Source organism: Chrysemys picta, chromosome 13 (genome assembly GCF_011386835.1).
Source record: "Chrysemys picta bellii isolate R12L10 chromosome 13, ASM1138683v2, whole genome shotgun sequence".
NCBI lineage: Eukaryota > Metazoa > Chordata > Testudines > Emydidae > Chrysemys > Chrysemys picta.
In genome coordinates, this window is record NC_088803.1 from 25,327,090 (window position 1) to 25,468,326 (window position 141,237).

The following is a 141,237-nucleotide window of genomic DNA, read 5'->3' on the forward strand; positions in this document are numbered from 1 at the left end:
CTTCACAACATCCCCTGGCAACGAGTTCCACAGGTTGACTTTGCGTTGTGTGAAGTACTTCCTTTTGTTTGTTTTAAACCTGCTGTCTATTAATTTCATTGGCTGACCCCTAATTCTTGTGAAGGGGTAAATAACACTTCCTTATTCACTTTCTCCACACCATTCATGATTTTATAAATCTCTATCATATCTCACCTTAGTCATCTCTTTTCCAAGCTGAAAAGTCCTGGTCTTTTGAATCTCTCCTCATATGGAAGCTGTTCCATCTCCTTAATCGTTTTTGTTGACCTTCTCTATCCCTTTTCCAATTCCAATATATCTTTTTTGAGATGGGATGTCCACATCTGCATGCAGTATTCAAGATGTGAGCGTACCATGGATTTATATAGTGGCATTATGATATTTTCTGTCTTATTATCTATCCCTTTCCTAATGGTTCCTAATATTCTGTTCGCTTTTTTGACTTCTGTTGCACGTTGAGCAGATGTTTTCAGAGAACTATCCACAATGACTCCAAGATCTTTCTTGAGTGGTAACAGCTAATTTAGACCCTATCATTTTATATGTATAGTTGGGATTATGTTTTCCAATGTGCATTATTTTGCATTTATCAACACTGAATTTCATCTGCCATGTTGTTGCCCCGTCACTCAGATTAGTGAGATCTTTTTGTAACTCTTTTCAGTCTGCTTTGGACTTAACTATCGTGAAAAATTTTGTATCATCTACAGATTTTACCACCTCACTGTTTACCCCTTTTCCCAGATCATTTATGAATATGCTGAACAGCACTGGTCCCAGTATGGATCCTTGGGGGACCCCGCTATTTACCTCTCTCCATTCTAAAAACCTACCATTTAGTCCACCCTTTGTTTCCTGTCTTTCAACCAGTTATTGAGCCATGAGAAGACCTCTCTTATCACATGACTGCTTACTTTGCTTAAGAGTCTTTGGTGTGGGACCTTGTCAAAGGCTTTCTGAAAGTCCAAGTCAACTATATCCACTGGATTACCCTTGTCCACATGCTTGTTGACCCCCTCAGAAAATTCTAGTAGATTGATGAGGCATGATTTTTCTTTACAACAGCCATGTTGACTCTTCCCCAACAAATCGTGTTCATTTATCTGTCTGATAATTCTGTACTTTACTATAGTTTCAACCAATTTACCTGGTACTGAAGTTAGGCTTACTGGTCTGTAATTACCAAGGTTGCTTCTGGTGTCTTTTTTTCAAAATTGGTGTCACATTAGCTATTCTCCAGTCATCTGGTACTGATGTTGATTTAAATGATAGGTTACATACCACAGTTAGTAGTTTTGCAATTTCACATTTGAGTTCCTTCAGAACGCTTGAGTGAATACCATTTGGTCCTGGTGACGTCTTACTGCTTAATTTATCGATTTGTTCCAAAACCTCCTTTAGTGACATCTCAGTCTGGGACAGTTCCTCAGATTTGTCACCTAAAAAGAATGGCTCAGGTGCTGGAATTTTTCTCACATCCTCTGCACTGAAGATGGATGGGAAGAATTCATTTAGTTTCTCTGCAATGGCTTTGTCTTCCTTGAGTGCTCCTTTAGTACCTCGATCATCCAGTGGCCCCACAGATTGTTTGGCAGGCTTCCTGCTTCAGATATACTTAATTTTTTTTTTGGTTGTTATTTTGAGTTACTTTTACTAGTCGCTCTTCAAATTCTTTTTTGGTCTGCCTAATTATACTCTTACACTTAACTTGCCAGAGTCTATGCTGCTTTCTATTTTCCTCCATAGAATTTGACTTCCAATTGTTAAAAGATGCCTTTTTGCCACTAGGCACTTCTTTTACTCTGTTTAGCCATGGTGGCATTTTTTTTTTTTGGTCTTCTTATTGTTCTTTTTAATTTGGGGCATGCACGTAATTTGAGCCTCTATTATGGTGTTTAAAAAAAGTCTCCCTGCAGCTTGCAGACATTTCACTCTCGTGCTTGTTCCTTTTAATGTCTGTTTAGTTAGATTCCTTGGGTGTGTAGTTCCCCTTTTGGAAGTTATATATGACTCTGGTGGGCTTCCTTGGTATTCTCCCCCCACAACAATGCACCTCATGCTGGGGCTGTTGTGTGCTGGGCTGCACCCCTGGTCTGGTCTCTCTAATTAAACCAGGTGACCATGGCCCAAGGCAAGGCTATCATTGCTGGCCCTGAGGTCATGAAAGCGCTACTATGCCAATGGAAGATTCCCTTGTGTTGTGTCTAACTATGCCAGGTGTCGGGCTGCTCTGGAGTTCTGGATGGCACAGTGCCGCCCTCGCTCCGGTCTCTGCAGTGTTCACCTTGCATCCTTGTGTCCTGATGAAGTCAGTGGTATCGAACCCTTCACAGGATTGGGCCCTGCACCATTGGGACCTGTTTGTCCTGCCTTGCACTGGTGTGTAAAAGGAGTAACTCCATGGAAGTCAGTGGCACTGGTGTCACACTTGTGCCAGTGGGGTGGAAACTGGGCCTTTGCTGTTCAGCTTTCTGTGGCCCTCCTAAATCAGAGAGGCTGGGAGTGTTGGGGGCATGCTGGCCAAGCCCCCCAGCCTCTTCTAAGCCCTGGCAGTGGGAGGAATCCATCTCTCTCTATGGTCCGTCCTCTTGCAACTTATCCAGCAAGGAGACTGACTCGTGTAAATTTGCAGCATCTGCCTCTGTGGCTTCACAGGGACTGGCTGGATTTGCTGGAGAAGGCTCTGCCTGGAGCTGCTCATGTTGTTGTTTCGCTGCTCACCCTGCAATCTGTGTTAGGAGCTTGTTATTTTCTTAATCCAAAGTGCATCTGACAGCCTCAGATGAGGAACAGACACCTGCTGCAGCCTTGGCTCTCTCCCACCATGGCTCTGTACACCACAAGCTGCACAGAATCTAGTGCTGAACTAGTGTCCCATGCCCATGCCCTTCCCAGGTCTGGGCCAGGCTCTCCTCTGTCCCCTGTGTGGCAAAATCAGAGCAACACCCCTGTTCATCACAATGGGATGTTAACTCTGGCACCTAATAATAACTATTTAAAGCCCAACATGGTTAACTCTTTCACACCTGATAATTCTAGCAGCAGTTTTCAGCTGTTTTGGGGTAGTGGGTGGGTGCCAACTGCAGATGTGTAAAAACTGAATCAGGTACCAAAAATCATGAAGCTGGCTTAAAAAAATCATGTTTTGTTTTGTTTTTTTAAAATCACAAATGTTGGACTCTCTTTCTTTGCCTTCTGGTCTCTGAGCCTGCAGGGTGCACTCAGGCCATGTTTCCCAGCTTTTCTCCACAACCAGCAGGGCAAGACACTTACTTGTTAATAACGAAAGCTACCCACGTGCCCCCTTCCAGCTCTACCAGCTGCCCGCGTGCCCCCTTCCAGCTCTACCAGCTGCTCATGTGCCCCCTTCCAGCTCTACCAGCTGCCCACATGCCCCCTTCCAGCTCTACCAGCTGCTCACATGCCCCCTTCCAGCTCTAACAGCTGCCAGCGTCCCCCCTTCCAGCTCCGCCGCTGCCTGCGTCCCCGTCCCAGCTCCGCCGGCTGCCTGCATCCCCCTCCTAGCTCCACCGGCTGCCTGTGTCCCCCCTCCCAGCTCTGCCAGCTGCCCATGTGCCCCCTTCCAGCTCTACCAGCTGCCTGCGTCCCCCTTCCAGCTCTACCAGCTGCCCATGTGCCCCCTTCCAGCTCTACCAGCTGCCCATGTGCCCCCTTCCAGCTCTACTGGCTGCTCACGTGCCCCCTTCCAGCTCTACCGGCTGCCAATGTACGGTACCCTCTGTGACACTGCACCCCATATTCTTCATAGTGATATTAATATGATATAGTTAAATCACATTTATGATGTATTTTATGCAAGATAAGGCATGTGAGGTGTCATTGAAAAGGTTATGATTTGCTGAATATGATTATCCTATTTGTATGCATGTATCTTTTTTTATCCGAAATTATGAATATTGACTATGTATCTATTTCAAATGTAGCTATTCCTGGGCAACGCCCATTAGACAAAATGCTCTCAGATTAGAAGGCTGGCTGGGAAGGGACCATTGAGGTTAATGAACCATTAGGGGAAACAACAGGCCTTAGAAGAAGCTTATCTCCCACCTGGCGAGCCTTCCTGTGAATGCTCCAAACAGCAGGTGGGGGGATGGCCGCTGTGACTTTACAGGGTCATGTGACCAGGTCACCTGGTGCTGGACTCCATCTTGGGATGTCAGTATTCTTCCACTGGCTGGTGTGAGAATCAAGCTTTGAAACAAAGGGTTCCTGCGATATGCAAACGCTATATAAGGCAGTGGTTCTTCACTGACTCCCCACCTAAGAAGATTCCTGGAAACACCTGAGGAACAAAGGCTGAACTGGGGGGAAGTGCTGGACCCAGGCTAAAGGGATTTTTGGCCTGTGAATGGAAAACCTGGGGATTCCAAGCTGTAAAGCAAGTGCAGCTTGCCCCTTAAGAATCTGCAGCCTGCTTGTATCATCACTTAGGGTGAGAATCAGCTATTCATATGCAATCTCTTTAGTTATTAAGCTTAGTTTGCGTTTTTGTTTATTTGCTAGATAATCTGCTTTGATCCGTTTGCTATCCCTTATAATCACTTAAATCTATCTTTTGTAGTTAATAAACATATTTTTGCTTTGTCTAAACCAGTGCGTAGAAGTCATAACTTGGGGCAGAAAACTGTTGTATATTCCTCTCCACACTGAGAGAGGGGGAGAATTTTATGAGCTTATGCTGTACAGTACCCTATGCAGCGCAAGATGGTATAATTTGGGTTTACACTCCAGAGGGGGTGCATGCCTGAGGAGCTGGGAGGTGCCCTAGCTGAAGCCTTCCCAGGCAGGGGCTGGTCAGAGAGCCTGCCTGCATGTAACTGCAGCTGGGTGTGTCCCTACCTGTATGTATGCTGGTGAAAGTGCAGGCTGAAGCCTGGAGGTCCTGGCAGCTTGTCACAGCAATACAGTATAAGAGACAGCCCAGGCTAGTGGGTCATGGGAGCTCAGTGGTACCCCAGTTTCAGGTGGAACCCTGGGGGGAACCCATCACATCCCCTTCCAGCTCTACCGGCTGCCCGTGTTCCCCCCCTTCCAGCTCTACCAGCTGCCCAAGTATGGTCCCCCCACTTCCAGCTCTACTGGCTGACCGCATACCTATCTCATTACTGATACTTTGTGTGTAAGACTGGACAGTTGCTGAGCAACTGAATCCGCGCTGTACGGTGATTGGAGGGAGGGCTCTGTACATAAGCATCTTTGTGTATCTGTGTTCTCATTGGTACATCGTGAAGTAAATTAACTACCGTACTTTATATAACAAATTCCCTCAGAGTTTTAAAGCTTCATCTGAGTAGCCTATTATGAAAATGCAATAAATAAAATAATAAATAAATAAACGCCACCATTACACAATTTCTCCCTCATCCCTCCCAGAGATGTCGCGTGTGCTCCCGTACATGTATCACAGTTTGGGAACCCCTGGGCTAGCTTATGCTTTGCATCCCATGGGCCCTGGCCTTTCTGGGGCAGGCATCCCCCTCTATTGCTGTCCCTGCTGTGTGCGGCACTACACAAGCTGAATGGGGCCTGCCCTCGGATGGGTAAGCCTCTCTTCCCACGAGGCGTGGAAGGATTCGATTTGTATCCATGAATGTTGCTGAACGTTGATTTTCCGTACATGCGCACAGCGATGGAAACACTTTCCATTGCTGATCATCCCAATGTACAGAGAGGCAAAGTAAGAAACATGCTGCTTGAGAATGTATTGGAGTTTGATTTAAGGGTAGTTCCCCTGGGGACCTTTTGACATGATGGTGACAAAGTGTGTTGAATGGCTGAACCTCAGGGCATGGAGCTGGTGACAGCAGTCATCCCACTAAGTCTGGAGCCAACACACGGTGCGCGGTGCTGCAGGAGGGGCCATGTTTTGGATGCAACCAAGGGTCACATAGGGTGGAATTGCACGGGTGAGTCTGGCTGTAGAAGGGCAGAAGTTGGCTGGGGAGGGGGCAGCCCCTCGCAGCGCTTGTCACTCTGGAGCTCAGGCTGACAGTGCCCCTCTACCACAAGGAGACAAATTTCTAGGGCTCTGGGGTACCTGGGGCATGGCTGGCCCACATGATCCTGCTTGGAGATGGTTGGCCAAGGCATGCTAGGGAAGAGCCAAGGATTAGCGCTAGGAGCTTGGTATTTATGGGCCCAGCCAGTTTCTCCCAGGCAGCCTGTTCACTGCCATGGAGGGTATCTCTGCAGTGGCTGGGACCTTCTGTGAGTTCCCCTTCCCCCTGCACCTCCCCCCACAGATACAGCTGACAGCAGTAGGAGTTGGGACCATTTCCTCTTAGCAACTGTGGCTAAAGGTATAGGGTGCCCACAGCAGGCCTGTCTCTGCCAAGCTGCAGCCAGGGTTGCTGGCAGGAGGCTGAGGGGGCAGCCCCAGGCCATTCTGTTACCAGGAGCTTTATAATAAGGAGAGTCCCAAGTCCAGTCTCATCAGCCCTCCCCCTGCTGCTGGCACCCTGCCCCGTGTGCCCAAGGGGCTCTCCTCAGGCCTTGGCATGGAGCCCTGGCAGGACCCACCCCTCTGCATGCCAGCCTGGAAGCAGCTGCCCTCCTGTGGCGAGATGGGGACAGGGTTCCCCCCTCTGTTGTTGGTTTGCTTTTGGGTCCTCGCTCTGCCTGAGCACAGCTAATCTGGTTAGCCATAATCCTGTGTACTGGAGCTAGCCCTGGAGCCAGAGCCGTGCTGGGCTATCCTGGGCAGTGGATTAGCTTTGATCCCCCTCCTTAATTGGGGCCACGCTGCATGTGAATATAAATAGTGCATTGGCTCTAGGGTTACCATCCGTCCGTATTTCCCCGGACATGTCCGGCTTTTGCGTCTCTAAATAGCCGTCCGGGAGGAATTGGTAACAAGGTTAAAATGTCCGGGGTTTTTTTCTCCCTCGCCTCCCTCCCTCCCTTCCATGCAGAGTGTGGCTGCTGATTGGGCGGCTAGGCTGATTGACCCACTCCCATTGGCCTCCAGCAGCCAGAGCCCTCCCCTGCTCCCCCCTCCCTCTCTCTGTAGTCCTGTGTAACACACAAACCGACCCACGTGGAGCCAGAATGGTAAGAGGAGTGGGGGGGGGCAGTCAGGGAGTGGGGGAGTGTTGGATGGGTCCCCAGCCTCCACCTGCCACCCCCCCTCCGTGCATCCCCCCCTCGGTGGGTCCCCCCCTCCCTGTCTGCCTCTCCCTTGTCTGCATGTGCTGGCTCTGGCAGTACACGCAGACAACTGCTGTCTGCTGCCCCCGGGTCCTAGTGCCCCCATCCACTAATGGGAAGACAGGCTGCCCTTACCCTGCCCTTCCACCCTAGCCCTGAGCCTCTCCAACACCCCAAACCCCCCAGCCTTCATCCCCACACACCCTAATCCTCTGCTCCATCCCTGAGCCCCCTCCTGCATCATGAACCCCTCATCCCCAGACCCACAGCCCTCACCCCTGCATCCCCTCCTATCCCCAAACTCCCTCCCAATCCCCCTCCCTCTTCCCACACACCCCCTCCTGCCCTCAAACTTCCTCCTAAAGCCTGCACCCCCTCCCTTTGCACCGCCTCTCACCCCCCAAACTCCATCCCAGAGCCTGCACCCCTCACCCCCTCCTGCACACCCACCCCCTGCCCCAGCCCGGAGCCTGCACCCAGCACTCAAACTCTATCCCAGAACCTGCACCCCTCCTGCACCCTAATCCCCAGCCCAGGACCTGCACCCCAGACCTCCTCCCCCCACCCAACCCCCCTCCCAGAGCCTTAGGCAGGTGGGGTGGGGGGTTCTGGGCACCACCAAAATTCCTACAACCCTGCCATCCATGCGAGTGGATAAGGGTCAGGGCAGTCAGGGGACAGGTAGGGTCCTGGGGGGGGGGGGCAGTTAGGGTAGGGGGTTCTCAGCAGGGGACAGTCAGGGGACAAGAAGCAGGGGGATTGGGGTTCTGAGGGGAGCAGGCAGGGGGTGGGAAGTGGGAGGGAGTGGATGGGGCGGGGCGGGGCTAGGGCGGGGCTTCCCCCCCCCCCCCAGTGTCCTCTTTTTTGTTTGTGGAAATATGGTAACCCTAATTGGCTCCTCACTGCCAGGCAGAGGGCTCACTGCAGAGCCCCACCGACCCCCACGCCGCGTCATGCTTGTCACACCACGTAGTGGGGCCAGAAGGCATCTTGTGGGATCCCCTTAAATGCTGGATCTCTCAGCTCAACTCAGCTTTTCCTGGGGCAGCTACAGTGTCACGTCACAGCTTCAAACCAGCGAGAGCCCCCAGAGACGGAGGGAGGGGAAGGAACCCTGTAGGTTACCAGGTGGTTCAAGTGACTCCGGCTGCACCCACTGTAATACATGCACCCAAAGGGATTCCAGCCCCTCCCCCATCCCTGGGTACAGGGGGCAGTGGCCTTTCCGTGAAGTGGCTGCATCCCTGCGAGCTGAGAATGTGCCTGCCAGCCGTGGAGGCCTTGCTGTGCATATGGGCCCAGACACCCCAACAGCTGGGCTACTCTGCCCCACAGGAGGCCCAAGCCTTGGGGGTGCTCAGATCTGGGGGTGGGGGTGGCCCATTGCAGAGTATGGAGCTGCCTGTCAAAGCCAGGGGACGTTGTGTCCGGGATTTTGATTCAGGTCTGTCTGGAATTGAACAGGAATTGGCCAAACATGAACCCAGGCCCAGCCTGTCTGCTCTGCTCCGGTCCAAGCCAGTGCGGATAATCCCCACATTCCCCAGCTGGGTCTCATCACTAACCCTGCAACTCAGCAGCTCTGGCTCAGCCCAGGAGAACCTGAGGGGACTGCAGTGTCCACGCTTGATGGAGGAAGGAACGATTCAGTGAAGATTTCTGCTAAGGCTGCAGAGTACCAAAAACATCACAAAGCAATTCTCTGGCAATTCCCATCCTCGCCAAGGGGCACCAGCTTTGTCACCCCCACATTACACATGGGGAAACTGAGGCACCGGGAGGGGAAAGGACTTGTCACAATGCCAGCAATAGCAGGTGTCTGAGCAGGGACACAAGCAGCCACCCTTCGGGCTAATGGGATGGGAACCCAGCCTACAAATGACCCGAACCTGCTTCCGGACCTCAGACCAAATTGCACACATTTGTCTAAGGACCTCCATGCTCCCTGCTGCTGTGGGAAGCCCCTTGCTGCATCCCTTCAGGCCTCCTCTGCCATCCCCCAGCTGGCTGCACTGGGCCACATGATGCCATTTGGGCCAAGTAGTGCTCAGCAAGTGGGAGTTCTGCATTGGGGGCCCAGCAGGGCATGTGGAGATGGCCTGCTGGTGGTGTAAGCGCACAGCCACCCCTGCGAGAAGAAGGGGCTGCCACATGTGGGCACACACAAAGCTGGGGCAGGCATACTGGTGTGCCCCTGGCCCCAAGAAGCAGGTGCAATGAAAACACAGCCCTTGCTTACAAATGAGGCAAGGACTCTGAGTACATAGTATGTGCCCACATGGCACCCCCAGCTCCAGTAACATGGCACGGGACACAGAAACCCCTGGCTGCAGCCTGGGTGCTGCGACAGGTACGCTCTGGCGAGAGCTGGAGGCAGGCTGACGGCTGCACAGGCCTTAAGCACAGAGCCCCGGCACGCAGGCACACATCCACCCTGACTGAATTGGCCTTGTCAACACTGGTTCTCCACTTGTGAGGTAACTCCCTTCTCTTCATGTGTCAGTATATTTATGCCTGTATCTGTAATTTTCACTCCATGCATCCGAAGAAGTGAGGTTTTTACCCACGAAAGCTTATGCCCAAATAAATCTGTTAGTCTTTGAGGTGCCACTGGACTCCTCGTTGTTTTAATGCTGAGTTGCTGACTCCATCACAGCCGCCCGGTTCGTTTCTGTCAAGCGCTGGTGGGAGCAGCATCCGGGGGAGGCTCAGTGTAGTGAGGGGGCTGAGGGCCAGTTCGGGGGGGGGGGGGGGGCAGGTGCCCCATCAGCATTCCCTGCAATAATGCCAGCAGCCCCACAATGTGCAACACCCCCATGTCAAAGGGTTTCCTGCTACAGTCAGGCCCTGTTGAGCCTCTGGTGGTTTCCATGGCAATGGCAGTCTGCCCAGTACTAAGGAGCGAGCAGGGATTCAGCGCCCAGGTTTGTGTCATTGTCCAGGCAATGGGATTCGGGCAGCCTGCTGCATCGCCCAGCGGAGGGGGGAGGCGATCAGATAACACTGGTCACCCCATCACCCCCTCCCCCAAGTGATTAGAGGCAGCAGCAGAGAAAGACAATTGTCTGGAGTCTGACGCTGTGGCCATCCGGAAAGGCCTCCAGCATGACACACAATGGTGAGGGGAAGGGGCTAACAGGAACTGGCGGCATTGGGGAGCACAGCTGGGGGGCATGGGGAGTGAGACACACCTCCCCATGCTGCTGGCACCTGGTCTGGTGCTCCAGTGCCAAGCGCCCATTGCAGCCACCAGCCAGAGCCTCAAGGGATGTGTCTGGGTCAGAGCCAGCCCAGAATCTACCAGGAGAAGAGGTTCCCTGGAAATCCATGTTCCTAACACCCACAGTGACAGCCTCTGCAAACCCAGGCTGGGGCATGAGACCCTGCCCATGACAGGGTCCCAATGGAAAGCCACGCCCCAAAGGCAGTGTTTAAAGTGCTGCCAGAGGGATTTAGCTCTGGGTCAATGGTGGTACTGTGGAGAGGATGTGTAAGCTTGATCCCGACGCCCTCCCTTTGAGTCTGGACAGGGAGGGAGGCAACGGGCCTAATTAATGGACAGATGCAGGGGAAGCTGTTCAAGTGTCTCCTGATACTGCTGTGACTTTTGCCCCTCACCTGTGATCTGAAAGCCATGGGCAGCCATTCTCTGATTATCTCCAACCCTCCTTCTGTCGTCCCATTATGATCCCTATTCTGCAGGCTGGCATAAGTGACTTGTCCAAGTCATTGACAAAGTCCAGCATAGAACCCAGGAGTCCTGGTGCCAGCACCCTGCTCTAACGAGTAGATCACACAAACTCTTACTCGGAAAGTGACATGAAGTGCAACAGGTCCCAAGAAGTTGCTTTCGTTTCACAAGGCCATTGGGTTGGTACCACAAGGTGTGTGTGGATGTGTGTACACGTTTTGTGGGAGAGGAAGGTCACAGTTCTCCCCAGACCAGCCGTTGCTCCAGGCCCGTTCACTCTCACCCCAGAATGCAGGCTCCCTGGGACAAGGGGACAGGGAAAAGGAGGACGACAGGGCACCAGCATGCTTGACCCTTTGGCAAAGGCTCTTCTGAGTGTCTGATGTGGGACAAAGAGTCCCTTTGCAGCAGTGTCCCTTCCTGACATCTCACCTCCTTCCCCTGTCCCCTGGGACCCCTGCCAGGCTCCCTTAACCTTAATGACCCTGTGTGACCCCCCTCTCTGGCCCTGAGCCTGCGGTTGGGCAGCACAGGCTCTTATGGCCATGCTGGGCCAGCGGCAATCTGGCCAGTCCTTGGGCAGCAGGGACAGCGGGACGAGTGTTCTGCAGCCGATTTGTCCATGGCAGAGCAGCTACCGAGCCTGGCCTGTCGCTCTGCACAGGGAAGCTCAAGCGGCCACCCACAACCAGACATGTCTAACCCAGGCTCTAGGCTGGCTGTTTTCCAGGCCTGCTGAAGACCCAGGGGGCTGGTTAAGCTCATTGCTTTTCATTTTGAGTCTTCAGAAAGTCAGCTGCCTGCGGTTAATTCAGATTTATTGAATAATTCTCTTGGGAGCAGCTAGTTCAAGGCTAGACAGTAAAATAGACAATCAATGAACCAGGCTGACATGGCCCCAGTGCTGCCTGCTGCAGAGGGGGGCCCCTCTGTGTCTCGCATTAGCCGGGCTCTCCAGGCTGCCTTGCCACAGCAAATCACCTGCACCTTGCCAAAGGTGGGGAGGAATATAAAGCTACCTGATGCTGTGGCGGAGGCAACCCCTTCCCAGGCCCACAATCCTGGTGCTGTCTGAGCGCTCCCAAGGGGAATGTTGATCCTGTCTCTCACTGTGGCACACTAGGGTTTTCCCCAGCTCAGGTGGATTCTTGGTGGCTCAGAAATGGTTCATGCAGGAACCTGGCTCCGTCCCTTTCTCTCTTCCAGCGGCCATGAATGCAGCCACCAGCCTCAGTCTGGGAGCAAGGTTTGCTGGCACGCTCCCAGCAGGCATTTAAGTGAGACTCAGTAAGACTGTGATTGCCTTGCTCTTAATCAAGCGCTGCACCCCACTGGAAGAGGGTGGAACCTGCCCAGCAGGGTATTGGGGGGATTCCAGCTACTTGGTACTGAAAAATGGGCTCAGCTCTCGCAGCAGTGCCTGACCCTTCCCCTCCACCGGCACTGGTCCAGTCACCTGCCACAGGTCCCTACGCCCCTCCCAAGGCCACACGGACACTGTGCACCTTGATGAAAGTCTCCCAGCCGCCCCCATTGCTGATTGTGCTCTTGGCCTGGTGCCAGAGGTGGCTGCCTCTGCCATGGAGCTGGAGTGCTGATCTGAATGTCCCATCCCCAAAGTCTGGTGGGATGGGAGCTGAGGTTTGGCCCATTCCAGAACAGGGTTGGGCCCAGCTGCAATATTCGGCTCTGGTGACCAACGCTCCCTCCCCAAAGTGTGGGGGAGGAGATGGGGGGTTGGATCCAGTGTTTTGCTTTCAGTCCATCTTTAGTTAAAATAAAAACAGCCCAAAATGCCTGGAGAGGCCACCACCAGCAGCAGCATTATTATATTTGCCAGCGAGCATGCTGGGTGTCAGCCAGCCTCCGAGGGACTGGGGTCGGAGGAAGGAGAACTCACCCCAGGCCTGCATTGCAAAGCTGCCCAGGGACATTTTGGTGAGTAGCTGTGCTGTGCTGGTGCAGGGAAGGCTCTGTCCCCTCTGTACAAGCAGCCTGAGCTCTCATTTGCTATTCAAAGCCTGTTTCCCTTTCACTACACAAGAAGCTTCCTGGAGGGTAATTGGCTCCTGGGTGAAGGGAATTAATGAGCCTCCCCAGAGGGTGAATGGCATAGCCGTGCCCCGGCGCAATGGCACTTGCTGCATAAGGCTCTGCCCTGTACTCCCTAGATGGTTGCAATGGGTCCTCCCCCACTTCTGAATGACCAGGTGACAGGCCGACAGCCCTGAGAGACGGGATCTGCTAGAAAAGCTGCCCAGAGGGAAAGGCTACCCTGGAGACAGAGGAGCCACTCAGGGCACCAGGGGATGCTTTTATCCAAGAGTCCTTTTCTCCTCTGGTCCCCCCTGCCATCGCCTGCTTCCACACCAATGGCCCACGTGCAGAGCCCAGTGCTGATGGGACGTCCCAGAGCCAGCCCCAGGCAGCCCAGCGGGACCCCCATTCACGGAGTGGGAGCCTCCCTTTCTCCTCGCTGCTTTCCTCAGGCCGTGCAGGTGATGACACTTCTTCAACCACATGGACATTCACTGCTCACTGCTGAGTGTGCGACTGTCCCATGGGAAGAGAGCTGCCCACGCACACACACTGCAGCCGCAGCCCCCAGCAGGCGGGCTCACCCTCTGTGCAGGAGTGGCAGCCGGTCAGAGCCAAGCACAGAGCCAAACCCTGAATCCCGGGGTACAGAGCTTACCATGGAGTTCACGCAGGAGAGGGGGACAGCAGTGAGCACAGGCACCGAGCAGGCAGTGCGTGGCATCCAGTAGCACCTGTGCAGGCACAACAGTGTCCAGGATACTGTGCAGAGTACAGCGGTGCATGGGACAGCACCAGGCAGCTCACTAGCCCTGGGTGAGCTAGGAGTGCACAGCAACAGAGTGCAGGCGAGTCCACACAGACAATGGCCAGGGCTAGGGCCACACAGAAGGCGAAGGCTGTGCAGCACTGAGAATCTTAACTATCTATCTATCTGTAGTGGTCCCTCGGTCTCAAGTGGGGAGGGATGCCATTCCGCCTCACTACACTATCTAATCTATCTATCTCATCCTGTGCTAGTCACTGGGAGTGACTTTGCTCTGGTCTCTCGGCCCTTCCGCAGGTGACACACTTTCACAAGAGTTATCTGTGCCAAAGTCTATCTTCTACCACCCACATGCCGATTTCCTTCCTCCTCAGGTCTCATCTATGAAGACCTGTCTGGGTGATGCAAGAGGTTGTTGCGGTGCCTGAGAAGGGCAAGCAGCTGGGGCCCATGTGTCTCACCAGCTCTAATGCTCCTTGATGGCCTTTTCTCTGGGCACATTTTGGATTGTATGGGCCAGACCCTGTGCATTGCTGTGTGGAGATCAGTATAACTACTCTTCCCTGCCCCAGCTGAGCCATTGGCCCTATAGTGTCCAGGGGCTCCTGGGAACAGACCATGGTGATGGGAGAGTCTTGCTTGGAGGAAGAGAAGGATTATGACCTTGCCTTGGGGGAGGCAGTGGCAGCTGTGTCCACATCCTGTCTGAAGATCAGGGCAACGGGCGGCCGGGGAGGGAGGGGGGGAAGCAGTCCCGATCATATAAGAGAGACCTAAGGCTGTTACAAAAACACCTTCTAACTCCACAGCCGAGGGAATAGGCCAGCGTTTTGTTAGTGGGCTCAAGGGCAGCAAACCACTGAATTTCACCTTCACTAGGTTGCCTTCAGCTTTAGGTTTGTGTTAGTTCTTTTAGGAATCAACTAGGAATACGGAGGCTCCTCCAGTCATGTGACAAGGGCAGGAAGAATACTACCCCTCTAGCCAAGCTGGGGAGGACAAATCCCCAGGGCCCTTTCTGTGGTTACTGGGGGCGCCCGAACCTTCAGGGGTTGACTCATTTCCAGCCAGCACAAATCAACCCCCAGGAAACATTCCAGCCTCGCCCGTCACATGTGGGGCTAGAAGGATGTAGTGCAGCTCGGGACACACAGCACAGGCCTGTAGCAGGAGCAGGGGCACCTGCAGCCCAGCAGGTGGCTGGGGGCGGGCACGCAGTGCAGAACTGCCAGGGCTCATGCTGCACTGAGCTGGCTGCTACTTCACATTTACATTAATGCAAAGCAACGGGGAAGTGAGGTTCTGCAAGGACGAGTGCCCGGGTCTGCCTCCATGCTGCTACCCTGCAGCTGTGATGGGAAAGGGCCCTGTCTATCATCATATAAACCCCGTGGAGACAAACACCACAGGATGCACGGCCTTGGAAGGCCAGACCGGCAGCTTCCCTGTGGCTCCTACTCAGTCCAGACACCCAATTTAAGCCCAGGAGGAGCTCCAGGAAGCATCTGTGCAACAAGGTGGAATCCCTTGTCAGTGGCAGTGATGGACCTGCTTCTTGGACCTCTGACTCCTGGTTCCTGACCCTTGGTTTTGACTCCGGCTCTGGCTCTGACCCTGGGTGCCATTCCTGGGCTCTGACTGCCACTGCTCCGCCTGCTAGGCCTAATTGCCCAAGCCTGGTCATGACAGGGGGTCACAATTATAGGTGCCAACTACATGGGTGCTCCGTGGCTGGAGCACCCACGGGAAAAAAATGGTGGGTTCTGAGCACCCACCAACAGCCCCCCTATCAGCTCTGCTCTTATCCTGCAGTGTTTGCCGCCCGCCAGTAGGCCCCGCTGATCAGCGCCTCCCCTTCCCTCCCTGCACCTCCCGCCCACTGCGATTAGCTGTTTTGCGGTGTGCAGGAGGCTTTGGGAGGGAGGGGGAAAAGCGAGGGTGCGGCGTGCTGGGGGAAGAGGAAGGGCAGGGGTGGGGCAGGGGCAGAAGGGGTGGGGTGGGGAGGCCTTGGAAGAAGAGGCAGAGTGGGGGCAGGGCCTGGGGCAGAGCTGGGGCTCGAGTACCCCCTGGCACATTAGAAAGTCGGCGCCTGTGATCACAATCAATTCTGCACTGCACGTGGGCAGACAAAACCCAGCACGGGCACTATGAGTGCTGCAATACCTCAGTCTAATGCATTCTTTATTTTCCATCCACTCTCCCACTGCTCTTGTTCCTCAGCTGACAGAGCTGGGATGGGCAGCGAACAGCTGCAGGTCCTGGGATTGCTGCTCTCATGGCAGCCAAGATCTCTGCTGACGGTAAAACACTCAGTGTATCTGCTCTGTCTCGGAAGGGAATTCCCATCTGCAGACAGTGAAATGAACACTGCGAAGGCATGTGCAGCTCCTAGTGCCCTGAGAGCTGCCACAGACCCTACAAGTCCTTCGATTGGAGCATAGATCCCTTCAGTCTCTTTATAGCTCTCCCAAGGTTTGGAATTAAGAGGGAAACATTAGGCCTGAGCCACTGGGTCTGCTCTAAATTGCCCATAAACCCATTTGGGAACCTAGGTGGCTATGTGGCTTATGTAGGCACACACTTGCTTCTGTAAGCCAGAGGGCCATGGCTTTGAGCCCCACTGCAGCAGGCTGTACAAGAGGTCAGGGTCCTGCATGCGAGGAGGGATGGTACAGCAAGGTCCTGTCCCTCCTGCCTGCATTGGTGGGAGGTCAGTGTATTGGCACTTCTCAGAGGGCACATGGGAGACTGTCAGCATGGCTTGGCGTTCTGGAGGCTGGGTCTGCCTTACTCTTTGCATTACAGTAACCCAGGGTGGGACCCACTGTGTGAGGCACTGGAGACGCACCCTGCCCCACAGAGCTGATGACAAATAGTCCAAGAGGTAACAGGTGGCTCAGGCAAAGCAGTCGGGGAGGGGGGAGTAGCATGGGGCTGCTCTCCATAGTCCAGCTGTGAGCACAATGGGCAGGTGCAGGGAAGATTTGGTCATTTACTCTGGCTAATGGAGACACTAAGCAGAGCAGTGTCCTAGCTGGTTACCTGCCTTGCTGTTATCAGCTGGCTCCGCTCGTATCCCAGTGAGGGGAGTGGGAGGAGGAGGGTAGCAGGGCCAGAGATTCTTGGGGAGGGTGCTCCCTGGGTAAGAAATGGGGCAGGGAGCGGCATGGGGAGCGAAGGGCATGGCTGGTGACCTGATGATAGAGCAGATAGGAACTGAACTGTGACAGGCTGCTCAGCAACACCTGGCACAAAGACTTACACAGGCTGGGGGCGAGTGTGCAATGGCTGCCTAGGACTGTGCACCTTGGGCCCAGGGGGTTGGGAGAGGTTGACTGTGAAAGCCGTATTTCTCTGGTCTAATGTGTGGGGGCGTCCCTTGGCCTTAGCTTTGGAGTAGTGCGGCACGTGGCCAGGAGCTGGCAGTGGCCTGGAAATGAGCATCAGCGATGAACAGTGCTGTAATTGCCAGCCACGAGCATTCAAAAATCACGAGACTGACTTAGAAATCATGAGATTTCAAAATGGAACGGTGGGGCTGCTGCTGCGTTCTAAGCCTTCAGCGTCACACCCGGTCGTGTTTCCACGCTTTCCTTCACACCCCCAATGGCTGTTTAAAAAACGCAAGCGGAGCTTCTTCCTGAATCCCATCCCTCGGAGTTGGGGCCTTGAGGAAAACCCCACCTATCGCAAGACTCAGGTTCAAATCTGTCAACGCTGCATGTGAGCCCCGTCTAGGGCAGAGCTCACAGCACTGAGTGACTGAGGAAGTTTGAGGGTTGTACTATGGAACAAGGGTGGATTAACGAGACAGACACAAAAGCAGCAGCAGCATCGTAATGCCTGGCTCATATCTAGCACTTTTCATCAGCAGAGCTCAAAGCGCATTATAAAGGAGGGCAGCAGTATCATTATTTCCATTCTACAGATGGAGAAAGTGAAGCACAGAGAGGGAACGTGACTAGCACTAGGTCACCCAGCAGGCTAATGGCAGAGCTGGGAATTGTACTGGCTCGACCATGCAGCACTCCCCCTCTGATACAGTACGGCAGCATCAGGTCCAGTCCAGAGCTCTATTGACTAGGCCACACTGCAACCTATAGCAGCAGCATTGCTACCCAAAGCACACAGTACTGGGGAGTATTTCTACAACTCTTATAGCTCTCAACCCCTAAACTCCCTCTACAAGCCCAGCTTATTTCTCTCCCCCCCACCCCCCTTGCCTGGGAGAGGATTCGCTAGGCTGCTGCAGACACTCTTGCTGAGAGGGGGATACGGCTTCTGGCAGAGTTTTTCTGCCTCACTTTCCCTTTTCGTTGTGGCCATTGGAGCAATGATTGCTTGTTCAAGTTTGTTGGGCAGCCAATTAGTTGTGCTTGGGAACTGATGCTGAACCCTGTGAACGTTAGGAACCATGAGGAAAGGGATAGATAATAAGACAGAAAATATCATAACGCCAGTATATAAATCCATAGCCCCCCTGGAATGCTGCCTGCAGTTCTGGTCACCCCAGCTCAAAAAAGATATATTAGAATTGGAAAAAGTACAGAGAAGGGCAACAAAAATGACTAAGGGTATAGGACAGCTTCCATAGGAGGAGAGATTAAAAAGACTGGGACTGTTCAGCTTGGAAAAGTGATAACTAAGGGGGGATATGATAGAGGTCTATAAAATCATGACTGGTGTGGAGAAAGTAAATAAGGAAGTGTTATTTACCCTTTCACATAACACAAGAACCAGGGATCACCTGATGAAATAGGCAGCATGTTAAAACAAACAAAAGGAAGTTCTTTACACAACAAACAGTCAATCTGTGGAACTCATTGCCAGGGGACGTTGTGAAGGCCAAAAGTATAACTGGGTTCAAAAAAGAACAGAGACAAGTTAATGGAGGATAGATCTGTCAATGGCTATTAGCCAGGATAGTCAGGGACCCACCCCATGCTCCCAGTGTCCCTAAACCTCTGAGTGTGAGAAGCTGGAACTGGACAACTGGGGAAGGGTCACTCGATAATTGCCCTGTTCTGTTCATTGCCTCTGAAGCATCTGGCACAAGACTCTGTCAAAAGATAGGATACTGGGCTAGATGGACCATTGGTCTGACCCAGCAAGGCTGTTCTTATGTTCTTAAACTGTCAGAGCTGCTGGTGCCTGTCTCCACCATTTGGGAGGAGGCACTCCTAATCCTCTGCCCTGGGCATCTCCCCTTGCCTCCACGTGTCCAGAGGAAGCGAAAGCTTGTGTCAGGGTGGGTCACCTGTGGAGGCAGCACAGCACTGGGTTCTACCTGGGTGCCGGATGACAAACACCTCAGCACACCGCATGTCAATGGAAAGTTTGAGCACCCGAAGGAGAGGCATGACCTTATCTTACCTGGCACTTCCCTCCAGACCACCCCAGAGGTTTATGGATGAGTAGGATTGAGCCATATCCAGGAACTTTGCGGAACGACACCTGTTGCGATGCTGTTACCCATGGTCACTCTGGCTGGTGCAACGTCCTTCAACACCCAGCGCTGACACTTCAGGCGTCTGTGGTGGGTTCTTTAGGCTGTTGCTGTCACTGTCTGCTCCCTACCAGCCTTCTGCATCGCACCCTGCAACCGAGCATGAGCGACTGTTAGACTGGGGATCCGAGCAGGGCAAACTCCATGGTGGGTTAGAACAAATACAACTGACTGAGAGCTCGGTATGAGTGTGGTGGTGGGGGGAAGGGCACTGGCTGGTACAGCTGAGGTCTTCGTTTAACAGATCGGTACCGTTCCCAAGGCAGGCTGGGCCAGGCCTGCCGAACAGAGAGAATCTCAGAGCCTGTAATTCTCACTGTTTATCACTAGCAAATGAGGGTGAATTTGTTTGCACTAAGGAAAAAGTCTCTTTAAGTTTTTAAGAAAGGATGATGTTAGCAGGTCCAATTCTTCTCCCTCTGACACCAGTGTGAACCGGGAGTAAGTTTGCTGAAGTCATTGGCATGCCTGAGTGTAAAGTTAGGGTGAGAGGAGAATCAGGCTGGTTGCATTAATTTCCTGCATGATTTATAACCTTTATCCCTGGAGCTTTCATTTATTCTCCATCCGTTTGTCAGGCTCCGCTGCAAGGACAACAGTTGTCCCCAGGCCGGGTACTAAAGGGTGCTGTTGGCCCTTCTCTAAACTCCAGCAGGAAAGTCACAAACACCAGGACTGGGCCCAGGGACACAGCAACAGGCCCAGGTCCCTGCCGTGGTTCTCGACAGCATCTTGGAAAGGAGGCTTCCTCTCTGAATGCTGATCCGGGCCCCACACAGGGAGGGAGTCTCACAGGGAGATGCTGGGTTGACTCACAGAAATTTGATTCCTCTTTGTACATTACGTATTTTCCCTCAGCATTGGCTGAGTCAGATGAGGGCCAGAGACATAGGATGCCTGTGTGGTGCAATTAACTGCTGCTTGAGTGAGAAATCTTCTTCATTAATAAAGGAGGGAGCCATGGGTCAGGGGCCTGCCTAGGGACATGTGCAGTCATGCAGGGGTATTGAATCACAGCTCCTTTAGTAGACTGTGTAAATCTCTGAACTTGGGACTCCAGCACATAGTGGCCGGACACCCCCTTGCTCTCTCTTCCATCCTCCAACCCCTTCACTGGCTTCCTACCTGCCTCTGAACCCAGCTCCATACTGCCCTGCAGCTTCTCAAAGCACTCTGCAAACTCTGCCCTGCCCCCGACTGTGCCTCTCAGAACCCTGCCCGTTCATCCCACCTTGCCCAGCCCAGCCCACCTCTCTGGCCTTGTGCCATTGACTCACTGTGGTGCTCCAATTGCACTTCGGAAGGGAAGGTCTTTTTGCTGATAACGTCACAGTGCATCACACACACCCCATGCCTAGGACGCTGGGCTTAGCTCCCTCCACTCAGCACACACGGAGTGCTCAGCAGCAGCCCTTGTGGGAGAGAGAGCCATGCATTATACCAACAACTCCTGTGAGATGAGACTCACTGGTAAACCGAGCAACACCCCCATGAGTGACCCCTGCCTCAGTGTGAGAGTCTGTATCCTTAGTTCACCCTTTTTACAATACTAGGATAAATGCTGTACAAAGTACGCCTTGTGAGGTATCACCTGAAAACTCGTAATTTGTTGATCATTATTGTCCTGATAAAATACATGTGGCAACGTCGTATGTAAAGTTATAAAATTCTACTGTATGACCTTGCTGTGACACCTTCCAAGTTTAGAAAAGTAGGCACAAACCAGTCCCCCAGAGACAAAAGGCAAACTGATACCTCAGCCAGGTGTCAAGAAAATCAAATGGACTATCACCTGGTTAAGCGGCCATTTTTTGGCAGGTAAAAGGGTGTGAGATAGAAAAATCTACATTTTGGCAAAGAAACAGCTGGAGGTTCCCATTCCCACAGACTTGCTGTCTCCTGAACCTTAACTGGAGATGATTTTCAAAGAAAAAGAGAATTTATAAGAAAGGGGAACAGACACCTCAAAATACTTCTCCCTTTCTCTCTGCCCATGGCATCAACAACACCCGAAGGACAAGGAAATTAACATTGAACTTGGGGAGGCATCCTTGAAAAAAGGAAGCTAGCCAGTAAGACTGCTAAAGTATGTGGTGAGAGAAACCTTTGGTTTGAATTCATGTAGCTTGTTAACTTAGATATTAATTGCATTTTACCTTTTATTTTCTTGTAACCAATTCTGACTTATGCCTCATTACTTGTAATCACTTAAAATCTACCTTTCTGTAGTTAATAAACTTGTTTTATTGCAATGGTCGAAAAGGCTAATAAAATGTTATGAACTATTAGTAAAGACATAAAAAATAAGACACAAAATATCATAATGACACTATAAAATCCATGGTGCATCCACACCTTGAATTCAGTATCCATTTCTGGTCACCCCAGCTCAAAAAAGATGCAGTGGAACTGGAAAAGGTTCAGAGAATAGTAACAAAGATGACCAAGGGTATGGAACAGCTTCTATACGAGGAGAGACTAAAAAGATTAGGGCTGTTCACTTAGAAAAGAGACAACTATGGGAGGATATGACAGAGGTCTGTACAATCATGAATGTTGTGGAAAAAGTGAACAGAAAGTGACATTTATCCTTAACAATACAAAAACCAGGGGTCACCCAATGAAAATTAATAGGCAGCAGGTTTAATACAAAAGAGGAAATACTTTTTCACACAACACATAATTGACCTATGGAACTAATTGCCATGGGATGTTGTGATGGCCAGAAGTATAACTGGGTTCAAAAAAGAACTAGATAAGCTCATGGAAGACAGGTCCATCAATGGCTATTGGCCAAGATGGTCAGGGATGCAACCCCATGCTCCGGAAAACCCTAAATCTCTGATTACCAGAAGCCAGGAGATATGCAGTGTCATATCCTTGTTGGTCACAGGATATTAGAGAGACAAGGTGGGCAAGGTAATATCTTCTATTGGACCAGCTTCAGTTTGGGAGAGAGACAAGCTTTCCTGTTTACACAGAGCTCTTCTTCATGTCTGGGAAAGATACTCAGAGAGGCTAAATACAAGCTGGAACGGACAGTTTAGCATAAAGTAGTTAGCACACAATCTAAGGGACCATTCAAGGAGTTAACATGCCTGTTAACACCTCTGCAGGCATAGGACAAAAAGGGGGGTTAATGGTCTACAAATTGTTGTAATGAGCCATAAATCCAGTGCTCTGTTCAGTCCATGATTTAAAGGCCTGGTCCACACTAACCCCCCACTTCGATCTAAGGTACGCAAATTCAGCTACGTTAATAACATAGCTGAATTCGAAGTACCTTAGTTCAAACTTACCGTGGGTCCAGACGCGGCAGGCAGGCTCCCCCGTCGATGCCGCATACTCCTCTCGCCGAGCTGGAGTACCGGCGTCGACGGCGAGCACTTCCGGGATCGATCCAGGATCGATTTATCGTGTCTAGAAAAGACGCGATAAATCGATCCCAGGAGATCGATTGCTTACCGCCGGACCCGGAGGTAAGTGTAGACCTACCCTTAGTGTCTAGCAGAGTTATGCATTTAAGCTCCCAGGCTCCTCTTTTGAAAGGGTTGTGCAGGTTTCCTTGGAGGATGAGGACTGAAGGTCAGACACAGAGTGAAGCCCAGAGGGGAGACAGGGTGGATCACTCTGTTCTGCATGCTTCCCTGAAGCGCTGTTACTGGCTACTGTCAGAGACAGGATACTGGGCTAGATAGACCACTGGTCTGACCCTGTATGGCCGTTCTTACACATTAGTTTGTGGGTATCTTGGATGTGAAAAGATGGGTTCAAACCCACACTAACCAGCAAATCTTGCAAATCAGTTCCACTGGCTTCAGTGCACTCTGCAGTCTGTCTGGATTTGGATTGCATGCTTCAGCATCATCTAACTTCCCATTAAACATTCCTCATTTCTTTTCTCAATGCTTCATCTCTAGTAAATAACTCCCCTCCAACTCCAGGGCTGTGTGACTGGGTTTTGTTCTTCAGATCAATTACAAACCTTCCTGGTGCTCCCACTGGGGTGCCATTACGTGCTGACAGCACAACTCCGAGAAGGCACATGTTTTCTGGGCACACAGTACACATCCAAATCCAAAGTTTCCTCTTTATCTGTCTGTAGTTGAAAACAAATTCTGTAGTTCAAGTGCTTCCTTGCTTGCGACTGCAAGAAATAAAGCTGTCCTCTGATCACTTGGCTTCATCATGGTTCCAGCAGCTTTCATGTTAGACATGAATCCCTCTATACCTCTTCTCAGCTGTCTATGATCTTTGGCTCTAGTAGAGATTTCAGCTGGTTTCAATCCCTAGGAAGATGATGCCAGCAATATCCCACCTCTTGGGATTCCGCTGCCGTTCTTCCTTTTGACCTTCACACTGTTCAAATCTAGAGCAATAAAATGCCTGTGTCTTTGCTTAGGAGTTTCTGGGCTGGAATTCAGGCGCTGTCCAGGAACGACAGGAACTGATCAGAGCGTGGCTGCTACCAGCTTGTGCTTATCTCATAAACAGGGGGGTGAAGACAGGCTCTTCATTATTGGCCATTCAGAACACATCTGTCTCTAACTGATGCGTCTTGCTCAGTGCACTTAGCACACATTGGCTCTGTCTACAACTACAACCAGGTCAGTGGACCCAGCCGCAACACCACTGCCTCCTGATTCATTTGCACTGTGGCAATAAGCTGTAGCGTAGATAGGCTCTAGCCATTCCTTGTAACCTGTTAAAACCCTGGGCAGTTTGGTGTTTGAACTTGCCCACACAGACATGGTTAGGTTCCCTTTAAAGGACAATTTTAACCATGTTTTAATCGGGTCAGGAGACAACCATGTTGCAACCAAGTCCCCTGGCTCAGTGACAACAGTACTGTGATGGGGCCATTGATTGCTTAGCATCCTTTGCCTGCAGCTGCTGTGTGTGTCACAGGACTTCCTGAGTACAGCCAAATACCCCTTTTAATTTACACTCTGGTAATGTAATATTTTACGAGACATCCGCATACAAATGATACAGCTGCAGAGCAGACTGACCTACAACCTATTTTCCCCAAACATCAATTTGAATTTGTAGATGAATTTGGTCTGATTGTATTTATGTCCCTTTGGCTTTCTGGGAATATGTGGTTTACTGGCAAAAAATTAGCATGAACAGGGATTTTGGAAATGGACATTGGTGAATATTTGCAGAAATCAAATGAGCATTCACCTCGGAAACCTGGTTCTGTGAGTTACACTGCCATGACAGGGAACTGATACAGACCATGTCATCTCTGTCCAGTCAGGATTGGACAAGAGAGAGGAAACAAAATGTACAAATAGCCAGTTTGCAGGAGTGGGGTGTCCCAAGAATCCACGCTAGGAACAGGGGTATTTAATATATTTCTTAAAGATCTGGAAGATGGAATGAACAAGGAGTTGGCAAAATACATGGATAGCACAAAATGATTTAGACTGCTCACATCTAGGGAGTATTCTGTGGAACTTCAGAATTATTTAACAAAGCTAGGCAACTAGGCAAGACAATGGCCAATGAAAGTCAATGTGGACGAGTGCACGGTAGTGTCCATTGGAGGAAACAGTATGAACTGCTCATAGACAGTCATGGGCTCTAAACTAACAGCAACCATGCAGGGAAGGACCAGGCCATTGTTGTGTACAGCTCAATGAAAATACACCTCTACCCCGATATAACGCTGTCCTAGGGAGCCAAAAAAATCTTACTGTGTTATAGGTGAAACCGCATTATATCGAACTTGCTTTGATTTGTCGGAGCGCGCAACCCCGCCCCTCCGGAACGCTGCTTTACCACGTTAGATCCGAATTCGTGTTATATTGGGTTGCGTTATATCGGGGTAGAGGTGTACCTGCTCAGTGGTCAAACACACAAACAAGACACAATGCTGGATGGAGAGATACTAGACATGGCTTACACCACTATATACACAACCTTAGCTTGAATATTGTGGTTTAGTTTTCACCTCCCATCACCAAAATTATTAGATGCATGGAAATAACTCCAGCCCAGGAGAGAAGGAGTAGGACTGGTTAGTGTAGGGAAGAGGTGAAAGAGAGGAGACGGGACAGAGGTATAAAATAATGAATGCTAGAAACCTTCCTGCTTTAGCACGTGAACCAGTTGCTAAGGCCTGATCCAAAGCCCATTGAAGTCAGTGGGAGTCTTTCCATTGACTTCTGTGGGCTCTGGATCAGGCTGTACCTACCTGGGTTAGGAAAAAAACATAGTCCATAGTCATGTTTATTGCATGTCCTTTATGAGAGGTTTGTATCTTCCTTTGAAGCATCTGGTCCAGGTCACTGTTGGAGACAAGGATTCCAGTCTAACTGGATCTCTAGACAGGCAATTCCTGCCTTCCTATTCTATTCCTGTTCCTTTCCCAGACCTGCAGAAGAGCTCTGTGTCTCTCTCACCAACAGAAGTTAGTGCAATAAAAGATATTACCTCATCCACCTCGTCTTCCTATTCTCCTGTGAGAATAAATAATATTCTTGAAACCAGGGATTATCAATGCCTGAAATTCATCCTAGGAAGGAAAAGAGGATGCACACAGCACAGCAAACGTAATGTGGTGAGACAAGCCCACATCGGTCACTGAATGGTTCTTACATCTCCCTCTGATACTGACCACTGTCAGAGACAGGACACTAGGGTACCATAGACCTTGGGTCTGATCCATGCTGGTAATTCCCACGGTCCGGTGTACAAAGAGATTAGACTCCAGAAAGCAAGTGTTGAGGAATTCAATGTAGTGAGTGTGGCTCTGTTAACGTTGACACATACGAGTTATGAATTAGGTTTGTTAATTCTTGTATGGAAAGTTCGTGTGTGTTAATGATGAAATAAAATGGGTTTTAAAAAATCTGGTGAGTGAAGTCTGAAGGGAAGACGTGCTAAGGTCCAGGGGTTGTTGCTCTGTCTGGTTTAGGATTGTCACCTGCTGCTAGCAATTGATAAAGTCCTCAGACACCCCGCTCTGGCCACACACTGGCTGAGGAATAGTAAAAGAAACCACAATGAAAGTACAACGGTTGGCACCTCCTGTGACAAGGGAGAGTGCTAGGAACAAGAAACGGCTCAGTAACCGGCTGCTCCAAGGCCGGAGGTTAAGGAATTCTGTCCTGGCAAGGGAGAAGGCAGAGGCACCAAAAAAGAGTGCCCAGTTCTGTTAAGAATTCCAGGACAAGGTTAAGGCGGTAATAAAGTGGAATGAGGTGACAGGAGAGCCAGAAAGGCTTCTATAAACACATTGAAGGAAAGCAGGTCCACGAAACTAGGCTGCTCACAATTCATTTTAATCTGCTTGGGTATAAACACTGCCACATGGACTAAACATTGGCAGCAGGGCCTAGGCAAGGAGTGATGGGAAAGTAGTGAGCTGTGAGGAGGCATCTGGCCCTGGTACCTGAGGGATCTCTGTTAGGCCTGGTCTTGTTTAACAGCTTTGCTAACAGTCTGGAAGAGGGAGCAAGCAGCATGTTCATGGCATTCACAGCTGGTCCTAAATTGGAATGAGAACACCAAGCAGGGCCGTGCAATAGCAGCAAGGGGTCTGGAGAGATCAGAGATGGGGGGAGGAAATAACAGTCATCTCCAAGAAAAGGAGATCGTGCATCTGGGGAAGATAAACTCAAAGCAGAGTCACTAGTGAGAGGAGGAGACATGGGAATCGGTGAGGGGTCCCTGGGGTGAGAGTGAATTTAAACTGGAACAGGTGCAGAGAAGGCTACTAGGATGATCAGAGGAATGGAGAGCCTCTCTTACCAGAGGACACTAAAAGAGTGTGGCTCGTTTAGCCTAGCAAAATGAAGGCTGAGGGAGGATCTAATGCTCTCTATAAATACAAACTGCTCTCTATAAAGGTAGAACAGTTATTGAAGCTGAAGGACAACATTGGTACAAGAACTAATAGGTATAAACTGGCCATGAATAAACATAGGCTGGAAAACAGAAGATGGTTTCTAAATAGCAGAGGAGTGAGGTTCTGGAACAGGTTCCCAAGAGGAAGTGTGGGGGGCAAGAAACCTGACTAGGCTTAGAATGGAGTTTGGGAAATGGATTAATGGGATGATATGATGGCATTGCCTATAATAGCAGGGGACTGGATTTGATGACCCAGGAGGTTCCTTACAGTCCTATGGTCATATGTTTGCAAATTCTGATTTCATTTGCTATCTGAGTCAGTAAAATGCTGGGGTGCACTGGCCCTTCTGGCCCAGAGAATCCATCCAGGTTGAAAACACTGCATCCCAAGCTCTGGGGAGAGAAAAGGTCTTGGTGACAACATCAGCTTTACAAAGGGGAAAAAAACGACTTCATCCTTATGTACTTAGTGCATCTCTTTATTGGAGGGTCTGTGACTAGCAATGAGGCTTCAGTGAGGTGTCCTCAAATTATCCATTGGTGTGTTGACAGTGGGCTCTGTGGCTCTTTGAAGGTATTATTGCAGGCTTTGAACTAATCTTTGAATGAGGGTCTCTTGGGCTTGTCATGAAATGATGTTTTTTCTTGGGCTTAGCTTGATGCAAAGCTGCTTTATGAAGACCAGGAGGCATAGTCACGTTGACCTAGTCACCCATGGCAGCTTCCTAGGTGGAGTCCTGTCACCTGAGGCTGCAGGGGAGGCTCTCGTGGCCCTCCCTCTCTCATTCTGGATAAGTCCAGAGTGACTGCTCCATTCGTGGGAGTCTTAGCAGCAGCCTTTGGCACTAAAGAAAGCAAAGGAGGAGTGTGGAGATGGCTTTTCTTGTACTTCTGGGTTACAATAAAGTCTGGGGTACTGTAAAGTAGGGATCCCCAAACATTATGTCTGTGAGGAGGCCACATAGGTGACTTGCCAGGAATCTAGGAACCAACTCTATTGTGCATAGACCTCTATTTAAAATTAAAGATGAATGCAGCTTGCTAGAGTACTTGCCTGGATTTGTATTTTCCTCCAGAGAGAAAAGGGAATAGCTTGGGCGCTGTGTTCTCTGGCATTACAAACCTGAAGCTAATCAGGGCTTAAAGGCTATGGTGCAAAGTTCTGTATAAATGACACTAGCTAGACAGCTTTGCCTTCACCCTGCAGTTAGATGGGCTCAGGCTACAGGGACCTTTTCAATAAGGCATTTTCCAAAGCAGACTCTGAGTGGTGCCTGCCATTTTTCTGCACACAGAAAATGTGGATTTGTGTGTGTAAAGCTGTGTCTGTGCATTCACTCTGGACACTTAGAGGCCTACTAACTGCATGCATGCAAATGTAGTTTGCACATCCAAATCTGAGTTTTTGTACACACACGCCTTTGCAAGAGCAATTTTAGAGGCTGCGTTCAAAAACATGGCTGTAAGAAGAGTGTGTGTATGAACCGTGTGAGACAAAGTTTATGCTCCCATAGTACGCTCCACTTTTTGGATTAATCTGAACATTTTAAATAACAATTTGGGATTTATGACAGGGTATATTGGTACCTGTCTTATAAAAGGAGACTCAAAGACCTTGGCTTGTTTAGCCTAAACAAAAGAAGGCTGAGGAGAGATATGATTGCTCTCTATAAATATATCAGAGGGATAAATACCGGGTGGGGGGAGAGAAATTATTTAAACTCATACCAATGTGGACACAAGAACAAATGGATATAAACTGGCCATCAGGAAGTTTAGACTTTAAATTAGATGAAGGTTTCTAACCATCAGAGGAGTGAAGTTCTGGAACAGCCTTCCAAGGGGAGCAGTGGGGGCAAAAGACATATCTGGCTTCAAGACTAAGCTTGATAAGTTTATGTAGGAGATGGTATAGCCTAATTTTGGCAATTAATTGATCTTTGACTATTAGCGGTAAATATGCCCAATGACCTGTGATAGGGTGGGATCTGAGTTACTACAGAGAATTCTTTCCTGGGTGTCTAGCTGGTGAGTCTTGCCCACATGCTCAGGGTTTAGCTGATCACCATATTTGGGGTTGGGAAGGAATTTTCTTCCAGGGCTGATTGGCAGAAGCCCTGGGGGGGTTTTCACCTTCCTCTGCAGCTTGGGGCACGGGTCACTTGCTGGAGGATTCTCTGCACCTTGAAGTCTTTAAACAATGATGTAAACGTCAATAGCTCAGACATAGATTAGGGGTTTATTACAGGAGTGGGTGGGTGAGATTCTGTGGCCTGCGTTGTGCAGGAGGTCAGACTAGACGATCATCATGGTCCCTTCTGACCTTAAAGTCTATGAATCTATGAATCTATAAGAGCAGGGCCTGAGGCTCTGAAACCATACCCCTCCCCCAGGCTTTCCCCTAGTTATCAACGTATTGACATTTTTCCTAAGGACAATTCTCCCACTGAGCCAAAGACCCGCTGGGGCCCAGCCACCAGAAGGTTGTGCATGCATTAGGTGAATGTTAGGTTCATATTAAGGTAAAGGGCTCAAAATGGATTTCACCATCCTCCCAGTGAACAGATTTCCATGATGATTAGCAAGATGTTGGAGGGGCTCCAGGCGTGGGGAAAGGTTTAAGTGAGGGCTCAGAGAGTTATTCATGAAAGTACTTTGGAGGCTTTATAGCAGGGATCTCAAACTCAAATTACCTCAAGGGCCACATGAGGACTAGTACATTGGCTTGAGGGCCACATGATTGAAACCTTTTCATACAACGATACAAAAGAATAGTCAAAAATGAACAACTACAGCTAAGTGAGACCTGTGGGGGCCTGCTGAACATAGCATGGCTCGCCTGCCCCGTCAGCTACTCTGGAGGCACCAAGAGGGATTTGATCTGAAAGGGAAAATGGAGAGCCTGGGCAAGACACTTGGCTTTCACCTCCTGAATCTAGGATTTAAAGCCAAACTGATGTTACATGATATGAGTTTGCTGGTCTCAGCTTAGGCTCTGGTGGTCTAGTCTCTTGTGACTCCTGTCTGTTGATTTAAAGGTAGTCTAAGGCTCTGGGGTCAGAGGTATGGCAACATGTGCAGGATGCTGTCCCTGAGACTCCCCCAGCTCTGAGCACCTGGGCTGGGGTTAAAGGCAAAGAGGACACTAGCTTCCACAAGGTGATGTTCTGTTGTAACCGTTCCTGTGGGGGAAGAGCCGCCTAGTTCATGTTGTACACAAAAGAATGACAATGCTGAAGGGGAAGGCAGCAGCCAGCTGCAGTTTGTAGGCGGGGAGCATGTGCAGTGTGTGAGCACACGTCTTGTAACAGGAGGCAGGAGGTGCTGTCCTGAAAGTGTGCGGGATAGAGGCACGTTGATCTGATTCAAGTAAACAAAACCACCCAACCGCCACCCTGAAGAGAACTTCCCACCCAAATCGCTCATCCCACAGCACTGCAACCTTCCACCTTCAGCAGACAGCAGCTAAAGCAGAATGCCAAACCACCTCACTCAAACAGCAAAACACGCCCCCTTCCTGCCCCTATTCCAACCCCTTCCCCAAATCCCCGCCCCAGCCCCACCTCCTCCCCTGAGTGCGCCACATTCCGGCTTCCCCCACCCCTTCGGAGCATGCAAACAGCTGTTTGGCAGCAGGAAGCGCTGGGAGATAAGTGGAGGAGCGGGGATGTGGTGTGCTCAGGGGGGAGGAGGAGGAGGAGGTGAGGCGGGTGGAGGAGGGGAGCTTGGCTGCTGGTGGGTGCAGAGCACCCACTAATTTTTCCCCGTGGGTGCTCCAGCTCCAGAGCACCCAGAGTCGGCACCTATGGCAGGCCACAGGAAATAACTCAGCAGGCCGCATGTTTGAGACCCCTGCTTTATAGGAAGGGTCTTTACTCTTTTGTGTCTTCTTTGCTGTATTTCTGCAGGCCCCTCACATGCCCCGAGTCCTACCATGTTTACGATGTTTTGTAAATGTTTGCAATGTGGGTATAACTTGTATAGCAGCAGCTACATCAAAGACAGTGTTTCTCTTAGAGAGACTGAAGAACAGACTTTAGTGGTGATATGGTCAGTATCGCAAAAAGAATTGCACCACAGCTGACAATAAGCGTTTCACAAAAAACTTACATGGGGTGGGAAGTTAGGGTACCTACTGAAGATCTGGGGAAGAGTGAGCGCAAGCCCATCCTGCTCTAAAGGCCCCTCCCAAGCCTAAGGGGAGGAGCCACTGAACCAAGTTCTCAACTGAAGTTGGGGGACAACTAATGAACAGGGGACAGGAGTGAGGGTCATAGGGTCAAAAGTAGGGAGCTGGAAGGGAATACCAAGCAGAGAATCCCAGACAGCGCCCACTGCTCCTCGAAGGCTTCCAGTGACCAGTGGATGCAGCCCAGAGGAACTCTGCCCAGATACATGATCTGACGGAGGAGCAGAAATAGGTCCCACAGTCGCAAAGGACCTTCCTCCTCCTGGTATGGTGGATGGCGACCTTGGCCAGTGCCAGGAGGAGGTTGATGAGGAGGTCTCATGACTTTGTGGGGCCATGGATGGGGTGAGCGTAGATCAGGAGGTGCGGGGAAAAGTGCAACCAGAACCTGAGGAGAAGGTTCTGGAGGAGCCGGAAAAGGGGCTGCAGTCTGGTAAACTCCAGGTAGACGTGCACCAGGGTCTCCCTCATGCCGCAGAAGGGACAGGTGTCGGGGAGGGGGTGAAGAACCGTTCAAGGTACATGCCCCTGCTCTTGGCTCCATGAAGGAGCTGCCAGCTGATATCCCGGGCAGACTGTGGCACCAAGGTGGAATACCAGACTGGCCCAGCGAGGTTGGGGCAGCTGAGCAGGAAGGATGGGGTGGTGGAGCCACAAGACAGACGGGGCTCTAAGATGTTTTTCCTTGGGGTGTCTGGAAGGTCCCAACCCCTATGGTACCTTGCAGGGAGCCCTAATTTTCTTCCTGGCTGTTGCTGAGGCCAGTAGAGGGAGGCTGCTCCCCAGCCCCCGAGCTACCGTCTTGCCCGCTCAGTGCCCGCACAGCGCGGCGCGCGGCTCTGACTGCCGGGAGGAAATTCCCCCTCGCAGCCCAGCCAGAGAAGGGGTCGCTGTTGCCTTGAGGATCCCACTGCCCCTCTGGCTCCCGTCTCCGCCTTTTGTTCCCAGACCGTGCGCGTCACCGTCTCGGCGGCTGCTGGGCGGAGACATCCAGACGGAGCAGCGCTGCCGCCGGCGCAGGAAGCATCCCCGTGGCGTGGCAAAGGGACGCGCTTAGGGCCACCGGGCGCTGATTACAGCCCAGCACGCAGCCGGTTCCCGGGCGCAGCAGGGACCAGCGCGCCGATCCCAAGCGTCCGGCTAGCGGGGCGCGCCGCAGCTCCCGGAGCAAGCCGCGGAGCTCCCGGGCCGGCGCTGCGATCCCTGGCGCGCCCAGAGGGATGCGCGCCTTCAGCCCGAGGCTCCGGGGCCGGTGAGCAGCGCGCAGCCGGCATGGAAGCGGCCGAGGCGGAGCCGAGTCAGCCCGTCAGCCCGGCCCCAGCGCCGCCGCCTGAGAAGAAGAAGCTGCAGCGGGCGCCATCCCCGGCCAGACCCAAGGATGTGCCCGGTTGGTCCCTGGCCAAGAGCCGGCGCGGCAGCCACCCCGGCTCGCCGGCCTCGCTCTGCGGGAAGCAGGGCGCGGGACCCGGGAACTCGCGGCGGCCGGGTGGGGGCAAAGACGGGCGGCCCGAGAAGAAGGGGAAGCAGCCGCAGCCCGCCGGGGGCCGGGGCTCCGGGAAGGGGGCTCCGGGCCGGGCCGGGGCCAAGGCGAAGGGGCGGTGCCGGGGGCCAGCCGGGGAGGAGCCGCCGCCCCCCCTGAGCCTGACGGACAGCAGCTCGGAGGGCTCGGACTGCAGCGCCTCGGAGGAGGCCAAGCTGCTCTCGCTGGAGCTGGGGCTCAGCGGCAGCGACCCCGAGTCCCCGGCCCTGCTCTCCGGCCAGGGCATCTCGCCGCCGCCCGACGAGCCTTCCGCCGCCTCCATGGCCAGCAGCCGCCTGCAGCTCAGCACCTCGCTGGCCTTCTCCGACCTCACCGAGGAGCTGCTGGACGCGGGGCAGGAGGGCCTGGCGCGGGAGCTGGAGGAGTTGCGCTCCGAGAACGACTATCTCAAGGTGCGGGGCTGGCCGGGCGCGGGGCAGGGGGCACGCAGGGCCACGGGGCGTGGCAGGGCTCGGAGCGGACCTGGCGCAGGGAGTTGCTGGAGCGGTATCGGGGCCGGACGGCAGGCGGGCGGGGGGTTTGGGTCACTGTCCGGGGCAGGAGGACCGGGCACGTCGGGGGTTGTTAGGTGCTGGGGAGGGTGGGTGTCACTCGGGCTCCAGCTGTGTTGTGCCCCGGCCTCTCGCTTCTCCCGCCCCCAAAGGCCAGCTGTGCCGGGGCGGGGCACGGCCCTGGGCGGGGAGCGGCTGCGGAGCCGTTAGATTTGTGTTTGGGTGATGTGAGGTTCATCGCTTGTCAGCCGCAGCCCTGGCTCGGAGGGCGGCCGGGCCGGGCTGTGTCCAGGCCCCCTGCCGAGCAGCGGGCTAGTGCTCCAGGAGGAGGCTGGTCTGAGAGCAGCGGGCACGGCTCGGTGGCTGTGGAAGCCCGGCTCAGGGGCTGCCTGGAGCTCGGTGTTGTAGGAAAGTCCATAAAGAGGCTGCCAGGTACAGCTGCTAGAGGGAGCAGCAGGGTCTGTACAGATCACTGTGGGGTGCTGGCCTGGGGGACAGGCTCCGGGTCTGGTTCACTAGCCCCATACTGTCCCCCTGCCTTACTGCTCACTATATGCATTGCCTCTGGCCTTGCCCCATTTGCAGAGGTGCAGTTTGCCCCAGCCTGGTTTAAAAGCTGTGGATTACTGGTTTAGACTCAGTTCATGCAAAGCCAAATAAAGTAGTAGGGTGGCTTTTTTTTTTTTTTTTTTTTTTTTTGAAAGTACATTGGCAGGAAGTCAGGGCTTCAGGCAGACAGGCCCTTTCAGTATTCTGATACAGAACTGCTGCAGATATTCAAAGTTGTCATGGCAATGTAACAACATTTCCTAGACCTTAGAAACAAACAATGACATGTTAAAAATTCTGCTCAAAGCTCATTAGACCTGTGACTTGGGAGATTTCTCAGCTCTGGAAAAGGATCACCATCCTTAACCAAATGTGGCTCTGCCCACTTGCCTGTGTGGTGGAGGTGTAATGCTTAACAGCTGATGTAGAAATGGGGTTGGGGCTGGTCAGTATGGAATAAGGTCTGCCAGATGTTCTGGCTCACGCTGCCACTCTGCCATCCCTGTCTGCTCACAGGAACAGAGCAAAGCAAGTGTGATGCTCTTGCAGTACACCCATTGCCACCGTGAAACACAATGACTGGTTCACCTAGCACGTGTTGATGCTGTTGGCCTCATTTTGGGGAACAGATTTTCCAAATCATTTACTTTTCCATTAGTTCTTTCTCATGTGTGCTGTCAGCATGGCGCCCGCGTGTGCCTCGGGGCCATTTTCCAGGCCTGTGGCTTTGCTATCTAATTCATTAACACGTGAAACAGGATGGAGGGCTTGGTGTTTGGGAATGGGATAAAGGAGCTTTTACCTGTAGGGAACTGGTCTGAATCCAGGCTGGGACAATGAGCAAAGTTCTCTGTGATGCACAGGTTGAGTATTGCTGGAGAGTACAGGAAAATCTGTAGCTGTGACTGTACTTTAAAGAAAAGTACAGGAAAATGGGACTAAGTGGGCTGCAGGTACCTTCCACCCCCCAAATGTGCCTAGGCGATGTGGTGTTGGATGAGATATACATAGTCATCTCTGTAATCTGGAGAGCCACGTCACAGCAGGAGTGGGTTCAGAAAGGTGATTTTTATTCTTTGACACCTGCTGGTGCTGAGGATTCAGGTTGGAAGACAGGGCAGTTCTCAGATGCGGAGGCCAAAAGATTGCAAGTGTGTTGGGATTTCAGCTCTGAGATGAGCACTGTGCAGAAGTAACACACTTGGGGATGCTTCCCGAGGCCTTTTGTCCATTAGCAAAGCTCTTGTTCACAGCTGGAGCCCAAACTCCTACCAGGATTAGTAGGAGGAGCTTTAGGGCTTTGATTTACTGTCTGTTAGAAAATACAGATGAGAATCCTCCAGTTTCCCAGGAATGTATTTGAAAACTATTCTGTCTATCCAGCTTAAATAATTACACATCCCTGTGATCCCTTTCTGGTGACAATGTGCATATGTAGCATGGTTACACATCTTACTAGACGCTGGCAGGATTCAATCCTACTGGTTATAAAATGAGAAACGGGGATTCAACTTGAGGCCCATGGCAATGCCAGGGTGACAATTACAGCACCCTATCCCCTTTGCCACCCCTGCTGCTGGGAAGGAAGAGGGGCTGGGTTTCTACTGGGGTGAATTTCTCCCGGCTGGAGACTTCATCTTTTATATTCATACTCTAGAGCCCAGCTATGCTGCTGCTCATACCTTTCCAAAGTGCAGTAGAGTGAGACTGATCTAATTCTGCAGAGGCATTGCTGTCTGCAGACTCAGGAAGTCAGCGCCGTGTTGATTTCAGGTGGGTCACCTTTGGAAGGTTTGCTTTGCAACCATGGGGACGAGACACTTTTTTGTTTAAAATGGGAGAGCTGAAATTCTGAAGAAGTTGTTAAGTTAGGCACTCACCAAGCAGAACTTTCATCTTGGGACTGGTGGATGGATTTTTTCAAGCCCTCGTGTATAGTACGATTCCTGCATTTCTGTAGCTGAATACATAGTAGGCTGTATAATAGTACAGCAATATTTCCTGACGTTAGGGAAGAGCTCCCAAGTGGATGAGTGATGCTCTGCTACAGTACTACACGTGGAGTGTGGCAAAGTGTCAGTAGTTCTGATCACACCAGTTATAAGCAGCTTATTTCAGGTTCCTTTCCTGAACCCTCAACCTGGGGCTGCGGAGTAGTACACTGTGCTCCAGCTGGTTAGAAATCACAGACAGACATGCCCTCCTGTGCACTGCAAAAGAAAACAAGTTGCTGTGTGAATTCTGCACAGTTTTCACATGGGGGTACGTGAATAACGATGTGGTGGAGTGCGACCCTGGGAACCACTTGATAAAATTGGCTCCAAATTGAAAGAAGCGTTCATAGATTGCTAGGTTTTAAGGCCAGAAAGGATCATTATGATCATCGAGTGAGTCTGAGCTTCTGAATAAGACAGTCCAAAGAATCTCTCCCAGTGTTTTTTGCAGCTAGCCTACAATGTCTGGTTGAGCTAGAGCTTCTCCTGACTCAAGTTCATCCTTCTTGGTTATTGATAAATCAGTATTTTCATGAGGCCTAGAAAATAAGTGAAGTCCAAATGCTTTGTCTTCGGCATGCTGTGTGTTTCCACCAAAAGCAGGTATTAAAGAAAGAGATTCCTGAGGAGGAGGTCCTTCCTTGTCCCATTTCTGACTGCCCAAGTAGAGCATGTCTATGTGAGCATTATGCACAGTATATTTATGAGCATCAAAGTATAAACACTTCCAGCAAAGTGCAGCTTCATATAAGTTAGCCAGTTGGTGTTGCCTCCCACCTTGGCTATGATTATAAAAAGTGCCTGTTTAAATGGAAAACAAATAAACCAATTCCAACCCTCACCCTTTCCTCTCTGCTGCACATGTATCCTTGGGACACAGGGTTTTTCAAAGACTAAGAGGGCAAATTTTTGTGGGAGTTCCTTGCTAAAATATTGGCAGCGCTGGAAGGGATCTCTGTGCTGCGCCGAAGCTGCTGGCTCTTGGGGTCTGGGATGTTGTCTAATCTTTAGTAAGATAGGTTAAAACCAGAATCGCTTAGATTCCCAACCACATCCAAACGTTCAGGGTTTGGCTAAAGTGAGATCCAGAAGCAAAGTGCCACTAAGGCCTTGGCTACACTCGCGGATTCACAGCGCTGCTGCGGCAGCGCTGTGAAGCGCGAGTGTAGTTGCGCCGCCAGCGCTGCGAGAGCTCTCTCACAGCGCTGCAAGTACTCCACCTCTCCGAGGGGAATAGCTTGCAGCGCTGCGAGCGTGCGTGCAGCGCTGCAGGCGCTAATTACACTGGCACTTTACAGCGCTGCACTCGCTGCGCTCAGGGGGGGGTGTTTTTTCACACCCCTGAGCGCAGCAAGTGCAGTGCTGTGAATTGCCAGTGTAGCCAAGGCCTAAGGTTTGGTTTTGCACAAACACATCAGTTCTGCTCAGCTCTGTGCTTGTGACTGGATAGATAATAATTCGTATCTTGTATGGGGGAGGACCAGGAACATGCACAAGGTCTTTAAAATGACCCTATTTGAAGTTGTGTGCGTCCCGGTCTGTGCTGTATTATCCCAGAAGTGCAGTGCGATTTGTACAATTGGACAGAAGCTAGTCACTGAAACCTCTAAACCCGACTGCTGATACCTCTTCCTCTCTCAGATCAGGAATATTGGAGGGAGAGGTCTGCTCCCCTCTGGCTTCTACTGTAGATATGTGTGGGAGCTCTGTTGTGTGCACTTGCCCTGACCCTCCTCAGCCATCGGGATTCTATTAAAAGCATTTCCCCTAAGAGACAACAGAATTCATGTTCAGATTGTGAGCTCTTCAACTGGAGGAGCTGTGCCTTTAAGAGCCCCACCAGCTGCCTTGTTGTCACCCAGCAGTGTGGTGAGCAGGACCCCCGAATCCCTGCTAAGCAAAATGGAAAATGTGAGATGTGATACGGCAGCAGCTGCGGAGGGATGTGAAGACAAAGAATGGGGACTGGAGATCTAGTTTGGAATGAGGGAAGGGCAAAGCCTTCAGACCAATCCCTGTTCAGACAGAAAAGGGTCATGCTACAAACATTAACAGATGGACTGAGACCTGCTACAGCCCAGGGCTCTAAACCTGACTCTGCTCATCCCAGAATTAGGCTTGTTAGCGCCCCTCCCCCCCTCCAATAACCTTGGCCAGTTGGTTTGTATTGTCATGCGCCGCCCCCCCCCTTTTTTTTTGTACGTGAACAGTTCGTGCTGGGCTCTGGTTGATGATGTTTTGTGTTCTCACCTAATGGAACGGGCCAGGAGGGAACAGGAGATGCCAACAAAATGTGTTGATGAGCTTCTGCCAATAGGCCCCTCTCCTGCAGAAGTGCCCAGGCTTTGTTGGCAACATGACAGGACCCCCAAGGCTGCTGCTAGTTTTTGTTAATGGGATCAGATTGCTACCGCTCCCATCTTAAAACATGGCCTTGTGGCCCCAGGAGACTATAGGTCCCAGCATGTCTCTGCTCGCATCAAGGTGGAGGGTTGCATTCTGGGACCTGTCACCTCTGCAGGCTACTCACTTGCCATCCTGCAGAGGAGAGTGCCTGCTGCTCTGCTGTAGAACACCGGGTGCATGTGGCCACCCCAGTCATCAGTGCTCTCTGTAGCTAGTGCTTTGTGGAATATCCTGCTAGTTGTGTGTGATCTGAATGCGGAGTGTGAGGAAAGAGACTTTGCGGCCCCTTTTTATTTTTGAAATGTTGCATGTTTGAGTTAGCATTGATCGAAGCTCTCAGCTGTTTGGCTGTTAATTTATGGGGGCAAGCGTAAAGCTGTGAATTGTTTGTTTTTTTTCCCCTTAACACATTTTAATCTCTGCTGAGCTGTCTGCTGGCTGCTGGCAAGATGCAGTGGGGAGTGGGGTGTTGCAGCACTTGAGAATCTCTTCTTCCAGGTTGCCGTGTGCAGAAGACACAGTCCAGCCTTTCATTATTGCACATCAGTGTAAAACAGATGTGCTGTATCTGGTTATTTGCCCAGCGCAGTGGAGGAGGAGCCTGGGTTTACAGACTCTCTGGTTTCCAGAGCTAGATCAGAATAGCTACTGCTTTTCAAAAATACTTATTGTGTTTTCACAGCACAGGAATACATACCGCACCTGAACAACAATCCCAGCAGAGATGTGGCTAGGTTACATCATACCATTCTCCCCCCCCCCCCCCCCACCTGCCCCATCTTGTATTACAGGGCTGAAATGAATGGTGCCAACCTGGCACCAATCTATTGCTTTTGTATTGCAAAAACCAATACGTTGCCATCACTATTAAGGGGCAGAAAAGGGGAACACTCTGGAGGATCTGGCCAAGATTTTCAAGAGCAATTAGTGATTTTGAGGTCCCAACTTGAGCGGGTTTAAAGGGGCCTGATTTTCAGAGGTTGGGTGTCAGCACTTAGAAACTCAGGACCTTTTGAGGCCCTTATTTCTTCTGAAAATCTTGGCCTTAGATCCCGGGGGGGAAATCCTGCCCCATTGAAGTCAATGGCAAATTGTGCCTTGACTTGCCTGGAGCCAGGATTTGGCCCTAGACTTGTGAGGAGCCCAGAACTGATCAGTCTGGGGAGGAGCTGGGGAGAGAATGAGAGCAGGCAGAGGAGAGGGCGGGGATAGGGGCTGATCTTCCTTATCATCACTCTTCCAGGTATGTCTCAGAACCACCAGCATAAATAACAGCCGTTCTCCTGCAGCACACTGCTGTGCCCCACCATTTGCTCTGTGGGCAGAAGACTACAGGTCCTTCCTGGAGCAATGGCAGTTGGCTAGCAGCCTGGCTTGTGTTGGCGTTGAAAGCTTGTGCCCTCTGTGGTAAGCCAGGCTTCATTCACCCTAGGGTGACCAGATAGCAAGTGTGAAAAATTGGGATGGGGGTGGAGGGGTAATAGGAGCCCATATATATATAAAAAAAAAGCCCCAAATATCGGGACTGTCTCTATAAAATCGGGACATCTGGTCACCCTAATTCCCCCACTCAGGCAGCCTCGGGGATTCTGGGGCACAATCCCTGGGTGGTTGCTCTTAGGGTGACCAGATGTCCTGATTTTATAGGGACAGTCCTGATTTTTGGGTCTTTTTCTTACATAAGTTCCTATTACCCCCCACCCCCGTCCCGATTTTTCACATTTGCTGTCTGGTCACCCTAGTTGCTCTTGGCTCTCCTGTCTGTGCAGCCCCCTGGTGAAAGCCGGCTTCACTCACTGCTGCTGCTGGTTGGCTGCCACAGCTCAGACTGACTTGGTGAAATACATCAATCGTTGCACCCTTTGGGTGGGGCTGAGGATTCTGAGTTTTTGTCTGAGCCTGTGCTTTGTAGCCGATCTTATCCCAGCCTCCGGCTGGTGGAGGTGTCCTTGTGCTGTGCGGGGACCCAGAGCTCAGGCCTGTTCCAGCAGAGTAGGATGCTGTGCTGGGGCTGGAGGTCAGCTGTGTCTGCTGGGGTCAGGGGCCCCAGGAGTTTGGGATACAGCATGGCATGGGGTCTGGAAGCCTCGGCAGCTTCCTTCTTACTAATTCCCAGTGGAAATCCCCATCTCATTTTCTCTGGTAAGTTATAGCGTGATCCCCTCCTCTGGCACTAATTGAAAGCTGCTGCTTTTGTTCTTTAATCTCAGAGGAAATGTCGCCTTGTCATTCCTGGCTAGTAATCCCCATTTTACAAGGAGAGATCACAGTGACACAGCACTGCCATCCTGCTTCAGATCCGTGGGGCTTCTAGCCTAAGACCCAGCTCTGACTGGGGCTGGTACCAGACGCTTTGGGGGAAAGTGTGAATGGACCTAGTGCACACTTAGCTAAACATATACACAAGCTTCTGCTCCTATTATTGTTGCCATCTCTTGTTTTCTCTCCCTTCCCCCCTCCCCATTGTGTCTTGTCCTTATTTAGACTGCAAGCTCCTTAGTGCAAAGACTGTCTTCTATTGTATGTTGTCCAGCATCCAGTGAGACTGGGCCTCAGTCCTGCCTGGAGGGTCTGCATCCTACTGTCATCAGTAGTAATAAATTATATTGTAACAGGCTCATGAGAGAGTTTTTCCCCTAATTCCAGGCAGGTAATAGTTAGCTTATGCCTTGAAGCAGGAGGTTTGATATCCTTTATGTATTTTCATCCTAACTAGCATAACAGCAGGTGATATTCTCATTATCCATACAACGGTCTGATGTCTTTTGACTCCTACTAAGCTCTCTGTCTCAATATTTTGTGCCAGTAAGTCTCACACATTAATTATGCATTGTATTAAAAAATTCCTTTTACCAGTTTTAAGTTTGCTCTGTACTTGCAAATACCTAAGCATATGTATAACCACTGGTTATGAGTAGTTCCATTAAATTCAATGGTCAAAATCCTGTTGACTTCTGCAGAGCCGAGATTTCATGCGGTGGGTCTATTCACAAGAGTAAAGTCATGCACATGCGTAAGTGTTTGCAGGGTTGGAACCTAAGTCTTTCTATGCCTGTCATCAGTTTTGTTGCTGTTCTCTGGACCTTTGCCACTTGTGCGCCTTCCTGAGACAGGGTGACCAGAACTGGAATGCAGTAGATACAGCAAGGCTGCAGCATTGCTTTTATAGAGGGATGTAGTATGTCCAATGTGATCCCTAACCCTTTCTCAGATACTTCGTTTGTTCATTGAGTTGCCCAAAGGGATGCCAAGGGACTTTTCCTGAGTGGTGGTACTTAATGTGCAGCCCATCCCTGGAGATGATCATGCAGCTCTCCCTGCTATCACCTTGAGTTTCATCTGCTGTTGTATTTTTCAGTTTTTAGGGCTTTCTGAATTTCCTCCCAATCTCTTCTCTACTCTTGACACAAAATTATTTGTCATCTGCAAATTTTACCTCGCCATTCAACTCTTTTTGCATATAATCAATACATCAATTAGAGAACAGATTGTGGGGACCACTGTTAACCTCCTTCCAGTCTAAAAATGAACAGTTGGTTTCTGTTGTTTTTCTCTTAACCAATTTCTAATTCATCACAGAACTTTAGCTTCATCCCATGGCTACTCTGGGCTTGTCTATGCTATCACAGCCCAGCTGTGCCTCTGTAGTGTTTCATTGTGGACACGCCCTGTGCTGACAGGAGGGGTTCTCCCATCGGGGTAGGTAATCCCCCTTCCCAAGAGGGGGTAGCTAGGTCGACCTAGCACTTTCTACATCCGGGGTTAGGTCGGCAGGGGGGTGGATTTTTCACACCTCTGAGCAATGTATCTGGGTTGACCTAACTTTTCAGGCCTTAATTTCCTGAATTCTCTGGGGTTCTCTGTAAAGCTTATTGGAGGTCTAAGTAGTATGTCGTCTGGTTCTCCTTTAGCCACCTTTTTGGCTGACTCCCACAAGAATTCTAGCAGGTTGGATTTTCCTCTGCAGAAACAGCTCATTTTCCCTTTGGATCTTGGTCCCTTAGGTGTTTTAAATAAGGCTCCTGGGACTTCCCAGGTTCACCTCAGCACTTTTTCCAAAGGCAAGTGACTTTACTGATAGAATTCATACTTCCTTGGGTAGCTCAGCTATTTCAGTCGTAAGTTTCTCTAGACCTCTTGGGTATGTTGGGCTGGGAGACTTCTTGCTCTCTAGTTATCTTGTTCCAGCATCTCTTGACAGCTGATGGTACTTCACATTAGTTACCTGAAGAGTAGTTTTGGGGGAGGTATCTACCCAATATGTGTTGAGGTGAATACTGAGGCAAAGGAGTCATTTAGCTTTTTTATTATCCTCACCCTTCTGGATGGGTGCCTGAGGTCCCGCTGACTCAGGCTTCCTGCTTCTGATATGCTTGTCATTTGTATTCATGTCTCTGCTTATCTGCTCTTCCGATTGATTCCCTCTTTGCCCTCCTATTTTCCAGCTGCATCTCACTTGTCCTAGTTTATGGCACTTTGTGTTGGTGATACTTGACCTGAAGTCTCAATTTTTGAAGGATCTCTTCCAGCTGTTGTTCCCTGCCATTCACCCAGCCTCTGGTTTTGGTTGATTTGTTTTTTTTAGTTTTGTCTCCCTTCTTACTTTAGGGCTGTGCTGTGCTTAGCCCTGGCCCCTCCTAAAACACACAAATGAAAAAAAGCGGCAAGCACCATTTGCCTTTGCAGACTGCTGTTCAAGTGAACACTTCAGCTCTGCAGGAATGTCTGGCTTGGCCCCGTGCACAGTCGCCGTGGTTTGCCCGGCCCTCCCTTTGACCATCTCCTCATTGGGAAGTCGTTCCTTACATTCAGGCTAAAACCTCCCGTTTGTAATGTCTCCCCATAGCTCCTTATTAAAAGCCTGTTGTGTCACTGCAAATAACTGCTCTCCCTCCAGGGCGTGGGCAGCCTTCACTAACTGGAGGTGGTCAGCATGTTCCCCTCCCCCATCATTGGCACTTAGCCAAGCTGTGCTGCACCCAGTGAACCCCTCCATTCATGGGAATCAATTCCTCCAGCCCCCGGGGAGACTTGTGTGGCTTTTCTCTGAACTCTCTTCAATTTGTCAGCATTTTTCTGGCCTCTAATTCTAATCCATTTATTATGGTTTAGAGCAGTGGTTCTCAACCTGTTTACCATTGTGGGCTGCATAAGCATAAGTGTTATGTGGGCCGCATCCACACACACTCTCTCTCTCTCTCTCTATATATAGATAGATAGATATACACATACATACATACATGCTACCTATATGGCCCTGAAGATGTCACATGGGTTGTCGCTGTGTGCTGATTGAGCTGCGAGTGGAGAACCACTGGTTTAGAGGAACAGTTTGCCGCGAAGGGAATGAGCCATCCATGTAACATGCAGAGCCACAACTTGGAATTACGTGGCCTTGCTGCTGTGGTTGCAGAACAGCCGATGGATTTGTTAGCATCAGGAACACAGGCTGATTCCAAGTGCAGCCTGTCTGTTTCCCCTCCCGCTCCCTCCTTGCCCCCAACCAACCCTGGAGCTCAAGACCAGGACAAGGCAGGGTCCTTGGTTGCCTTGTGCAAACATATCTGCTGGGTCAGCTGTGCTGTCTGGTAGGGTAGCCTGAATAAGAAGGGCTTGGGACTTGGTGGCTGTGTTTCGTCCAGGCAGCTCTTTAGAGCTCTGATGAGGAGATGGCCACGTTTTCTTGGTACAGTTGATGTCATCCTGGAGGTAAATATGTAAACATGAGTATTTTTTAAAGCACAGAGTTTCTGACAGTTTCTGCTGAATTAAAAAACCCACAAAAATTTGAGCCCTTGATTTGGTGTGAACCTTCCAGTGGTAAAGTCAATGCTGCCTACCTGAGTCTGCAGAAAGCCTGACACACTAATGCTGAGAGGTGGGAACTGTACAGCATTCACCTGTTCATCGCTACTGGGGCAGAGCTGCAGGGTGTGTGTATGTGTGTGTGTGTGGGGGGTGTTTGAAGGGAAGTTAGGTGGAATAAAATCAGCCTGTTTCCTAAATCTGCTGATTTTTCTGCACTTCACCTCCAGGGGCCATTGTGTGCATGGGGAGGAGGAGGAGCTCCCCATGTCAGCAGCTGCATGGGATGCAAACAGCCTCTCTGGCTTGTCCTAGTGAGGCATACAATGAAGACTAGCCGCTGTGATGCGATTGAAGTTGTTTTACATAGTTAACATTCAGTAAACCAGCATTACCCTGCTTCAGCCCCCAATTCACTCCCCTTCCATCCGGATTTTATATGCTGATAGTCTCAGTAGCCCCGGCAGTTACAGATTGGTGCTTACCCCTGGTTGGAAACTGGATGAGTTTGAAGCGCACAGAGTGAGAGCCAACCCGATATGCTAACTAACAGTGCTCAGCGGCCACTAAAATCAGGTCAGAATTGAAGTAGGTGGCGTGTGGGAAAGTCAGGCTGGTGATCCGAATGATTGTGGCTGGGGCTGTAATACGCCATGACTTTCTGGGGTTATAAATGAACACTAGGCACCACTGGGAATCGGAGAGCTTTCCTTTCTAGCCCTGGACTGCACAAGACTCTGGTCCTTAAATGGTCCCTCAGGCTAGCAGTTCTATTTTGGCACTGGTCCAGGACTTAATATATAAAGTCCAGGCTCTTGGACCAGTGTAATTTTCTCTCGCTGGACGCCTCTCTCGAATTCGATATATCTCCATTTGCTCGGAGTCCCTGAGCCAGTCTGCGTGGCTGTGCTCGTTCATAGCGAAATCAGTCTGAATTAATTTGTTGATAAAAGGTTTCCGGAGATGCTAGATTGAATGCTCCACTGAAATCCAGATTGAATATGCCTGCTTTCCTCGCTGCTTCCAAGCAGTTTGTCATTTTTATTTTTAAACCAATCAAATTTCCTGGGCAAGATCTGTCCTTTATAAGCTCGGGGTTGGCTGCACATGGGTGTGTTATGCCCTAGAGGTGAAACCTTGGCTCCATTGGGTCTGTTTATACTGCAATTAAAAACCCGCCTGTGCCAGCTGACTTGGGCTCGTGGGGCTCTGGCTAAGGGGCTGTTTAATTGCAGTGGAGATGTTTGGGGTCAGGCAGGAGCCAGGGCTGTAGGACCCTGCAGGGTGGGAGGGTCGCAGGGCTCAGGCTCCAGCCTGAGCTTGTACTTCTACACTGCAGTTAAACAGCCCCTTAGTCCGAGTCAGCTGGCATGGCGTTTTAATTGCAGTATAGACATAACCATCGAGGCCAGTGGCCAAACTCCCACTGAGTGTGGTAGAGTCTGGATTTCATTCTAGATAGTTAATGTTTTCTAGTATTTTGTCTTCACGCGTTTAAAAAAAAAAAAAGACAATACCAATAATTCCACCAAAACCTGGTGAGATGGTTTCCGCTGGAAGGTTTTGATCATGGTAGCTCAAACAGAAGTTGTGGGCTGGATGCAGGAATTGCTGGGCGAGGTTATACGGGAGGTCAATCCCAATGGTCCCTTCTGGCCTTGGAATCTCTGACTTTGTGAGCAGGAGGAGGAAGGCTGGTCCGTACAGAAGTCATTCTCCAGACTGCTGGCACTGGTGATGCAGCTGTCTGCTCAGAGGGAAGGACTGTTACATTTTCAAATGTGTGTTTGCGCCCTTCTCATGCACGTGCAAAGCTCAGCTGTGCAGTCATGAATCCCCGGCGTGAGCGCTGTGGGCACACGTGTCAGGTGTACGTTTGTTCACTCACTTCCAAAAGCTGAGCTTCTGAGGAAGCAGATGGCTTTATTTACCATTTGGTACCTTTCTTACTAAAACCATTCCAGTGAGGATTTGGGAACGCTGCAAGCCAAGTTGGCCCAGAGGTGGGCCATGCAATTTCCTGCTCTGAGCTGCTGCTCTCTTCCCTTCAGTCAGAGCAACAATCATGTGCATTTATAGATAAGTTTAGACTTTCTAGCCACTTCACAAGAATTAACCAGTGGGGATGTGAGGCCCAGAATGCAATGCTGGTCCTGAGCTGAGGTGCCTGGCTGCATTGCAAGCTGGGGCTTGTTGTCCCTCTATTAAAGAGCATCTGCTCCATTTTATGCCACCTGGTGCAGCTCTTAAGAGTCCTTGCAAGCTCTCAGTGTGGCCCTTAGTTGGGCAAATTTGGGGCACCTCTGTCTTAAAGGGGCAGTGCAGACTTAGGCAAGGCTCCAGCTTAGAACTGGCTGCTTCCCTGGTTGGTCTGCTGAGTTGTCCCTCCTCCAGCCCATCATGTTAGTTCTTGAGACATGAGGACTCCCTTCTGCTGCCTGCCCTCAAGAGTGGAGCAGCAGGACAGAGTGATGCCCGCACCACTCACTGTGCAGACCCCTAGTGTCCTGGGTTTGTTGCTGCCTAGCTGTGATGCTGCAGGTGTGCGAGAAAGAGACTGTTTTGCATCAGGCCATCTGAAGAGCTAGTGGTTACATTTTGGGCTGGTGTTCTCTAATTTGACATGTTTGAGACTTGTTTGGTTTCTGAAGCTGATCACATGTGTACATGAAGTTCTTGGGAGTAACAATTTCCGTCCCTTGGTTTTATATTGGAGGCATTTTCATCTAGAGCAGGGGTAGGCAACCTATGGCACGCATGCCGAAGGTGGCATGCGAGATGATTTTCAGTGGCATTCACACTGCCCAGGTACTGGCCACCAGTCCGGGGGGCTCTGCATTTTAATTTAATTTTAAATGAAGCTTCTTAAACATTTTAAAAACCTTATTTACTTTACATACAACAGTAGTTTAGTTATATATTATAGACTTATAGAAAGAGACCGTCTAAAAACGTTAAAATGTATTACTGGCACGCGAAACCTTAAATTAGAGTGAATAAATGAAGACTTGGCACACCACTTCTGAAAGGTTGCCGACCCCTGATCTAGAGAAATACCTGCGTGCTGTACTTGGATGCTGGGGAGGTTGGGGGGGGTGGGTGGGTTGGACTGCTGTACTCTGTACTGCACGGTTCCAGCCCCTGCCCTTTATTATACTCCTAATAATAATAATAGCTATATAGGGCTTTCCAAAGGTGGGTAAGCATCCCTGTGATACAGCCTTTCATTACATGATTGGGCTGCTCAATCCGCACTGCTCCCCAGGGCTGTTTGCTGAGTTTAATTGGATGCAATCGCAGCCCCAGCGACTCCTAACAATGCAGGTCTCTTGCTAAAAGGCAGCTTCATTGCTAAGGATCCTTTCTCCAAACACGTCTCCCATGAGGCCGCTCTGCCCCCTGGAACTCGCTGTTCCAAAGAGCTCACTGTGTGTTCTTCCTTTCCAAACAGCGATGGTATTTCTGCCCTGGTGCTCTGATCCAGAATAGCCCCTGGGAACAGTCAAAACCCAGCGAGTTGTACGGGGCGTGTTGGTACAAAGATTTTCTTTTCAGTTTTTAATGCCAGTGTGTACCTGCAGTGGTATGCGTCTTGCCCCGATGGCCTGGCCTGGTGCTCTGTGGGCCACGTTCGTTCACCCAGTGCCTTGTTCTGTTGTTACTGTGGTGAAGTTCCCCGCATGAAGGAGGCGGTGTGGCCAGGGCTCTGGTCTGGGAGGCAGGAGGTGGGCTTGCTCTGTTAGTCACCCTGGGTAAATCGATGGCCTGGCCTGGTGCTTTCTCCGATTGCTGCTTCTCAAAAGTGGCATGATTAGCTGGCACAAAATGGCACCTGGAATCGTGAACTGGGTTGGATTTCTCCCCTTTGGCATTTCAGGAGTTCTCATTCATCTGGTTGTTTGTTCTCCCTGCATTCTGAGGAGCAGCTAGGTTAGCCTTGCTGGAAGGTAATCCTTGATTGCCTGACTGATAGTCTCTATTTGCTAACAACAGAGACTGGTCCCCATAGCCACCCAGCCTCGGGACTCTGCCTGAGTCTCAGCCTTCTGAGTGTTCCTGGGCCAGGCTTTTGGCAGGCTGGGAGCCACAGGTGCCAGGCTTGTCGGTGTGGGAGGGAGGTGGGTCCTGACTGAGCAGGTCACAAAGAAGGCTCTTGGGGAGTCTTCCTGTTGGCCAGATTCATGCCACGTTTCACTGGCAATGAGCATGAAATGGAGCAAATTTGTGGCTGGCCTCATATTTAATATGCACCCTGGACACCACAAGTCTCAGGAATGCAAGTAGCCTCTGCCCAGGGAGATGGAGCATGGCATGCTAGGACCTGTAGTCTGCAGAGCACACCTGTATCATTACGTATGTACTTAGCACCAGCAATGTGCTGCCCAGCACATAGACACCCCTTGCCTCAGGGCTCTTCCCATCAGGGCAGCCATGGGACGTGGAGCAGAACTCTGTGGGCCACGTTCGTTCACCCAGTGCCTTGTTCTGTTGTTACTGTGGTGAAGTTCCCCGCATGAAGGAGGCGGTGTGGCCAGGGCTCTGGTCTGGGAGGCAGGAGGTGGGCTCGCTCTGTTAGTCACCCTGGGTAAATCGTGTGCTTTGGTGACCCTGCCTTGCCCCTTGTGTTGTCCTTTACACCTTTGTAAAATGCCATCAGAGCAGGAGTCTCCACTCACCCCCTTTGCCTAGCTGAAAATGGCTTCAGAAGGTGGGAGGCAGGGAAGACTTGGGATCTGCTTCCTGGGCCTCTGTTTCCCCATCTGTGAATGGGGTTCCGAGCCCAGCTCCGGAATGCCTGGTGGAAGGGCTGTGTACATGCTATGGGTCTCTGGGGTGGCGGCCGAGGAGTTTGCATCGCATAACTTAGCAAATTCAGCAACTGAAGTGAGGGGGAGAGTGCTGTGCGAGTGCTTCCCGATAGCAGATCGAGCTGGTGCCCTGGGAGATGATGCCTCGTTTTATCATCTGAGTTGACATGCTGGCTGAGACAGGCCTGCTAAGCCATTGTTCGTGTCCCCTTTTCATGCTGGCTCAATCAAAAGGCTTTCTAATGGGTGCTGTCCCATGACTGGCTTTCTGGGGCTGATCACAGCAAGTGACTCATTGGCCTGAAAAAACAAGGGACTTTATATCCCTGCTCCCACCCCCAGAATCCACTCAGTAAAAGCCTGAGGGTTTCAGGGAAGGCAGCAAAGAGTGGGACCTGCAGAGGAATGGCAGAGACCTGCTGTCTGCGGTGGAGTCCTGCAGCTGGGGCAGCCAGGAGTGCCAGCTGGTGCAAGCGCTCTCTAGAGCGGGCGATGGGTAACGACTGGAGGAAGCCCAAAGGGAGGAGTTCCCCCTCTCACCTAGGGTTGTGTGCTGCCATCTGGATGGGAATTGTGGAACCTGTGGGGGGAGGGACGCTGTATTACCATCTCTCCGCCCTCGGACCTGTCAGTCTGGGGAGGGACTTCGCCCCTCTCAGCTAGCCCAGGCTTTCCTGCCACATCCCGCACTGGAGCCCTTGCCTGCTTGGTTGTTCCTGTGGCACCAGACAGTGATGTTCCCAGTGCAGGGTTCTGAGTGTCCAGTGGGATGAGGCAGGAGAAGCTGGGCTCGGGACCCAGGGCACTGTGGAAGAATAGGGATGGGAAGAGCTGCTGTATTAGCCGTCTCTCTCCCTCCCTTTCCTCTCACGTGGGAATCCTGCCGTGCTGGGGATGGCTGGTGTCTGTGTTCTGTGCACAATAAGGCCTTTTCTCTCGCCTGGCCGCGTGGGAATCCCTAGCACTGTACATGTTAAAAGCATTTCTTACGTATGTGGAAGGGAGGGAGCTGACTAAGGACTAGCCCACTCCTGGGGAGAAAGGGGCTCAGTGGCAGGACTTGCCCCAGGCCATGCAGCCAGCCAGGTTCCTAAGGAATCTAAATGTGTGATTGCGCACCCCTGCAGTGCCCTATGCTTGTGTCAAGCCAGCCATTTGCAGATGCAGTCACTCGCCTGGTGTGCAGCCCTGGACTCTGCATGCGTCAGGAGTTCCGTGGATCTCTGAGCCATGAACCAAACCGCCTCTTGGGAGCTCCTGGCTCCCTGTCCTGAGCTCAGCCTGCTAGGCAGTACTGCCCCTGAGCTTTTCCTTAGCAAAGGAGGCCCCATTGCTTGAGGGCTTCGAAGGAGATGTCTGGTGCTGCCTTGCCAGGGGCAGAGTGGAGCTGCGGGAGCACTCCTGAGACATAGGGGAGTCAGACACGCTGTACTGGCCGCTAAAGGATTAACCGAGGTCTCTGCTTAGCAGAGATCCCTCCCTGGGACGCGCACACAATCTGCTCTTTAACCTTTCATTTTGGCGTTAATGTTGCTTAGTGTTGGCTCCTTTGCCATAGGGTGCCAGGCCTCCTGCAAAGCTATCGCCTCCTGGAGAGCTTCAGGGCCGCGAGTTCACCTGAGACTGGCTGACTCTGTCCAAAGGGACAGCCCAGCGCCGTGGCCTGATTTGTTTTCCAGCTTGGGGGAAATAAAGGGGGGGGGGCTGGTAAATGTCCCACTATCCTCCCCAGGTGCGGGTGTGCCTCTCTGCATGGCAATGAAACCCCAGAAACTGAATGGGATTGCAGACTGTGACAGGTCCTGCTGCCGCTGTCACCCCCCTCTGACTGGGGCAGGGAGAGCAGAGCGTCCCCTTTGTGCTGGGGTGTGTTCCAAGAACACTCATAGGCAGCAGGGCTGGGCTGAGGACCCTTCGCTGGGCTGGGTCAGAGGTTGGAGCGCAGTGCAGTCTCTCTGTGAATCGCTCCAGCACGAATGGTCCCCAGGGCCGTCTGCTGCATTGACAAAAGATCTCTTCCTTGTCAACCTGCATTGCTCTTGTTTTAGCTGCTGCTTCTGTCTGTGCTTTGCCTGTCCACACCCCCTCCTTCCTTTTTATTTCACTGTAAATATTTACGGCCCCGTGCTGCACCTCCCCCTCTTGTTGCCCTTGCTGGAGTCTCTCAGGTTTGATTTGTTTCTGCGGGATGTCAGGGTTACTCAGCATGCTGTCATTGCAGGGGGAGTTGGGTGTTCTGGAATTACCGCCAGCTCTCTGTGAGCAGGAGTGTGTGTGTGTGTGTGTGTGTGTGTGTGTGTGTGTACCCCCAGAGAGTCAGTGCCATGTTCTTTCACAGGCTGTCAACATGGGCAGCAGTGCACCACTGGTACAGTGGGGTGAGTTGGGAATGCTAACGAAAAAGCAGGAGCCCTTTATTATTCACACGTTGCTCTTGTGTAGCCCTAAAGAGACCTTGGCTAATTCAGCATGTGCCTGAGGCAGGGAAGGTTTTATTAGCTCCATTATAAAGAAAGGGAAACTGAGGCACTGAGCAGTTATGTGAATTGCCCAGGGCTACACAGCGAGGCAGCAGGAGAGCCCAGAATAGAACCCAGGTGTCCTGGCTCATAGCAGCTGACTGTGCCCTCTGCTAACAGCTGGTGGGGGCCTGAGCACTGAACTAAAGCCTGTGGTTAGCAGGCTGCAGACTGCTCTAGCAAGTCCTGTGTTCTCTGTGTGTCTGTTCGGGACAGACTCCAGAGCCCATGTACTGGAAGCACGTGCACCGGGAGGACATCTGAGATCTCCCAGACTGATGGCACAGGGCTGTGCTGCCCATGTCCCTAGCCCAGGCTGCCTGCCCGCCCCTTCCAGAGCCTGGGCACAGCGACACGTACGCTCAGCGCTGGAACTGGCAGGAGATGCCCCACAGCTTGCAGAACCCTAAGCAGTTCTTGCCGCTGCTTTGGGGCTGACAGCCCCCTTGATAGACAGCGTGGGGACCAAGCCCCACCCCCACATAGGAGGTGTTCTCTCCTGGGCCCTTCTCTCGGAAATGGCATAGAAAGGTTCTGTCCTCTGCGGGAGCACAGCCGAAGGATTGGCCCATCCAGTGCTGCTGGGGCCCAGGTGGGGATGTGCTTAGGGAATGAATCACACAAAGTTGAGCCTCCTGGCCCCTTGGCTTGGGCTGGGTCAGCCTAGTGCCTGCTGCAGGTCAGCTGGGGATGGTAGGGAGAGGAGCAGGAGTTTGCACATGGCCAGCCATTGTCTAGTGCATCGTGGACCGTGGCAGAGAACTGCCATTGTCCTTTCGCCCTTGGCACCTAATGTGCTGTGCAAAACGATGGTGAGAGTCTGAGTCCAGGGCGTGTGTCCCAGGCTGGTGAGAGCATTGCAGGGCAGGGCACCCAGGCTGGGCCCCAGAGGGGGAGGCTGGAGCTATCCCTGGGCGGTGCGCTCGCTCCCGACATGTGAGATGGTCTCTATTACTCCCTGTGGCGACAGCAGCCTCTTGGGGGCTCAGGCTGCAATCCCTCGCCCACCCCTATGGGAAGCACCTGCTGGCATGGGGCTGGGGTCAGGCTGGCTCACTCTTGCAGGGCTGGGCAATTTCACGTTCCTTTGGGGAGGGATCTGTGTAAGTGGGACATTGATTTTGCCAGCAGGTATAACGGCAAAACCGTAGGGGAGGCTGAGCGCAGGGCCTTGGTAATGCTGCTGTGTGGATCTTTCCCTGCTGCATAGGAACCCCTGCCCACTTTTATCTCCGCATTGGACACGGTGTGTGGGTCATAATCACCCAGGTCTAAATAGCCGTGTCAGTGTAGGGAGGCAGGTCGGTGATGGGAGTCACAGCGTGGGGTGGTCGAGCGGCCAACTGGACTCATGTAGCTGTGATTCTCTCCCATCCCTTGGCCTGTGTGGAGCTACCGGTGCAGGGAGAGAATGGAGCCAGCGTGCTGGGGCAGGGCTGGGGCTGCGTGTCACAGGGGTCCATATGGCTGCTGCAAGGGATGAGCATGAAACGAAGCAAATGGGCTCCTCATCTTTCATGTGGATGGGCTAGTGGTAAAAGCACAGCAGTGGGTGGGAGGAGACCTGGGTTTTATTCTAGCTCTGCCCCTGGCCTTAGACAAGTCATGGAATGAGACTGTGCCCTGGTTTCCCTGTCTCTAAAAGGGGATAATATTGCCGTACCTCAAAGGGGGGGTCGTGAGGCTCAGGGGTGACCTGGGAGGAGGGTTTGTGCCTTTGGGGGGGTCTAGAAGGGCTGGGAGGTTTGTTTTGGGTTTGGTTTCTTCACCTCAGAAAGCTGAGGGTCGTGGAGCTGCGGGACTCTTTGGAGAAATCCTGCGAGTTGGGAGCTATCTCAGCCCTATTCGAAAGGGGCCACCGGGGAAATGAATCTTTAACAAGGAGAGATTCTCCCTCTCCTGTTTCCCAAGAGTTTGAGTTAAACACAAACAAAAATTGAAAGAGCATTCCCAGCCATGTGATCAAACCCACTCCCCTGTCATTGGTGGGTCAAAGGTCTCCCTCGGTATGGCCCTGCCAGTTCTCTAGGCTCTGCTGGCGCAGAGGAGATGCAGCCTCAGGATTTCAGATGTAAAAAACAAGGAGGAAACACAAAGCCTTGTTAAAACCTTGAATCCTCAAGCCCTGTATCCAGTCTAGGGAAAGCAAATGGGGGAGGGGCCTGCCTGCGTTCCTCACCATTGCTTGCTTGCCAAGGGATTTGGAAGAAAGAGTGTGGGTGGGCGGTGCTAGCAGAGGGCAAGTCCTATTCTCACTGGTGGTGGCCAGTGAAGACTGCGGGTGTGGCTTGTAATAGGCTCAGTGGTCTCTGCAAACCCCTCCAGGCTCCTAGGCAGCCTCGTAGATCTATCTGGGCTGCACGTGTCGCCCTTTCAGCAGTTCCCCCTAACTTGTCTCTAAGCCATCCTGAGGTCCTGTACAGTTCGGCCCAAGTCCCCTGGGTGTCAGCAGCCACCACCCTAGTGGCTGCAGGGGAGGGGAATTGTCCCCCTCCTGGGTTTGGCTGGCGCAGAGCTCTCTCTGCAGCAGTATTATGCTTTCTCTGATCCCAACAGCAAAGCCTTTGCCTCTTCCACTGCCACACAGTTGGGTGCCCCAAGCCAGTTAGCTTAGCTGGTTAAAGCCTGGTGCTGATAATACCAAGGGTATGGGTTTGATCCTAGTGTGGGCCCAAGAGGCAGTGTGGGCTAGTGGATTGCCTTTGCGGTTAGGAGCGAGGTGGTTATGAGTTCTAATCCTGGCTTTTCCTCTGCCTCTGGTAAATCACAGAATTATCTGGTGCACCCCAGACAATGGAGTAGGTAAGCCCTGACCCAGGCTGAGGCTGCTGTGCTGGGGGGTGGCTTGCTGTCAGCAATGACTTGTTTGCTTATGAATCTACAGACATATTCAGACTGGGAATAGGGTGTACATTTTGAACAGTGAGGGTAATTCATCATTGGAACAATTTACTGAGGGTAAATGGGTCCTCATCTTCCTCATCTGGCCATTTGTCCGTCAAGATGGGCTGTTTCTCTAGCAGATCTACCCTAGGAATGGTTGTGGGGCTGGTCTCTGGCCTGTGTTGTACCGGAGGTCAGGCTAGGGTATCAGTGGGCCCTTCTGGCCTGGGAAGCTGTGGATTCATAGATTCATAGACTCTAGGACTGGAAGGGACTTTGAGAGGTCACCGAGTCCAGTCCCCTGCCCACATGGCAGGACCAAATACTGTCTAGACCATCCCTGATAGACATTTATCTAACCTACTCTTAAATATCTCCAGAGATGGAGATTCCACAACCTCCCTGGGCAATTTATTCCAGTGTTTAACCACCCTGACAGTTAGGAACTTTTTCCTAATGTCCAACCTAAACCTCCCTTGCTGCAGTTTAAGCCCATTACTTCTTGTTCTAGCCTTAGAGGCTAAGATGAACAAGTCTTCTCCCACCTCCTTATGACACCCTTTTAGATACCTGAAGACTGCTATCATGTCCCCTCTCAGTTTTCTCTTTTCCAAACTAAACAACCCAATTCTTTAGCCTTCCTTCATGGGTCATGTTCTCTAGACCTTTAATCATTCTTGTTGCTCTTCTCTGGACCCTCTCCAATTTCTCCACGTCTTTCTTGAAATGCGGTGCCCAGAACTGGACACAATACTCCAGTTAAGGCCTAACCAGCGCAGAGTAGAGCGGAAGAATGACTTCTCGTGTCTTGCTCACAACACACCTGTTAATGCATGTTAATGGATCTATGAATAAATTTATTCATGGGCCTTGAGAGGCAGGTGGGACCATAGCTCCTTCTTCCTGGAGCTGCAGGCTACCCCTGGGGACTGTGAGGACACTGTCCCGCCTATGGGATCACAGTGGCACCAGTGTTTGTGGTCTGGTGCTAGCTGGACCTGTGGCAAACTGAATTGGCATCACCCTCCCAGGGGAGTGGAGCCCAGTGACTTGCCTTTCATCTGTGGGGAGGCGTCTCTCTCAGGCACAATGGCCCTGTCGCCACCAGGCTCTGCCACTGCAGCACACTGCTGCATGCCCCCCTCCCTCGGCCCCTTGTCTCCTTCCCCATTATGCTGTCGGCTTGCCCCGTCCCTGGTTATGGAATCCAGCGGGGCTGGCAGGCAGTGTGCACTCATTTTGCGCCCCCAGCGCAGGACCCCCGACCGCTCTGCTCTGCTCCTGTAGTCAGGGTGCAGTGACGCAGCAAGTGTCTGCGTGAGGGCAGCTGGGTGCACGTGAGGGGCTCTGAGTGAGGTGGGACTGGAGCTCACAGGCAGTGCCGGCTACATCCAGCCGTACTCCGTTCCTTTTTCCAAGCTACTCCTGACGACCACCCCGGCTAGACAGCGTTATGGCTTGGAAGGGAACGCTGAGATTGAGCGACAAGGAGCGTGCTCTGGAGCTCCGGATTTGCAGAATACACAGTCCTGCCAACAGCACCCGGAGCACTGTCTGTGCCTCACCACTAGTTAATGCAGCCTGCCGGGGGAGCATGAGCACCCCCAAAACTGCTTCAGGCTGATGAACCTGGTGCATGGCGTGGACAGTACTAGGGGGAAAGGAGCTTCTTTCTGTGGGACGTCTGCCCTGCAGGCTGAGGCCTGGTGTTCCCGGGGGGCAGCTCAGGGCAGCAGATGAGAAGGACTGGGTGGGTGATCTGTGGTGGGGGCTTTTCCTGTCAAGAGTGGGCCTCTCTTATGCACGTGTCCCTCTCTCTCAGGATGAGATCGAAGAGCTGCGTGCAGAGATGCTGGAGATGAGAGACGTCTACATGGAGGAGGATGTCTACCAGCTGCAAGAGCTCCGGCAGCAACTGGACCAGGCCAGCAAGACCTGTCGCATCCTGCAGTATCGGCTGCGCAAGGCGGAGCGCCGCAGCCTGCGCGTGGCACAGACTGGGCAGGTGGACGGCGAGCTCATCCACAGCCTGGAGCAAGACGTCAAGGTAAGACGGGCCCAAGCCACATCTGCTCTGGCTTCTGCTCTCAGAGGACAGAAAGCTGTTAGTTGTGGGAGCTCAGATGCTGCAGGGATGGGAACCTTGCCAGAGAGATCTCTGGGGTCACGCTGCCAGGTGAGCTGATGGTGTGTGCAGGGCCCCAGAGTTGGACAGGACTGACGTGTGGTCCTGTCTGAATGGTGATTATTTCTTATTAACCATGTTTATTGTGGCAGTGCCTAAGGATCGGCCAAGACTGGGGCCCCGTCGTGCCAGGGACTTTGTACTGCAGATGCACCCACGGGCTCCAGCCAGGCCCAGGCCCTGCTGCGCTAGGTGCTGTCCAGACACATAGGGAGAGACAGCTCCTGCCCCAGGCATTTCCAATCCTAGTTAATAGGGGCAAGACCCAACCAGTGGTTGAGACAAACCAGTGTGGGGAGGGTGGGTGACAGTACTAGGAGCCCAGGCCAGCCATGGATGGCCCAGGACTGGAGGAGTGGCTCAGGCACTGTCATCACCAGGCCGTGGGGCCAGGGCTCTGTTTCTGCAGCCAGGAGCATTCCCAGGAGTCAGGGAAGGGTTCTGGCTCCTCCCCGGCCCCTCTTGGCTCGGGTGTGCAGACCCTGCGCCAGGAGGCGTGATCCCAGCGCACGGAGCGGTGCCCCGGTGTGCTTAGAGTGAGCTGGATCAGCACTAGCTCGGGTGCCTGCATGTGCTGTGTCGCACCATATGACCGCAGTGTAGGTGTAACCATAGTGACCATAATGGTGCCAGTGCAGCTGAATGCCCTGGGCTGCGTTCGCCATCAGGCACCATAGGCCCATGCGTGGAGTCTGGCTCTGGGGCGGGTGGTACCACTTGCAGCCAGAGGTGTACGCTAGGGCAGGCTGCCCCAGGCGAGGGCCCGAGGGCCCACTGCTGCTCTTTTGGTGGCTGGGGGTGGGGACCCTGCTGCTGTGGCTCTGAAGGCAGCTGGGTGTGGAGGTGCCCCCCCACACACTGTCGGGGTGACAGGGAGGCCCTGTGGCAGTTACTGGCCTGTGGAGGCTGCTGTCCTACTTTCCCTGGGGTGGAGCAGAGGAGTGGGTCCTTTGGAGGGGTGGGCTTCTCTCTGGCCCAAGCAATGTGAGGGGAGGGGCAGGGTGGGGGTCGGCTGTGCCCTCTCCACGCTGGCTGGCTGTGTGGGGTTGAACTGGCCAGTCCCAGGGACCGCTGGGCTCATCTCACGTTGCAGGTAGCCTGTAAGGTCCTGCCCCTCCCCCTTGCCAGAGGGGGTCCGGCACTGTGACCCCATAGCCCTGCATCTCCCTTCCCTCTTCTGCACAGTGGAGCCTTGGGTTGAGATTTCTGGGCTCCCCTCTCCCATGGCAGCATCTTTCTCCTTGGGATGGGGGGGTACGGAGGAGTACAACTGCAGCAGGAGCCACGCTTTCCTCTGTCGTTCCCCTCGAATGCCCCTTCGCTTGTGCCGCCCCAGTCTGATGTGTGGCTGCCCACACGGCGAGTCCAGGGCTCCTGGCCTCTCGGGCAGCGATTTGCTTTCCCACCAGTGCTGCTTCGACTCCCGGAGCTGAGCAGCTGAAGGGACCAGCGAGGGCGAGCTGTACCTGGGAGCTGGCTGAGGGTCTGGGCTAGCTAACTGTCCCAGACAGCTGGGAAAGGGGGCTGCGTGGCTCCGCTGCTGCCCCAGGGATGGTGCGGGCTCGGCACTGCAGCACCCACGCTGCCGGATGGACGGCTGTGTCATCTTGTGCCCTCTGCGGCATGATCCCAGCCTCAGGACCTCTGCTAGAGCACTGGGAATAGCACAAGCAGCAAGGGGGCAAGGGACAGATGTGGGGAAGAGGTCAGGGAAAGGAGCTGGGGGGGAGGGAGAAAGGAAAACAGGAAGGAGGGGGCGGAGAGAGGATGGGATGGAGAGGGAGGAGAGAGGGCTGGTTTGGTACAGCTGGGCAGGCCATGAAGCTGCAACTTTTTCTGACCCTCTCGGACTGTGTGGGAATTGTTCCAGCTGCAGAGTTGTAGCCTGCAGGTCTCCGACGGGAGTGTCGCTCCGAGATGCAGCTCGCCCCATTGTGGTGGTGCTGGCTGTGCTCAGTGACCTGGAGCCTGGCTAGGACAGAGGCTTGAGCCTTCCTGACAACAGGGAATGGCTCCCCTTTTCCCCAGCCCTAGGTGAAGCCCTTGTGGAGCCACAGCTGGTGTGTGTGTGTGTGTGTGTGTGTGTCCTGGCTCCTACCACATGTCTCTGCCATGCTGGCAGAGCTGAGCCCTTGTTGGTTGTAGCTGGTGTCGCTGAAGACTGGTTTACAGAGTAGAGCAGAAGTGATCTGAATTTTGTGGGGCTTTAATTCCTAGCACCCCTCAACTGGTTGCTCCCCACTCCTCAGTAACTATCATTGCATCCAAGACCAACAGACAGGCACATTTACCAGGTGTTCCTGCTGAAGTGATCAGCAGTAAAACAGAGAAGTGTTGGCACTTGAACTGCCATCCTTAGGGTTCACTGTTAACATCTATTGAGTTCACAGCTTTTTACGAGTTTCAAGACCACTGGGGAGGTGACGATGGATCAGCCAAATGCTGTTCCCCATTGGAAGGTGACCTTTACAACCATTACACGTAGAAACTTAAAAAACCTAAGGCCTGGTCTATAGGTAAATATTACATTGGCCTGGCTATATCGCTCAGGGATGGGGGAAAATTCTGCACCCTGTGCTACGTAGCTAGGTCATCCTAACCCCCGGTGTAGATGCAGCTACGTCAGTGGTTCTCAAATGTTTGTACTAGTGACCCCTTTCACATAGCAAGCCTCTGATTGTGCCCCCCCCCTTATAAATTAAAAACACGTTTTAATATATTTAACACCATTATAAATGCTGGAGGCAAAGCGGGGTTTGGGATGGAGGTTGGTAGCTTGCGACCCCCCACGTATAAGCTCGCAACCCCCTGAGGGGTCCCAACCCCAGTTTGAGAACTCCTGAGCTATGTCAACAGATGGATTCTTGCCGACCTAGCTACCTCCTCTCTGGGGATGGGGGTGGATTAACTACAGGGATGGAAAAACCCTTTTGATATAGGAAGCAGCAGTGCCGTAGCAGTGCAGCTGGAGGCGCTGGAGTGTAGCTATACCCTTCAGCTGTAGTTTGCCCACCCCTGACCTTTTTAAGTTGACCCCTGCTCTGGCGCTCCGGCCGGCGCTGGGTCAGGGCCGCACCATGCGGCTCCCGGAAGCCGCGGCACGGCCCCGCTCTGGCTCCTACGTGCTCCAATGGGAGCTGCAGGGGCAGTGCCTGCGGATGAGACAGCTTGCACAGCCGCCTGGCTGCGCCTCCATGTAGGAGCTGGAGAAGGGACATGCTGCTGCTTCCAGGAGCCACTTGAGGTAAGCGCTGCTTGGAGCCTGCACCCCCTGAGCCCTGCCATGCCCCAACCCCGTATCCCAGCCCTGATCCCCCTCCCACCTTCTAACCCCTCGATCCCAGCCTGGAACACCCTCCTGCACTCCAAACCTCTCATCACCACCCCAGAGCCCGCACCCCCAGCTGGAATCTGCACCCCTTCCCTGCCTTCTGAACCCCTCGGTCCTAGCCCAGAGCACCCTCCTACACTCCAAACTCCTCAGCCCCACCCCAGAGCCCGCACCCCAACCCCAATTCTGTGAGCATTCATGGTCCACAATACAATTCCTATTCCCCAGTGTGGTCCTTGGGCCAAAAAGTTTGCCCATGCCTGCCTTAGGTTCTGCAGCAGGAGCATGGGGGTCTCTAAAGCCACTGGGTTACAGATAACAAGGGGAGCAGGCAGCTGCTGGGGTGCAGGAAGAGCCGGCTTGTTAAGTCTTTACTGACTCTCACCTGACAGTCCTCGCCCCTGCTCCCAGCTTCAGATCCCCTGCAAACCGTCGCCCAGAGAACCCAGGCCTCCAAATCAGCAACCCTGCGAAGAGCTGGAGCTGAACCAGGCCCCTCCCCCCAGCTTGGCCCTGACCCCTTCCTTTCTGCGGTGTCTGCTGATCCCCATAGGGCCGTATCACTCCCCTCTCTGGAGTCGGAGATGCTGTGGTCCCCCTGTTGTCTTTGTGCAGCTCAGTGCAGCTTGGCAAGGTTAGTGGGCAAGGCCCTAGCCTGCCTTTGCCAGTATGCGGTCTTCACTGCTGACCGTGACAGCGGGGATCCTGCTTCTGGAAGCTTGCAGGGCACCGTTGCCCCTCCCTTTCTCTTCTCTGGGCCCATTGCAGTGCTGTCTGCTCCCCAGGCAGAGTGCCTGGCCTGGCCCAGGGCTCCCTCCCAGGGCCAATCAGCAGACATGGGACTAAGGCGGGGGGCTGGGGGGAGCCAGTTGTGTCTCTCCCAAATGGCTCCTAGAGTTCACACTGCGGAGTCACTGAGGGGCAGAAGTAGAAGGTAGCTGCAGCAGCTGGGCAGGGCCTGGCTTCCCCTCCCTGCCTTGCTGTGCATAGGGAGGAGGAAGTCTCCATGTCCCGGCTCTGTAATCTCTCTTGCACAGCCAGAGCCCAGGCGGCACCTTCCCCTCCCCCCCGCTGGCTCTCCCAAGAGCAGGCAGCGCTGCTTAGATTAGCACTTGGCTGTCTGTGGTCATGAAGCGCCTTTCCATCCTCGCGTTAGGAAGCTGAGCAAAGTCTGAATTTGAGCCAAACAAGGGCCCTTACACAAAGGAGGGGTTGGGTTGCCAAGTGCTCCAGGCACCAGAAAGCGGCTGATCCTGGAAAAGAAACATACCACAAGTGAGTGATGGCGGCTCCTCCCCAGCATCCGGCGCTAACTGGCCTGTAATTATGAGGCGAAGTCTGAGTGTGTATTTAAAAGCGAGTCTCTTGCTGCCCACACCTGCTGGGGACAAACCCTGTTAGAGCCAATAGAGCAGAACTCTGCTCTCTGCAACCAGTGCACCCAAACATATGGGTTTATTTCCCTGCTGCTCTCGTGCTGTTCCTCTTCTGGGCCCCCTGCACTGCTCCACCGACGCACAGCAACCCTGGCTTCATGCTCCCAGATCCCTTGTGCAGTGCTGTCAGATAGTGTAGCAGCAGTCAGTCGCCTTCCCACATCCCCTGTGCAGTGGACTGAGTGCTGGGTTGAGTGCTGGGTTGAGTGCCCTGGAGAGAGCCTGAGCCCCTGTGGATCTGCATGACATGCCCTGGCCTCTGTCTTGAGACCAGGGTTAGAAAATGGGACCAATGCCACGGAATTAGGGGAATTTGATCTCTTGTCCCACAATTCCCTGGACTCCTGGAAGCCCTTTCAAAATCTCCCAGAAGCCATGGCTTCTGGAAGTTGCCCCAGGGGACTGGGGGACAGGCACCCACAGGCAATGTGACTAGTGGTGCTGTCTAGTGTTACTATGGGTGTTGGTCAGACTGCAGCCCCCAGAGCAGCAGGTCTGAGGCCCGGTTCTGCAGCTGTCCAAGGAAGGCCTGGGTGTTCGGGCCTGCCAAATCAGCTTGTTGTACCTCAGGGCCGTGAGCAGGGGCCCTGTCTCCCCAGGGTTCTGCACACCCCAACCGGCACAGTTTGTTTGCTCTGCCTTGGAAATGAGTCCGGATGCTGACACTTGTGTTCTGAGGGTGGAAGGCTTGGCTTAGCTTTGGAGGTCGGGGTCCAAGAGTGGGGATCAGTGTGTCAGGCATTGGCTGCATCTTCCTGTTCCCTTGCCGTGAGCCTCGCAGCAGGAAGGTGAATGGTGAGGCAGGGTGCCTGGCTTCACGGGCTGGCTCTGTCCTGGGAGCAGGAGCTGGGAGCGATTGCTCCAATATGTGTGTCAGTCTGTATTGTCCCTACACCACCCGCCCCCGACTCCCAGCAGCTGCCTCTTGGCCATGTTCCCATGCACAGGAATTAAGCACTTTGCTCATCAAAGCCGCCTTCCCCATGGAGACCCACAGCCATGTCCGCATTCCTAGGGCGCTGTTTGCCATGCAGCGGTGCCCCCTCAGCTCGCTTACCGGTTCCCAGAGACCAGTGTACGCTGGGGCGTTGCACAGATATCTGCAGAAGGTTAAACAAGGGACATCTCCTTCCCCTGGCCTCTCAGCTGTGCACTGGACAGTTGTGTGTCTTTTCACACACACACCCACTCTCCTGCCCAGCCTGTCAGTCAGGGCTGCCTTGGGACCTCCCCTCCCCCCAGCTTTTGCAGCTGCTGTGTTGCAGGTTCCCATGCTGGCCTGGTCTGGCATGGAGATGACACCCATTGGTTCCCTCTCTGCACTGCAGCTGTAAGCCACCCCCATTTCAGACACAGCCGCTGGCAGAGGGTGGTGCCCCGGGATCGAGGGAAAAGGCTTTTCCAGCCTTTGGGGCTGTGCAGGCCTGACTCAGAGTGGAGGTGAGACGAGAGCTCCTGGCTGGGGAACGAGCTGGCCCAAGGAAGAGCCAGAAGCAAATCAAAATGGTGGTATAGGAATGCGTGGTGGTTCTCTGGCGTCCCCCGCTGCCTGTGTCCATGGGTGACCTGGAGAAAAGGGCCTGGCTGCCCAGCACAGGAAGGACCCCCAGTGTAAATTTCCTTCTCTGGTGCTCTCAGCCACCCTGCACCCTCCAGCAGAGAGACAAGCATGCGGCGCTCATCTGGGTTATTAGTGTGCGTGTTGCCATCTGAGCCTTGTCTGTCTCTCTCCGATCTGCTGGAATCTGGGAGGCGCTCGCCACGTGGTGGGCATGGCTTCCCCCTCATTGGCTTAGTGTGATGCCAGCGTGTGGCTATGCCAATGTGTGTCTGTGCCAGCTGTCCCCACCTGGGATTAAGTGTGCTGATCTCTGGCAGATTGCACAGGGGCGGTGGTGTTATCCTGGCCCAGAGATAACCTCCTCCTAACTGCTGAGGAGCACACAGCCTGGTGCTACCCGGTTGCAGCATCCCTTCCCAGGGCCCAGGTGGTATGCCAGGAGACAGAACCCATCACTGGGATTGGCAGGTGTGGGTTTGTGAGCAGTGGGTGATTAGGGTCACAGATGCAGACACCCAGCCCTGGGCGACTAGCAGGAACCCGGCAAAGGAGACTCTGAGCCCATCTGGTGTGACAGATACATTTGTGTTTAAAACCCATGGTCAGTTGATTTAAATCCATTCAACTGGCCTTCCTCCTTGCCTGGGGCTCGGGTCTGCCTTTGCCTTGGGCCCTTCTGGCAGCCCAAGCACTCTGTCTGGCTAGGCAGACCCGTTGCCGGAATGTGACCTGTTTGCAGAGCTCTCTGTAGTTGTCAGATATCAGGGGGTAGCCGTGTTAATCTATATCCACAAAAACAACAAGGAGTCCGGTGGCACCTTAAAGACTAACATATTTATTTGGGCATAAGCTTTTGTGGGTAAAAACCCACTTCTTCAGATGTAGTTGTCAGAGTGTCTTGCTGAGTCACCCACTGTCACTTTAGTGACTCTTCTCCCTCCAGGAGCTGTGGCCAGTACAGTGGAGCTGTGCCAGTTGTCCCCTGGCTGTGTCAGCAGTTGCAGGCTCCCCCATGGCCATTTTCACTCTGGCCATGACGCGCTCTGTCCCTGAGTCTGAGTTTTCCACTTGTTTGGACCAGCGTTTCCACTGAATGATCAGTGCTGGCTCCTGCTCCGTGCCGCCCAGGGGATCCAGCCTGGGGACTGGGGCTATCGGCTGCTACACTTCAGGCCCCTGTAATTTGCACTCCCTGCTGTGCACAACTGACAATAAATGTCTCTTGCCTGTGTCAGTTGTTCCCTCCTCCATTCTCAGTGGAGCTGGGGTTTGAAGCAACGTAGTGGTTCAAATAGCAATCCTGTACTAGCTCCCGTTCCCTGGGGCTGCCACCAGCACTGCCAGGCCCCTGGCACAGTACAGCAGGGCAGCTAACGTGCTGCTGGAGACAGCACCCTGCAAAGACGGTTCGTCCTTTCGGGAGGCTGGGCCAGCGGCTGTCCCCATACAGGAGAGAACGAGGGGTTCAGTGAGAGCAGCAAACCCCTAGCTCAGAGAGGGCTCAGAGGGCAGACTTCCCACACGCTTAGGGGTGGGCATATCGGCCCAGCTCTGAGAACTGCTGCTCCCTGGCTAATTACTACTGCTCATCACAAATTGTAGGCCCTAGATAAACTGTGGCTACTGTTTGCATGTTGTTTTTTAAATCCCCAGTCTACATGGATGGAAAAGCTGTTCCCAGCCATGAGGAAATGTTAGAGCCCTCTAGCCTGGTCTGCCCTTTGTGGCAGTGTCCGGGTCCTTGTGTGCATGTAGAGCACCCCCGCGTGATGGGCCCCAGTCCTGCCTGCCCCACTGAGCACTGCTTTCATATGGGCCTTAGAGGCGCTGCACCCGCCCTTCTGATGAGCCTCAGCCTGAGCGTGGCTCTGCTCTGTTTGCAGGTGGCCAAGGATGTCTCTGTGCGGCTCCACAACGAGCTGGAGGTGGTGGAGAAGAAGAGGATCAAGCTGGAGGAGGAGAATGAAGACCTGCGCCAGAGGCTGATCGAGACAGAGCTGGCCAAGCAGGTGCTGCAGAACGAGATGGACAAACTGCGTGAGGTGAGAGGGTCGGGCTGCACGGGGGAGCGAGTGTGTGTGCACCCTGCTGTGTGGGGGTGAGGGGTATTTTGTGTCCCTGGGGTACCAGGGAGCCAGCCCAGCTGTTAGTGGCTACAGGCTCTCTGCCTGTAGAAGGCTTCCTGTCTCCTTGCACCTTGGGAATCCACGAGCCTCTCTGCTCTCCTCATTTAAATGGAAGCTGCTTTGCCATCAAAATATTTGTAACCTTCCCCCCCAGTTTGTAAGCCCTGGGCAGTGCCTATCTCCTCTCTGTGAGCCTCAATGGCTTAGGGCCTCAGCCAAATCGCTTGTGAGATCTCTGTTCCATCCCCACCAGACACTACCCTGCTGGGATTTACTTGGCTAAGGTTCAGGGAGGCCCTAGCGGCAGGGGCTGACCCACGTGCCTCCAGCTCTCTGATTCGACAGCAGCGGCTTTGGCTGCCCATGTGGACACTCTCCATAGACATAGACTAATACATGCTGTTCCACCCTCCTGTGACAGTTGGTGAGTGGGGCCAGGATGGGAGGCCCAGGAGCTGCAGCAGATGTCCCTCAGGGGGTGCGTTTGTTTGCTGGTGGAAGGGACTGTGACGCTGTCCCAACATATGAATGGGGTGCCCGAGAGGGAGGAAACCAGCCCCTCCTGAGCCTAGAAACCTCAGCCCGAGATGTGCGTGACTGAGCTGCAGAGGGAGGCTCCATGCATGCACCGGGCAACCAGTGCATGCCGGGGGTGACGGATAGCGTGCATGTGCCATGGTGGGGAGCTGACTCCTGGCAGCAGCCCAGGTCTGGGGTCACTCTGGGCATAGAGCCCCCCTCCCTCCCCATTTCCAGAATGTCCCGTACTGCCCTTGCCCCCCACCAGTGTGTCTGCCTCACAGCAGCATGCATGCCCCAGTCAGCAGCAGCACCGTGCCCTGCCTCGTGGGGCTGGCAGTGGGGCTGGGAGGCCACTGCTGGCCTTGCAGCCTCCCGGAATAGCCTCTCTCCAGCACACGTTGTCTGGGTTGTGCCCTGAGACCCTGCCTTCAGCCAGGGAGCTGGGGCTGGCTGCAGGACCCCGGGGGCTGTCTACGGGAGGCGGTTGCGGGGCAGGCCAGAGAGGAGTGTTGAGAGCCAACCTGCTCCTCCCTCCTGCAGGGCCCGCCCTCCTCGCCACGCTTTGGGCTCTGACAGTAATGCCAGTACACATAGTTCAGGGCAGGAAGCAAGGCGGGGGGGGGGGGTGTGTCGCTGAATATATGTGTATATGTGCGTGCCGGGGGGAAGGTCCAGATCAGCCGGATGGAATTACTCTGGCTGGCGTTCAGCTCGGACAGCAGGGTCGTCGGCCTGACGCAGCGCTGCGCACCTCTGCTGACCATGAGAGCTCGAGACTGCGCCTCTCGCAGCACAGCACCCTGCTGGGGCCTTGGTTCCATGCTTGCTCCCAGTGCCGTTCCCTGCACCGCCCGACCAGGCCAGCCACCCTTTTGTTGTGCCGTAACCCTCCTACCCTGCCTGGCTCCCTCCTGTGCAGATCCCTTTCCATGGCCCTTGTCCTTTCAGGCTGAGAGAGGACTTTGCTTACGTGTCATGTGAGCAGCTCGGAACTAATCTCACACCTGCAAACCCTGTCCAGCTGTTCTATGTACAGGGCTGGGGCTGATTTCAGAGCAGCGTCTCTTCTTGAGCTGTCCTTGCCCTCCAATGCATGTTTGGCTCAATGTTCCCTTGAGCATGGCTGCCCAGCCGTGAGCAGACGCTACTAATGGGCACGAGCTTAGCTTGTGTGCAGCCGGAGAGCAAGAACTAGCAAAGGAAAGTGGCTGGAGCAGAACTGCAGGGAATTCTGTGGTCTGATCCCCAGAGGCAGAGAGAGCTGCCACGTGGTGTGCTGTGAGGAGACAGAGAGTTATTGATGTCTAGCAGTGGCCAGGTGTCGTGAGGCGACGACTCACCAGCACGGCGCCTCCTGCTGGTCGTCTTGGGAATTAGCTCTCCAGCATATGGAGTGTCCTCCGCAGGCCAGTGTCTCACCTGCCACTGGCCCTGTGTCCCTCCTGGACCCCGGTACCTCTTGACCTTGGGGTTCTGCCCCCAGAAGTACACCCACACTCTGGGTTTCCCCTCCAAAGGGAAACCCCCAGCCCTCTAAATCCACCTTGCCTCAGTGGCTACTGCCAGTCATCATCTAGCCCCCACTCACTGGGGCAAACTGCAGTCTGTAATGGCCACTCATCATTGGCAAGGGGTTAGGACCAACTGCCTCTGCCTATTCCCAGGCTACACCTCTGTAGCCCCAGTACCTTTGCAGGCCTTCACCATGGCCTGTAGCCTGGGGTTTTACCAGGCTGGAGCTCCCCAGCTCCCTTTGCCCTTCCCCAGCACTTCTCCACCTCAGGTACCTTGCTCCCTGGTAGCCAGGTCCTTCTCTCTCCAGAGCCAGAGAGAGACTCCTCCAGCTTCTGGCCCACAGCCCTCTTATCAGGGCCAGCTGGGCCCTAATTGAGCTGGCCACAGCTGTGGCTGCTTTCCCAATCAGCCTAGCTTGGCTGTTTTAACCCCCGTTTTCCAGAAGTGGGGCAGATACCCCTCTACACCAAGGATTAAGGTTTGTGTGTTGCCTGCACTCAGGATCTCACTGAGAGGTGCCAGAACACGCTGCACCACAGTGTCATTGTGTCTAGTGCTCCATGTTCAGGGGCGAGAGCGACCCCTCTAATCCCAGCCAGTTAGTGCAAATGCAGAATCACCCCCATGGGAATGGCAGTGCCCTGTCCAGGCTTTTCGCCCTGCACCGAGGAGAGCTGCATCTGGAGAGCTCTCACTCATTCGCATGAGCTCTCTCGGTTTTGTATCGCAGCCCCATGCCCTGTGCCTGGTCAGTTCCTCCTCCTTGCTGGAAACGCCTTCCTGCCTCCTCTGCTAGGCAGCTTGGCTTCGTGTCGCTGTGTTTCTTTTAGAGTAGCAGCCATGTTAGTCTGTTAGCCTCTTAGAGTTGGTATGGCTACTTCCACCTTTTCATGTTCTGTATGTAGATTTATCTCCTTCCTATATGTTCCATTCTATGCATCTGAAGAAGTGGGCTATAGCCCACGAAAACTTATGCTCAAATAAATTTGTTAGTCTCTAAGGTGCCACAAGTACTCCTGTTCTTTTTGTGTTTCTTTGCCAGTCTAGTTGCAGCCCAGCTGGGTTTGTCCTCCTGCCTCAGCGTTTCATTTCTTATTCTGAGCAGCCGTGCATGAATGGGGCAGGCGAGAGGAAAGGCCAGAGCTGTGCACTGGTGTTTGAAGTCCCTCTTGTTAAACAGGCTTCCTGGCAGGCTACAGACAGGAATATGAAGCTCTTTAGCTTGACTAGGAAGGTGGATCTGCCCAGATCTAGGGTCCTCAGGGCTGTCCCAGGGGCAGTTATGATCTGATGGAGTAGTGGGCTTGAAGTCAGACATGGCTTGTGCTCTCTTCTCTGCAGCTGACTTGCTTTGTGGCCTTGGGCAAGTTGCTTCCCCCACAGTGCCTCAGTTTTCCATCTGTGAAATGGAGCTGCTAATGATGACCCCCTCCTGGGGAAGGGGCTTGAGGAGGAAGCACTAGATAAGTGCAGAATATTGTCATCTCTGAGGGAAATGTGCAGTTCCCTGGAGGTGCCAGCATGACTAGAAACTGTTCCCCACGCACCTGAAAGCTTGCAGATGTGCCAGAGACAAATCTATAGGGAGTGTGTATGAGAGAGACACTGCCCACTGCAGGTGTCTTAGCTAAAGCCAAACTCTCCTGACTCCTTTACAGAGGGCTGCGAGGGTCCCCTGTGAGCTGGGGAGAACCATCCCTTATGCCAGCTCTTAGGACTCTGCACTGATGAGCAGGGGCTGAAATCTCTTCTCAGCTGGGAGCTGTGTATTTTCAATGGCTTATACCTGAAGTGCAGGTGTGGGTCAGGTCTTGACTCCAGCAGGCATCCTCTGGGGAACTCTCACTTGGCTGCTAACTTATTTAGCCTGCTGTTCTTTGAATATATCCAAACCGTGATGCTCCTCTGGGCTGAGGCTCTGTCTGAGGTGGCTCAGCAAAGGAGCTGGGCTAGTGAGAGCCTGGAGGCTGGGCTGGACTGGCACGTCCATGCAGTGGATACCCCGAGGCCAGCAAGCTCCCAGCTCCTCATTAGCAGGTTCAGTGATTCATTTGGTTGTCTCATTAGGATTTCTGAATAAGTGAGTTAACAGCCCTCAGCCGCCTCTTCCTCCTGTGCTGAGGCGCATCTTGGCAGCGCAGCAGCCGAGCTGGTTAATAGCAAAACAAACAAGCCCCTCTCCAAGGCTCAGCGCAGGGACAGGCTTGCCCCTAAGGGGATTAGAGGCTGATTATTTCTCCAGCCGGAAGAGGCATCTCCCATAATTGGATAAATGCTGGGAAGGCCAATTAATCACTGAACGCATGCACCACGACACCTGTGGCTCCATGCATCTTCTCCCCTTCCAGGGCTGCATCTCCTGGAGAGCCTGAGCCCTTTGGCAGCGGGAGGAGTATGACACAGGACCTGGTCCTGATGCCCAGCGGAGCCACATGGCGCAGCTCAGTGCAGCAGGACTAACATGTTAATCTGAACCCAGCATTCCCCAGCAGCCACAGTCCTGCTGCCACCCAGTAGTGCTGGCGTGGTGCCCGGCGGCATGGCCGCGCTGACACCATCACCCCAGTGTCAGAGACTGACGTGACTGTGGTGCTGATATCGCAGGCTCAGGGACGCCCCCTCCGGACGTTGTCCAGCCATTTTTCTGGCCTTGGGGTGGGACAGTCAGGTCCAGGCCTGTTCCAGGGTCATGCTGGTGTCACACGAGCATTTTGCTTCTAACGGAGAAACGCGTGGTGCGGTCCTGCTCCCTTGGGAGGGTTTGCTCACTGCATGGGGGCTTCCCAGCAGCAGCAGCCCTGACAATGGGCTTGTCCTGAATAGGAGTGGCCTAGATCTCAGCACCTTGGCACAGGCAGCGGCTTGCATTGTTCAGCTGCATTCTTCAGCTGCCAGGTCCCAGCACCAGCTTGTGAATATTTCTGGTGCCGCACATGTGTTTAGGACAGCATCCATGGGGCACTGCTCTACTGAAGTGTCCCTGATTAGTAGTGTGGCTGGCAGGGCTGCTTACCAAACACTTGCTGGGACTGTGGGGTGGAGTAGGCAGCTGGGCTGCTCCCCCGGGTGAGGGGAAATGCCTGCATCTGGGAGGAGCAGGAGACCTGGTGCCTCACAGTGAAGAGTTTCTCAAGACCCACTAAAGTGGCATGAAATTTGTCCCCTTCAAGTCAGTGTGGTTTCTCTCTCTCTTTCCCCCTCTCCCTCCCTCCCCCCCCCCCCCAAATCCCCTGGGCTCTCTGCACCAGGAGTAGGCAGCAGTGGCTGGAAAACAAGAATCAAATTCAGCTTTGAAAAGAGCTGTGAACATTGGTGGGAAGGAAGGAGGTAACATGCAGAAAATGTAGGAGTAGCTCAAGAGCATGGTGCCTGCCTGGGACCTGGCTTTGCACCATCCATGATGGGGAATGCCGCTGCGTGTGAGGCTCCCCGAGCAATCTGCTTGGCAAAGGGCTGACGATCATGAGCCTCAGAGGCTGCTGCACGCCCTTCTCTTCACCACCACATTACATGCGGGGCTCACAGGGGCAGGGTTTGCCATGGTTCTGCATCCCGTGTGCTGCCCTGCACATTAAACAATGGCAGTGAGGGTCCTTGTCCCACAGGCTCCCCCTGCCCACCTGGGCATTCGCTCCTCTTCCTGCTCATGCTTAAGCCACAACACATTGAAAATCCGCGTGTGCCTTTCGGTGCCCATGGCTACGTGCATTCTGGTCATCGCTCCCCATGGCTGCACCCTCCTCCTTTCTGGCTTGCCTCCTGCCCAGCTTGCCAAACGACACCTGCTAAACTTACCTTGCTCACCTGCCAGCCAGACCCACCCCCAGCCGGTGAGGGAAGTGGGAGGGGCATGGCCATGAGAAAGGGATATTAGCCCCACCACCCTCACTCCCCTACTCTGAGCTGGTGAGTCACAGGTGGGTTTTAGGCAGTGGGAAGCATTGGTGCTTCCAGGGCCAGGGTATTTTTGGAGCTAACCCTACCAGCAGCAAGCAGTGGTGTGCACGAAGCCTGTGCTGGCCCAGGCCCCAGGTTTGTGGGTGCACAGATGGAGAATCTTGGGGCTCACTCAGATAAGCACATGTGTGTTTTGCCACTTACCTGAAATGTATCCCAACCTCTGGGGCCCCGCCATATCCCACTGCTCTCTGCTCCAGTTGCCCCCTTCTCCAGCAGCGCCTGCCTTGCCCGCTGCACTTTCCCCAGGCAGGACCCCAGCAGCCTGCTCACCTGTCAGGCGCAGGCCCACTTTCCCCACACGCAGTGTCTCTGGGCAGGCAGCAGGCCCTCTTGCTCTGAGTGTGTGGGGGGGCAGCCCTTCCCCCAGGCATCCCCTGCTTCCTCCCTGCTTATCTGACTCTCCCCACAGCCACCTTCTCCGGCTGACGTACCCTTTCTCCCTCCCTTGAGCCACCCCCGCCCAGTGCCCTCGTTTCTCTTCATCCCAGCTCTGACCCTGCCATGCTGTTCCTGGTTCCTGCTCTGTGTGCAGAGAGCAGACATGGCAAGGCCCAGGCAGTGAGCACTAGTGTGTGTGGGTGAAGTTCTTAACTCCTCTTGGGCAGCACGGCCCAAAGCTGCAACCCCAGGTGGGGAGGTCAGAGCCCCAGGTGCAGCTTGCTTGGAAGCTGGGTTGTCCAAGCTGCTGGGGGTAGGGAACGAGTTGGGAGCATCTTTGGGCAGGTTCGTCATTGGGTGCCACGCCTCACCCTTGCTGCACCGCAGGCCCTCTGTACCTGAGGCCTCTTTGCTACTGAGTGGAGAACCGGGGCTAACCAGCAGCTTTGCTGCCCTGCTGGATTGGCCTGAACAGCCGGCCAGGCTGCTGCGCATGTGGCCGGAATGAAACCCGCTGAACAAATGGTTGTGGTGTCCTGTAAAGGTCGCCAGCTGGTGGAACACCTACCCAGGTTTCAGTTCTGCTGCCTTATGTGGGGTAGCGAGGAAGAGGCCGGCAGGTTCAGAACGCTTGCTGTGGTGTTGGAGGGTCATCTTGGTCATTCGTCCCCTCCCTGAATTCACTGTCTGTTGCCCAAACACTCCCTGCTGGATGGTGTAGAAAGTCAGGCCAGGCAGCTTGGCTGGGGTGGTCCTGCCTGGAACTGGTTGTCCAGTCTGAGTCTCTCCTGTTTATGAGATACTTATTCCCCCTCCCCACAGTATCTGAGCCCCTCACCATCTCCCATGCATTTATCCTCACCTCTCCAGGAGGCAGGGCAGGCTTGTGATGACCTGCCCCTGCACAGATGGGACCTGAGGCCCCCGGAGGCTAAGGGGCATGCCCAAGGGCACACAGGAAGTCTGAGGCAGAGCAGGAAATTGAGCCTGGATGGCCGAAGTCCTAGGCTCGAGCCCTACCCTGTCTCAGCTACCTCGGGGAGCGTGATGGCTCGGGGCTCAGTGGCATTGTGCTGTGGACAATGTGGTGGTGGCTGGGGGCAGTTGCATTTTTAGTAGATGTATAGGAGGGACGTCTGTAACAAACCCCTTACATCTTGTATCGGCAAGTGCTTGGGCCTGCCAGCTCCATGCTGCCCCGGGGAGGGAGGAAACCACGTGGGCCTGCAAGCCGTATGGTTTCCTGCGAGGCCTGCAGCTGTAGCAGGCTGTGGGACTGAAAGCGGGTGTTAAAATCGAATAAAGCTCTCAATCAGCAATTCCCCAAAGCCCATCTTCATCTCTGCAGCATTCGGCTGCTCTACGCCTCTTTCCTTTCCATGCTGTGTAAGGGACCAGAGGCAGAAGCTGTGGGCTCTGGCCTTTCCCTGGAGTCCCTCTGTCCCCAGTACTGAGAAATCTGGGATTCGTGGGCCAATATGTGTAGTGCAAAGGGGAGCTGGCACATTGGTGCTGACGTGATTTGTGGGCTCCTCGCTGGTGAGAGGCCCAGGAGCGTCTACAGTCCCTCAAGCTGTCACTTCCTGCAGTGGCTGGCAGTCTTGCACTGGGATTTCCAGGAGGCTGAGGTGAGGAGACTGGGTTTGCCGGAGCCAGGCAGCTGGGAGGCCAGGGGTTTCAGAGGCTGCCTGGGAGAACTCGACCTCTGAGCCCTGCAGGAGTGCTTCATCTTTTGCCTGGGCAAGTAAAATAGAGCTGCAGCCCTGGGGACTGAGATCTAATCTGTTTTCTAATGGCTGCAGAGCAATGAATGGCTCTCTCCTCAAGCCAAAAACACCCACTCCCCCCTGGAATTAGCAGGTGAAACAAAGTCTGTTCCTGCAGCCCGGTTAAAGAATTCTAGCAGCAAAGTTGCTCCTCTCCTGCCTGGGCCAGTAGTGGCACCTGGGCATCACCTGCGTCTGCCCCTTTAGATGGGGAAAGCATAAAGAACTCTGGGACCCCGCCTGAGAGATGGTCATCCAACCTAGGCACCTCGCCTGAGCAGAGGAGTCTGCCATGCTGCCCCAGGCAGGCAGGAGTCAGCCCAGAACTAACAAAACCCTTGCTCCAGGGAATGACCGGGCAGTGCTGCCTTGTCAGGCCCCACACTCCTGAACAAGCTGATAGAGAAGCTAATAAACGAGCAGGGTCCAGTTCCTCCTGTTGGCCAAGTAGCTGGACCCTATTGCATCAGGCTCCAGCTCAGGGAATGAGACTGAGACAGCACCTGTCAGTCTGGTGGTCAGGTATAGGTACCTCCATCCTCGTGACATTGGGCCTATGCTGCAGTGGATGGCTTTGATCAGTAGACAGTCCAATCCCACCTCTAACTCCCTGCACAGATCACCAGAAACACCCCTGAACTGGCTCAGGTCTTCGCTCTAGCAGCCTGGGCTCAGCATCATCTCCCCCTCGCTCAGTGCCTGGCTGAGGTCAGCTAAGCTGCTGAACCCAGGCAAGCCTGAAGGGATGCTGGTAGGAAGAGAGAAGTGCTTTGTGAACTTGCTTCCTTTCTGACCTCTGACCTCAGACTGTTGGGCTACAGCTGTGCGTTCCTGGAGTCTGTCTAAAGAATCGGGCTCTGGTGCTGGCATGCCAGCAATGGGAGCCCTGTAAGGACCTGGACAGACTCTGCCTTTGGCCGGTGATGTCAGGTTGGAGCTGCGGGAGCAGGTAAGAAATAAAGATGCTGTTTCCATGCAAATCTACCTGATCAAGACTAAAGCTGGGCAGCCAATTCAGGAAGTCCGGCCTGGAACTGGAGTGACTGAAGCTGGGAGTGTAGGTGCATGACTGGCTGGCAGGAGCTGCTGGTCTAAGGTGCAACAGAGGAGCTGCCACTGGTTGTGAAGCTGCAGGAAATGCCCTGCGCCAAGGTCATTATTGCTGCTCTGGGTTGATGCTGGAACCGCACGGGCACGTTGCGACTTTCTTGATGGGTGGTGCAGGACATGGCTTTGCATAGACCACCATGAGCCGCTCGGATACTCACAGCCCCTCCCAACATGGTTAGTCAGAGTATTGGGTCAAATAGCCCTGCAAACCACCTCACAGGGTTTGTTCACTCTCTGGCCCCGCCCTGAAGCTGTTAGGGTCTCATTCCTCAGGGAGCCAGCCCCCTCACAGGGGAGCCTGTTGTGAGCACGTTTCCCCTCTGTGCCGATTCCTCCACTGGCTTCCCGCTCGCTTCCATCACCAGTACAAGGCCTCGGGCCTGATCTCCAAAGTCATCAATAGGTCTGATTCAGCTGTATCGGTCACTCTGTCTGCACCCAGTGTTTGTCAGGGCAGCTGTCTCTGCGTCGGTGTGGTTTACAAAGCCCAGGGCAGCTTACGAAAAAGTGACTTCCCTCCAGGGTGTTCAGTTTCCAGAGGAAATTAGACTTCTCCACAGTCCAATTCCCTACCCCACCTTGAGGACAGGGGGAAGGGCAGCTCTGCAGAAGGAAGCTTTTCCACTAGGGTTGGATAATGCCTCTTTTAACCGGGGAGGGGAGAAGAGCGCTAGGCCCTTGCTGCGTGGGTTTCAGTCAGGGAAAGCCCTGAGATGCCCACAATGGGCGTTTTAGGAGCTGGTGTGCAGGTTCACTGCATGTGGCTGACCTCCATTCGCGTTAGCACTGCAGGGAGACAGGCCAAAGCGGGCGGCTCCAGAAGGCCTGCAACAGGATTCCTGTACATGTGGAAGTTTTCCAAGTGAGATAATCAGAAGTCAGCGAGGTTTGTGGTGGTATCTGCTTTACATACACTGTACTGTGCTGCTGAGAGATGCCGGCTGAGCTGTCCTTTATCACCAAAACAGGAATAGTAGGAGCAGAAGCTTCCTCGTGTACTTCTGCTCCCCGTGGGGTACACCGCCCTGTTCACATGGTGCCCCTAGAAACTCTGGGGTGGCAGCATGGCCTAGTGGGTAGATCTGGGAGCTGGGAATCCGGTCTGCTGGCCTCCAGCCCCAGCTGTGCTGCTCTAGTCCATGGCAGACCCTGACCGTGACAGCACTTCCCTGGTTCACTGGGGATTGGCTCAGTGCTTGGTGCTCTTCCATCCGCAGAAGCAGCAGGCTGGGAATGCAAGGCATTAAATGAGCTGCCAGCAGCCCCCTTCAGGGGAATATGGCTATCAGCATTGCTGCCTGCTGCATCTTCCCTTCCTTTAACTACATCCTTGGCCAAAGTCCATTCAATCAAGCTGGGGACCATGTCGTGATGGGATTTCTCCTAGTCGGCGGCAGCGTGCCTCCATAATTAAGGCTAAGATTTTGTCATGGTTATTTTTAGTAAAAGTCATGGACAGGTCACGGGCAATAAAGAAAAAATCACAGAAGCCGTGACTTGTCTGTGGCTTCTGCTGCTGCGGCTACATGGTTTCCCCTGCTGTTGTGGTGGCCGGGAGCTGTGGGGTTCCCCCTCTGCCCGCGGCAGCTGGAAGCTGCAGAGGGGCCTCCCTCCATCCACGGTGGCTGAGAACTGTAGGGTGACCATATTTCCCAAAGAGAAAACAGGACACACCCAGCCGCTCACCAAAGGTGTCGCCCTCCGCTGTGTGAGGCTGTCGCCTGTCGCTGGAACCCTCCCGGGACCCCGCTGGCTGCCAGCACCGATCTCTCAGCCCCTGGGGCTGAAGCAGAGACTGTCACGATGACCTCCGTGACATAAACATAGCCTTATCCATAATGCAGCGTGGCAGGCATTGGTATCGTTTTTGCAGCTGGTTAGATTGACCTTGGTGATGGAAAGGTCAAAGTTCACATTTGAAGGTTTGTTTTCTGCGTTCAGCAGCTCATAACCAAAGCTGGCAGCAAACAGCAGGGTTCTAGCTCAGGGTGGGGCACACGACCGATAGCGCAGTCACCTTGTGCAAGTGTCTGCGTGATATTAAATAACCAAATTCACAAATGCTTGTCCTGGCTGCATGGGAAGTCCAGTGTGCAAACGACTCTGCATAACCCTTCTCTCTTCTCTTTCCAGAATTCGTTGAAGAAAAGGGGATCTCGTTCTGTGGGGAAGACTGAAAAGAAGCCTTCAGTCCAGGTACCCAGACTGTAGCCAGTCAGGCCCTCCTAGGGCCATGTTGACTATCCATGGTGTTGTAGAACTCGAAGAGCATAGCAGTGGAACTGTGCACATGGAAGTGTCGTGCCTTAATTTGTGTGGCCCTGGTGAGTCGAGTGGCCCCTGGGGAATGGTTCTGGTGAAGGGTTTCTAATAAAGGATTTGGAACGTAGCTCCCGAGGCCTGGAACTTGGCCCCACCAAGACACCGGAGGTGCTAAGTGGGCTGGCCAGCCTGCTCAGCCATGGAACGATGCTGGTGCTGCAGAGAGCCATGTCGCTGACTTTCTCTGCGGACGTATTGGGGCTCGTCTCTGGAGAACATCCAATGGCTGAGGAGCAAATGGAGCATCTGCCCCATCAGTGCTCCCACCTGGGATGCTAACAGTCGCTTTTCTAGGGAGTGCTACAGAGTTCATGCTCTCACCCCCACGTGGCTGGGTGGAGAGGCGGATGAGCATACGGCGTACTGAGTCATGTGCTCTGTAAGGAATCTCAGCCAGGCCTACTTGGCCGGAGGGAGGATACTTATGACACAGCTAGAGAGTCAAGCCTGAAGAAATGGGGTGGGGCTCAGAACAGTCCAAACTCCGTTGGGGTAACGAGGATCCATTAACCAGAAAACTACTCAGGCCCAGTAGGTAGCTAAGTGCCCTTGCTTTAGACCTTGGCTCTGGGCCTAGCTGCATGGGATGGATGGGGACTACATGGTAGGGTTGCCCGCAATAACAGGGAACTGGACCCGATGACCCAGGAGGTCCCTCCCAGTCCGACGTCCTGTTCTCGTGTGCCTGGTGGAGAGAGCTCTGTGCATGGCTAGAACAATGACCCCAGCACCACTTGGGCAGTTTTGACGCTGTGAGATAATTAAAAATATGAGCCAAAGCTCAGCCTGCAGAGAGGGTGCTGTGCCCTGGCTGTTGGGTGATTGTGTGTGTCCCATTCACACCTGCCTCTGCAGCACGGGCCTTTGCCCACGGGCATGCTCAGGTGTTGTACTTAAAGTACTGCACAGGATCTTTTCAGGGGGAATAAGGCAAAACGCCACATTTATTAGTAATACATGTATTCATTAACACTGTATCATATGCATATAATATATTACACTTACACTCACACATACACACAAACACACTCCATCTTGTTGTTACCAATTAGTTGCTCCCCTTAACTTCACTGGCCAGGTGAGTTAGATGGGGGAGGGGGTGGAGCCGGGCTTCTGCTGATCCGGATCGATGCTCCCATGTTGACAAGACGAGACCCGGGGTCCTCTGCAAGACACCTCACTTTTATAGCAGCTTTCCTCTTATGCAAATCTGTACCAGATTCAAACTCTGTGTCTGTGTCCATTGGTCGTTTGTGCTGCTTTCTTTTGAGTGTTGTCCCAATGCTGCAAAGAGGGTGTTTCCAAAAGAAGGTGCTTGCTTCTAACCCCCGAGGCCATCCATATGTCTGCTTGTCTTTAATGAGCCCACTTGACACGTTTTATTGTCCTTGGGTCTGGCTCCCAGCCCCTCTCCAACAGTTAAGGCTGTCTGGAGGTGCTGCCTTCCATGCCTTGCTTATCCACACCTCATTCATTCAACAGGGCAATTGATTAAGAGTGGGGGGGAGAGCTCTTGTTCTACTGCTAGCAAAAAGAAATTTTTCTTCTATCTTATTTTATCCTTAGGGGCTATAATATTATACCAAGGGCAATGCAAAGTTTCTAAATGAGGCTTTGATACAAAGTCCCATAAAAACAGAGGTCACATGTGGGTAGACCCACCACAAGGTTATATGAAGAGGCACAATGTAAAGTCATATGAAAATTATTAGAGATTTATCTACACAGGTATCCATGTTGCTCAGACGGTTTAGTGGGTGCAGCTGAGGGGCCTCTGTCCAGAAGTCTGGCCTTATAAACTTCCCAAACATCGTGCACTCTGTATCCTTGCCTTGCACAGGACACTGGACAACGCAGCAGTTATGGGCTCTCTCCACTGGTGGAAGGATTTTGTCTCTCAGTGATTGGTGTGTTCAGTGGCTTTGACTTGCTGATAGCCTGACCGGGGTGTGAAGGTTCAGAGTTGGTGTTGTCACTGCAGAAAGAAAGCGGTTTATTGTTCATAAAAGCCTCTCTCAAAGGCTGATGTCAGCATTTTAGAGGTAGGAAAGGACTGACCGGTAACGTCTTCATCGTTCATTGCTCTGGTTTGTCTCCAGCATCCAAACGCTTGATGTTGAGTTCATGAGCTGCATTAGTTAATCCCGAATAACAGTGGAATATCTGAATTACATGTAACCCAAGACACTGGCAGCAATGCCAAGGGGGTTCATTAGAACAATACAGTGATACAAAGGAAATAACATGAGTCTGCTGCAGCAGAATGAGTGTTAGAGGAAATTCCATCTCATTGCATTGCAGGGTTAAACTTATGGCCCTGCTCAAATCTGCAGTGAGGATAAAATTGGTCTTCCAGCTTGCGCGCGCGCACAGAATGGTCCTCAGTTGGTGTAAATCAGCATAGCTACACGGACGTTGGTTGAGCTGAGGATCTGGCCTGCCATCTGGATGTGGGGGCATAGCGTGGAGGGCGCGCACACAGATTCACACACCCGTACAAAGTAGCCACTGGAATAGCAGGTGTATCTTCCCTGCAGAGTTAGGGAAAGGTCCATGTCTGCTGAGAGTTTCTCTCGCCCCCATTCCTGCGCAGTGAGGATAAACCTGATAATCCACTGCCCACCGTGACACACTTGGTGGTGGTTCTGAGATCATTGACCAGGAAGCAGTCTGTGATTTCCCTTTGCAGGGTGTTTGTGTGTTAGCCAATCTCTTCGGTGGAAGGGACATGCTGAAGAATGGGGGGCTGTTTCTGCTGGTTTCTTTTCCTTTCATTTGTGGCTTTTCTTCCATCCTCCCGTATTTCATCAGTGGAGGAGCTTGGTCAAGACAATTGGATGTTCCACAGAGCACACGTCTGTACGTGTGTTGGGCACTATGGTTAATGGTCAGGTGCACCAGTTTGCACGTTTGAGCTGCACTTGGAAACGCTGTCCCCTCTGCCATCTTTGTCCCTCTTAGTTGGAGACGTTCAGGCCTTTGACAACATCAAAAACATTCTTACAAGAGATTGTTGAGACTGAAATACAAAACCATCCCCACTTCCTCCTAATGAGATACCACAAGGTGCAGAGGGAACAAACCCAACCCAACTCCAAGCCACAGGACAAAAATCTCGTGTTTCTCAGGCTGTCAGCTTCATGGAGCTAAGACAGACCCCGTGGCTGCTGCAGAGCTGGCTGAGCTCTGGGGATGGACCCCCCAGATTGTCCAGAAATCCCTAGGGTGTGAGCAGTATGCGGGTGGGCAAAGGGATTAGACAGTCCATGCTATTCAGCGAAAGGGTCTGGGGGACTTGAGGCTCTGCCTCATGTGAGTTGTGACCGTCGCTGTCTCAGCACTGTGGGTAAAACTGGAAAGATCAGCAAGACTAGCCCCTTCCCGTGATGTGACTGATGTAAGTCGTGACAAGTGCAGCATGAACACCTAGAGAGATGGCACTCTTCTGCCCACCCTTATCCACGTTCGTTTCCTCACTTGTATGTCTCAGGGGGAGAGAGCGCTGTTTGTGGGTAAGTCTCGGCACTGTTACTTGTGTGCTATGGGCTATCGTCTGTGACGGCTTTCGGGCTTTGATTCATGATTGATCGCTGATTTAGAGAGTTCCTGGGGCCACATCCTGCTCACATCTGACTGGTGTAGTACGAAATGTGACTGTTCAAATGAAATGGGTGTTAGGTGGAAATCAGACAGACTGCTATAGGTGGGCTTCCTTCCGTCTGTCGTGTTCAGAGAGCACTATTCACCATCACTTCTAGGGGTCTGATGGTTCCAGGCCAGTGGTTTGGCAGTTCTAAGTGTGTTGATCTTCAAGACTAAGACCTGAATTTTCTCAAGATCTGAACTCCCATTCAGGCACCTAAGCAAGGGGCAGATTTTAAAGGGTACCACATCTTGGGAGCTGAGATCTTTTGAAAATCTGGCCAGGAGTGTCCCCATGGGAGCTGCGGGGAGTTGTGTGATTTGAAAATCTTTAGGTGCCCAAATGGAAACCTCTCCTGGACAGGGCCGCCCAGAGGATTCAGGGGGCCTGGGGCATAAAAAAAGGCGCCACCCGCTGCTGCGCTTGTACTCACTGGGCGGCGCTCCGAGTCTTCGGCGGCACTTCGGCAGTGGGTCCCTTCACTCACTCTGGGTCTTCGGCGGCACTGAAGGACCCGCCGCCGAAGACCTGGAGGGAGTGAGAAGTGCCGCCAAAGACCCGGAGTGCCGCTGGGTGAGTAAAGATTAAAAAGGCACCTCTACCCAGGGAAGGGATTCTCGGCCAGGGCTCGCAGGGCCTGGGGAAAATTGCCCCACTTGCCCCCCCCCCTCCCCAGGTGGCCCTGCTCCTGGAAATCTGCCTCCAACTGAGGGTGCTCAACACTTGAAAATTTGGCCCTCATAGGACATAGTAAGGGCTATATCCTGCCCTCCACAGTACACAGTGCTTCCACTGATCTGAAATCAGCTGGTGAGCTCCTGCTGAATGTTCGAGTGAGCCGGAAGGATAACATGTGGCCATCATGCCCACTGCTCTGTCAAGCAGGGCTTTGCACCCTAACTTGGGAGCGGGCACCCACCTTTACACTCTGAACGAGGCTGCTGTAAAAAGCTCTGGGGGGTTTCATAAAGCAGCCTGGGAAGTTTGCAGAGTTAATAGCTGCTGCTCATCTGAGGATGATGCAGGCTCAGGCGTAGCTGTTGAATTTAAATTTTCAAACTGTATTGGCCATCTGGAAAAAAGATCCTAACTGCTTCACTGGGCACTCAGTGGGAGGGATTCGTCACCAGTGTGCAGAGTTTTCCCAGGAACACGCTTTCTCCCAGCCCCGAAAACAGGAAATGAAATGCGTTCAATGAGATTTACAACCAACGGACCCTTTGCATGAGGTCATATTCATGGAGCAAAAAATCCCTAACGCACTTGGGGAGTCCAGGAAAGAAATCTCCAAATTCCTAACGGCTTGGCTTTTGAAAGACCGATGATAATGAACAGCAGAGCTGAGATTTTTTCCCCTTGACTGTCCCTCTGGACGTGGAACAGGTCCAGCTTTCCCTTTATTCCACATGCAATGGCTTCATCCCATCTTTCTGGCTTAGTATTTACTGCTGGGTTTTGAGATGGAAGTCACAGAGTGGAAGTGCTTTCTAGCCCCTCAGGCATCTGACCTCCCCTCCCCACAAGACATGTGCTTGGCATTTCACAGGGAGCACCCTGCTCTCCTCTGTGTGTCTCCGGCTCTTGGCATGAGCAGGGGAAGGGGCTCCCCCAAGCCACTTTGGAAGGCTGACTTGACAGACACCAGGGATCTGTGTCGGATCAGTGCTGGCCCTCTACGCCATTGTCAGCAGTGGGGCAACTCTCAGAGCAGTGGAGTGAATTCCCGCAAAGGGAGCTACAGGAAACCTTCCTGAGGGTGGGTGATAGTCTCCCAGGGAACTGGGGGCCTCCCCACTGCCCCATGGACAAAGCACTAGAGAGTGGTGCTGAGAGGAGGCCCTTGGTGGAAGGGGGCGGATGGGACCTAGTAGGGTTTCCCCATCTATGCACATGCGAAGAAGTTGTGGCATACAGGGACAGATACTTCAGCCGTTGTGTCAGGATGTGGGTGGGACCGTTCCAGGGGCTGTTGGGAGCTGTACAGCGAAAAGCTCAGCTCATTTTGAAAATGAACCTTTGACGTTTCCAGCCCTTAGACAAATGAGATCTGTGTTTGCTGCTGCTAACGTATGCGGGGATGTATGCAGCACTGTCCGAGAGCACATAGAGCGTCTCTGTGCCCCGCTGCGCTCAGTCCAAGCACAACGAGCACACAGCAGGCTGGATGGAGTGACGAGCGCAGGGGCGGGAGTGAATGGGAGGCTGTGCTGCTCTGTTTTGAAACAATTGACTCCTGTTGGCTGGGCAGCAGAAGGGAGCCCAGAGGAGGGATTTGTAGCAATCTGAACTAATTCAAAACACTGCCGCATTTGCACAGCAGTGCCAGGCTTTCAGGAGAAAGGTTTTTATTCTTCCACGTGGAGTCCGACAGCTTTTTCCCCACACTGCTGAAACAACATTTAGCTCTATTTTATTGGCCTGGTTAGAGTGCAGTGTGAACATCATTTCAGTGCCCTGGAGCTTCAGGGGTGTGATTTCCTCCCTGTCAGTTCAGACCAGTTGGGGCCCATCTCCTGTATGATTAGCTGCTTTCCAGCTCCCAGGGTACCCTTTTCCTGTGTTTGCCACAATTCCACTGAGCTGTATTTCCAGGTATCTGAGGTTTGGTAGGGCCCATAGGAACTGGCACTCTGCAGACCTGAGGGACAGTTTTCTGACGGTGGCAGAATGTCTGCTATGGGCCAGTTCACTTGTTTTTTCTCCATGTCAGTGTCCCAAATTAATTCACAACTTCAAGGGCCAAATTCTGCACTTAGATTTGAGGGCACAGCTCCACTTTGTGACATGAGCTCCGGACTTCTCACGTGCCCAGTGTATCTGAGGCAATGAGACTGTTGAGGTAGGGCCATTAATTCTCAATAAACTGCAGTCCGTATGAAGCCACAACTTGCGCTCCTGGCCTCGTGCTTTGGCTCAGATGTATGTTGATAAATTACAAATAGGCAGGTTGACTACTTGAACTTTGTAGAGCTGCAAACAATAGGTATTAAAACGCACTGTTCTGGGAATTATTTGAGAGAAGTTCTCTGGCCTGTATGGTACAGGGGGTCAGACTAGATGATCACAATGGTCCTACGTGGTCTACGACTCTAATTTTTAACCAGAAGCAGCCTGTTTTCTAATGCCTGTGCCATTTTGGCCCATAGGAGGACAGCGCAGACCTAAAGTGTCAGCTGCATTTTGCGAAAGAGGAGTCCGCTCTGATGTGCAAGAAACTAACGAAGTTAGCCAAGGAGAACGACAGCATGAAGGAGGAGCTGGTGAAATACCGCTCCTTGTACGGGGACTTGGAGAGCTCTTTGTCCATAGAGGAGCTGGCGGACTCCCCTCATTCGCGAGAGGCAGAACTGAAGGCCCATCTGAAGCTCGTTGAGGAAGAAGCCAACATCCTGAGTCGGAGGATCGTGGAGCTCGAGGTTGAAAACCGTGGGCTGAGGGCAGAGATGGATGACATAAAGGGACAAGGTGACAGAGAGCTGATGGGGCAGGACATTCGGTTTGCTTTCTCCTCCACCTGCTGTGGGGACTCTGGGGAGAGCCAGGTGGAGCTAAGGCGACACCTGCAGTTCGTGGAAGAGGAGGCAGAGCTACTGAGGAGGTCGCTGATGGAGCTGGAAGACCAAAACAAGCTCCTCATGAATGAGCTGAACAAGTACAAGTCGGACCACGACCTGGACATTACCCTGTCGGAAGATAGCTGCTCGGTGATCAGCGAGCCGTCCCAAGAGGAGCTGGCCACGGCCAAGGTGCAGATCAGCGAGCTCAGCGGCAAGGTGAAGAAGCTGCAGTACGAGAACCGCGTGCTGCTCTCTAACCTTCAGCGCTGCGACTTGGCCTCCTGCCAGACCACGAGGCCGATGATGGAGACCGACGCTGAGGCTGGTGATTCTGCGGACTGCATCCCGACCCCTCTCTGGAGAGAGGTGCCCGTTGGAGGAGAGAATGATGCCAAGGACCGCCCTGAGAGAGGGCCCGGCAACGGCAACGGGAAGTCTCAGGACAACAGCCCCACCCGGCTGTTCAAATCCAAGGACTTGGAGACTCTGCTTGGCATCCGGGACCAGGCCGCACTTGTTAGCAAAGCCATCGACGTCTTGATTTCGGACTCCAATGGCTTCACCTCCAGCTTGAAGGTGTGTCTGGACAACGACTGCATGGACCTGGTGCTGAGCGAGCCGGTGGATAACAGTGAAAGCACCAGTGACTCCAAGCTGATCAACATGATCTTTGTGAGGCTCCGTGTCCTGCAGCAGGAGCTGAGCTCCTTCATGAGGAAGGTGGATCACATTGGGGACTGCTGGAAAGAGCAGATGGACCCTTTCTCCTTCCTGCCCAGCTGTGGCCCCCAGGACTCTCCCAAAGGAGCACTGCGCAAAGAGCACAGCTCCGACTTCCAGGTAGGGTGTTTTCCATGGCATTGCCGTTCCCGTGCAGTGGTGGTTGCTTTATTTGCTGTGCTGTTTCTCCTGCTTTAACAAAACAAACCCCACCTATAATGTAACCTTCCTTGTGCCTCTAGAGTGAACTACAAACTAACAACAACTCACTGCATGGTAATGAATCCACAGACAAGATAGGACTCTGCTCTAACAGAGTGTGCGTAGGGGGGGAAGGTGGAGCCCTGGAGATTGGGCAGGCAGAGGAACACTGTTCTGGGTCATCGTCACTTCAGAACACTTGGGGCATGGGGTGGCTGACACTGAGCCTGTCCCCAGCCACAGGGGAAGGGCTCTCAAGTACAGTCCTACCTCAGCATGCCCAGGGTCCGTCCCAGGTGAATGCACTGTTCTGCAGACCCAGCAATAGCTCCACGATCTGATGCCAGATTCCTGTTATGGTGAAACATCCCCAAGTGAGCTCAGTCCCTATCTCAGCGAGGCGGGAGGCTCATGTGAAATTGGTACAGTGCATGGGAGAGAGGGCAAAGGGTGCTGTCCTGGGTCTCCAGGAGGCACCCCACCTTACAGCCAGATGCGGCACTCTTGGGGAGAGAACTTCCCAGCCCCTTTAAGTGCTGCAGAGAGAGCCCAGGAGCAAGAGACTCCAGAGTGTACAGCTGAAAGACAAATTTCAGTAAGACTCCGAGCATGTCCTCTTGTACCCGGGGAGCAGTCCCTCCATGCCACTGGAGCAGCAGAGTGTGGATTGGCCCAGAGCACACAATCCCCTCGAGATGCATGGTGGCGCTCCCCTTGAGGAGTGTCTCCAGCAGTACCATCTCCTCACAGCATGGACCCTTGACCACCACCATCCAAAATCGGACCCGCTGGGAGTGTGCCAAAAACCCTGGGTTCAGGCTGTTCCCCAGACCAGCCAGCATGCCCCACCTGCCCCCCAAGCTCTGCATCACCCAGCCCATGTGCAGCAGGAGAAGGGGGACCATAGCTGAGAACTTGCAGACTGCCAGGGGAGGGTAGAGGGCTCCGGGCTCTGAAGAGGGAGCAGATTTCCAGAGCACACTCTCATTTGTTCAGAGTTCTATTTTCCTGCATGCTCCTGGGTTTTAGTCCAACCCAGCCCAAGCTCCCCACCCCACCAGTCACTGCATGGCACCATAACTGGGGTTTGCACATTTTTTCCCTCTCTCTCTCTCCCCCACCCCAAACAATCCAGCCCACGTGTCTCCTCATCCTGTGTTTCCTTTTGTTTTCCACATTGTCTTATGCCACGGTGCTGAAGCTCCTCTTCCTCTTCATCCTTTTTGTTGTCTTGTAGTTCTTTGCTGTTTCTGAGACCCATTGTTTTGTTTGTTTTTCTTTTCTTCCCGCCCTTTTGGTTTGTTCTCATTAACTTGCCCATGCATGCAGCAGCCAGACTTTAGGGACGGCCCGGACTGGGACGCTGTGGGGAGCCGGCCCCCTGACCTGTACCGCAGCAACAACACCATAGACGTGGACTCCAATGTGAAACTCCCCAGGAACTACAAGCCCTACCGATCTGACGAGAACGACTCCTATGTCACCGAGGTAGGTGAGCAGAGAGGGCGGGAGCTCCCCACCCTGCAGGAGATGGGGCTGGCCTAGGAGATGCTGAGTCAGTGTGGGGAGAGGGAAGGCCAGAAAATGTGAAAGGGGGGGCGCTGATGTGGGGCAGGGGTGGCTATGCTGGGGCCCTTGGGGATCCGCCATGGGAGAGCTCTCGGCACCTGTGTTCAGCAGGCCCACGGCCCAGCCGGGTGAGAGTGAGCATGGACCCAAAGAGCTGCTGGATTGCTCTGAAAACTGCTTTCTGGAACTTGCTAGACGTGGATGGGGAGAGCTCCCCTCTCTCTGTGGTAAATGGGGTGATGGGGGAGAGCACCACTGAGCTAGTGGGGCAATGGGGCAGACCCCTTCCAGAGAGCAGGGACTCCAGCTAGCAGGCTGTGCCCTTCCCCATGTGCCAGCATCGCCTGGAGGGGAGCCGGTTGTCCTGGGAAGAGAGGAGGCTGTGAGGATCCCGGGCTGCCATAAAGCCCTGCAGCTTCTCTCGTGTCTTGGAGCTCAGGCAGCTGGTGATATGGGCGCTGCAGGCACACTGCTCCCAGCAGGACCACTCCCCTAAGCAAACAGGCTCAGTGCGGTCAGAGCCCAGTGCTCACGAGAGGGACAAGCAGCATCAACCTGAGTGTCCCTTAGATGCACCTGACCCATACATGACTGGCGTCTGTGTCTGTTAGCTGCTGTAGGGGAGGGGGCTTCCCCCTCTCACCATCTCCCACCTCTCTGCCCAGATCTCCCTGTGTCTGTCTGACGCGGGGAGGGGTTCTGATTGCTTCTCCACAGGCAGGAAAGTGCCGCTGGCCCCAAACGAGGCTCCCTGTGCTTTCTGCAAGCTGCCCCACCCAGTGCTCCGTCTTCCTGACATGAAGCCTGGGGTAGCTGGCTTTCCACGAGCTCTGGGAAACGTGTTCGCATCCTGTCTCTGAGCCGCCTCCTCTGTGCCACGGGCTTTGCGCTTCTCTGGCGCAGCACCTTCAGTGCTACCCTCTGCTAAGCCAGGCTGTGGGTTTGTTGCCAGGTTTAGCCCTGACCCAGGGTGGTTTCATGCTTTTGTTCCCAACTCACGAAGTATCCATGGACCTAGCTCTTCTGCAGAGCGTGTGGAATAGTCTGTGCGTGTCTCAAGGACGGCCTTGTATAGCACGTGGTACATTTCCGCAGCAGCTGCTCAGGTTGCAAGGCAAAGCTGTAACAAATTCGAAAGGCCAGTTCCCTCCTCATTTCAGCTCCATGTGTGGTTTGCAGCGGGGGCATGTAACCAGTTGGAGGTTTAATTTGCCCTGAAGCTAACTGTGGTTTGGCTGGAAAGCCAGACAGTTTTGCCTTTTTGGCAGGAGATGGAGCCATGACTAACTGAGAAGCCCTGCTTCTCCTCTCCCCAGTCACTGCCCCAGAGCTCGGGTCAGGGCACTCACAGCACGGCCTCCACTGCCCAAGGCGTCGCTGGTGTGATTGGCAGCTTGGTCCGTCCCCGTCCCCTCTGACCGGTAGTTCTGTGCTGCTGGGCTCAGTGCCCTCAGCCGCCCCCATTGTCCTTGTGCAGCAGGCATGAGCCCTGACACTTGTCCTGGGCTGCTGGGTAGTAGGGCTTTCCCCAGCCTGGCCTAAGGGGGTTTCCCCACCCCCTTAGCACCCTCCTGCCCCCACCCCCTACCCCTCCTGCTGAGGCGGGGGGCTGCTGCCCTGCTGAACCCACCTGCTCTTCATTGCTTGCTCGGCCTGACTGTTCAGGAGGGGCTGCTGTTCGCAGCACCCTGCCTGCTGCTGCCTCAGCTCCCCTGCAGCCCCAGTGATGGGCACCCTAGGGCAGGCATGGATCTGGCTCTGTGTGGTGTTACTGCCGGCTTAGTGCTAGCTCTGTGGCCCTGCCCCTCCCCTGGTAGGGGGTGTTCTGAAGCGGGAGAGGAATGGCTCCAGGTATGGCTGCAGCAGCGATGCAAGGCAGGGCCTGCACTGGAGGCCTCCCCAGCTCCTGGCTACCCCTCAATAGGGGGGAAACAAACTGCCCCCCTCCCCCCCCCCCCCAGCCCTGCACTGGCCAGTCTCTCCAGAGCAGGGTCTGGGTTCTGAGCTGCCCTGGCATGAGCCTCATTGCTGCCTTTCCACGAAGCGGCGTGTTCCTGGCAGGCTGGCTCTGCTGACGGGAATCTCTGTACAAACTGGTGCAGTGTCTGTGTCCTGGCCTCCGGGTGCGCGGCCCTGCTCCGCGCCTGGCTGGTGGCTGGAAACCTTGAGCTGTGCCACCTGGCGTGCAGCTCCTGTCAGACCCGGGGAGGGCAGAGCTTCGGGAAAGGTTGGCGCCATCGGCCTGGGGCTGCAGATCCCGGGGGGCCCCTGCTCTCAGATTAGTGGGTGTGGGGCACCCAGCCAGCAGTAGGACTGTTGGCTCAGTTGCTCTGAACTAACCAAGGTCCAAACATGGAAAAAGGGCCTTTAAAATCTGGGGCTTGGACCCCAATGGCAGGGGATGGGCCTGATGGCTCACTAGAGGCCCTGTCCCTTCCTAGGGATCCTGTGAGCAGCCACCTACTGCCAGGCACGTCCAGGGAGGGGACCCTTGGAGGGGCAGGTGCACTGGGAGAACAGAGCTCCTGGAAGGGGAACTTTCCAAGAGGCCGGTTCACATCCCAGCCTCCAGCGTGTCTCCAGCAAGCGCTGCTCACTGGGGCGCTGTCCCTGCACCACCCTTCAGCTCCTGCGCCCGGCCCGACGTCTCCGAGCTGCTCCCTGAGTGCAGTGTGGCTCTGCGGCTAAACCGAGAGGGCTTTGGTTAGGGGCCGGGGGAAGGCCCAGCCTTTCCAAACCACTGTTTGGCTGCAATGACCTGAGCACACCCCCTCACAGCAGCGGCACAATCAGGGCTGGGGCCTTTCTGCTCTCATATGCCCTTGAGCAGTGGCTGCCCCGAGGCCCCAGTAGAGCAAATAGCCACCTGCCCCAGGCTCCGCGTCCCTGTGTGCCTGTCTGCAGCCCCTCCCAGCTGGTGGCTTCCCCATTTTACAGCTGGCTCGACTGCCGCGCAGAGAGGGGAAGTGATGAGCTCAAGGTCACCACCTGTGTCAGGAGCAGAGACCAAGAGTGCAGTCTCTGAGCCCCCTCCTCTGTCCCTTGGCTGGGGTGGAGCCCAGGAGAACTGAATCCACCATTCGCTCCAATGCACTGGTGCCCCCTCTGGGCTGCTGTGGGCCTTGCTCTCCATGGGAGAGGAACGAGGCCTGGGCGTGACGGGGCACCAGGGGACTGACTCTGTCCACTCCCCATGCAGATCAAGGAGCTGCAGCTGGTGCTGGCTGAAGCCAACGAGAGCCTGCGGGGCCTGCAGGAGCAACTCACCCAGGAGAGGCAGCTGAGGAAGGAGGAGCTGGAGAACTTCTCCCAGAAGATCTGCCAGGTCAGTGAGAGGCGCCGCAGGGAGCTGCTGCAGTGACCCAGTGTGATCTGTGCCACGACCGCCTGCCCTTGCCTGGGGGTGGGAGTGACCGGGTGCAGCCAAGAGCCAGGCTGGGCCTTGGGGATAGTCCCAGAGCTTGGAGGAGACAAGCACAGAACCCCACCCCACTCCCAGCACCTCCTGGGCCAGCACAAAGCAGCCACTGCCTGCCCAATCTGCTGGGGGGTGAGGGGAAGTCTCCGTGAGAGCTTGTGGCTGTCAGCTCCTTCAGAAGAGTGTGCAGCACCCTGGGCCCCCGCTAACTCGAACCCTTCTCCCCCAGCACTGGCAGAGCCGTGCCATAGCCCCTCCTTGAGACCTTCAGCGTGCCCAGGGTCCATGGGATTGCCCCTTTCCCCTGCCCACCAGCATGCCTGGGGCCCATGAGATCACTCCCCCACCAGAGCACCTGGGGCCTGTGGGATTGCCCCCTTCCCCGGCCCACAAGCATACCCACGGGATCACCCCCTCCCAGTGCAGCTGGGGCCTGCAGGATCCCCCCAGCGTGCCCAGGGCCTGTGGGATCACTCCCTCCCCCAGTACACTTGCGAGATCATCCCCTCCCTCCCCTCGCCCACTAGCGTGCCCGGGGCTCGTGAGGGGCGCACACAATCCCCATAGCCTGTTGTCAGGGCAATCATCCAACACGTCCATATTTCTCCCCCCTCCTCACTGCTGCGGCCCACAGCTCCCTGGCACAGCACCACTATCTCCAGAGCCAGGTGACCCTGCTCTGGGCCCTCCCTCTTCCACCGCTGCTGTCCCGGTGCCCATGGGGCCAGGAAATGAGTGACAGCCCTAGGAGCTCTGCTCCAGCCTCAGCCTCTCCCCACCAGGGGCCTAACCCCCCAGTCCCACCACCTGCACAGATCCTGCAGCAGCACCCACTGGGAGCCCTCGCATGGCTGAGAGGAGGGTCCTTCTCATGGTGGCTCTCCCCCAGCTGCGGGAAGACCAGCAGAAGGCTCTCCTGAGGCGGGAGTTTGAGCTGCAGAGCCTGAGCCTCCAGAGGCGGCTGGAGCAGAAGTTCTGGAGCCAGGAGAAGAACCTCCTGGTGCAGGAATCCCAGCAGTTCAAGCAGAATTTCCTGCTTCTCTTCATGAAGCTCAAATGGTTCCTCAAACGCTGGAGACAGGGGAAGATCCTTCACAGTGAGGGCGATGGCTTCTTGGAGGTAGGATATGCAGCCAGGAGCTCCCATCCCATAGTCTGCCGGGCACAGGGCTGCACTGTCCCACCTGGAGAGACCTACAGCAGAGTCTGTGCAGGCAGCTGGCCAGGTGGCATGGAGTGGAGCCAATCCCAGCCTTTGTGACCCTTCACGTAGATATGCAGCCTGCAGAACCTGTGGGCCACAGCCTGAGAGGGAGCTCGGCATGCTGGGACCTGCAGTCTCTGGGCTACTGGTTGGGTAGGGTTAGCATTGCCAACTCCCATCACTTCTGGCCTGGGGAGGGCCTCTGTAGAGACAATGGGGGTCAGTCTGGCTTAGCCGTTCCTTCCTCTCTCATATGGGACTGCGTATAAGGTGCCACCTGGTGCCACCCTCATGCTCTGCAGCTCCCCAAGAGCCCTGCTCATTTAACCCAGGTCACTGCAGGAACCAGCTGCCGGGCAGTAACATCCTGCAGTGTCCTGAGGTGAAGGGCCCCGTGGCCCATTGCTGAATCAGCTGCTCCCTGTCCTGTGCTCTGTCCTGGGTGGTTTTCTGCATCTGGGCTGAGATCTCACACTCAACCCCCCCAAACTCAGTGGGTTCAGAAAGGCCCCAGGCTGAGGCTCTGTGTGGGGACAGCCTGGGCACTGCCAGCCAGGGTGGGCAGGTCGGTGCAGGGGGAGGAGTGGGAGCAGCATGGAGACGTGGGGGCCACAGCAGAGCTAATGGCCCATCACCTTCGGTGTCGATTGTTCCGTGGGCAGAGGTGATGCCTGGCACAGGGTTTTTCTGACGGGGGCATGCTGCTGCCCAGGGCAAAGGGGCCATGTCTGCCTCTCAATGGTGCTGGCTGCGGGAAACCTGCTGGCTGTTACCCAAAGTCAGCTTGCACTCAGCTCCCCAGCAATGGTCACATGGCTAGGGAGGAGGTCACAGGGCAGGAAGCAGGAGAGTCCGGAGCCAGCGCAGGTCAGCCCTGACACCAGCCCTGCATCCAAGCAGACAGGCTGGGGCCTGTTAGTCCTCTGCATCATTACTGTTCATGTGCACGCCCATCTACATGCCACGCCAGGGCAGCTGCTCCCTGCTCTAATGCCGGTTAAGTGCATACTGCCCCTCGGGGAAGCTTGCCCAGCACCTGTCTGTGCTGAGCCCGGGCTCTAGTCCCTCGCTTCTCTGAGAACTAAACTCATTCACAAGCGAGAACAAATGACGTGCACAGTGTGTGCAGCCTTTGGATGGGAGCGACTGTGTCTGAGGCTTGGTAACAACAGCCTCATTATGGCCCGGCCTTGTGCTGAGGCCAGAAGATGACTGTGCCCTGGCACGAGGCTGCAGTTTCTGGTGCCTGGTACGGAAGAACAGGAAACACGAGCTGGGGAGGTGCTGAGATCAGATCACCCCCACCCCACAGCTCTGCTGAAGGCCCTCAGTCCACGTGTGCAGCTCCTCCGTTACTCCAGTCCTGGGCCCCACACACAGCTTTCCTGGTGACCCTCCATCCCAGCTCGCAGTCACCTCCTATCCCTAGGCTCTGCTGGATACAGGCAACCTTGGGTCCCAGCTTCTCACTGCCCCAGGGCCCCTTCCTTCTACTCCCCTGGGCTGGGAGCCCCTTGTCTGCCCGTGGCTGGAGGCTGAGGGGGACCGAGCTACCTCCTCCCATTGTATCTTGTCATGTTTCCAGGTGAACAGCATGAAAGAGCTGTACCTGCTGATCGAGGAGGAGGAGCTCACCCCACAGCAGCAGGCCGATAACAAGACATGTGCCGGAGACACCTGGACCCAGAACACGGTGAGCTGGGATCCTGGCACACCTGCTGTGGCAGGCGCCCATGCGATGAGCTCGGAGTGGTGGTGCTGGGGCAAGTGCTCTGTAGTCTCTGGGTTCAGCCCAGCTCCCCAGGCATAGGCTGGTGCCTGACATCCCCATCCCTTTCCCACTCAGTTCTCATTTCCTGGGAGCTGAGAGCATCCGGGACCAGGAGGCTAAGCGGAGCCAGGCTAGGGCAGGAGAGTGCTGTGCCCATGGGAGCTCAGGCAGCCCGGGGCCCTGTGTGTGTCTGCTGCGGCAGCCCCTTGGACCTGCCATCCGAGCCCCTCTCCTGGGCTGGCAGGAGGGACTGTGGGTCGGTGTGCTGCACCCCAAGCCCAGCACCGGCGGCCCGGTCAGACCCTGCCATCCGGGCAGTGAGGCCAGAGGCCCTGGTGTGTGCTGGGAGCCAGGGCCAGAGCTGCAGTGCAGGCCGCTCATGCTATTTGTAGGCATTGGGGATTGATCGGAAAGTGTTAATGCTGCACAGACAAGCCGAGGTAACGTGGCTCCCGGTGCCAGCAGGAATGTGGGTGTTCCTCAGAGATTGGGGCTGCAGATCCTGTGCAGGGGTGGGCAGGTCTGTACTGGAAACATCACCCACTGCCCCGGGGGGGGGGGGGGAGGTGAGGCTGAGTGGGGGCTGTCTCTGAGCCTGCCCCAGCTGAGGCCTGTGGGCACGGGTCCATGTTTACATTGAAGAGCAGCAGCCATCCAGATGTCTGTGCTTAGCCCTTGTAAGGCAGAAGCTGGATGGGGAGGGAGCCTGCAGGCTGGGCTCTGGGGGACACTGCAGTGCTGGGCACCTGTCACCAGCTCCCCCCGCCAGCGGGATATCCCATAGTGGGCAAACGTGTCAGCTGGCAGTGAGGTAAGCTCTGGCCGTCTGGAGTCTCTGCGCTGGGCCATGACGCTTTCTGTGTCATGTAGAGCAAGGGGCTGGGCCTGACCAGCAAACTCCAGGCCTGGTTTGTGGCAGAGCCGCTGTGTCCTGTGGGCTCCGGCTTCCTGCTGCTTTGTCTGCTGAGAACAAGGTGCCTTTGAAGCCTGGCTCCTTACTATGAAGAACACAGCGTCTGGGTGTAGCTGGCAGTACAAAGGATCCTGAACTTCCCATCCCTGGGGCTGCACACCTGGCTGCCCTGCCCACAGTGCTAGCCCAAGATCTCACAGCGGAAGTGCCAATGAAGAGACACCTTCCTCCCCCCACTTCAGTGTGTGAGGTTCTGCTGGGAGCCTCCGTGGAGCGTGCCAGCCTGTATGCCCCTCTGCCCCTGTTCTGCAGACATTCCTCCTCTTCTCTGATCCTCCAGGGACCCAGGAGGGCCTGGGATCAGGGATGACCAGGGGTGCTGGGAGAGGCCCTGAGGCTGCACCTTCTCAGCAGCTCCCAAATGGAGACTGGCCTCCCAGCCACCCAGCAGGCCTGGCCTTCCTGACACCGCAGCGGCTGGATGAGCTCAGTGGGCAGGACCAAGTTCTGCAGGAACAGGCGCCTGCTGCAGCTTCCTGGGGTCCTTCAGCCCAGGGCTGGCTCCAGGTTTTTTGCCGCCCCAAGCAAAAAAATAAAAATAAAAAAACAAAACAAAACCTCGGAGCACCGCCCCCAAAGGGCCAAAATGCCGCCCCTTGAAAAGCGCCACCCCAAGCACATGCTTGGAATGCTGGTGCCTAGAGCCGGCCCTGCTTCAGCCTGTGGGGTTGGGGGAATGGCCTCTCGCCTTCCTCAAAGGCTGGGGGGGGGGGAGCCTCTACATGCTGAGTGCAGGGCATGTGCACAAGCTGTCTGACCCCAGGGTGGCTCGCAGGGTGGCAGGCAGAAGCCAATGGGCACAGAGAGCGGGTGGTGGTGGGACACTGAGCTGCTGCTGAGCTGAATCATGTTCTCCAAACTGGTGCCAGGCGGAGGGGAGGGGATAGCTCCCTGGAGGCTGGCAGTGCCGCCGAGGGAGCCCCTAGGCATTCCCCAGGACTCCTCTGCAGCCTGACAGCTTCACAGGCCAGTGGGATGGAGGGTTAGAGCCCAGGGAATGGGGCAGGGGCTGCAGCCTGTTTCTGCCCTGGCATTTGCTGGTTCTCCAACCTGACTGCCTGGGCCCGGCATGGATGGAGGAACACTGGCCCACTGCACACAGCAAGGAGTCTCCCAGCCCTCCAGCAGCTGGCCAAGGTCCTTCTCCCCTTTGTATGAAGGGGACTGGGGTGGAGGGGATTTGTGGAGCTGTCTCCCAGTCTTGTGCTCTGCCCTCCCAACTCTGCAGCCTACTGGCCTGGAGGGCCTCAGGGTTACTTCTGTGTCCCCTCCCCGTATGGGATCATCACCCTCAGCAGGGGGGTTTTACAGGAGGTTTGATGACCATGACATGAATCACGTGTATTGCAGGGTGTATTTTAACCCCCCCTCGCTAGAGTGCTGGACTGGAGTGAACCTTCCTCGCCCCAGTCCCGGGGCGGGGGCTGGACAGCCCAGCTGGCTTCATTGCTGCTGACCTGGCTGTAGGGCAAGGCACGTTCTTGAAACTCAATCCATGGGAGGAGGCAGCACAGCCTAGACCAGAGCCCTGGTGCCTGCAAAGCTGCCTCTCCCTGTCCTCATTGCCTGGCATAGACAGACACTGGGCCCGCGGAGCCCTGCGCCCGCTGCTCCTCCCCCCTTGCAGATGTTTGTGAACAGCTGCCCACACTCACGCCTTTCTCCCTTCCCCTGCCCGGCAGCCCAATGAGTATGTCAAGACCCTGGCAGACATGAAGGTGATCCTGAAGGAGCTGTGCACGGAGCTGCGCGAGGAGAGGCGGGGCATGAATGAGCTGCAGCAGCAATTTGCCAAGGCCAAGGCTGCCTGGGAGGTAGAGCGGACTGAGCTCAAGTGCCACATCGCCCAGGTAAGAACAGCACACACACACACACTGGACTCTTGGGAGGGTGGGAGAGGCATCTTCCTCCTTTGGCTTCCCTTCCCCCATCACCCTAAAATCCCTGCTTCGGGATGACCCTCCTTCCAGGCCAGCACGATGGCCCCAGCAGACCCCCTCAGCAGGGCTTTGAATGCGACGGCAGCATGTGCTCAGAGCCCAGCAGGGCAGAGCGCACTTCCCGGTGCCTGTCTAATATCAGAGGGGCTGGGAGCTGCAGGAGATGTCTGCAGCCTGATAAACTGGGCTGGGGCAGAGGATGAAAGCAGTGCATTGTGGGAATCTTAATTAGCAATCTCTGCTCTTGCTGAGGGAGTTTCTATAGCAACAGAGCTGACACTGAGAATCCAATTGTTGGAGTAAATGATGCCCATTATTTCCCTTGCAGGGATTGCTGGGCTGGGACCCAGAGCAGGTGGGAGGAGTATCCTGGCTGGAGAGATCCCAGACAGAAGTAGTGGAGAGGCTGGCTGCACGTGCAGTGAGCTTTGAGGGTGCTCAGCAGGGACTCTGGCTGAACAGGATAGCTTTCCAGCACCACTGTCATGAACTGGGATGTGGGCAACCAAGCCTAGTGGTTGGAGCAGGACTCAGGCACCAGAGTCAGGAAGCCAGTAGGCAAGTAGGGAACAGACTGGGCAAGCCAGGAGCAATGCTGGGAACAAGCCAGGAGCAGGGCTGGAGCAGGGCAGGCACCGGAGAGAGTGCAGCTGCGGGCGTGTGTGATGAGCACCCAGAGATCATTCAGTCGTTGCTGTTGGGTGTAAGAGCAGGCCTGGTGACCTCCTCAGCCAGTCAGGTGGTGGAATGGTCCATCAGGCGGCCCTGCTGTGCTCATAGGCTGTCCTGAGACTGAGCAGGTGCAGCTGCAAGTCCTCACTTCTAACAATCACTCATTTTGGGAGACAAACTCCGCCCATAAGCCACGCTCCACCCATGTGTGATGCCAAAATGAGGTGCCGCTTGCAGCGGATTGGTCAGCAGTTTTCAGAAATTCCTTGGGTGCTGGTTGGCAGTGAAATAGTTAACAGCGTTGCCATCATTAGACTGTAGGTTAACATGCATTGACCAGCTCCCATCTCTCCGAGCTCTTTTGTCAGGCTCTCTGCAGACTCAGGCAGACACCACCATATCTGTGACACTAGGGTCACCTTTTCAACCAGGAGGCTCAGTATTTATCTTAGTGACTCCATCTCACATATGTCAGTTCACGAGTAGAAGGAAACGGCCCGACCTGGAGAATCAACCTGGGATCAGAGAGTCAAGCTGGGCTTTTTCCTATGCATAGGAAACCACTAATAAAGGCTTTGTAGCTAACTTTGCCCTGTGTGGCCCCACTAGTCAGCAGACATTAGCACAGGGGTCGCTGAGTGGGAGCGAGTGAGCAGCCCCTTCTCTGTCAGCTGTGCTGGCTGGGCAGGGCTGCCAGGAGCACAGACTGATAAGGACAGCGGCTCAGACTCTGATCCACACACTGCAGCGGGAAGGGCTGTTTCTGAGCAGATCTGCACTTTAAGGCAAGCAGATTCCAGTGACATTCCTGGCCCATCTAACAGTGAGGATCCATTCTTCTAGCCTTGTGGAGCTGATTCATCTGGCAATCAGCACGTTTTCCTGAAGCCTGGAAATACTTGCCCAGTACATGTCCACTCTGTGGGCTTTCCCAGGATCAGTGCATGTGCAGTCCCTTGGCCGTGCAGGGTCAATGTCTCTGGCCTACAAATATTCATCTCCAAGCTGTCGCGTGCTCAGAGCCATACCAGGCTTGCGTGCAGCTCAAAGCTTAGTGCTGAGATCAGCAGAACCCAAAGTAGTGGAAATGAAGCCTGGATTTATGGCCTCATTGGCTCCGATGACAGGAGGCAATAAACTCTGGATGACCGCAATGCCAAGGCTTCAGGAGAACATGTTACTCGACAGATTAATTTGGGGAACCTTTTCATGGCCAGGATCTGCAGGAGGGGCGGCAGTGCTGCAACTGCACCTGAGCTTGGGAGCTGGAGCCAGCGTGTTGACAAGACCTTCCCCGGGGGGCACTGTGTGGGTCCCGTGGGTCACAAAGAGTTGCCAGGTGTCTGGTTCTCAACCAGAACGCCTGGTTGAAAAGGGATCCTGGTGGCGGAGCTGACCGGGACGTTAAAAGTCCGGTCAGTGGCGCAGTGGGGCTAAGGCAGGCTCCCTGCCTGCTGTGGCTCCCTGCGGCTCCCAAAAGCAGTGACATGTGCCCCCTCCCCCTCCTATGTATAGGGCAGCCAGGGGACTGCACGCTGCCTCCGCCCCAAGCTACCGCTCTGCAGCTCCCATTGGCCGCGGTTTCCGGCCAATGGGAGCTGCGGGGGCGGTGCCTGTTGATGGAGTAGTGCGCAGAGCTTCCTGGCTGCACCTCCGCATAGGAGCCGGAGAGGGGACATGCCGCTGCTTCCAGGAGCTGCTTGAGGTAAGCGCCACCTGGAACCTGTAACCCTGCCCCCTCCCACGCCCAACCCCCCTGCCCCAGCCCACATCTCCCTCCTGCCCTCCAAACCCCTCAATCTCAGCCTGGAGCACCCTCCTGCACCCCAAATCCTTTATCCCCGGGCCCCCAGCTGGAGTGCCCCCCCTCGTGCCCCTGCCTAGCCCTGATCCCCTCCCGTCCTCCGAACCCCTCAGTCCCAGCCCAGAGCACCCTCCTGCACCCCAAACCCTTCATCCCCAGCCCCATCCCAAAGTCTGCATCCCCAACCCCTTGCCCCCTCCCAGAGCCCCCTCCTGCACTCTGAACCCCCCAGCCTGGAGCCCTCTCCTGCACCCCAAATCCCTCATCCCCAGTTCCACACCAGAGCCTGCACCCCCAGCTGGAGCCCTCACCCCCCACCCTGCCCCCTGCCCCAGCCCAGTGAAAATGAGCGAGTGAGTGAGGGTGGGAAGAGCGAGTGACAGAGGGAGGGGGGATGGAGTGAGCGGGGGCGGGGCCTTGGAGGAGGGGCAGTGCAAGGGTGTTTGGTTTTGTGCGAGCAGAAAGTCTGGCACCTGTGCCAGAAAATGGAATGGCTGCCCGCAGCACGGTTACTAGTAAAACACTCAGTTCTGTAAATGGAGAGAGGCCAAGCTCAGCCCTGGGAGCAGCTTCGATACGAATGTAGCACCCAGCATGGCCCATGGCACCTTGCCTCTTCGATGCACCCTGCAATCCACCACCAGCCTGCCTTGCTCTGGGGGAAGCTCCATGTTACCCCGTTCTGTGGAGGGGAAATTGAGGCCCAGAGAGAGTGTGACATGCCTCCAATGTCGCAGTCAGTTCTCGAGCCCAGCTCTCGGCGCTAGCCATTAGGCACGCTCTCTTTCTCTGTTTTTAAGCCGCTACGATTGTAACAAAGGTGCCTGTGGTAATGTATTAAAATCCAGGTTTAGGGGTTGAGAGCTACGTGTGCATTTGGGTGCACGGTTACCACAGCTTTTTGCACACTGGGGTAATTGTGCAGCATCACATGCTCAAATACAAAGGCAGTTTTGCGTTCCTGCTTCTCAGCCTGTGGGCCCTGAGTTTTCTGGCACTCCCTGGCCATAGACGTCTGCCTCACCGCAGTCCTGAGCTACTCCACTGCTCAATGGCTCCCACCCACTGCAAGCTGGCGTCTGATAAGCTAGCTGTGCTCCTTTGGCCACTGACACCGGGGCACCTTTTCTGTCCTGTCGTCTTAACTCTTACTGCTTTGGAAATGTCCCCTTGGTTTCATCCTCATCACACCGAAACGCTGAGCTGGCTGGGGCTGGGGCCGTGTCCGTGTGATGCTAGCTTAGTGTGATGGTCAGGGCCTGCTCAGAGACGCACTGGGCCCTAATGAGGTCATGAATAATGAACCATTTGCCAGCCCCATGCTCCAGCGGTGTCATTCTTAGGCTTTCCTCCAGACTCTAGTATCCCCTCGTGTCATTGCACCGGCCTGGCTTTATGCAGCCGTGCGGCATCCAGACTCATTTATCATCAAGCTTAGATCAATCATTTCCCACTCTGCTGTCTGAGCTGTTGTCTGCCAGAGGACTTGAGCCCTGCCCTGGCTCCCTGCTAGCTGGACCCTGCCATGTGCTGTAGTGGTATTGCCTTGTCCGTCTCACTGGGGTCTGTGTCAAACCTGCCCTCAGACGCCCTGAGCTCTGTTCTCTTCTCTGATTGCTTTTCCTGGGTCTTCATTTCCCTTTTGCAAGGCAGATCCATGAGGAAGTTACTGAGAACCCAGTTTGGTTTACACCCCAAAATGGCCAGCTGTTGTTCGGTGCTACCTCCCAAGGTGCTGGACACTGCTCGAGGGGTTAACCCCCAGCGGTGTCCCTGCCCGTATTGCTGAGCCAATGTTTCTGGCAGAAGCACCATCTCTTGCTGATGCTCTCTCTGAGCAGCTGTCAGTGGCTTCAATCTGCCTCACAAGCCATCACATGCTTAAGCCCCTTGTGAGCTGTCTGAGCTGCTTGAGCCCAGGATGAGACACACATGGATTCACGCCTGCTCGCGAGCTGGCCTCAGGGTTTGGGGCCGCTCCTGCAGAGGGGGTGTTCACCAGGTCTCTGGGTATCGCATCCCATCCCATGCCTGCTCCCTCCAGGCACAGGCATGGGCTAGCTTTGGGCTCTAGGATTTCCCATAGCCCGCCCTAGCCCTGCCTTCTCCCAGTGTGGCCTCTTCCTTTCAGAGTGCAGCTCATCTGTGTCCAGGCTGAGGCCAGCCAGGAGTCTCCCTGCTGCACTGGAAGGGGGCAGCCTCCTGCTCTCAGCCTAAGTGCTGGCCCTCTCCCAGGTGTGGGGTGTTAGCCAGCCTGTCTGCAGAGCACTGCTCTCACTGCCTGGCCTCTGTACTGTATTGTGCAGGCACCACCTGATCCCAATCCCACTCAGGTTGTGCCTTGAAACCCCTGTGCTGGGTTCTGGGCCCATTCCTCATGCAGCACTGGAAAGGGCTAAACTCTGGTTTCTTCTTCCCATTCCTGGTGTGTGTCCTGAGAGGGGCTCAGACACTGCCACAGGGAGCGTGGTATGACTAGATAATGGGACAGAGGAAAGCTGAAGATCTAATGGTAACTTTCCCGAAGAATTGTGTTATACCAATAAAAACTAGCAGGATCTTATTAAAGGGGACAAGATAAAGATGCCACATTTATTATGATAACAATTTGATTTATGACCAATAACTAATATCTTAATCCTTATACACACACATTATACCTAATACCTACACACACACACATATATATATATATATCAAATATTCTGCAGCTGCTGCATAGTTACCAGTCCTGCTTGAGTCTGTGGCTTGAGTTTGCAGCTTGGGTTCGTAGCTTGTGGCGGCTAACTGGCCAGGAAAGCCGGGCACAAGGATGAGCTGGGTCTCTGTTGGGCATGCACCGATGCCCTTCCATGTTGGCAGCAGAATGTTACCCTCCTCCAAAGTTTTCCATCTCACCCATCCTTTTTGTAGGCTTTAGTTTGAATCCAGAGTCTATAGGTCTTGCTGTGTCACGCTGCCTTCAGGTTTGCTGATTGATCACCCGTCAATTGCAGACATGACTTTCAGCCTGGGACCGGGCTTTGATCTTCCTTCTATTGTACCTTTTCTTTTTAGGGTGGATTCTTTTTACTTTGTTAGGGCTCTTGTCTGCATTTTCAGCTGTTGGTGTTTGAACTTTATTTAATCAGGACAGGCTGGGGCTGGAGGTTGATTCCATCATCCATACATACCTCATTCACACATCTAAACTAAACTAATAAGATTACAGCAGGGTTTGCAAAAATGAAGGTTGCAGCAAGCCCTTACAAAATGGAGTAAGCGTTTTTTAAAATGGGGTTTGAATTACAATATGGCAAACAGTGAACAGAAGTTACAATATAGACAAGTATAATGGATGGCAAACAGTGAACAGAAGTTACAATGTAGGCAAGTGTAATAAATGGTGAACAGAAGTTACAATAGTGAAACAGTGCAAGTCTTAGTGATTTAAGCAGGAATTGGATTGATAGTGAAACTTACAAAGGCAGCTGACTGAACAGCTATGGCTCTTAACAAGCATCTTAATTGTTAATTAGCCAGTTATTGGGGTAACCGGTTTTATGAATGAATATTGTTTCATTCATAAAACTTTACTTATGAAGTTACATTAATAAAGTGAACAATTAAAAACAATTTCATTCATCAGTTCTACAATTGGGGGTAACTAACCGTGGGATGCTGGAGGCTGAGGGTCCTACCCGGGGAGTGTTTGTCCCTGTGCAGTCACTGCCCATCTGGGATCTGGCTCGTGGCTTTGAGTACCAGAGGCGCCATCTCCCAGCACCGTCTGTGGGGTCCCAGGCAGTGATCTGCTGTAAAGATCTGTAATGCCCCCTGCTCGCGCCCACACCTCTGAGATGTGTTCTCCCTCCCAGCCAGCCCTCCAAGAGCCACCCGGCCACAGGCTGCTAGCACCTGAGCTTGCATGTTCAGCTTCGTGCTTCCCTTCTGCATGACCATGGCTGCAGCTGTCCTGCTGTTCCTTTAGTAAAGAGACTGTCCCCTTGCGGGCACAGCAGCTCCGGGAGGACATGCCGGGAGAGGCTCTGGAAAGCTGACTCAGCAATAGCCCCTTGGCCCAGCCCAGTGTTAGCAAGGGCTGGTGGTTGGCAAGCTGTAATAATCACCTGGAGGCGGGTGTGCCTGCGGTCTGATCTCTCCCCTCGATTCCCCACAGCTGGAGTCCAAGGTTGGGAAAGGGGTCCCGGAGCGAGCCCCGTCGGACTGGAAAGTGGCTCTGAAGAGGGAGCGAGAGGAACACCAGCACCTCCTGGCCGAGTCCTACAGCGCGGTCATGGATCTCACCAAGCAGCTGCAAATCAGTGAGAAGAACTGGAACCAGGAGAAGCTGGAGCTGCTGGACAGGTTCAAGGACGAGCAGCAGCAGGCAGAGCAGCAAGTGAAAGAGCTGCAGAACAAAATCAACCAGGTAGGGGCGAACCCACGCGCGTGCTGCTCACTAGAGTGTGCATTCCCACGTGTGTACATGCTCACGCGCCTGAGCTCACACTCACAGAGACGCTTATGGGAGCATTGCTCCTGCATGTGTACACGCACACGCATGTGAACTGGTGCTTAGAGATGCTCCCGGGAGCATCCCCTCATGTGCATTCATGTACAAGTAGCTGGGCTCACACTCACAAAAGTGCTTGCTGCTCACAGCGGTTTGTGTGAACGTGCGAGTCCACGGATACACCCAAGCTCTCATGCCAGTGCTCTCTGCTCTCTGCTCCCATTAACACACAAGCACATGCTTGCACGAGCGTACGCGTATACACCCACTGCCATGCATACTCCCACGCAAGTGGTCCCGGCACGCTTTTGCACATGCTCACATGGCACTTGCGTAGTGCACACTCCTGCGAACATGCTCACAGGAATACACATTCACACATCCCCCCCCAAACTGCTCCCAGAAGCCCCTTCCCCTGCGGGCAATGGTTCACGTGGTGACTGGGTGAACGCAGGCCCTGCGCTCTGCTAGCTGGTTTGTCTGATCCCCAGGGTGGAACTCATCCCCTCTGCCTTTGGCTCGCCTGCCCCAGTCCTGAGATCTCCCACTCCCCATGCAGCAGTCCTGTAAGCTCCCCAGCCGAGCCGTGTTCCTGCAGCCCAGCCCAGCCCTGAGCCTGAGGAGTCCAGTACATCCCCTGGCCGCCGGCCGAGAGCGCTCTGGGCCATGGGAAAGCCATTGCGTTGCTGAGCCCCAGTTCAGCCGTCGCTGTCTGCAGGCAGCAGCTGCTCTAACGAGGCCTCTTTCCCCACTCCCGTGTTGAGTGACTGGCTCCTTTTCTGTGTGATTCCCAGCTGCAGAAGGGAGCCGACCGGTGGGCCGTGGAGAAGCAGGGCAGCAACTGGAAAGAGGTGAGCAGGAGGGCAGCTGTGCCCTGACTGTTGAGGAAGGGGGTGTCACCAGCTGCTTCCCAGGGAGTGAGCTGGGCATGGGACTGGATCCTTGGGAAGGCGGAGCAGCTGCCTTCTGAGAGGATAAGCCCAGCCCCCTTCCCTTGGATTGGGGTGCAGCACTGCATGCCGGGACTCATCACCTGTGTTACAGTCATGCCCCGCACACAGCCGTGGTGGCGCCCCTCTGTGCCAGACACCAACACGCCAGTCCCTGCCCCAGAGCACTCAGTCTGACCAATCCGCTCCCTTGGATCGTGAATGGAACGTCACTGGGCGTGGCATTTATGTAACCCTTTGCACCCTGAGATCTCAGAGGGGGGCCATTGTTACCAGGTGGGTTAATGTGGCATCAAGATTATGGGCAGGTTCAAACATAGGGCCCTACAGTTAGAGCCCTAAATACATGGCTTTAGATCCAGGCTTGCCGAGCACTGACAGCTCTGCCTGGCGCCATGGGGGCTGTAGGTCTCTTTCCTGGGGGCCTAAAGATGGATTTAGGTTCCTAACTTTAGGCACTCAAGGTGAAAAGTTCTGGCTCAGTGAGACCATTGTAGAGCCGGGAATGGAACCCAGGAGTCCTGGCTGCCAGATGAGCTGTACTGTCACTGGATACAGGTGAGGTGGGAAGTTGCCAATGCAGCTCCTTGGTTTGGAGTCCCCTGGTCTGACGTACCATTCCCAAGTCCAGATTGTGGGCCAGCTAATGTCAGCGCTTTCTCCTGTGTCGTTCTAGACGCTCAACGAAAAGATCACCGACAAAGAGACAGTTTCTGAAACAGACCCCAAGGGAGCCAGTTTAAAAAGGTGAGACACACCCACCCACTTGGTACAGGGCAGCCTGGCACTGCTCACTCCTCCTGGGGGATGGGGGGGTGAGGGCTGGAGCCTCAGCCCAGGGCTGCAACTGGTTGGTGAACATGGGCTGATGGGCTCACAGCCCTCCTTACAGGTGTCCCACTGCCAGGACCCCCAGCTCACCTCCTCACTATCTGATGGCCTTCACATCTATCTCAGTGGGCTTGTGCTGGGGACCTGCTTCCCCCTACACACACTTTGCAGGGAGGCTGCTGCTCCAACCCCTAGAATGGTGCCCTGCAATGTTCCCTCCAATTTTCTCCATCCCTGTGCGGAATGAATTTTGTTATGGGCACCAATATTGAGGTAAAATGTGGGTGTGAGCCACCAGTAGAAACCAAAAACCTAGATATAATATATATTTATTAAAAGTTACCATAGGGATAATTACTCCAGCCAGGACAGGTTAGGAATTTTAGAACTCACTACTCAAAGAATTAAATTTAAACATAAGAAGGAAATAAAATTATGAAATGCACAACCAGTCAAAAAACTAAAATAACAGAGAATATATGTGCATTGCAGGAAGTACCAAGAAGTAACAACAATAACAACACAAGTATGTGTTGGGAGGTGTGTGTGTGTGTGTGTGTGTGTTTGTCCCTGTGCAGTCACTGCCCAGCTGGGATCTGGCTCGTGGCTTTGAGTACCAGAGGTGCCATCTCCCAGCATCGTCCGTGGGGTCCCAGGCAGAGAGAGAGCGCTGCTGGGGAAGTGTATAAGAGCCTGTGCGTTGTCTCTTTAAGCAGAGAGGCACTCACCAGAACTCAGACCACAGCAGCTCCGTCCTGCTCCTGAACCCTATCCCCACTCTGCGGAGATGGGGTACATGGGCATGGGGGAGGGGGACACCGTGAAATCAGCACCCCACCCCTGCACCCTCTGCTCTGCACAGCAAGCAGGAGGGTCCTGGGAGCAGCTGGCCAGGGGCTCGAAGGCAGAGGGCAGGAGCAATGCGGCTGCAGAGCAGCGGGGGGAGGGGCACCTGAACACACGCATGGCAGTTGATTGACTCTTAGGCAGCAGCGCAGCTTAGAGGGAACATTGGTGCCCGGGGGTAGAGAGCTGGACTTGACCTCTCTTCCACAAGGAACATGAGCATAAAGCACCGTTATTGGGCAGGGGCTGGGAGATGCCCCAGAATCCTTTGCTGCTAGGGAACTCCAGGGTGTTACCTAGTTACTGTGCGAGGGATTTGGGCGGGGGGTGCCTGGTTCACACAAGGACTTGGCTGCAGAGTGCGGGGAATCATTGCTGTTTTTGCTGTGCAGGGGAGAGGGGCACATTCTGCTCCCTGGGTGCTCCCAGAGCCTGCAGAGGTATGTGAGTGGGGCAGGACCACCAGGGGGGCGGGGGCTGGGGGGGGGGGGGGTTCAAGTGAATCTGGGACAGATGCTCAGGTTTGAACCCAAAGGTGAATGCATAGGGTGGGTTTGCGGCCAGCCCTTGCAAACAGACTTGTAGGATTTGGCTTATGACCCCCTGAACCCTGCTCTGCCCTGTTTCCAGCCCGCATTCAGCCAGCATTCCCCCAAACGTGCCATTGCTCCATGCTCCCAGTCCTGAGCATGTTCTCCCAGGGACCTGCCTGTGGCAGGTTCACCTGAACCGGGAACCTCTCCCAAAGCAAGCTCCTGTACAACAAAACGATACTCAAGGCAGGTTGGCCAGGCAGGCTGTACCTGGCATAACCTGACCCAGAACAGTCTCTTCACTGACTCAGGCTGAACCGTGCTGGCAGAGTGAGGGGCCAGGTCAGGCTTTCAGGTTAAGACAGAGCCCAACTTCACCCAGAACTGAACACTTGGAGGAGGCAGCCAGCCCTTTTCATCTTGACTGTTGGGCCCTGATTGGCTTCTACCTGCTCCTGGCTCTTCTAGCCACTGGAATACCAAATCTTATTGGTCCCACCAGCAGCTGATCATGGGTGGCCTCTCTGGGCAGCTCCTGAAGGTCTAAACTTGATGCTCATTTCCCCCCCCCCCCAAAAAAAAGACACCTGCTTTGGGTGGGGTGTGCCAAGGTGGTGGGGCCTGCAGCAAGGGGCACCCAACACCGCGTAACCCCCCACACACATACACTGCATGCACTGCTGAGCTGGCTTGTAGCCATAAATCCTGCCTGAGGACAGCAGCTTGGGTGGTGCAGAACCCTTCCTTGCAGCTTGTTAGCCCACCCAGCATTTCACCACACTGCGCAAAGGCCCAGCAGAGTGAGCAGCAATAAATACCGCGTGTGCTCCTTGAGATCACAGCTCCAGCTGTGTAATCCAGCCCATCTAGAGCCTGTTAGCCATGCAGGAAACATGCCCAGAGCAGCTGCATTCAGAGGGGACTCAGCACGCACTGGAATGATTCCTTGGCATGACCCCAGCTGCAGGTCATTTATGTTCTCATCTTCCTCGGCTCATCCGGGCTGTAGGCTTCTTACAGCATTTGTAATTCCTGGCACCTCTTCAGCTCTCATCTGTCAGGCTCTCTCTTCTGCTTCTGGGTTTTCCCCGCTCTCCAGCGTCTTCGCTGTTGGGGCTGCGCCAGTGTTAGCGTGTGGCTGCCTTAGCCACTCCTCTGGGTTTGCTCTCTCATTTGGTGAGTTACAACAGCCCTGAGAGCAGCCACTTCTCATCTAGCTTGTTGAAGATGATTGTGTGTCACAATTTAGGGCAACTGCACCTGGATCCGCCTCCACGGTCCAGCAAGGGCACCCCCTCTAGGCTCCCTAGCCGGGCCTCTCTTGGCTGGAGACCCGCACCTCTCTCTCCCTTCTGAGCAGCGTATTTCAGGCTGAATGGCCCCCTGCCTGCACGGTGTTATCCCCTAAGCAGGCCTGCGGCACTTCTCTCCTCTGAGGCAGTGCAGCGTGTGATTGCCCCAGGTATTAGTTACCACCCAGGCATTGGTAAGCCAGCACATTTCATTCATAGGGTAGAAGCATTACAGAGAAAACAGCTCACCAACAATGAAAGAACCTACTGCAGACAGGCCTACCCGAGGTCACCCAGCTGCCAAATGGCTCTGGCCGGAGCAGTCCTTCTGCCGCCCCAGAAGTTTTCCTGTGGCTTCAAGGTCCTCACCCTCTTTGCTCGAACCTGAGCACGCCGCTCACTCATTTATCCAGTTACACTCTCTGAGGAGACCCAGAGCAGGTCAGCAGCCAGACAGTGGGTCTGCTCAAAGTGCAGCTTCAGAAGCCTGGATTCGAGGTGGAGCCTTTGCCTTCCCCTTGCCTCCAAGTATTTCCGAGGAAATCTACTTCACATGTATTGTCCCCATAAGGCCTTTGGAGTTCCTGGTATGTAGGGTAACCGGACAGCAAATGTGAAAAATCGGGACGGGGGTAGGGCTCATAGGAGCCTATATAAGAAAAAGACTCCAAAATGGGGACTGTCCCTATAAAATCGGGACATCTGGTCACCCTACTGGTATCTCCCCGAGATTGCATTAACCCTGCCTGCCTGGTCTATACAGCCCCTCAATAGAACTCAAACATTTGCATTTTCATACAATGGGGAGGTATTAAACATGATTCAGTAAGGTGGTTCTTCGAGTAGATGCAGCCGTCTATTGCAGCTGGGTGTATGCGTGCCCAGCCCGCCGGAGCCCGAAATTTTGTCTAGCAGTACCCGTAGAGGGGCGGTGCTCGTGGCTGTGGCCCGTCCCCTGGCTCTATGAGGCAGCACCACCCCAACCCCCCTCAGTTCCTTCTCTCTGCCCATGGCTGGAGTCAGAGCTCTGTGTGGTTGTAGCCTCATAACCTCGCAGATTGTCTAGTTTCTTATGGTTAGTGTTCGTTAGTCTGTTTCCCTGGTGCTGACCTTAATTCAGTAAGGTTTATCTTAATTCTATAAGGTTTGCCGAGGACGTTGCAGGATATTGCATGCAGTGTAGTTGTAGCCAGTTGGTCCCAGGGTATTAGAGAGACAAGGTGGGTGGAAAATGATAAAAGACAAAACCACCCTGTCACCGGTGGGTGAACACTTCTCCCAAAGTATCAGAGGGGTAGCCGTGTTAGTCTGAATCTGTAAAAAGCAACAGAGGGTCCTGTGGCACCTTTGAGACTCTGTTAGTCTCAAAGGTGCCACAGGACCCTCTGTTGCTTTTTACTTCTCCCAAAGCGACCACTCTGGGTCTGACCTCTTAGTCCTCATCCTCCAAGGAAACCTGCACAGCACCTTCAGAAGACGAGCCTGGGAGCTTAAATGCATAACTCTGCTAGACACTAAAAATCATGGGCTGAACCAAGATACTGGATTTATGTCTCATTCCAACAAATTGACCCAGTGTGAACTGCCTGGAGCGGAGCGAGGCAGTACTGAGCGTAGCAAGAAACGAGGCTGCTCAGCAGAGTCGCTTCCTAGCCCAGGGATGGCCAACCTGTCACTCCAGAGCCACATGCGGCTCTTCAGAGGTTAATATGAGGCTCCTTGCATAGGCGCCAACCCCGGGGCTGGAGCTACAGGCGCCAACTTTCCAGTGTGCTACAGGATGCTCACTGCTCAACCCCTGGCTCTGCCACAGGCCCCAACCCCACTCCACTCCTTCCCCCAAGGCCCCCACCCCTTCCCCTGAGTCTGCTGTGCCCTTGCTCCTCCTCCTCCCCCCTCAAGCCTCCTGCACACCACAAAACAGCTGATCGCGGCTGGCGGGAGGCGCAGGGATGGAGGGTTAGGGGCTGATCGGCGGTGCTGCTGGCGGGTGGGAGACACTGGGGGGGGGGGCTGCTGACATGTTACTGTGGCGCTTTGGCAATGCACATTGCTAAATTCTGGCTCCTTCTCAGGCGCACGTTGGGCACCCCTGTCCCAGAGGGAGCGAGTGGGGTTGGGATGGGAGGGCCAGGAAGAATGCTGGAATGTTTGGGTCTCCCCAGCTTGGACAGGCAAGTGTGGGTGGGACAGTTCATTTGGGGTGCTATAGAAAGCCCAGGGGCCCCGATGACCCTGCAGAGAAACCCACCGGTAGCTGAGTGTTGTCAAGTTCTGGATCAGCCCAGGAGGTCAGTTCAGGTTGAGAACCCCTCCGTGCTGCACAAGGGCAGAGTGCCCATGCGTGCGGCTCTGGCGCTTCCTAGCACAAACACGTCGCTGACGCTCCGAGCAGAGTCCTGAGAGTGAATCCCACTCTGGTGCCCCCTGCGGGGCAGCGCCCCTCCCTCGGGCTGGCACAGTGCTAGCACAGGTGTATGGCAGCACCGCCCAGAGGCCCAGGCTGGACCAGGGCCCCCTTTTGCTCAGCGCTGGGTGGACCCAGAGGCATACAGAGCTCACCCCTTTGGTGTGTGATGCCCTCACTGTGCGCAGGTTCAGGTCCCCAGGGAAATGAGTGTCTTCACCCAGCCCTATGAGCTGAAGCAGGCACCCAGACCCCCTCCGGAGAGCAGCTCTGCACAACAGAGCCCAAGGGCTGAGCCTGGGGGGTCCCTGCCTCCCTCTCCCTTTCAGATGAAAGGCAGGCGTGAGTTTGCATTGCCACCCAGCTCCTAATGTCAGAAGCCGTCATAGGTGCCAAGATTCTAATCTGGGGTGGTGCTCCTCCAGCTTTGCCCAGGCCCCACTCCCACTCCACCCCTTCCCCCAAGGCCCCACCCCTGCTCCGCCCCTGCCCTGCCTTTTCCCGCCCCTCCCCCAAGTGCGCTGCTCCATCGCTCCTCCCCCCTCAGTGCCTCCTGATGCCGCGAAACCGCTGTTCCAGGGCAGGCACTGGGCAGGATGGGGAGGCGCTGATCCGCAGGGCCCACCAGCAGGCAGGAAGCACTGGAGGAAGGGAGAGTTTCTAGTAGGGGGGCTGCCAGTGGGTGCTCAGCACCCACCATTTTTTTTCCCCCATGGGTGCTCCAGCCCCAGAGCACCCATGTAATCGGCGCCTATGGAAGCCGTTATTCCAACAAACCCCAGGGCGGTAGCTGGCCGTGTATGTCAGAGAGCTGGAGCCAGGGCTAGCAGAAGCAAAGCCATCGGGAGCATTGAGCCAGCGCTCTGGGGAGAACAGGAGGGGTCTAGCTGTTCACCCTAGCCCAGAACAGGCTCAAGCCCTCATCTTTGTGAGCAGCCGAGAGAGGCTTGCTGGGCTGGGCTCGTTCTTTTTCTGCTGGCTAGCGAGTGTTGTTGGACAGCTGGAGGGGGAAGCAGCAGGGGTTTGTTGCTTATGTGTTGGTGTGGATCCCACTGCAGGGCACGTGCGTCTCATGCACAAGGCCGGAGTTTGTTTGACGAGCAGAGTCTCTCAAGGCTGCCCATTTTCCGATTCTTCCACATACGACTGCCATGATCTACATCGACCTGTCTGGACTGAGTATTGGCTGTCAGACCCCACTGGACGTTCCCCCTCCCCCCCCACACACACCTTTCCGGATGCAGCTACTTAATATGGTGTCAGAGCCCGCCTGACATCCACCCCGGACACAGCTACTTAATGTGGTGGACTTGAAACCTCAGGGTGTCAAGCCCTGGCCAGCCTGTGGAGGACTCCCCACGGAAAGCTGGGCACAGCAGGTATCTAGGAGAGTCACACATACCGAGCAGGGGTTTGGAGTACCTGTTGTTCTGGGATAGGACTCCCAAGTTGTGAGACATGGCTGACGGTCCATCTTCTGGAGCAATCTGTGGAGTTTCGTCAAAACCTGAGGATTGTGCCCAGAGCCCTGCTAGTAGAAAGTGTTATCCAGTGCCACGTCTAGCAGACTGACAGTGCCAAAGCCCAGCATGGAGAAGATAATGCTGAGAAGGGTCCCTGCTCCGGCGCCCCCACTGACACGCCCCACAGCGCCAAATCAGGCACCATTTCCTGTTCTCAAGTCACACCAAGAGGAAGCTCCAAGCACAGAGGCAGACTCCAGATTGAGCTCAGTGTCCTCCCATAAAGACAGACCACATATAGCCCCTGGGGATAAAGCTACCACGCTCTGCACAGCCCGAGGGCTGCTGATAATGAGCAGCCTGTGTTGGAGGCAGACTCCGGTGGTGCCTCAGTGTCGATGCCAGGACCTTCATCATTGCTGAAGAACCTGCCTGCACCAGTTCAGTCCCCGTTACCAAAAGTGCCATAAACACCAGTGCCGCCTCCAGAGGGGATCTGCTGCTCCTTCATCGGAGCATTGTTGCCCCATCTTCCAGCCGAGAGCCCTCTCTTCTGTCATCTGTGTCAACCTCTGGTCCAGCCAGGGTTGTCTTCTCCGTGAATGAGAGACTCGTTGGCCTGGCCAGGGCTTTGTGGCAGATGTCTGCTGCAGTAAGACTCTGTGTGAAGTCTCTGACAGGGTTCAAGTGCGTCTCTATGCACCCCAGCCCAGGCTTTCCCAGTCATGTCACTGGTACAAGAACAGTCTCAGTTGAAAGAAGAACAGGAGTACTTGTGTCAAGAGCATCCTTAAGGACAAGGACCCTGAAGGCTCAACCTCTTTTGGAGAAAGTCGTACTCTGCCTCAGCTGAATGCAGCTAATTGCTGGACTGTACTGGGTCGCCCCCTTCCTCCTCGAAGGTCCTGCCCAGCAACAGGGAGCAGCTCAGGGCCGTCATTAAGAACAGCCAGTTGGTGGCCAAGATGGCCTTACATCGGTGATGGACATCTCTGACACTGCAGCTCAGTCTATGGCCACCACTGTGACAGTGCTCTGAGTGTTGTGGCCCTAGGCATCAGGTACCCCGAGAAAGGAACAGGCCATGACTGAGCCTTGTCCTTTGATGGCTCGGAGCGGACAGATGGTGCTCTACACCCATTAAGACTCCAAGGCCATCTTGTGCTCCCTGGGGTTTACGCCCCAACCCCATACCGTCCTCCGCCTCCGTCAAGGCAGTGGAGCCATCCTGCCATCCAAGGCAACCCAAGTACCAAGCCAATACGACAGAGGGTACCAGCCTTCCTCCTCGGCAATGCACCCCTCCCCGTTGGCAGGCGTCTGGATGTCTGTCTCACACTTAATCCCCAGCACAATCCTCAGGCTGGGGAAGATGGGCGGGGTCACACCTACCTCATCTGCAGGGCCCAGTCCAGTCTGTGGACCCAGAGCACGCCTAACTCCACACCCAATGGCCAGAGGAGAAGGACCCCTTTATAAAGTTTAGCCAGTGGTTAGGGCACTCACTAACCGCATCCCAATGCCTTCCCCCCATCAGGCAACAGGGGGAATTGAACTGAGGTCTCCCACATGCCAGGTGAGCGCCTCAACCGCTGGGCTAAGGTTATGAGGAAGGAGCCAGCTCACTTGTGTGGAGCTAAGTGCGAATGGCGCCTGGCTCCAGGATCACAAGCAGCCATAGATGTCAAATTCTGTGAGGGAGGCGGGCTTAGGACACACCCTCTCATCGTCAGCATCTCCCGTGGGTTAGCTTAGGCAGCTCGCTGCTCAGTGCGCTGGTTTCTGTGAATCCCACTCTGCGGTCCCTGGCTCCCCCGTGCCTTGCGTAGGGAGCCTGGGCCCCTAGCTCAGGCTCTCTGAATTGATTGCAGTGATTTTCTGGGTGCTGAAAAGTGAGGCGTTGCAATGCTCAAGTCCCTTTGCGGATCCGTGCAGAAGCCCTCATGGCCAGGCTGCCTTACGCATCTTTCCATATGGACCTGATGATGCTCAGCATCCCCCCGTCATCCCCAAGGCAGCTTTGGAATTCCACCTACCCGTCAATTGCCTTGTCAGTGTCCTTCCCAAACCCCACTTGACCCTGAGGGAAGAGAAGCCATATACCTTGGCTGTGGACAGAGCTTTTCTCTGCTATCTTAACAGGACTTAACACCCATCAGCCGCCAGGCCTCTCCGTACTTATCCCCAGCCCATCGAAAGGCCATGCTATCTTGTCATAGAGAATCTCTAAATGGATCCCATTGTGCATTTCCATCTACTGTCAGATGGCTGGTGAGCCTCTCCCTCCATACATCACCACACACTCCACCAAGGCACAGGCACTGTCTTTTGCCTGCTCCAGGAACGTGCCTTCTCTGAGATCGGCAAGGCTGGAACATGGAGCAACCCACTGACTTTTGCTAAACATTACGTCCTAGACATGGCAGCCAGGGCAGATCACAAGTTTGGAAGAGCCTTTCTTTGTCAGGGTCACTGGCCTAATGGATCGGAGGTAGGTGGGGGAGGGGGAGAGCAGTAGATGTGATATATCTTGATCTTAGTATGACTCGTTCTGACACAATCCCACGTGATGTTCTCATAAGCAAACTAGGAAAATGTGGCCTACATGAAATTACTGTAAGGCAGGTGCACAACTGGTTGAAAAACAGTACTCACAGATGTTTTCAATGGTTCACTGTCCCACTGGGAGAGCTTATCTAGTGGGGACCTGAAGGTGTCTGTCCTGTTCTGGTACTAGTAAAATTTTTCATTAATGACTTGTATGATGGGTTCATTCACAGAGACCCTCTTGGGACTGTCACCTGATATGCTGAGACTACCTCTGAGCCTGTTTTCTCTGCCGGTTTGGGCCTCCAGAACCCTGTCTTGTTGAGCCAGATACGGTAATCTGCTGCAACACAGACCCAGGGTCTGACCCATGCCTGCAGACTTAACTGAAAACGGCTTAGCAAGTGCTCCTGTCTCTAGCATCCAGACACCCAGCTCCCAATGGGATCCAAACCCCAAATAAATCCGTTTTACTCTGTATAAAGCTTATACAGGGTAAAGTCATTAATTGTCCGCCCTCTATAACATTGATAGAGATGGTCTGAAATCAAAAAGATGAAATTCAGTAAAGGTAAGTGCAAAGTACTTCGCCTAGGAAGGAAAAATCATATGCACAAATACAAAATGAGGAATAACTGGCTCAGCAGTAATACTTCAGAAATGGATCTGGGGTTATAATGGATCATAAATTGAATATTGGACAATATGATGCAGTTGCAAAAAAGGCTAATATCATTCTGGGGTGTATTAACAGGAGGTATGTAAGACATGGGAGGTGTCTACTCAGCACTAGTGAGGCCTCAGATGCAGTACTGTGTCCAGTTTTGGGAAACGCACTCTAAGAATGATGTGGACAAATTGGAGAGAGTCTAGAGGAGAGCAAAAACAAACAAACAGGGCAGGTTTTTCTAAACCTTTTTTATGTGGAAGGGTTAAAAGAACTGGCCATGTTTAGTCTTGAGAAAAGAGTAAGACAGTCTTCAGATATGTTCAGGGCTGTGATAGAGGGGTCTGATCAATTGTTCTCCATGTCCACAGAAGATAGGACCAGAAGTAATCAGCACTGTAAGGGTAGCTAAGCGCTGGAACAGGCTTCCACGGGAGGCTGTGGAATGCTCACATTTGGAGATCTCTAAGAACTGGTTGGACAAACACCTGCCAGGGATGGTCTGGGTTTTACTTGGTCCTGCCTCAGTATGGCTTTGAACCTTGAGGGTACTGCGGGAGGCTCGCAGTGGCATGTGCTTTGGGCCCTTGTATTGGAGCATAAGCAGGAAGGGGGAACAAGCGCAGGCCCAACAGACACTGTTATTCCAAACACTCCAGTCTCGTGCATGGGGCACTTGTGTACTTACAGTGGAATCCACAGCATCTCAAAGAGCCGCCATCACTGGAGTTCTTTACCCACCTTTCGCGTTTGAGTTTTGACCACTCCCCTCTTCTCTCCACTTAGGACGAAGTCCGTTTCCTCGATGTCTGAGTTCGAAAGCTTGCTCGACTGTTCTCCCTACCTTCCAGGCAAGACCAGCCCTGTGATCCCTGACCACGCACGAGGCAAGGTGTCCCCAGCCACACAGCTACTGCCTAATGGCATAACAGACCCTGCAGGAGTCCACCCCAAGAACTGTACATATGTGACTACAGAGCAACCTGCCCCTGAGAGCCTGGCAAAAGAGAAGCCAGGCATTTCCTCATGGGATTATTCCCGGGCAAACAAGCTCTCTGGGCAGGATCCAGCCCAGAAGCAAATGCAGAGGAGCTACACGGCACCAGACAAGACCGGGATCCGCATCTATTACAGCCCTCCGGTGGTGCGAAGACTGGAGGCGCCGCTAATCCACAACAAGGAGGGGAAGATCATGACTGAGCCGGGCTTCCTGTTCACAATGGCCAAGCCGACAGAGTTGGAGGAATCCGACCACTCGGAGAACACGTACAGCAGGTGGCTGTGCAACTTCTCCAAGCAGCACCGCGAGCTGCTGGACAGCCGCAGTGCTGACAAGGCTGGGCCCTCGGGCCCCAGGTTCCCAGCCTCCCTGCACGATTTTGAGATTTCCGGCAACATGAGCGACGACATGAAAGAGATCACCAACTGCGTGCGGCAGGCCATCCGCTCCAGCTCGCTGGAGAGGAAGGTGAAGAGCACCTCCAGTCAGACGACGGGGCTGACAACCATCGGCACCCAGACCATTCAGATGGTGAGTGTCGGCCTGCAGACAGACACGCCCCGGGGAAACCTCCACAGCAAGAGCTGGTCCCCACGCAGCTCCTCCCTCATGTCTGTGCGTAGCAAACAGATTTCTTCGTCTCTGGACAAAGTCCACTCCAGGATCGAACGGCCCTGTTGTTCTCCCAAGTATGGCTCCCCGAAGCTCCAGAGACGGTCTTCCTCCAAGCTCGACAATTCGAAGGACAGAAGCCTGTGGAACCTTCATCAAAGTAAGCAAAATGGGTCGGCCTGGGCTAGGTCGACCACAACCAGAGACAGCCCGGTCCTCAGTAACATCAACGATGGCCTGTCCAGCTTGTTCAATGTTGTGGAGCATTCTGGGAGTACAGAGTCCATCTGGAAACCAGGCTGTCCAGAGAGCAAAGCCAAGCCAGAAGCCCCGAAATATGGCATCGTGCAAGAGTTCTTCAGGAATGTGTGCGGGAGGGCTCAGAGCCCCACTTCTGCCCCGGAGAAGAAAGAATCACCGGGAGATGATGGCACCAAAAAGCAGGATCACTCCCAGCCAGCCACCTGCCATCCATCTGAAAATGTCTCCCGGAGCTTAAACAAGAAACTCCCGAAGCAAAGCAACAGTGAGGAGCCCAAGGCGTCTTCCCCAAACCAGGGGAGCAAAGATGGGACCCCAAGGGACCTGGACATAACATCTGTGATAGCCAATGAGGTAAGAACATAAGAACGGCCAAACTGGGTCAGACCAATGGTCCATCTAGCCCATTATCCTGTCTCTGCCGGTGGCCAGTGCCAGATGGTTCAGAGGGAATGAACAGAACAGTTTATTAAGTGATCCATCCCCTGTCATTCAGGCCCAGCTTCTGGCAGTCGGAGGTTTAGGGACACCCAGAGCATGGGGTTGCGTCCTTGCCCATCCTGGCTAATAGCCATTGATGGACGTAGCTTCCATGAACTTGTCTCATTCTTTTTTGAGCCCAGTTATACTTTTGGCCTTCCCAGCATTCCCTGGCAGCTTTGTTTTTACCCTAGCGAATGACACAGACTTCAGGGCAGAGCTGGCTGACAAAACAAACGTGTTTAGCTTCTGCGCCCACCAGAGGAGGTAGCTTCCTCCCCAGCCTGAAGTGTAGTGCAGCCCCTCTCCACCCCGGGGGCTGGAGGGGTGAGAAGAGCAGACCTGTTCCTGCAGCAGTTGGTGGGTTGGCTGTAGCACTGTCTGCATCTGCCAGCCAGACACACTCAGGCAGCAGCAGCCCAGGCTTGTGCTGCAGCCTGGAGGGGCCCCGCTGGCTCAGCCCTTGGCTTCTCCCATGCAGAGACTGCTCCCCACATGGGGACTGGGTACACGCCCTCATTCACGGAGCTGGGTAAAGACACTGGCGGCCTGGGGGACCTCAGCCTGCACCCGCGTCAGGGCTTCACACTCTAAAGAGCTGGCTCTCGGGGCAGGCACTCTGCCTCTGGGCTCACCCAGTGCCAGCCCCAGGGGGCCCTGGTCCCAGCTGGGTGTTGCTGGAGTACAGTACGGTTGATAAGAGCAGTCCCCTCTGCTATCACTGTACATAGCCCGAGGAGATCTGCCCTCGAGTAGGTACCAGACTGGTCCCAGCTGCGTCTCCCCTGAGCCCTCCACACCTTAATCCCCCCTCCTCTTTCTCTTTGCAGGACACAGCATGCGACTGCAGCTCCCAGTCCCTCACCTCCTGCTTCGCCCGCCCCTCCCGCTCAGCTGTCCGGCACTCCCCTTCCAAGTGCAAGCTGCATCCCTCTGACCCCAGCCGGGCGGAGGAGAAGGCAGGGCCTCTGAGTGAGTGAGTGAGGGCAGCGGGGACTGGGCTAAGCCGTGTCTGCTTTCTGCGGCCCTGACGAAAGAGCACGCTTCCCGCCTGCGCCAGCTCCGCCGCAGCCTGCGGGACCCACCGCCCGCCCCGAGAGAGCTGTGCTGGGGTCCCAGCGGGCCCCTCGCTCTCGCAGAGACACAGGCGCATGCACATCTGTCTCCTAACTGTTCCCCAGCTGATGGGGGCGATTAAGAAGCAGATGCTGCAGGATAGTCGGGAACGGAGGCTTCCGGCGTGATGCCTGGACCCGGTTCCAGGGACGGAGGGGAAGTTACTCTGGGCGGGTGTCTCCTGACCCCCAGGAAGTAGCCTGCCAGCCTCACTGCTCCTGCAAGGGAAGGATGATTCCAGGAGAGAGGAGGCCGTCCCCAGAGCCTGGGGTGGGAAGCTCTGTGCAATTTCCATAGACTTGCACTTCAGGGAGATGGACCGTTCCCATGCAGCTGGCGGGAGGTGGGGGGGGAATGAAGAGATGGGCCCTGCCTGCCCTGGGATGTGGGGACTGGGAATCACCGCCCTGCAGCAGCCTCTGGAAAGCCGACAAAGCCAAGGCCCCGAGCCTGGGACTCCTTGGGGCCATGCTGCTGACAAGCGCCCTGGAGAGGAATCAGCAGCAGGAGCTCAGAGAGCAGCTGGGTCAGCGCTCAGAGGAAATGCCCCGGGCATGCTGTCACTGCACTTCACAGACAGGGCTGGGGGCCGGGGGGGGGGCGCCCGGGGGGGCGTGCTGTATAAAGCTGATTGATGTGTGTGAGGCTCTTCACTGTGTTGTCTCCCTTGTCATGTTGTCTTCGAGTGGCACTGGCACGCCCCTTCACTGACACGGCCTCCCCTCCCCCACGCCTTGGGGCTTTGTGCAAACCCAGCCCAGGGTGGATTGCCCTGCTGTTGCATCAGCTGCTGCAGTGGTGCTCGGCTTGCCTCCTGTGCTGGAAGGATGCCGAGGGGAGAATCACAGGGGCAGGCACAGGGCACGTTCAGGCCCTTCTCCTCACCCAAACAATGTTTAATTCCCCACCCCAGCAGCAGACTGGCCAGTGCAGGAGGCTGAAGCAAGCTGCCCCCCTGGAATGCTTGCCAACCACCGAGCTAGCGCGCTGGCCGAGTGGCTGCAGCGGCTCCCTTTGTCTCTGGCTCGCCTAGCGGGATCCTGGCTCAGAAGCTGAGCAACCGCCTGGCCTCTGAAAGCCTGATCTCAGGAAGCACAGCCAAAGGCAGATGGGAACAGGAGCAAATGCAATGGGGGGTGGGTAGACTGCAGTAGAGAGGGGACCTAGCAGCCTCGCAGAGCATAGGCCAGTGGGAAGTACAGTGCGTGTTTTCCCTTCTCCGGGGGCTGTGCGGGAGGGGGGTCTGAGTGTGTGTGTGTGTGTGTGTGTGTGAGAGAGAGAGTGGGTGAATGTTTGTGTTCTCTCTTCCCCTCCCCTCTGGCGCATTGGGCCAAGAGCACTGAAACCCTGGGGACAAGATGAGCCAGGCCTGTGTTCCCCCACAGCTGGCTCTGAGCAAGGTTCTAGTTACAGTGAGTCTGACAGCGGCTCAAGCCAAGGTGGCACCATTTCCCTAGGTTGTGTCCCACTCAGTGTCTGACAGGTCTGGTTGGACACGGAGGGTTGTCTTGGTCTCCTAGTTCTCACCATTTAAGGTATTTGTGCCTGGTTTATGATGTAATTCACAGAGGTCCCCACAGGGTCATTTGTTTGTGTATTTGGCCTGATAGCCTGGTGCTTGCTGTGGTTGTGTCTGAATGCCCCAGTTGTGGGAGATCGAACGGGGTGGTGTTGGTTGGAGCTACCTCTGGGGGGTGTGTGTGTGTGTCCCGGAGGAGGAGGCAGAGGGCAGTGGGGCCACAGCTGGAATTCAATCTGACGTTCCCCGACCGTTACCAGATGCCTGGCTCTGACTCAGTGGCCAAACAGCTCTAGGACCCCTGCTTCTGCCCAGCAGCTCACACCGGCCCCTCAAGGACCCCTGCGCTCACTTCTTCCCAGCCCTTTCTGCTCCCTTCCTCCGTGTAGGTGCTGCATTCTGGCTCATGTCCACCGTAGGGGGATGGGATTTTCTCCACACATGCACTGCTGCCTCCAGGCCCAAGCATTTGTGCCTTAGCATGGGTTAGCCACCACAGTAACGAGTGGTACAAGTACATGGGCCAGGGTAATCCCTGGTGTGGAGAGTCAGGGCCGCCTTTGTCCCAGTGTGGTTCTCACCCGAGGCTTAGCGCCCAACTTGCTATGGTTGCCCAGCACTAAAAGTTCCAGGACATAGTGAGCTCTGACAGGGAACAGACTCCATCCTATCACCGATACCACTGAGCTATTTGCCCTTCGATTGGGGCCTGTGCACTAGAGGAAGGGGAGCATTTGGACTTCGTATTAAAGGTGCAGAAACAGCCTCTGAACTCCTATTCCAGGCAGCTTTATGTGGCACCAGGCTGGCCTGGTGATGGCGTGGAGAGCTCTCAGACCAAGCCCTGTTAATGAGCTCTAATTAAATCTCCCTGAACCTCTGGGGGTCATAGCAGCAGGTGCTGGGCCAGGCCCAGGCTCACTTAGCATCAAAGGCAAGGTTGCTGTGGCTTTCACCAGCTTTGCAGCAGGTTCTGGTGAGGAAGGAAGATTCAGCAGAGCAGAATCTGCCAGGCTGGGCAGTGCAGCGTGTGCTAGCAATGCAGGCCACACCTCGCTGGCAAAACCCAGAGCAGACTGCAGCTGCCTGGGGAGCCTGCAGCTCCCAGCATGCCCCGCTCCAGCTGGAGCTGAGCAGGGACTCTGGTGGTCTTGGGCTCCCCTGTTGTACTAAAGGCTAGGGCAGTTTGAGGTCACAGTGCATAGACGTGCATGGCAGCTCTCTGCCTCCCTCTGCTAAAGCTTCCCAGCCAGTAACATTTGACTCCTACTTTGCCCAGGGCTGAGTGAAGGGCGCGGGGATCAGAGCATGTTCCCTGCGCCCCCTTCAGACACAGCATTTATTGTACCCTGCTGTGTCTTCCTTGGGCTGTGCTGAGCGGCTGCCCTGCCCATGGAGGCAGGGTGGCAGGCAGGGCAGCTCTACATGGCCTGGCCATTCCCCTGCTCTCTGCTGCCAGGCGCCTGTCAGCGGGGAGGGTGATTAACTGCTGGAGCAATCACCAGGGCTGGGGGGGGATTTGCTCTCTCTGGCCATTTGTAAACTGAGGGGATTGTTTTTTTTCAAGATCTCTAGTTCTAGCAGGAATTAATGCAGGGAAGAGCTCAGGCCTGTGGTAGGCAGGAGGCCAGTCTAGATGGTCACAACAGTTCCCTCAGGCCTTAGAATCTTAAACATCCCAGCACCTCCAGAGAAACGCTTGGTCAGTGCAGGAGGCTGCAGCACTGCCATTGAGTGAGTGAGGCAAAGCGATTGAAGGTCTGTAACCCACCTTCTCGTGCTGCATTTAATACTGCAATTAAATCCATCCCCAGGCCTCTAAGCCCTGGTCTGCACGACAGAGACAGCTCACAGCGACCTAACTCTGTAAGCATCTACACCCGAATGTAGCTCTCACCAATGTAACTCGCCCGCTATGCTGACAATAACTCCACCTCCGCGAGAGGTAGAGCACTTAGGTCGATGTAGACACTGTGTTGCTGAGATCCACCATCGCTGCCTTTCAGAAGCCTTCCCACAATGCCCTACGCTGACAGTTAAATTGGTGCAAGCACTCCTGGTGAGGACACGCACTGGTGCCACAAGAAGCACAGTGTGGATGTGCAAAGGCAGTTTAATTACTGCGATGGCTGGACATCGCAACTTCGACTGTGTCTGCACTGCACTGATGGAGCTGCGCCGCTGTAGCGCTTCTGATGAACATGCTCTAAGGTGACAGGAGCGAGCTCTCCCAGCGGCTTAACTTCTGCCTCCGCGAGCAGCGGTAGCTGTGTCGGCGGGAGGAGCTCTCCTGCCAACGTAGTGCTGTCCACACCAGCGCTCAGGTCAGTGTAACTTACATCACTGGGGGTGTGGATTATTCACACTGCTGAGTGACGTTTATACTGAAGTAATTTGTAGTGTAGACACCCAACGGTCAACTTAATTTTGTAGTGTAGCCTTGGCCTATCTCGTGTCTCTTGTTGCTGCAGTGTGTGTCCGGGGTGCGTTAGAGCAGGGAACGCTCAATGACATAGGGCGGGCTGTCCCTCGGGTGCTCTGGGGCAGGTGACCTGCCACAGCAAAGCTCAGGGTCAGCTTGATCCAGGTGCTTGGAACCCACTTCCCCAATTCAGGGGGTGGGTGAGGGTGTTTACAGCCAGCACAAACTGCCTGGCCCCTTCTTCCCAGGGCTGTTAGTTACGCTTCAGCAAGCCCCACGCTGTGGTCCGCTCAGCTCTCCTAGCAGTTAGACAGGCTGATTTAGAATCCCCCCCCCCCCCCCCCCAGGGGACTCCTCTGATATTCGGACCGGGCTGTACAAACCAGCAGCGTGGAGCAGGCTGGCCCTGTCCCCCAACACCACCCTGGCACCGCGGGGGGAGGGAGTCCAGTTAATGGCTGTGGGAGCATGCCCTTCTTCTGCCTTTCAGCACTTGCTGGTTCTGACTGGCAACGACAACCGCTGGAGGGGGGAGACCCTTTTCCTGCCTGTGTTTCCAGCCCTCCCCAAGCCCAGCTGTGCTGGAAGTGGTGTGAGAAAAGCTGACTTCAGCAGAGATGGATTCCAGCTGCTCCTCTACGCTGGTCCCCGGGCCTTGGTGGGGTCCCCCCACCCCTCGCTGTGCATCAGCCTCCACTGCAGCCCTGTGCTCGCTGTAAACTCCGCTTCTGGCCCATTTTATCATCATGGCTCCTGGTGCATTTTGATTGACTTCCCTCCCCAGGGTCTCTTGAGAACATTGCAAGGGGGGGGGGAGAGAGAGAGAGAGTGTGTGTGTGTGTGTATGTACGTACACACGCGCAGAGTGGGGAGTTTTAATTAATTCAGCCTGCAACTGGGAAATAATTTCTTCAACCCACCGCTCTGCCTTGTATTGGGGAGCCGTATGTGACAGCATTTTGCTTCAATATTTAAAAACACATTACAGGCCCCAGAGCTACCCCTAAGCCCTGTTGTATCCCTGAGCAGATATGGGATGTCCAGGGAGCCCTGACCCTGTCGCTAACAGCACCTGCTGAATCCATTACTCGGTTTCACAGACTCAGCTGGGATGCTCCTTGGGGGGCTGTTTTAGTTATTTGCTCATTACAAGTGTCTTACAAATGTCCCTTCCTTTTGGTTTGACCTGATCTGATGCGCTGCAGGCCCGGGCGGAGCACAAGGCAGGGTCAGTTTAAATCAGCATGAACTTTAGAGCTGAAGGAATTTTTAAAAATAATGAAATTAGCTAAATTGGAAGGGTAGCAGATGAGTTAAAAATACCAATTGGATTATTGGCTTGCAGGTCCTGCAGTCCTGCCCACGAACAGAACTGCTGTTTGGCTGGGAATGGAGTCTCATGGGGGAGGGGAGGAAGAACAAACAAGCCACCCTGTTAATAAAGAGCCAGTGTTTATCAGCTTGGAGCCCTGGAAGGCATCAGCACTTTATTGTGAAGCCCTGGTGCCCAATGCCAGCAGATTTCTGAAGCTAAAAATAAATGCCCATTGCATTAGGTGCTAATGAAGTCCAATTACCAGCCTGCTGCTCTTTGCACTGCTTTGATTGAGAGTACAAACATCTTCCCCGTAGAGGATTATGACAGTGAGTGTGGAGAGCACCTGGGCTTGCAGAACAGCAGGGGGTAGGTGTGTGAGATGCCAGCCAAACTCCTGGGGAGGATTCCAGCCAGAAGACGCATCTACTCAAATGTGTAACAGCCGCGCAGCCAGGGATGAATCCACCCCTGGGGATGAGGAGAAACTCGTGTATTTATCCCTTAAACAGAGGGGCCTTGCAAATGAAGCTGCTGCCCCTCCTGTGCGAGGCTGTGCTCTGCGCTCTGGCAGGGTGTATGCTAATACCACAGCCAAGCCTTGTTCTTGGTCAGCAGCCGAGGCCTACGCTCTGTGCACCTCTGTTACGTGAGGGGAGCGCGGTGGCCCAGCTGGTTCTGCACAAGTCACCTTACTCTGCCTGGTGACTCTGGGCATGTCCTCACCTGAGAGGAGCAGGAGGCAGAGCAGGTAGCGGACAACGAGCTGTGGGAGCCTGGTGGTTAGTGCAGCTCTTGCTAGTTCTTGCATGCATTTGGCAGGTGTGGGAGTCTGTCCCGGGAGGGGGCTGGGGCAGTGTGGTCGATAACACCCACTGTAAATATTTCCGTTGGGGGGGTTTCACATTTTCATTGCCAACAAGGGTTTTTTTTAAAGAATCTACTTTTTGGAATGTAGTTTCTCATTTTTACAAATGCCTTTTTAATGATTTGTGATACTCGTCGTGTCTGTCCTGTCCTGTAAATAGCAACGCTGGGCATTTCTGCCATGGGTGGAGGTGATGGGCCATGTGTGGCCCTGTGGCTGGGAGGGACGGCATTGGACATGTGCCCAGGGCCCTGTCTTGGCCACCTGATGGCCCACCCCACCGAGCGTGCAAAGAAGCTGGGCTTTGCTTCAGCAAAGTCAGTTGAAGGATGCAGGGAGGTAGCAGAGAGAGCAACCCTGAGCCATGGTGTGTGTAATACGCAGCCTTTAAACTTGATACTGTCATCTCCCTGCTTGGAATTTGAAAGAGCAGATTCTCAGCATGAGCTGAGCCTCGATTGGCTGCAGCCCTGGGTGCCGACCATTCCGAAAATAGCATACTTGAAATTAAAGATGAGCCAATTTGGCTGCTTTAACTCCCAGCCACCCGTCTGGTTCAGTCAGCCAGGTCCTGTTTCCCAGGGTCTCCGGCGGGGAAGGGTCTGTGTACAGGGAGGTGTTGATTTCGTGTCATTTCTATGCATCTCACCGGGCTAGGGTTTCTCACTGCCGGGGGTGGGAGAGGAAAGCTGCCCTTTGAGGACTGTTCCCCCTGCAGCCCTGCCACACGACCGGTAAGCTGTTCCCAAGCAGAGCTCTGTCCGTGTCACCCGCACCATCGCAGCCTTTCCCTGCTCTTCCTCACTGCAGCGGTGGGGTTTGAAAAGCCTGCCAAGCTCTTTCCAAAGGCCGGTCTTGCCGCAAAGCTCACGCATAGGGCAGGGCGGGAGGCTGTTACCAACTGTTTTCTCAGCCCCCGGCGCTGTTTCCCTAGCAGCCTCCGGTGTCTGGGTCTGGGTTCCATGTGCTCGCCCCTTCCTTTTGCATGGTCCCACGCTCACATGAAGGGCAGTTTCACTGCCACTGATGACGGGGCTTCCCCACTCACTCTGTCCTCTGTCTGTACAATGTGTGTTGTGTGATAGAAAATAAAGGGCCTGTGAGCTCTGAAATGAAACCCCCAGAGGTACCTTCTGTGTCCATGTGTGTGGGGTGCCTGGCTGACCCGTGGGTCGGGGGAGTAGCTCCCTGACACTCGGTCCAAGGGAAAGGCAAAATCCTGCTCTTGGCTCCATCGTGCCCTGAGCAGCTCCTGGGGGCTAGCTCAGGGGTGTTTCCGTTGCTGAGCTGACAGACTGTTCCCAGGATAGAGAGAGAGGAGCTGGGGGAGGGCGTTTGGCCTCCAGCTGGTGCATGCCGGCTTCAGGAACCTCTCATGCCCTTTAGGTGACCTTGGAGCCCTGCTCCAGCTGTTGGAAGTTGGGTGTAAACGGCCAGCAGAAGAGAGCGGGCTGGGGTACAGCCCCCTGCTGGTTGATTTAGGAGCAGCAACAGCTGCCTGGCCAGACCTTGGAAGGAACTCACCTTCTTCCCAGGAGGAGGCCCCACTTCACACTGAGCAGGGGAGCTGAGGGGCGCCTGGACTCCCATTCCTCTCCAAGCAATCCCAGAAGGAACTGGACCAAGGGAGCCAGAGCCCACTGCTAAAATCTAGTCAGCCCTTTCCTTCGGTGCGAGCACCAGGCTGGACTCTGCTGCTGCGTGGCCCTGCAGTGGGGCTGGACTCGGTGCAGCCCTTCCACTGTGCATGACACCTGCGCCAAGCTGCCCTGCTGGTCCTGAGGCAGGAGCAGATGGCCTGCCCAGGGTCCTGCAGGTGCTGGTTATTGGTGCAGAAGGACAAAGCCTCACCTCCCCTTGTCCCTCGCTGCCTGAACCTGGAGCAGCCATAGGGTTGCTAGTTTTGGTTGGACGTAGTCCTGGAGGTTTCATCACATGCCACTATTTTTAAAGATTAATGTTTATTTCCTCGAGACTCCAGGACAATCCTGGAGGGTTGGCAACCTTCAGCAGCCATGACAGCAAATCCCCAGGACTGGGGGCTGCAAACTGCCACCGGCCACAGGAGCAGCTGCTCATGCCACACTGTGCCGTGGGGCAAGGCCTCCCTCTGCTAGGGAAGCCACGTTGATCCTCCACTCATCAGTGTCCCCTGCTGTGGGGCTTCCCAGCTACTGCCCTGGCAATCGAGCTGCTTGCAGCTGAGATCACGGAGCCGGTCCCTCACCAGCGTGGCTACCGCCTAACTGCCACATGGAGTGCCGAACAGCCGGAAGCTGCACACCATCGCTGGGTGGGGTGCAGGGCTCTCTGACAGCTCTGTGTCCAACACCCACCCTAACAGCCTCCACAGCTCTGGCTCTCCCTACCCCTGCCCCTCCATCTGCCCCCAGTAACCCCGCCCAGCTGGGGTGGTCGGCCTCAGGCCTGCAGCACATCTGTCCTGGCCGCGCCCCACGCAGGAGCTAGGTTTGAGAGGATGGGGAAGGCCCCGGCGCCCAGCTGTCGCCTCCCATCTGTTTCCAGCAGCCACTTCCAGTGACATACCTGAGCCAGCCTCAGCTGGGTCACAGCTGCTGAACCAGTCCCAGCCCAAGGATTCACCCTGCTACACACGCACGTAGTCACACAGGCACACAATTACACACAAACTTTTGCTGAGTGCTCCTGGCTGGAGCAGCCCTGGCCTGCCTCCTCTCCAGCTGCTGCTCCTTGGCCAGTCCCATGTCATGGGGCATCCCTACATCTAGGGCAGGGGTGGGCAAACTATGGGCCACCCATCAGATGTTTTATTCCAGCCCTCGAGCTTCCGCCGGGGAGCAGGTCAGGGACTTACCCACTGCACGCGTGCCGTGGCTCCGTGCGGCTCCCGGAAGCAGCAGCATGGTTCCCCTCGGGCTCCTACGCGTAGGGGCAGCCAGGGGGCTTTGCACGCTGTCCACTGGCACTGCGTCAGCAGCTCCCATTGGCCAGGAACTGCGGCCAATAGGGGCTACAGGGGCAGGGCAGCGCACAGAGCTGCCTGGCCACACCTCTACGTAGGAGCCCAAGGGGAGACATGCCATTGCTTCTGGGTGCCACTTGAGGTAAGCGCCACCCGAAGCCTGCACCCTTGACCTCCTGCACCCCAACCTCTTGCCCCAGCCCTGATCCCCGTCCTGCCCTCTGAACCCCTTGGTCCCAGCCTGGAGCACCCCAGACCCCTCATCCCCAACTCCAACCCAGAACCCGCACCCCCAGCTGGAGCCCTCACCCCCCCCCACACACACACACACACCAACCCCCTACCACAGCCTGAACTCATTTCTGGCCCTACCCTAGAGCCTGTACCCCCAGCTGGAGCCCTCACCCCCTCCAGCACCCAACCCCAATTTCATGAGCATACAATTTCCATACCCAGTTGTGGCCCTCAGGTCAAAAAGTTTGCCCACCCCTGATCTAGGGGTTGGGCTGCAGGGACTGAGGGACCATGTCCCCCAAGCAAACCCCAGGTAGAGCATTCCCATGGCCCCAGGGAGGGAGGCAAGCAGTATGCACCCACCAAGGCTACTGCTGTGGCAAGGCAGGTGTTTGTGCTTGGCGCCCTTCCCCCCCAGCACCCCCAGAACAGCTCACCCCTGGGGGTGGGGGGAATGTTACAGGGGTGATGTAGAGGGGCCTAGCCCTGAGGACACAACAGCAACCCATGTACGTACAGGTACCCCCACCACAGAGCCCAGTGCACATGTGGGCCCCACCCAACCTGCACACTCCTCATATGAGTGTACTGCCCCACGTGCTTGCCAGAGACCCCACAGCACCAGGGCCTCAAACGGGGGTTGTCACTGGCTATCTCCCACTGAACTCCATTGAAATCCACAGGCGCTGGGCGGCTAAATAGCTGCCAGAGTTTGGCCCAGGGCTCCCAGAATGCATCTGAACCTGCCGAGTGCCGGGAAGGGGCCGCGCAGCCCAACCCTGCATAGCCAGTGGGCTGTGTGCCTCCTGGACCGCCCAGCTCAGCCTAGTCCCAAGTCCACAGGGAAACCAGACACGGCAGTGCGGGGATTTACCCACTGTGAGTCTGGGACACAGCCCTCCACACCGCTTCCCCAGCTCTTCCTCTGGTTCCCTAGTGACTTCCCCACCACCTCCATTGCTCCCCAGACCCCTACCTCAGCCTTCCACGCTCCTCCATTGCTCCCTGGCCCTCTCCTTGGGCTTGCCCCGCCCTTCAATTCACCTTCCACCCCCCATATTCCTTCTTCCCAGTGCTCCCACTCCAGTTCAACTGTGCGCCTCTTTCCACGGCACATACACACACACACACACACACGGCCATCATGTGCCCTTCCCCAGACCACTCATTCCTTTCCATTGCCCTCCACTGAGTCCAGTTTCCACCAAACACTTGCACTGGCCCCGGTTGTCTGCCCCTAGCTACCTTCATTGCTGCCCCACCCTGTCCCGCGTGCTCCTCCTTGTGATGTCCACCGCTGACCCCCATCATACCTGTTCACCTCTGTCCACCTGACTGCTTCCCAGGAGCCTCTGTCGCTCCCTTTGGAGCCCCATCCCCCCCCCCCCGGTGCTTCTCTGTCATCCGTTACCCCCCCCTTGTACTTCCCCATCTTCCACCATCGCTCCCTACAGCCCCGTCCTCCTACCCCATCTCCCACCATCACACCGTACAGCCACCTCCTGCTACCACATCTCCCACCATTGCTCCCTACAGCCACCTCCTCCTACCCCATCTCCCACCATCACACCATACAGCCCCCTTCTGTTACCCCATCTCCCACCATCGCTCCCTACAGTCCCCTCTGACTATCCCATCTCCCACCATCGTTCCCTAAAGCCCCCTCCTGTTACCCCATCTCCCACCATCGCTCCCTACAGCCCCCTTCTGTTACCCCATCTCCCACCATCGCTCCCTACAGCCCCCTCCTGTTACCCCATCTCCCACCATCGCTCCCTACAGCCCCCTCCTGCTACCCCATCTCCCACCATCGCTCCCTACAGCCCCCTCCTGCTACCCCATCTCCCACCATCGCTCCCTACAACCCCCTCCTGCTATCCCATCTGCCACCATCGCTCCCTACAGTCCCCTCTGACTATCCCATCTCCCACCATCGCTCCCTACAGCCCCCTCCTGCTACCCCATCTCCCACCATCGCTCCCTACAGCCCCCTCCTGCTGCCCCATCCCCCACCATCCCACCGTACAGCCCCCTCCTGCTACCCCATCTCCCACCATCGCTCCCTACAGCCCCCTCCTTCTACCCCATCTCCCACCATCCTACCGTACAGCCCCCTCCTGCTACCCATCCCCCACCATCCCACCGTACAGCCCCCTCCTGCTACCCCATCCCCCACCATCACTCCCTACAGCCCCCTCCTGCTACCCCATCTCCCACCATCGCTCCCTACAGCCCCCTCCTGCTACCCCATCTCCCACCATCCCACCGTACAGCTCCCTCCTGCTACCCCATCCCCCACCATTCCACCGTACAGCCCCCTCCTGCTACCCCATCTCCCAACATCGCTCCCTACAGTCCCCTCTGACTATCCCATCTCCCACCATCGCTCCCTACAGCCCCGTCCTCCTACCCCATCTCCCACCATCACACCATACAGCCCCCCTTCTGTTACCCCATCTCCCACCATCGCTCCCTACAGTCCCCTCTGACTATCCCATCTCCCACCATCGCTCCCTACAGCCCCCTCCTGCTACCCCATCTCCCACCATCGTTCCCTAAAGCCCCCTCCTGTTACCCCATCTCCCACCATCGCTCCCTACAGCCCCCTTCTGTTACCCCATCTCCCACCATCGCTCCCTACAGCCCCCTCCTGTTACCCCATCTCCCACCATCGCTCCCTACAGCCCCCTCCTGCTACCCCATCTCCCACCATCGCTCCCTACAGCCCCCTCCTGCTACCCCATCTCCCACCATCGCTCCCTACAGCCCCCTCCTGCTACCCCATCTCCCACCATCGCTCCCTACAGCCCCCTCCTGCTACCCCATCCCCCACCATCGCTCCCTACAGCCCCCTCCTGCTACCCCATCTCCCACCATCGCTCCCTACAGCCTCCTCCTGCTACCCCATCTCCCACCATCCCACCGTACAGCCCCCTCCTGCTACCTCATCCCCCACCATCCCACCGTACAGCCCCCTCCTGCTACCCCATCTCCCACCATCGCTCCCTACAGCCCCCTCCTGCTACCCCATCTCCCACCATCCCACCGTACAGCTCCCTCCTGCTACCCCATCCCCCACCATCACTCCCTACAGCCCCCTCCTGCTACCCCATCTCCCACCATCGCTCCCTACAGCCCCCTCCTGCTACCCCATCTCCCACCATCCCACCGTACAGCTCCCTCCTGCTACCCCATCCCCCACCATTCCACCGTACAGCCCCCTCCTGCTACCCCATCTCCCAACATCGCTCCCTACAGTCCCCTCTGACTATCCCATCTCCCACCATCGCTCCCTACAGCCCCCTCCTGCTACCCCATCTCCCACCATCGCTCCCTACAGCCCCCTCCTGCTATCCCATCTGCCACCATCGCTCCCTACAGTCCCCTCTGACTATCCCATCTCCCACCATCGCTCCCTACAGCCCCCTCCTGCTACCCCATCTCCCACCATCGCTCCCTACAGCCCCCTCCTGCTACCCCATCTCCCACCATCGCTCCCTACAGCCCCCTCCTGCTACCCCATCTCCCACCATCCCACCATACAGCCCCCTCCTGCCCCATCCCCCACCATCCCACCGTACAGCCCCCTCCTGCTAACCCATCCCCCACCATCACTCCCTACAGCCCCCTCCTGCTACCCCATCTCCCACCATCGCTCCCTACAGCCCCCTCCTTCTACCCCATCTCCCACCATCCTACCGTACAGCTCCCTCCTGCTACCCCATCCCCCACCATCGCTCCCTACAGCCCCCTCCTGCTACCCCATCTCCCACCATCGCTCCCTACAGTCCCCTCTGACTATCCCATCTCCCACCATCGCTCCCTACAGCCCCCTCCTGCTACCCCATCTCCCACCATCGCTCCCTACAGCCCCCTCCTGCTACCCCATCTCCCACCATCCCACCGTACAGCTCCCTCCTGCTACCCCATCCCCCACCATCGCTCCCTACAGCCCCCTCCTGCTACCCCATCTCCCACCATCGCTCCCTACAGCCCCCTCCTGCTACCCCATCTCCCACCATCGCTCCCTACAGCCCCCTCCTGCTACCCCATCTCCCACCATCCCACCGTACAGCTCCCTCCTGCTACCCCATCCCCCACCATCCCACCGTACAGCCCCCTCCTGCTACCCCATCCCCCACCATCCCACCGTACAGCCCCCTCCTGCTACCCCATCTCCCACCATCGCTCCCTACAGTCCCCTCTGACTACCCCATCTCCCACCATCGCTCCCTACAGCCCCCTCCTGCTACCCCATCTCCCACCATCGCTCCCTACAACCCCCTCCTGCTATCCCATCTGCCACCATCGCTCCCTACAGTCCCCTCTGACTATCCCATCTCCCACCATCGCTCCCTACAGCCCCCTCCTGCTACCCCATCTCCCACCATCGCTCCCTACAGCCCCCTCCTGCTGCCCCATCCCCCACCATCCCACCGTACAGCCCCCTCCTGCTACCCCATCTCCCACCATCGCTCCCTACAGCCCCCTCCTTCTACCCCATCTCCCACCATCCTACCGTACAGCCCCCTCCTGCTACCCATCCCCCACCATCCCACCGTACAGCCCCCTCCTGCTACCCCATCCCCCACCATCGCTCCCTTCAGCCCCCTCCTGCTACCCCATCTCCCACCATCGCTCCCTACAGCCCCCTCCTGCTACCCCATCTCCCACCATCGCTCCCTACAGCCCCCTCCTGCTACCCCATCTCCCACCATCACACCGTACAGACCCCTCCTGCTACCCCATCTCCCACCATCGCTCCCTACAGCCCCCTCCTGCTACCCCATCTCCCACCATCGCACCCTACAGCCCCCTTGTGTTATCCCATCTCCCACCATCGCTCCCTACAGCCCCCTCCTGCTACCCCATCTCCCACCATTGCTCCCTACAGCCCCCTCCTGCTACCCCATCTCTCACCATCGCTCCTACAGCCCCCTTCTGTTACCCCATCTCCCACCATCGCTCCCTACAGTCCCCTCTGACTATCCCATTTCACACCATCGCTCCCTACAGCCCCCTCCTGCTACCCCATCTCCCACCATTGCACCCTACAGTCCCCTCTGACTATCCCACCTCCCACCATCGCTCCCTACAGCCCCCTCCTGCTACCCCATCTCCCACCATCCCACTGTACAGCCCCCTCCTGCTACCCCATCTCCCACCATCGCTCCCTACAGCCCCCTTTGTTCTACCCCAACTCCCAACTCTTGTTCCCCTGTCTCACTCTAGTTCACCCTCGATCCCCATTCATGTTTCATCTTCCAAAGTCTCCCACTGAACTCCTTTGTGCTTCCCCATCTCCCACCATCACCCCCAGTCACCCCTCAGACTTCCCTATCTTTAATGGCTCCCCCTCAATTGCCCTGTGCTTCCGCACCTCCTCACATGGCATTACCTCGACTCCTCCACCTTGTGCTATCCTGTCTTGGTCACTCACCCTCAAGACCTCAGTTTTCTAATTTCCCATCATCTCTCTCTGACTCCCGTTCATGCGTCCTCATTTGCAGCCATCTCTCTTCCTCTCACTTTCATGTTCTTTGTCATGCTCTCTCCAGAGTTCTGAAATGACCACCCCCATGTTCCCTCATCTCCCTCCATCACTCCCCTTTCACTCCCCCATCTTCCCTCATCTCCATCATCGCTCCCTTTTCACTCCCCCCATGTTCCCTCATCTCCCACCATCGCTTCCCGTTCACTTCCCCTCCTGTTCCCTCATCTCCCTCCATCGCTCCACTTTCACTCCCCCATGTTCCCTAATCTTCCACCATCGCTCCCCTTTCATTCCCCCCATCTTCCCTCATCTCCCACCATCTCTCTCCTTTCACTCCCCTGTGTTCCATCATCTCCCTCCATCGCTCCCCTTTCATTTCCCCATGTTCCCTAATCTTCCACCATCGCTCCCCTTTCACTCCCCCTTATGTTCCCTCATCTCCCTCCATCGCTCCCTTTTCACTCCCCATGTGTTCTGTCATCTCCCTACATTGCTTCCCGTTCACTCCCCCCATGTTCCCTCATCTCCCACCATCGCTTCCCTTTCACTCCCCCTCGTGTGGCCTCATCTCCCTCCATCACTCCACTTTCACTCCCCCATGTTCCCTAATCTTCCACCATCACTCCCCTTTCATTCCCCCATTTTCCATCATCTCCCTCCATCTCTCCCCTTTCACTCCCCTGTGTTCCATCATCTCCCTCCATCGCTCCCCTTTCATTTCCCCATGTTCCCTAATCTTCCACCATGACTCCCCTTTCACTCCCCCGTGTTCCCTCATCTCCCTTCATCGCTTCCCTTTCACTCCCCTGTGTTCCCTCATCTCCTTCACTCCCCCTTATGTTCCCTCATCTCCCTCCATCTCTCCCCTTTCACTCCCCCGTGTTCCCTCATCTCCCTCCATTGCTTCCCGTTCACTCCCCCCATGTTCCCTCATCTCCATCGCTCCCCTTTCACCCCCCGTGTTCCCTATCTTCCACCATCGCTCCCCTTTCATTCCCCCCGTGTTCCCTCATCTCCCTCCATCGCTCCCCTTTCACTCCCCCTCGCGTTCTCTCATCTGCCAGTATTTGTCCCCTAAACTGTCCCTTATGCTTTCTCATTTTCTGCCACCTCTCCCACTTGACCCTGACTCATGCTGTTTCATCTCCCTCTCTCACTACCTCACTCCCGACCCTCATGCCTCTCATCTCCCTCTGTAACTCCCCCCTGCCAACCCCCTCTATTTCTGTTTCCCTCTATTGCTCCCCGCAGCCTCCCTTCCTGTGTTCCCCATCTCTCTCCAATCACATCTCAACCCACCCCTGCACTCTCTGCATTATGCCCCTAAGTCCCCTTTTTGTTCCCTCAGCTCCCTCAGTCCATATCCTGAACCCTCTTCAGCTTCCCCATCTCCCTGCATCACTCCCCCGAACACTCAGGCTTCCCCATTTCCCTGCAATGCTCCCATGAAGGCCCTCGAGCTTCTCCTTCCCCCTACAAGTCACCTACTAAATCCTCCATCATGTTTCCCCATTTCCGTCCTTTGCTCCTCCAACCCCCACCTCTCACATTTCCCCCCCTCTCTAATTAACCCTCGATCCCCACTCATGCTTCATCTTCCACCATCCCCTCCAATTCCTGTTTCATGCTTCCCCGTCTCCCACCATCCACCCATTCCCGACTTGGGCTTCCCCATCGCACACCCTCACCCCCATTCCCACCTTGTGCTACCCCCTTCTCCACCTTCACCCCCATTCCCACCTTGTGCTACCCCCTTCTACACCATTGCCCCCATTCCCACCTCATACTTCTCTCTCTCTCACCCTTGCCCCCGTTCCCACCTTGTGCTACCCCCTTCTCCACCCTCGCCTCCATTCCCTCCTCCTGCTTCCCCATCTCCCACCCTCGCCCCCATTCCCACCTTGTACTTCCCCATCTCCCACCATCCCCCCGTTATCGACTCAGGCTTCCCCATCTCCCACCATCAACCTCATTCCCACCTCGTGCTTCCCCATCTCCCACCATTCCCCCATTCCCTTCTCCTGTTTCCCTGTCTCCCATCTTCGCCCTATTCCCTCCTCCTGCTTCCCCGTCTCCCACCCTTGCCCCCATTCCCTCCTTGTGCTTCCCTGTCTCCCACCCTCACCCCCATTCCCACCTCGTGCATCCCCATCTCCCACTATTGCCTCCAATCCCCTCTTTGGCTTCCCCATCTTTCTCCATCGCTCCTCCTCAAATCCGTGTCCTCATGTGGCCTCACCTTGACCCCCCCACCTCCTGCTTCCCCATCTCACTCCACACTCACACTCAACCACCCCATGTTTCCTCATCTTCTACCATCTCTCTCACTGACTTGCCCCCATGCTTCTCACGTGGTGCCATCTCTCTTGCCTTACTCCCACCATCACTCCCCCTTGATTCCCCTTCATACATTGTCATCTACAATCCTCACACTCTACTGACCCCCTCATGCTTCCTCAGCTTCCAACCCCGTGTTTCCTCATTTCCTGCTTTCTCTCCATTCTGATCTCCCCATGCTTCCTTATTTCTCATCCTCTCTTCTCCCTAACTACCACCCCCATGCATCCCCCTTTCATGGCATCGTTCTCACTTGACTCCTCCTCATGCTTCCTCATGACCCCATCTCTCCATCCCACCCCCTCCGTGTTGCCTCATGTCCTGCTATCACTCCCCCTTGATTCTACTTTGTGCTTCTTCACCCCTCCAATCATTCTGCTTTTACTCACACCCCTATGCCTCCTCATATACAGCCATTGCTCTCCACTGACAATCCCCATGTGCCTGCATTTCCCATCTTCCCTCCCCTCTAAGCCCCTCCCCATGTTTCGTTATCATCTGTCATCCTTGGCATTCCCTCATGCTTCCTTATCTGCCACGAGCTCTGCCCACACTGTCCTTTTTTCCTCTTTCCCTGCCATCTCTTCCTCATGGTGTCTCTCATGCTTCATTTCCTGCCATCTCTCCCACCTGACCCCAGCTGGCTTCCTCATTTCCCACTGTCCCTCCACTCCCAATGCCCCATGTTTATCATCTCCTGCCATCTTTCCCATGATACCCCCACATGCTGCTTCATCCATCACCAACTCTCCCCTTTATTCATTCCCTTGTGCTTCTTCATTGCCCACCTCTCCCCATGCTGCCACCTCTCCCCCAACATTCCCTCATGCTTCTTCAGCTGCCATCAACCCTCCCCTTTATTCATTCCCCTGTGCTTCCTCACCTCCCAGCTGTCCCAATGCTTCCTCATCTGCTGCCATCTCTCCTGCCTTACTCCCCCTCATCTCCCAGCATCACTCTCCACTGACTTTCCCAGTTCTTCCTCATCTCCCAAATTGCTCCTCACAAGACAACACCTACATGCTTCCTCAGCTCCCACCATTGCTACCCCTTGGCTTGTCCACCAGGTTGCCTTATAACCCGCTGTCATTCCCCACTCAGTTCCCCACTTCAGGTGTCTCTGATTCCCTCCATCTTTGTCCCCTTGACCTTCCTCATCTCCCACCTACCCCCATGTTTCCTCCAGACCATCTGTCCACCTGATTCTCCTCTTGTGCTTTCTCTTCTGCCACCACCACCACTTCCCAACAGCACCCCTAATGGTTCCACCATCCCTCCCTCATGCTTACCCAGCTCACTCAATCACCTTTGTACTTCCCCATTTCTCTCCATTACTGCTTCTTATGCCGCCTCCATATTTCCTTGTCTCACTCTCTCACTCCTCCAGGACACCCATCCCACTCATGCATCTGTCTCACTTCATCTGACCCTCCTCCTCACCCACCATTTTGTGCTTCCCCAACTAACTCCAACAGTCTTGTGACTTGCTCTTGTGCATCCTCCTCTCTCCACCTGATCCCCTTGTTTCCTCCTCTCCAACCATCTCTCTACCTGCCTCTGCCCTTCTGTTAACTCTTCTTCCATTTCCCCTCAGAGGCCAGAGCCCAAGTTCTAGGCCAGAGCTTGCATTCAGTGCAGGCTGAATAACCCTTTTGGTGCTGAGGTGCTGCAGTAGTGAGAGGAAGTGCTGGAAGCCCTTTGATCCTGCCTGTGGAGTGAGCATGCTGCCTCTTCCTGCGGGAATCTCAGCAGCATCTCCCTGCCCTCTCCCCTTCAGCCTCTTCTTCTTTCCACTCTGGCCTTGGCTATTCCATTATAAATTACCCTGCCAGCACAGTAATTGTCAGGATCTCTCTCCTTCCCCTCGCTTGAAGATTGGTACCATATTCCTTTTCCTCCAAGCTTCCCAAACATCCCTTTTCTTCATGATGCTCCAGATTGGGCTGGGTAAATGCTCTGACTTCCTGTGCTTCTTCCCACTCTGGTGCTCCACTGATGCCTTAGTGTTTCTCCTAGGCCTCTGAGCCCCGCATGCTCTGACACCCAAAAGCACAACCCCCATCCCCTTCCACAGTTCCTGGCGCTCAGTCTGAGCGATGGATGTGAGCTGCACCCCTCACAGAGAGCAGGCTTGGGGGTGGGGGTTTCTCACCCTCATTTAGCCTCCGGGTCTGGTTAGCCAATGAGAAATTATGTTCCAAGAAAACAACCCTCAGCCAAAGCAGCACAGCACAGCAAGCAAGACATCCTGCCAAGGGGACATGACTTTAAATGCGGAGGGGACTCTTCCAAAACAGTACGCGAGCTCAGCATCCGCCCCCAACCTGCTTGCTGGGGCCCCCGCAGCCTTCTGCCCATGGCAATTTGTCTGCATGAAAATCTCACCTGGAGAAATATCTCCAAATGTGGGGACACTTCTTGCTGGTTAACGAAATGAGGGCAGGCTCTAGCAGGTAGCAGCTCCTACCTGGGTGCAGGGAGGGATAAAGGGTGGGTGGGTGGTATCCCTTGCACTCCAGCTGTGCTCAGCTGGTGCTCACATCCTTGGGGACAACTGCCAGCTGGCACACATTGGATCATCCCCCAGGGTGCTGTAACCTGCATCCAGAGCCAGGAGAGGGTCAGGGGGCTGTAACCAGCTTCCTGGTGGCTGCCCCGCTCTGCTGCACCCAGCCGAGAAACTGCCCCAAACGACATAGCTTCTACTGAGAACTTCATTTCCATTCAGCTCGAGCCCCTGGAACACGGGGCGTTCACACCAGTTTCAGTATTCTTTGTGGGCTGCATCACAGCAGCACCCAGTCAGAACTGGGAGCACAATGGGGATGACACAGTCCCTACCCATCGCATTACAACGGGCTTTGCCATGCCTCATACTAGGCCATAGGCCACATGCCGGCTGCTCCTTATGTAGGGGAAGGATATGCTTCCTGTTCTTCCTAGGAAACCCACACTGAGCAAACGCTGGCTGAGGCCATCTCAGGAAGCCAGGCCTGTGCCAAGCGCATCTTCGTCACCTGCAGACATGCACACCTTGAGGGAGGCAAAACCTCCTTCCTAGGGGGAAACTGCCTCTTGCCCTGGGGCTGCTTCATCACTCATGCCCGGGGGTTGCTAGATGTTACCTATTAGGCGACAGAAGGGTTGTTTGACAGCAAATTTATGAGGATGACTCCAACGCTAGATCCATTGAGGAAAAGAGAAAACCCATTTGTAACCCTTACCAAATTCCCAGGGAGCTGCCCCTTCTCCCTGCTCAGCGAGGCTGTGGCAGCCGCAGCTGTCCAGTCCCCTTTCCCTGCCATGGGGATGTGTCCAAAGAGATGATCCCTCTGTAAATATTTACTTGGGGGCTGCCGGGCTTTGGCCAGGGGCTTTTCTTGCCATTTGTAAAGCGTTCCAGTTGAAATTTTCTCCTTCTGGTTAGTTTCTATGGGGGTTTCTCTACCTGTGTTGTTAGAAAATGAGTTGATTCTAGGCGTCCCACAGTCTCCCTGAGCTGGATTTCTTATTCCAAATGTTCAAATTGTTGTATATGGAACTGGGACTTTTTACACTGAATTATTGTAGAAAAGAAAAATCTAAATAAATCTGTTAAAAGAGCCATTAAAAATCTCTTTAAAATCTCTGTCTCCTCATCGTCTTCTTAACATTGTGTCAGAGCAAAGCAGCATCTCTAACAAACGCGCTGTTCCCAAGGGCAATGCTGCCTGGCCTGCAGCCCACTGGCTGCCATAAAAGCCCCTTAGGGCACCATAGTATCTTCAGGGTTTAATTTTTCAATTTTTCCACACCCCTTGGGTGTGAAGTAAACTTTTCAAATACGACCTGATCCAGTATTGTCTGCCTGAGTCTGCTGAGAGACGGAAAAATACCTTTGTGAGGTGTGAACAACCCCATTCATCTCACTGGTGTCTTAATTAGGACATCTAACAATGACCCATAAATGTCAGTATCGTTAGCTATTTCACTACGGATCAGTTCAGCAGAAACATCCAGCAAATATGGTGGATCGTAAAGAAGGCAGAGCTGAAATCGAGCCTCTTGATTTAAAAATCAGTCTCATGACGTTGGTGGGCCTGCCTCAGGCTACCTGACTGTCTGGGAACAGCAATGCTGCAGCACGCTGGGAGGCAGTGGGCAGGGAAGCTTGCCCTGGTGCTGTCCTTGCCAGGCCTGTCCTGGGGATGGAGAGAGGCCTTGAAGCTCCAGGGCTCCCAGTCTAGCACTAACTTTCACTCCAAGATCCTGGACAAAGAGGTCGGGTCCAGTGGGAAGGGGGTGCCTAGTGCTAGGCAAGGTCTGTGGGGTGGGGCAAAGGACACTCACTGCCCTCCAGCAGCTGTTTGGGCAGCAGAATAGACGGGGGGGGGGTTAAATGGGGGACAGCCAGCTGCAACATGGTTGGCCGATCCTTTGGTAGGGGCAGCCAAAGGCAGGCAGGCAGACGTGATGCTGGCCACATTGCTCCCTTATGTACCACTGGCTGTGAAACTGACCTGCCGTAACCAGCTCAGCCTGATGCACTATTGGCTGGGGAGAACTTTGCAGCTCAGATGAGCAGGTGGGTGGAGATTCTCCACCAGGGCTGGCTGGGACGAGATGCAGTCCTGCTCTGAGCACAGGGCCATCCCAGCCAGAGCCTGGGGGCTCTGCCAAGCACTGTCCCATATTAGTTTGTCCCCAGGTCTTTGCTGAGGAAACTCAACACAGCATTTGTGCCCACACACTCTCCCCTGGGGCCTTTCATCTTCCTGGCGCTGTCTCTGTGGAATCATCGAACGGCTATTGGCCCTGTCCCCTAACACTGCACGGTCAAATGAGCTGATTAATAAATCATCACAGAGGGTTTGACGCATGCAGGTTCACAGCGCCCCGGATCTCTGCTATTAGCACCTTTGATCTAAATGGCTCAGGACGGCGTCTGCCACCTCTTCCAGCCACCAGGAGCCCAATATATCTCCCGTGGCTAGTCTGGAAGGAGGGAAGTGGCGGGAGGCAAGTGGGTCAGTGGAATGTGTTTGCCTGAGTTGGAGTCAAGCCAGGATCCCTGGCTCTGCCCTCCTGCTTGATGGAGCCTTGGGAGCATTGATGCACCCCGAGGGGAAGAACGAGAACTGTGTGATGCTTGGCAGCCAGTCCGGCCCTCAACCACTTGTGGATGCAGTGGGGCATCCCCTGAACCTTCCTCAGATCTGCTTGCTCTACCCCAGTATGTCAGAATCCATACTCGATGGGGACTCAGCCCCAGGGTCTGAGAAAGCGTCTCCTCTGACAGACCCATGAGCAATGACATTGCCCCATAGTGAAACAAATCCAGTGAAACATGATCACTTAGTCTGTGCTCAGAACTCAAATACAATCTTGGCCATGTGGGCCCCACCTAGTCCCCAAATCCCGAGCCATGGGCCCCACCCACTCGGTCCCCAAATCCTGAGCCATGGACCCCCTCCCCCCCCGACCCCAAATCCTGACCCATGGACCCTACACAGTTCCCAAATCCCGAGCTGTGGACTCCAACTCCCCAGTCCCCAAATCCCGAACTGTGGGTCCCAACCCCACTGGGATGGGGTGCACCAGACACTTTGTGGCCCCAATCTGGAGGCCCTGCAGCCCTACTACACCCCGCGGCAGGAAGGAGCAGTGGAGGTAGTTCCTCCAGGCCTTCCTAGAGAGGTCTCTTGGAAGCAGCCAATTGGAGCTCAACAGGCTCAGATAAAAGGAGCTGCAGGGGCTGAGTGGCTCAGTTCCTCGCTGGGAGTGGAGGGGTGAAGAAGGGGCTTGGTTCTGGCCCCAGGCACTTGAGGGGTTGTGTTTACTGGCCCTGGGAGTGAGAGGGCCTGAGACTGTAAGTGGAAGGCTAAGGGGTGAAGATAAAGGGTCTGGGTGGGCAGAGGCCCCAGAAGCAGCAGCAGAGGATTGCAGGGAGCAGCATGGAGCTGCTGTTCATAGGGTCCCAGGGCTGCAGACCAGAGCAATGGCAGGCTGGGCTCCCCCACTGTCCGAGTGGCCTAACCCTGAGAAGGGGACCAGGCATGTTCAGAAGCCCAAGCAAGTGGTGGGATTTAAAGGGCCCAGAGACAGGGCTGAAGACCCTGGGAGGTCAGGCAGTTGGTTGAACCATTTGCTACCCTGGAAGGAGTTCATCCAGTTTTGACTGTGTGACTTGGCGAGAGAGCTGAGCCGCTGGAGGCCTGCCTAATGAGATCAGCAACCTACAGGGAGCACCAGGAGTGGGGGGAAAAGATCACAGCACCGCACCCAGCTGATAGGAGACACTCACGACAGGTGAGTGTCCCCCTCACGCCCACCCACCCACCAAATCCTGTGCCGTCTCCAAAACAGGGGCTCTAACCACAGTCCCATCGCAAAAAGTGAGATCAAAGCCCAGCCCACAAAAGGAACCCTAACGCTGTCCCACCCCAAATGAGGGCACTAACCAATCTCTTCTTTAAACCATGGTTTGTAAGTCCAGCCCAGACCAAAACATGGCCTCTGATTCCAGCCCAGACCATTAGCATATTGTAGGCTCTTACCGTGTTCCATCCCAAACGTGGGCTCTCCTACCTTCCCACCCAAACGTGCTTTAGCCATGTCCCATCTCAGGCCATGTCTAATGCCTGTCCCATCGCAGAGCGTGGGCTGTAATCCCAGCCCATCCCAAAGTGGGGGCTCTCACCCTAGTCTG

General features: G+C 54.6%; 1 protein-coding gene across 2 annotated transcripts; it reads left to right on the plus strand.

Moving 5' to 3' along the window:
* Nucleotides 1–32,204: 32,204 nt before the first annotated feature.
* MTCL2 (microtubule crosslinking factor 2) lies at nt 32,205–118,069 on the plus strand. 2 transcript variants are annotated; one of them, XM_005295425.5, is made up of 15 exons: nt 32,205–33,169; nt 56,055–56,279; nt 64,629–64,787; nt 76,256–76,318; nt 83,234–84,484; nt 85,895–86,053; nt 89,334–89,459; nt 90,442–90,672; nt 92,342–92,449; nt 95,183–95,350; nt 102,076–102,327; nt 103,206–103,262; nt 104,038–104,108; nt 114,734–116,174; nt 117,131–118,069. In XM_005295425.5, exons 1-15 carry the CDS (start codon nt 32,510–32,512, stop codon nt 117,278–117,280), a joined length of 5,121 nt encoding a protein of 1,706 aa, XP_005295482.3. In that variant the 5' UTR covers nt 32,205–32,509; the 3' UTR covers nt 117,281–118,069. The 2 variants fall into 2 exon arrangements, with proteins under 2 accessions (XP_005295482.3, XP_005295481.3); XM_005295424.5 differs by having other exon boundaries at nt 32,362–33,169; nt 85,898–86,053.
* Nucleotides 118,070–141,237: the final 23,168 nt, after the last annotated feature.

Bases quoted from the DNA above. Each gene is read 5' to 3' on its own strand.
- MTCL2 (XM_005295425.5), top strand. From the start codon at position 32,510: ATGGAAGCGGCCGAGGCGGAGCCGAGTCAGCCCGTCAGCCCGGCCCCA. The intron at 76,319-83,233 runs GTACCCAGACTG...TTTGGCCCATAG, and splicing joins AAAAGAAGCCTTCAGTCCAG to GAGGACAGCGCAGACCTAAA. The intron at 84,485-85,894 runs GTAGGGTGTTTT...CCATGCATGCAG, and splicing joins AGCACAGCTCCGACTTCCAG to CAGCCAGACTTTAGGGACGG.